The 107,104-nt window shown below is 43.4% G+C and overlaps 5 protein-coding genes across 12 annotated transcripts; 1 reads left to right on the top strand and 4 right to left on the bottom strand.

The window, feature by feature from the left end:
* Positions 1–15,231: 15,231 nt before the first annotated feature.
* LOC130195318 (centrosomal protein of 170 kDa protein B-like) lies at positions 15,232–20,953 on the bottom strand. 4 transcript variants are annotated; one of them, XM_056416779.1, is made up of 9 exons: positions 18,789–20,952; positions 18,622–18,677; positions 18,466–18,537; positions 17,488–18,288; positions 17,178–17,321; positions 17,014–17,081; positions 16,481–16,571; positions 16,348–16,399; positions 15,232–16,225 (listed from the first exon to the last, which is right to left on the bottom strand). In XM_056416779.1, exons 1-9 carry the CDS (start codon positions 19,132–19,134, stop codon positions 16,086–16,088), a joined length of 1,770 nt encoding a protein of 589 aa, XP_056272754.1. In that variant the 5' UTR covers positions 19,135–20,952; the 3' UTR covers positions 15,232–16,085. The 4 variants fall into 4 exon arrangements, with proteins under 4 accessions (XP_056272754.1, XP_056272753.1, XP_056272751.1 ...); XM_056416778.1 differs by having other exon boundaries at positions 18,466–18,677; positions 18,789–20,953; XM_056416776.1 differs by having other exon boundaries at positions 18,622–20,952.
* A 17,500-nt stretch (positions 20,954–38,453) lies between these two features.
* LOC130195559 (glucoside xylosyltransferase 1-like) lies at positions 38,454–50,102 on the bottom strand. 2 transcript variants are annotated; one of them, XM_056417153.1, is made up of 8 exons: positions 49,393–50,102; positions 48,822–48,914; positions 48,095–48,278; positions 47,677–47,808; positions 47,332–47,583; positions 46,584–46,707; positions 45,655–45,827; positions 38,454–40,879 (listed from the first exon to the last, which is right to left on the bottom strand). In XM_056417153.1, the coding sequence occupies exons 1-8, from the start codon at positions 49,596–49,598 to the stop codon at positions 40,718–40,720; spliced, it is 1,326 nt and encodes a 441-aa protein (XP_056273128.1). In that variant the 5' UTR covers positions 49,599–50,102; the 3' UTR covers positions 38,454–40,717. The 2 variants fall into 2 exon arrangements, with proteins under 2 accessions (XP_056273128.1, XP_056273129.1); XM_056417154.1 differs by lacking the exon at positions 48,822–48,914.
* Positions 50,103–52,030: 1,928 nt separating this feature from the next.
* On the bottom strand, positions 52,031–55,493 carry LOC130195326 (YY1-associated factor 2-like). Its single transcript, XM_056416797.1, has 4 exons — positions 55,385–55,493; positions 54,898–55,023; positions 53,095–53,244; positions 52,031–52,973 (listed from the first exon to the last, which is right to left on the bottom strand). Exons 1-4 carry the CDS (start codon positions 55,468–55,470, stop codon positions 52,733–52,735), a joined length of 603 nt encoding a protein of 200 aa, XP_056272772.1. The 5' UTR covers positions 55,471–55,493; the 3' UTR covers positions 52,031–52,732.
* Positions 55,494–56,359: 866 nt separating this feature from the next.
* On the top strand, positions 56,360–74,140 carry LOC130195040 (periphilin-1-like). Of its 3 annotated transcripts, none has more exons than XM_056416285.1 (10): positions 56,360–56,492; positions 57,999–58,057; positions 58,541–58,614; positions 59,128–59,349; positions 59,846–59,907; positions 62,351–62,407; positions 62,662–62,807; positions 66,053–66,189; positions 66,761–66,895; positions 73,375–74,140. In XM_056416285.1, coding segments are annotated over exons 2-10 (1,029 nt in total). In that variant the 5' UTR covers positions 56,360–56,492; positions 57,999–58,056; the 3' UTR covers positions 73,570–74,140. The 3 variants fall into 3 exon arrangements, with proteins under 3 accessions (XP_056272260.1, XP_056272261.1, XP_056272263.1); XM_056416286.1 differs by having other exon boundaries at positions 56,377–56,397; XM_056416288.1 differs by lacking the exon at positions 56,360–56,492 and adding an exon at positions 56,504–57,834.
* Positions 74,141–74,187: 47 nt separating this feature from the next.
* On the bottom strand, positions 74,188–101,675 carry LOC130195039 (prickle-like protein 1). 2 transcript variants are annotated; one of them, XM_056416283.1, is made up of 8 exons: positions 101,548–101,675; positions 83,132–83,335; positions 80,935–81,048; positions 79,985–80,122; positions 79,322–79,525; positions 78,406–78,592; positions 75,818–76,687; positions 74,188–75,680 (listed from the first exon to the last, which is right to left on the bottom strand). In XM_056416283.1, the coding sequence occupies exons 2-8, from the start codon at positions 83,318–83,320 to the stop codon at positions 74,800–74,802; spliced, it is 2,583 nt and encodes an 860-aa protein (XP_056272258.1). In that variant the 5' UTR covers positions 83,321–83,335; positions 101,548–101,675; the 3' UTR covers positions 74,188–74,799. The 2 variants fall into 2 exon arrangements, with proteins under 2 accessions (XP_056272258.1, XP_056272259.1); XM_056416284.1 differs by lacking the exon at positions 101,548–101,675 and adding an exon at positions 88,384–88,429.
* Positions 101,676–107,104: the final 5,429 nt, after the last annotated feature.

Here is a 107,104-nt window from a genome sequence, read left to right as displayed (position 1 = left end):
CTGTGGATCAGAGTCCGTATCCAATAGAAATTACAAATGTGATTCAGAGTCTGTGATTGCCTCGCTGAGCTTGAGAATTAATAAATAATGTCTGGCAGTCGATGCAAAGGCTCTGTTTCACTTTTATTACACGATGTAAACACTGCCCCTCCCCCCACACACAAACACACACACACACACACACTCCCCCCCACCTCCCCATGTTTCTTCAGTGTCAGCAGAGTCTCTTAAAGGAGGGCTCTTTCATTAAGTCCCGGTAAACTCATCAGTTCCCGTTTCATATTCATGTGTATGACACTATGTAGTCCTGTCATGAAGGAATTAACTGGACCATCTCCACATTGATTTAATTGGCTCCTATTGAGCTCTCTAATGAAATTGTAGCTCGTAGAGTGTGAAGCAAACTCATATCTGCACTCCTGCTATTTTAAAAGTTGATGCAGTGCAGCGTCAAACGGCAGGATATGTTGCTTGTTCAGTTGCATTATGGGTAGCGGGATCACCTGCACTGTGAGTAATGAGAATCTTGCCAAGAGGCTTTTCCTGATCAGAGCTCAGCTCTTCGCCGCTTGCAGGCTTTGCCACGGGCGAGCTGGGTAAGTTACACACGGCGCCTCTGCAGAGAGCGCGGCGGTAAATAATGACCTCACTACATGTAGAAACTACTTCCTCTGGATCATATACTATACTATGCGAATACAGTTAAATTGCATTGACTAACTTTGCACATTCACATGTCCCCAAAAGACACTGAGCAAATCGGTTTAAAGATTTAAACCTCGAATGTTCCCAATTTACATAATGTGACATCAGTCACAAACTGCAGACAGCAGCATTTATAACAAGCCAACTAGCGTGAGGTCATTTATTAAAACAAAGGTTGGGGTAATTTCACTGTCACATTTACAGGGGGGGGGGGGGAGGGGTATGCTCTTCTCTACTAGCCCCAGTGTGTCATTCATTTTAAGTGAGTACATTTTTCACGGAACAAAAAAAGTCAAACCCAGCTTCATTTAAATTATATTGTGATTAAGGATCCATTTTGTCTTCAGGAAGGGCCGATATTGTCCATTGTGTGATTGACTTGTGTTGAAATGGTGATGGCGCCACGTCGTCTCGGGCTACGTTTGGTAGAAAGACCAGGAAAACACATCAGAGCATTAAAAAAAAGTGCATTTTCTCAATTAACCACCACAATTCTGCAACTCAAAACTTCCTCATCATTTCTCCTCCATTATAAAGTGCATTTACCATTTCATCATTTCACACCATTTCTCCTCATTGAGACGATGGAGTCAGCTCCTGTGGATGATGGTCTGCATCGCCTTACATCGCCCACAACAGAGGGACTGGGTGAATGCAAAAGGGAGGCTGATGCACTTGACTGCACGACAGTGAGTCTTTACACAGGGGCTGACCTTGAGGGCTGGAGTGCATCATTATACTTTATTACAATCGGTTACAGAAGTCTGTGCGGGTTTAACGATGCATTGCTACTGATTTCATAGTGCTTTGCAGACCATTTGACAGCGCCGAGTTTTAAAATGGGAAAAGAAAAGTCCACGACGTGGCCACGGAGGATAACTGCTTTTGTTTCAAATGGTATTTTGGTGTCAACAAAGTCAAGTTAAGATGAGACAATGGGCAAAATCACACAACACAGCATGCTCAAGCTATATCCATGCCCCCTCTGGGCCCTGTCTTTACTTCCATCTCTCCATAAGTGGACAAAAAAGTTTTTAATGTAGCCTCTTGGTATATTTAAGAGAAGGTCACATTGTGAAAGAAAGCCGAGCGTACATCACAGACGCTATTAGTTTTAATATCAACACTTGCGGTCTCACTCACAGTGCAGATTCAAAAAGTGGAGCAGTAGAATATTCATTGGGAGCATCACACACACACACACATGTACCGATCCTCCCAATGGAAAATAGGCTATACATCATTGTCACCCCGATGCTCTTTTTTTAGAATATCCTATCTGCATGGCACACTGGTTGTAAAAGATGTCTCTCCTGTGGATCGCTTTATCATCGCCGGGTAGCTTCAAGTACGTATGATTCAGCTCGCTGATAATTCTGTTTATTTGTTGAACTTGAGTGAGGAGATATAATTCATAGATTTGATTTGGATCAATATATAAGGACATATGTGTTAACGTCAGTAAGAGTCTTGTTCGTGCGTAAGCAATGTGCTTTTGGGCATTTTAATGCAATATTGAATCTCATTTTTAATCATGAACTGCATAATTCAGCTGTAGCAGTTCTGTTTTTACTCTGAGAAAAACTGTCTCGGATGCCCTTGAGCTCAGAACTCGTCAGGTATGCCCTCTGCTCTTTGGGCAATTAGGGATATGAGCTAAAAGAGAACAACGATATGTCATCATAAAGTATGTGAAGTTATGAGCATATTGTGTTGCGGCGCAGTCAATTAAAATCGATTGTGCAGGGTATGTTTTAGGGAGATTGGTGTACATAGCCATTGCAGAGTAGGTATTTCCATTATCTTAAGTGCATGTGTTTTGTTTAGGCCAGCATTTCTAGGAAACAAGAAACATCTCCGATGGGAAAATCTGCCCATATGAGCATCTGAAAACAAACTCTCATAAGACACCATTGGCACATGGATGTATTTACCTGTAACTCTGACTTCTCTGTAGGGAGAGAACATGTATTTTGGGTTCAGGATTTTTACCGCTCTACAATATCAATCTTTCTGAGTTGGTTTGCCAGCGCTTCGTCGACACACACTCACACACCTGGGTCTCTACTTCGGCCGACAGGTGCCTGTGTATTGTTTCCATCGATACGTCGACCAGACAAACTTGAAAGCCCTCCTTCTTCAGCTTCACAACATCCCTCTTAGGTTGCCGCCATGACAGGCTTCAATGACCTTATCCACAACTCTTAGTGGCGGTCTCCCCACTAGAGGCTGTGGACATGGCCCATCTTGGATTGCATGACCCCCAGCCTCCCCCGGGATGCTTGAACAATTCTTCTTGAGGAGAGGTTTGAAGAACTCACAGACGAGGACTTTCTAGTTCACGACTAGGTCTGTCCAGCAGCCCCCCCCCCCCCTCCTCCTCAGTAGAGAGCTCTTCTCCTCGCTTCACCTGAGTATCCAAGACAATACGGCCGCAGATCTGATGGGGGGCCCACACGATGTAGATTTCTCGGCCTTGTGCCCCACGTGTCAAGGTTTTTAACAGAATGAATAAAAGATGCAGGATCTTCAAAGGCTGTCACATCTGACACCTCTGAAAAATAAGTATGTAATATATCAGTAACCAGGCTGCATTATTGCAGCATTTTACATTAAAAGCCTTCTCAGATTATATATAGGAACTCTTAAAAAGAAAAAATAGCAGTTGTACTCATGACCTATGCTGTCAAGATGTCAGACAGCTTTATGGATTCCCTCCGTAACCCTCCTTTGAGCTACCCTTCGACCAGCTGTTAATCAAAACAAGATCTTCCCTTCAACCACTACCAGTAATCAATTTGCTCAACAGAAAGAAAATCATCAATCAGTAAAAGAGAAGTGGTTCGCAGCTGGTAGAGAGAGAGTTGGCAAGTCACACTTCAAGAATAAGGATAGGCCATGATCAAAATTGGTCTGATACTTAGTCAACACAGCTTGTTTCTGCCGCCCATGGTGGAGCTCAACTAAAATATTGGTATCAAGGGTTGCATTTGTATTTTTATTTAAAGTGTGCTAAGATAACAGACAGACACAGGGTTGTTTTTGACTGGATAAGCTGCGGTGGAAATGAGTCTTTACATGATTTAAATGCTTTTAACTCAAAGTTTTAGAGGCATCATTTCAGAAATGCACATAAAATGAACAACAAACTGCCAAAAATAAAGGTCCCTGCTTCCCACATGAGTTTGATATGTTTCCAGACCATTATGAATGTACTCATGCTCTCATCCGGGGTCATCAGCTCCTAATGTATTTTTGTTTTCTTTTTGAAAAGATGAATCATACTCTCTCCGGGTTTTCTGTTTATATTGTCAGCACAATGGATGTCTACTACTGTACTGGATACGTGAATCTATTGTGCCTTTGAGCAAAATATAATTACATTAAGTAAAATGTTGTTATTCTATTATTGCCAGGCATTCCACAATGACATCAAATGCTGCGGCAGTGTGTGTAGTACCGCAGGCTTTTTGGCACAGATCGGCTCTGCTCGTCTTATTATTTGATCAAATAAGCAGAGTGTATTGTAGGGTGCCGTCTCTAATATTCTCTCTTATTCTATTCTAATATTCTCTCTTATTCTTTTCTAATATTCTCTCTTATTCTACAGCCTAGCCCTCTTACTCACACATGCACATGCTCACCTCATTCTGTTCAAAAGAAAAAGGTATTTTAGGCGTATTGTAAGTTAGATTCCATTCAACAGAGTGATTTGAATAGCTTGGCTAATATTTCTTTTGATGATCAGACGCACAGAGGGACCTGCTATCCATTCATTGGAGTCATATTATTGGAGTAATGGATTGCATTAATTCTACCATTCATCCACTGAGCTCAATGTTTTTTTTAAATATTCCATCCAGCTAAATTTCCTATATCTTTAGAGGTTTTAATGATTGAGAATCAAAAAATTCAGGCAACAAAAAGTTACTGGTGAAGGGTTTGGTCAGATAAACATGTTGATGTAAATCCAAGAAATATTTAACTATAAGTTACAATAAATTAATTTATAGAACTGCAATTAAATTAATGGAGGCATGCAAGGTGTCGAAGATGGCGCATCACTGGTTTGCCATGCTGTATTTTTTTTCAGGTTTGACTTTTTATAAATGCCCATTCCTGCAGGTGCAGAAATAGTAATAACAGTAAAGTGGCATCATGAGAGGAGAGGCATGATTTTGATCCATTATAAAGATCTCATTCCTAACTATTCAGCCCCTCCCTCCCTCCTCATTGAACCCTCCTCGTGGAGTGTGTAAAAGTATATACATTTGAGAAGGGGCGTGTCGGAATACTATGCGGGTGTAAATGCGGATATGGGTGGTTGTGTGTGTGTAGGCATTTGTAGATGTAGATGTTCATCTATTCGGAGATTGGCATTTGTACTCGCTGTGGGCTGGACTATGGATACTGATACTACTGTTTTGATTATATGCGGTTTGTTTTGTTGTGTTTATTTATTTAAATGTCATGAATTGCTCTGGTTAGTTGAAAATGCTAAATCTAAAGTTTAAAAAAAATGCAAATTAAGACCTCATTGCATTTCTGGACTATGGATACTGATACTACTGTTTTGATTATATGCGGTTTGTTTTGTTGTGTTTATTTATTTAAATGTCAAGAATTGCTCTGGTTAGTTGAAAATGCTAAATATAAAGTTTAAAAAAAATACAAATTAAGACCTCATTGCATTTCCTCTGACCCTTCACCTGCAGCTGTCCCTCTGACGCCGGCGACAAGTTTCACCATCGCTTTCCTTTCGAAGAAGGACCCTCCTTTGAAACCTACAGCCTAAAACAGCCACATTCATTGATATCTGGAGACAATAATACGCTGTACTTCTACAATTCAACAGTCCCATTTCGAAAAGTTAAATCAAAACCTTCCAACCAATCAATTTGAATAAATCCTTTTCAGCCATGGAATTATCAGATTTAGCAAATATTCCGCTTCTCTTTAATTAAAGCCATTTTTTATTCTTATATTACTGTTCTCTGTAACTTTTAAAACACTTGAAGTATTGGTTGGTTGAGGTAATTCATTTATATATGCCTCTCAATCACTTACTCCTTAACCTCTTGCCTTCTTTGTTCCAACCTTCTGTACTGTAGGTCCTGGAACACATTTTATTGGTATCCCCTATCTATGTCACAATTTTTTTTAAACAACATCACAGTGTTTCTCTCATGGGCTTTGCTCTACAAACATAAATGTGTCAAATACACATGGGAGTTTACTGACAGCCATATCAGTGAAACCTGAAATATAGCCATGTAGATAAGCACATCTCAGGCAATTCCCAAAGTGGGGAGTGGGTGTAATGAGAGCAATATGGTGATAAAAGGTGCGATAAGGCCTATGAAGCAGACATCAATAAGGCGGTTTTCGGTTTCTCCTGCCTCGAGACATGAACTGGCAGACAACATGACACCCACCAGTGTCTTTTAAGAGAATGATGGACAATATTACATCTCATGTCCCATTCACTCTAATGGTGCTATTAATCTCCAACAGGCCTTGAACAAATTCTGACCCGGCGTACACTCAAAAAAAAGGTCAAATTGCAAATGTGTTCACTTCATGAAAATATTGGTTTGTATCATACAAATTGATTGTTGATTTCAGACAGACAGGTTAACCAATGTTAAGAAGCTGGCTTTTAACTTTTGATCTTAAAAGGTAAGCTATCACACAACCCATTTCCTGTTTATCATTGGAGCTTCTTGTGTGGTGCGATAATTACATGACATGTCATCTAGCAGACGCTTTTATCCAAAGCGACTTACAATATGTGCATCAACCAAGACTACAAACTCAGAATAACAAGAAACCAGAAAGTAACATTTCTTCTAGAAAGTCAAACTAAAAAAGTACCATAAGTAAGTGCCATTTAAATGCCAATGAAGTGCTAATCTTTTTTTTTTTATCCAGATATAGTCGGAAAATATGTGTTTTTAGTTTCCGGCGGAAGATGTAGAGACTAATTTCCGTGGGGAGCTCATTCCACCACTGAGGAGCCAGGACAGCAAACAATATTGATTTTGTCGAGCGATTAGCTCGAAGTGAAGGAGTCGCAAGTCTAAAAAACACTGAACGATAATACTTAACACTGCCGGATCTCACCTGCAGTATGAGGTTGCATTGCTGGATGCATGATGAGGTTCGTGCTGTGGTGAAAGGTAATGGATTTGGCGAATAAAAAAAAAAGCACAGAATTCTACCTCCCATTGTAACAGCCCGAACATGGCAGCTGATGAACCAGTTCTAAAAGCTCCGGCTTCACGAATATGGAGCCTGACATAACTGTGGATAACCACCCGTCACCTGCTATTTACATCGGGCTTCACGTTCAGAGACCAGGGATGCTACACGACCTTAATGTCTCACGTCTCACACAACGCACTGTCGTCTGCAAAAGAGGCAATTCTGTTCCTGTGGTGACGGTTAAGCCGGGTACGCGTACACAATGTGTCAAACACACATCCCGTCCCCTAACACTGCTCGAGCGTGACACCTTTGGGGCTTTGCTGAAGCAAATGCATCGTCTGAGAGAAGAGATCAGAACTTGTCTGTTATATGTCTATCACCAGTGTCTTCCTCGCCTTTTTCTGGGAGGAGTGCAACAGGGAGTGGAAGCTGATGTGTCAGGAAATCCAAATCAACACCCTAAATGAGGGGAGGGGGGGAAATATTGCAAATTAAATTCACCTGTCAATCCACATGTGTGTGATCCTGTCTCACCGTCAGTCGACATCAAGATTTCTCACGCCGTTATTTGAACAGTCGAAAGCGGCACGCTGATTGTATTAACACGCGTTCGTCTGCCTTCAGACATTTTTAAATAGCGAAGAGATATAAGGATGCCACAAAATATGTGATTGCATCCACATTTGTTTTCGAATTGTAAAAGAGCTTATTGTAAACTTATTTTGACATCTTTATCTGCATTTAAGTCACACCTCTGCTCCTCAGACGATGCCGACTTCCTTCCTTTGGAAGACCCCGGTGTCCCATGTGACACACACAACTCTATAGGTTTACACAATCAATACAACCCTTTGTATCCTACATTCACTATGTCATCCTCTGTTCCCTTTACGGTACAGTCATCCACATAAAATAGGGAGAATGACAAGTGGCGCATAATTCCAACACCAACGCGCCTCCGTTTTGCCGATATAAAGTCGACTCCTTCTCCTCTGTCTTTGACGGAAGGCCATCAAATATTAATGTCACAACAGCGGTCCGGGGGGCGCACCTTTATTTGACGTGGGCTGTCAGCCTTCTTATAATCTTCCTGGGTTTTGTCTCATTTGCGTGTCCCTATCGAGGTGCCTGTAATCTCTTTCATTATTAATCTCACAGAGCAGAAATGTCACGCCGGCAGCCTCGGCGCTCACTCGGCATCATTTCATTCTTGTTTGCCAGCCCCTCCCTCTCTCGCCCCAGTGAAGCCGCCCGCCGCCGCATGCTTTCCCTAAAGAATCGAGACAGAGCATTTGCATTGAGATCGACAGTCTTCTCCACGCCACACGCCCCTCTTATCGTTCCCTTAATGGATCACGACAGCCATTGTGCCTTGCATCCGTGTGTGTGAGCGTGTGTGTGAAGACACCTTCGGAGCGCCTCGAGGACGTTTCCTCAGCTGATTTTACCCTCTTGTTTCATGTCCTACTTCATGCTCCCCTCTCTCTCTCTCTCTGTCTTTTGCAGATCCCCATCTTTTGCAGAGTCTCGTGAGCTTCGATGTGACATCACAGGGTTGCGTACCTGGCCGGGACCCCCCGTTGGCGTGAATACAGAGGTAGCTCGGCTGTTTCTGTGTGGTTTTTGTGTTATTTATCTGGGAATTACGGATTGAGGCTGAGAAAAACTGGAGCAGAAGGCGATTGATGGATAAACTAGGAATGATACTGGGAGCCTAGTTTTAGTCTCCATTCTTTTTATCATTATGTATTTCAACATATCGTATACGTGTATTTGGATGTTAATGTAAACAGCTGCACTAATCAATATTAAAGTCCCAGCTAAACGGAAATTAGCATCTTTTGCTATTTGATCAGTCACAAGAGAAATAACTTTGGATTTGGATATTAGTTCATTTTGTACAACTTTAGGGACCTGATTTAAATAGCTATTCTTGTGTTCGTACACATTAACACTATTTGCCTAAAAATAAAGTATTCACGTACAGACCTCTGTTTCCTAATGTGAGTGATGGTGTGATGAGTTTATGGTAGAAAATTTTTAATTCCCAACTTTGGCTACGACAAAAATGATCTTCAAAGCTTGTTTTTCAAATTGATTGATGGATAGATCTTAAGATAGTATTGGTTGAAATGTGTTGGTACTAGATTACATAAAAAAACTATATTTGTGTTTCACAGGAAGCTAAGATGATTGGAATTTGAAAATGACAAAGAAAATGCTTTTTTTTAATTAATTGTTCAATAGGTGCACAACATGATTGGGATGTGATCTAAAAAGGGTAAAAAAGGCATGTTTTTAATTTGTATCTCACCTTTAACAATGGCTCAAATGACTATGCCAAAGGCGTCAGGGCTACAGATGAAAAATAGCCTCTTGGCTAACTCTGGCACATTTACTGCAATGTTTTTATCAATGTGCACTGTCCCTTATTAAATAAACCATTTAAAAAAAAAAAAGCCACAGAGAACTGGCCACCGAACATTACGGCTCCCTCAGCTTTGCCTCAGGCTTTCGACATATTTCACCTTTCTGTGTTATTTTCACGGCCCTCTACAGTATTGTTTGTTTCACTCTCACAACTATCAATTTCCAATGGCAGCTGTTTTTAGTGAAAAAGTCCTCAACACCCACAGTGTGCTACTGGACCAGCAGACAATCTCAGCGACCAGTCAGTGGACACAGGAAAGGAATTGATGCAGAGCCAGCTACTTTTCTCAGGAGATGGTTGGGATCATAGTAGAGCTAGAAGAAGAGTGAATGGTGGACTTAGATTGTATTCAGAGGCCAGTAACACACAGCTGTGAAGGGACGCTAAATCCAGTGTGTGCTGGATTTGTGAATAGGTAAATTTTTCCGAAGATATAACTTTCTAAAGGGACAATATGTCAATGTCAATCACGGCATGTCCCATTTCCCTAAGAAGGGTTTAAAAAAAGGAAATATTTCAAAAATTACTCAATTTTCTACTTCAAATTTCTGATACCAATGTGTGTGTGTGTCCATGGTCCCTGCAAACGTGCAATGTATGGAGCTCATCGTGTCTTTTTCCAATTACATGCCAGCTGTGCTTGTGTGGTTGGCCTAAATCGGCCTTGAGATGAAAGTATGACAACACAGCTGTCAAAGGTATGAACCGAGATGTAAGATTAAGACAGCAAGCCCGCCTGAAGCTCCTGGAGGGGCTGCAGTCTGAGGTTGAGCATGGCGCTGAGCGGACACGTGTGTACCACAGAGACCTCGGCAGTTCGGGGGGCCTGTATATGAGCACTCACCAGCTGTTCTTGCTTATACGCCAACTTCTCTTTGTTTGCCGACAGGCAGCTGCATGTGGGATGGGAAAAGGCACCTGTCAGAATTATACATGGGGCCTCAGAAGCTCCACAAACAACCTCACAGCAGATGGAGAATGCGGGAAATTGTGGCCCTTGTGTGTTTTCGAATCTCCTTTTGAAATTTGAAAATGTATTGTGAACACACAGCATTGGCATGGGAAATTAAGTGTGCAGAGAGGCTCAATTAGGTTAATCCTTAGAGTCAATCATCTGTTACTAAGTATATTGATTCTACTGTGAGCAATGACTGTTACGCAACAACTTCCCCCAGATCATTTTGTTTTAATATGTCCAGTGCCCACTCTTACCCCAAAGAGGACTTCTCTCTGCCACTGAAAACACCCTCAAACATTATGTTATGAGCACAACAAGTGACGGAAATATGTTTTCCCTCATATAAAAATACAATATTTGAATGATAATTAAATAGCATGGATGGTTCGAAGGACAGTGAGAGTAGAACATGGGTTTAATTTCCTGTATTATGTCAATGAGAATATTTGACGCTGGTATCTTTCAGCTCACATTTTTCTTTATTTAACCAAGTCATGAATACCACATCAGGTGACCATCTACTGCAGTCACGTCTGACGTGTTTCATTTGTAAATATTAATTTATTCGTGTGTCTCAGTGCTACACGCTGTTGCTTACTGGTGTACATCCACACGCTGTTCATGCTGTCCCATATACAGCTGTTTGTTTCTCTCAGCCAGTCTTCAGCCTTCAGCCTCCCCCTGTGTGGTGTCTTATTAACCCTACTATCTCCTCTGCATGTATATTCCCTATCTCAATGATATGTGTGCTGCAGTGCTCAGTCTGACAATCTCTGGGGAATTCCATCTTCTCCGCCCCCAGTCTCTGAATGCTGCTGGCTTGATATTGGGAGTAATGCACAGAACATATCCTGCACCTCCAAATGAAACTGTCTTGACATTCCTACTTTATTTATTTGAATTCATATCGACAGGTCCGTTCTTGACTGACAGTTTCTTTTAATGTGCTTTAGCATTTCAAATCCAGTTAAATGCAGGATGCAGATCAGATTTGAACCAACCAAAATGGGGTAATTTGTGCACTTAGCTTATAATTTGTTGGAGCAAATTATTAACACATGCCCACAATTTAATAAATTATTTTTTAAGCACGGTCCTTGATTAAACATCATATTTAAAAAATGATTTCAACCACGAGTTGATTTTTTTCTCAATGCATTAATTAATTATGTTTATAATTAGCCTACTATTGTGTTGAATAAATGCATGATTAAATATGCTTTTTTTAAAAGGTATATTGCATCAGGATTTGGTAATCAAGCATTACTTCAGATTAAAAGCTCAGGGGAGGAGTTATTAAGACATTGCCTGCTGACGAGGCTCGTGATGCTAAATGCAAACGTACCAAACAGTACACAACGATAATCAGCACTCCCATCAACATGCAGATTTGAGTGATGTTACACACTTAGAAGCGCTCCAACACTCAGAGAGATTGTGTTTACTCTCTAATTTTCATATGAAATTCAATTCAATTTGCAAGTTTTATAAGTGTACGCATACACACAATAACGTGTAGCATGTGCAAATTGATGCTTAGTTTCCACTAAATGGTTTATAAACCAGTCACCATGAGAAATACCAGCGGAGCTTTAATGGAATTAACTTGTGGTTTGTAACCTGCATTTAAAATTAAAGTAAATTCATTCTATTCCTACTTTACATCATAATTATCTAAACTGGGCTTCTTCAATTGACCCATTGGCCACATCCGGTTCCCAGTTGCCCAGCACACATGAATCCCAATTAGGACAAAATATGTAAGCTACAGAGAGTTTCACATTCCCAGTACCAATCGGGCAGGATTTATTGATCTGATAACGACAACGCCAATCATGTACAACAAAACATGTTCTCACGGGACGCAGTTCTGACCCCTTTGTAGCCAAATCAGTCACAAGTAGCAAAGTGTTCTACAATATGTGCGTCATTAGCTATATGCATTCAGCTTTTAATATTGCATTTAATTTTTTTAATTGTTTAAACAAACACGGCAGAGTACAAGTTATCCATTACTATCGTCTATTACTGAATTAATTTTCAGATATTGTAAAGAATCTGCTTTCATGCATATTTAACACACAACTACGGTGCTTTTCATGTGCACCTCACAGCTCAATAATAGCACATATACACATTTGGACTTGTTTGGGTTTTTTACAGATAAATAAGCCTTGCATGGAGCAGTGATAATGAACTTCTCGTAAATACGTGCTCCTCATGTTGTTATTCAATCTCTGTGAGAATGATACACACAAACTACTCTGTGGGAAGGACTTATTACAACCCCATTATCCCATTAGAAGCCTCTGAACTGGGTTTGTTGACAGTGGATGAAAGAGAAATATTAAAGGCCCTCGTGAAAAGGTCTGACAGTATTTTAACTGACTGCAAGACAGCCGAACGAACCCCTTACAACAAGGAATAAGCGAGGGAATGAAAACATGCTGCACTTAATGAATGTACTGAAATTGTCTGAAATAATGAGCCTTTTGATGAGGGTATACGCGCAATCATTTGTTGTCAGCCGCGGCTCTCAGACAGAGGCACTATTCAAAGATATCATCATTTCATTCAACCTGTCGATTCATATTCAGAAAACCCAAGAGGCGAAAAGAGCAGGGGACACGTGTCTGAAGTAGAATATGGAACGCCATTGTCTGTAAGGAGCCAATCTTTTCCAAATACATTCGCTGTCAAATTACTCCGATAGCAGGATGTAATGAGACAGATAGGCAGTGCAATAAAGCTCAGACAATAACCAAGTCACATCTGACATAAAGGTAGGTATGCGTAAGTAAATATGGTAATATGAGGGATTTGATCATCTGAAACCCGCACGACAACAAACTCTCTCTGCTTTGATATCTGTGTGCATTGGGAGAGCCATAATGCATCAGATAAGACGTGCAAAGCATCGGCCGCTAGCGGTAATGCTTTGAAAGGTAGCGCTGGTGATTCCACTGTGGGCCTTCGCAGATGCTCTGCTCCTCTCCGTCCCCGCGAAGCCTCCAGAAATACGAGCAGATAATGAAAATAAATGGCCGGGCCTGTGCGACTTGATTGCCAGAGCCGCTTTCATCAATACATCTAATAAAAGAGTCACACCTCCGAGTGGGGCAGAATGGACCCGTGATATAGAGGCAATGAAGAATTTTTTTTGTTTTTATTATCTCATCTGCAACACAGGTCTAGTCCTGTTTTCAGATGCGGCGAAGTAGTCCTCCAGGACTGGAGTGAAGCAGCTCAACAGGAATTGTGCTCAGTTGATTGAGTTATACCATTTGAAAACATTCCGTCCCACATTTAACCTCTCAACTGCAGTAAAGAGATAGCAATGGTTTGTTTTTGTTTTTAATTCATATGCAGAAGCAGACCTTAATACATATTCATTGGGTTATTTTAAGTTGTGTGGTAACGTAAATCAAGTGCTTCAGGACTTTGATTGGAAAAAAACGTTTCTTGGGTGTTTACAGGTGGAGAGTCTGCTTCTTTGGCCTCGGACAGAGATCTTACTTCAATGAAACGTAAAGGTTGGATTAGCTCTTTCCATGGAAAGCCCATTCACACACTCTTACCTCCGAAAGCACAATCTAAATGCAAATTGCTCGTTGGTTTGGTTGCACCTCTCTCCTCGGGCATTAAGTGGTGGACTGAATGGGTTTAAGGTTGTTTTATTGCAGAGAGCAGTAATTGGAGTCTTACACCTGTTGTTCTGGCATGTCAGCCAAGTGGGGAGGATCATGGACCCCTTCTTATGTGGTGCAAGAGATCATTGGTGTGATCTACCAATACGAGGAGAGCACAGCTGGCTGGGATGCAATTATTAGCTCGAAGTCTTCTTGGGCAGAATATTTCGGAATCTTTATGCTGTAAAAAAAAAAGTAATTAAATGCCCACACTATTGTAAGCCTTGTTACCGCATGCCATGTGGTGGACATCGTTATATTTTGGATATATGAATTATACCGGCAAGATATATAATTGTAGTGTGACTGGCCTCAAATGGACAACCTGCTCCGCCCATGAGGATGTTCAGGCCCTCATTACGTTAAATGCTGACAGAAATGTCAAACTGTCTGCAAAAAACAACTGGATTGTATAACTGAATTCGTAATTCTCTCACCAGATATAATAATTGGGAATAGTGGTGATATAGAGGTCCACTTCTCATTATTATTCCTGCATTCAGTAAAAGAAAGCAAGTGAGTCAGTCTGTCATCATCGTGAAACCAATATTACATTTAAAAGTATATATTAAAATAAAAAATAAAATGGAAAATAGACAAATTAATTAAAAACCAAATAAATTAAAAACACAACTAAACTAGGGGAACCAAAGTTCTGCATAAAAAGACTAGATCACTTCAAAGCTGTTCTATAAAAAACTTTACTCATCATGGGCAAAAGGGGAGGAGCTTGAGCACCACTAGGGCTCTATCTGTGCACGTGCCTGGTGGTCACCAACCTTTTTGAGCCCAAGATCCCTGACCTCCGCCTTCATGACCAGCGAGATCTCCCTATTGAGGCGTTGAGAGAAAACGACGGTCCAGACTGGACTTACAGCTTGAGGCTTTTTATTTGGTCTAATTGTAATTTTGGTCCAGCGTTCAAATTGATGTGACCATTAACACAGAATTTAAGTGCAATATAAAAAGTGAGATATTTGTTCACCGCACACAATATGAACTGACTGAAGGTGATGTTGCACAACACTTTTCTGGATTGTATCCACATGGTTATGATCCTCAAAACAATGACGTAATAAGACGACTTAGAATTAAGATTGCTATACCATTTTAACATTTCTTAACAATTACATTATACTATCTGGATTCTCTCTCCAAACAAATATTTACAAAAATACTTCCAATCAGTTTTGTATAACATATTAAATAAAAATTGGATCACAACAAGATTGCATGAAATTTCAGTTTTTATTTCAGTTCAGTTCAAAAATATGTTTATATACACAGATCAGACACTTCTGCTTAAAAAAGTAGAACAATAAGTCACATTGTTGTAAGAAACAACAACAAATCAAGAACTTCAAAATGTGGTTATTCACAAATTTGATTGAGTTCACTTTTAAATTTGTGATATTACATGACAAACTGTTTTAAATATCAGCAAGCGATCAGCAAGGCCTACATCTTAAAATTTACGACAATATTTGGAATATCAGTTATGAATCTTGTAACTGCTTTCCAAATGAAGTTAACTATATATACATATATATATATATAAATAATACTATATATATATATATATCTAGTATTTAGTAGATTTTCCTGAGATGATTATTCTAGGGCAGGTTTTCAAATAAACCAAGTAAATACAATGAGCTTATTAAATCAGCAATGTTGCTCATGTCATTGGCAAAAAAAGGAATCAACCTCTAACATAAAGAGAATCAAGTAGCTTGGAGGCCTGTCCAACGTGAGGTTTATTGAAGTATTTTGGTACTTCCTTAAAAATTCACCTCATGTGTTGGCCTCCCACTGAGCGCACGTAGTGCAGGCTTCACTGTGAGTTACACCGCTGTGTGTGTGCGTGCGTGCGTGTGTGTGTGAGGTGTGTGCTGCTCAGAGTGCATTTGTGTGTATGTTTGGGTGTACGAGAGGCTTCACATCTGTTGACAGTCTCACTTCCCCTCCTTTTACTTTCATTGTGTGAACAATGGTCCGACACCTGCATTTGAAGAGTGACGGCAGATTTTCAGCCCGGGTGGAACCGTTTTTGTCCCATTTCAGACCAAATATCCGGCTCTTAGATCGTCTGGTGTCACGGCCCTCTTGACACCCTCACTGGGCCTCGGGGCTGCCGCCCCGTTTGGAGACAGGGTGGAACTCCAGATGAGGAGGAGACCACAGAGGCCTTAGAGTTGTCAAGCTGCCCACTGGGCTCCAAGACCGTGTTGAAGACTGTGGGGGGGGAATAACATGAAAAAGGGTTTTAGATGATTAATTGGCTTCATGACACAAATGTACTATAAAGATTATTTATGACGTATTGTTAATAGCAGGGTCAGGTTGACTCGACTCACCCTCAAGTTGTCGTTGAACCCTCTTGAGTTCTTTCAAGATAGTTGTGATTTCCTGAAATACAGATGACCAACTTATTTCAACATTCAACGAGCATTCATTTAACTTCAATATTGACAAACACAAGACACCAACCTTGTTGGCGGTTTTGATAACAGGAGCATTGTCAGAGTTAATCTTGACCTCAAATTCTTCCCAGATATCCATTCTGTCCTGGAAAAGGATCCTGCATGCACAACACCCAAACACACTTGTTACAACGTTTGCTTCTTACTGTTCTCCTTTACAGGGACAAGCGACACTTTAGGATTTAGAATATATTTAGTCTGTAAAACTGAGAGCTGGGCTCTCTTATGATTGTGGTTACTTAGCTGAACTAAATCAATACTAAATTAAATGTTTCTTCTTCGACATCTTGTGATTTTTGGGGGTTGTAAAAAAACAACAAACTGTGGTTCATCTCACAATGGAAACATTTAAACACCAAGGGTTTTATCTGCATCTAATCTGTTCAGAAGATTACATCTCCGTCCCATATGGTCAGCTTTGACTGATGAGTTACTCTAGTTTCATAAGATTATTGGCTCAGTATTGTCAGACAGGATCAATGGCTGTTCATCAATCGCAGCCTAAGCTTGGGAACAAAAGATGTTCAAGTGACAGCTTACTTAATCTTTTCAGAGATGGCGATGATGATCTGTGACACTGGACTCAGCATCAGATTGTCCGCAAAGACCTGAAGGAACAAAAGAAGTATTTTATAATGACCCCCCGCGGAGCTAGCATCACAAAGGATTGTAAAAACAAATGAGATGACGCATTGGTGTGAGACCTCATCTCGGATCTGAGCTCGCGTTAGTGTTCTGTTGGCGCTGGTGTTCTGTTCGTGGTCACTCTGGTCGGGTTCCCTTGAAGATATAGAGCCAGGTGGGACCCTCCGGTAGTTCAATCCAGCTTCTGGGAGACGATGAACCAGCTGCAACACAATCAGACTCAAGTTTTACCGTAAAAGAGAGACGGGTGGTCGGTTCGCTCTGTTATAAATATACCATTATAAATAGGCATATAAAAGGTAAATAAAAAAAATTAAACAAAGACATTTTCTATTATTTGCGAATTTACAATCCTCTAATTTGACCTACCGTCTCAGCGTCAGTGGGCGCCTCAGTAGATGTTTTCATACTCTTTTCATCCTCCATGTTGTTTTCATCAACTGGCAAAGATCTCCTCTTCCCATGGACAGAACTAGGAGACTCCTCTGTAAATACAGTGTCCTCTAACAGCTTATCCACGTGGAACCCTTTTCCAGCGGCTCTCTGAGGACTCATGTCCAGCGTTTCTGACACATCTTCGTAGCTTCCAAGCTCTTCGTTATAGATATTGCTCAGATCATCGTCAAAACTGCTCAGTTTATTCGTAACATTGACAGTAGCCTCGGTTTTTGTTAAATGGTCTGAATTGGGGTTCAAGTCCTGTGTGGAAGAGGGGCATTGAGGTGGCTCATCCGTTTGTCCCAAAATGCAGCATGTCTGAGTTTCATTCATTACCATGCTTACATCGTGCTCCGGCTCTTCCAAGATGGTTTCAAGTGTTGGCTTCTTCACAGCAGAGTAAACTAAAGCTGGAGCTTGCTTTTCAGTATCCACATCGGGCTTCTGTCTTTTCACTTGGTGCGGGAAGTCATTTGTGTCTTCAGTTTTTTGAGGGGAAAGTGCAGTAAGAGCCGCTGCTCTGGTGATCACAGGGTTAGCCATGGGGCCACTTGTCTCATTTAGGGGGGTTTTAAATCCTAGGTCCAAAGCATCTGCTGATAAAGATCGGTCTCTCCGCTGAAGATGGGTCTTCTCCGCTGAGAGAGGAAGATTCCTGTTTTCATGGCTGGCGTCATCAGCTGAGAACCTCACTGTTTTCTCTCTGCAGTCGTCTTCATTATCAAAATTGACCTGAAGGAGACAACGGGGGAAAATGTATCACACTTTTCTGGGAAAGCAGGTTAACATTATAATTTCAGAATTTAAACATTCTGTCCCCGTCACCTTGAAGGCTGCCCTCTGCTCATTGACCTCCCTGCTTGGCCCGGCCTCCTCCACCCGCTCCTCCACCTCAACCCGCTCCTCCACCTCCTCCAAACACTCATCCCGCACCTCCACACACTGCTCTACTCCCTGGCTGCCAGCTGCATCTTCCTTCATCTGAGAAAAAAAAGAAAAGAGTATGATTAATATTAATTGGAAAACTGGCATGATGCTGTTCAACTTCCATCCAGCTGCACTCACCTCTTTGGCCACCTTCTGGTCTTGGCAGAGTTTTCTTCGCAGAACCTCAATTTTCACAAACGTGTCCTGGAGCTCCGCCCTCACAGCCACGCCTTCTGTTCTGTGGCAGACCAGCCCCGAGTCAACGTCAGCGACCCCCTGTATGTCCTCGTTATGGTTTACCTCCAGGTCAAAACCTGAGTTCATGGCTATCTGAGGGTTTGTGGCCCTCAGATAGCCAAGAAGCTTCACCGTCACCGCCCTCTTGACAGTGACTACTTCCATGGCCATCCGGGTTCGGGTCAGCTCCGGGTGGCCTTCCTGGAGGTGCTTGTCCAGTCTTGAGCTGTGATATTTGCAGCCCACGACTGGACAAGGGGTGCACCGGATATTGACCCGCCCGGATGCCATGTTAAGAAGTAGTTTTCTTTCTTTCACATTCTTTATCAAATGCGCCCTCCTGAGATGCTGCGACAAGGCTTTGTATGTCTGAAGGCACATCGGACAAATTGATGAATTGATTGTTCCATTCATTTCTGAAAGAAGAAGAAAATAAACATCTTAACTCAAACAAGTAGGAAATTATTTCACATATAAAACATTTTAATTTAAAAACTGAAAGAAGAAGAAAATAAACATCTTAAAGCAACACTATGTAACTTTTCACTTTTGGCGCCCCCTTCAGGTTTTTAGGTATTTAGGTTTCGATTTCAGTGTCGTAAATACCCAGTGACGATAGATGCAGCCTCGCATACACTTGTATTGAGTTGGGATCATGTGTTGTCCTGTATTATAATATTATTATTATTATTTGTACGTGTCACGGGTTATAAAAGGTGACGAGGGGGAGGTGACGCGAGGGTTTTTTAGTTTGGAGCGCGCTGACCGACGGCGGACTCAGAACGGCAGCAACCGGCGACTTTCTATTTTGGATTCATACCAACGGGCGGGATCACTAATAGAAGAGTACGTGTGATCGAATACAATATTGTTGACAACACCAAAAAGCTACATAAAAAAGCTACCCTTATGAGCTGCGAGCGTGGAGTGGCACTATATGACATTGCGTAATCACTGCCAGAAAGCAGGTCGAGTACATCCGCCGGATATACCGGGCGGCTCCAGAATCTTACATAGCGGAGTTATTTCCCCACAGACCCCAGATGGCAATAGCGGAGACGCAAATCGTCATATTAAAAGTCATTGTAGCGGCACAAATTTTTTCAAGCTATTATTTTAAGGTCCAAAAGTTACATAGTGTTGCTTTAACTTAAACAAGTAGGAAATTATTTCACATATAAAACATTTTAATTTAAAAACTGAAAGAAGAAGAAAATAAACATCTTAACTTAAACAAGTAGGAAATTATTTCACATATAAAACATTTTAATTTAAAAACTGATTTAAAAATTATTTAGCTGAATTGGAATTAGCAATAACTAGCCGAAGAAGCTCCGTGGAGCTCCCTCGTGTGTTTTTAGAAATGTGCATTTTTCTGGCTGTGTCCGAAAAAAACGCCGTTTTTCAACGATTTATTTCTAGTTGTTCCGTAACTCATTTAAAGAAGAAGGAACACCACCGAAATGTACAGGTTCAACAGGAAAATTATTTTACTTTTTAAAGTTGGAACAGGAACATTATTTAACTATTTAAAGTTAGAAAATACAGAACTACAAACCCAGGCTCCGTTTTTGTGAAACTAACTATTAATTAAGTAAGCACAACAACAAAAAACATTTAGTACCGTAGTAAATAAGCACATACCTTATTTATAAACATTAAAAGAACAAATGAAGAGAGCATTTCGCCTTACCTGCTTTCTTCTTGTAATTCAGACGAAAGTGAAAACAAGAGAGAGGGGCAACCAGGAGGTGGGGGAGGGGTGTGAAATTAAGATGGGTTGTACCATGCGAGGAAGTTCACCCCTCCCAAATAATAGAGTTGGTTCGGTCCTTAGCCGTCTTTTCCAAAAAGTTCTCTTAGCTACGGATAGCTGGGTCGGCCCGACCGCAACGATACGCGTCAGGGAGGATGGACGGGAGGAAGAGGGCAGGAGGGGCTGAAAAAGCCAGGTTGAAAAAAAGAAAGGCATTGGAGGAGGATGCTGCCAAATGTGCCAAGCTGACAGATTTATTTTCAAGAGGACAAACACAAGTGGCAACTGGTAAAGAGAGACAAAGGCCTAATGATTAGCAACATAACTATTCGGCTAACGTTGTAGCCTTGATTAATATCATTGGAGCGTTGTCAACCTATTCCCAAGCAAAATATTAAATTGAATTAAAATATTAGCCTTTTTATATCACCCAAAATATGGCGATCCATAGACTTTGCAAATATTAATCAAATATTGATATTAGGGCTGCAACAACGAATCGATAAAAATCGATTATTAAAATAGTTGGCAACGAATTTCATTATCGATTCGTTGTGTCGCGCGATTATTACGGCGCTCAATAAGTCACGGAGTATAAACAAAGTTGAGTTGAGCGCAGAGCGGCGCAGGAGAAACAAGAGCGGAGGGAGAGACGGAACGCTGCGTTGTGAGAGCCAATCAGCGCTGAGCTGCTCCGCTGTTGATGAATCTAATTGGCTGCTGCTGCTCACGTGGCGCTGGATGCGCCTACGGGTGATGTCATGACCCCAGACACCAGGGCGCTACATGTCACGACGTGTGTGGCATTTCCACAAGAGTATAACGTAGAGAACATGGTAATTTATTCCGTGGCGGATGGCTGAAAATATTTTTCCATGGAGAAAGGCAAGGAGATAAGCCACGCCCCCTCACCGTATTAGGCGTTTAACCCATAAATAGCCAACTCAGGAGAGTAAAGCTGTCAGTCTGTTTGTGACAGGGTTCATACACATGACCAATGAACAGGGTTCATCCACATGACCAGTGAACAGGGTTCATACTGCTGACCAGTGGATCTCCCGGACCTTTCCATGACTTTAAACCAAATTTCCATGATTAAACATTTTGTGAAAACTCTGTGTATACATGAACAAGTGAGAAGATGTAGTATTTAAAATAACAATGAGAATTCCAAAGCATACCGTATATATACCGTGTAAATTAACATTTGAATAAAACAAATTTGCATTACTTTTCCAAACATTTGGGGATTTTATTTTTTTCAATTACTTTTCTAGGCCTGCTAATAGCCATTTAAAAATTCCATGACTTTTTCAGGTTTTCCATGACCGTACGGACCCTGTTTTGAATAAAGGGTTGAAAATTAGTGTTTTTTTTTTAAAATCCGATTAATCGATTAATCGATAAAATAATCAACAGATTAATCGATTATCAAAATAATCGTTAGTTGCAGCCCTAATTGATATATACTATTGATATTGATTTTGAAGTATGCAGTAATATGACTCTTAATTTTTCTTTGTAGCTTCGGAGCAGCAGATAAGACAGTCTCCTGCTGAAAATGACGAGCCCGACATTTGCAATGAGGAGGCCATGACCACAGGGACAGGTAGAGAGGATAACAGTGGACACTATTTGAATTAAAGTTATATATTCTAAGAAAGAGCAGTATATGACAGTACTTGATGAACCAATATGCATTGTTTACTCAGAAGTGGGTGTAGTAAAGGAGTAAATCACCACTATATAATACTCATGCAGAAAAATAATGACTATGACAATGACGGCCCCCATGAGGTCTCACTCCAACAAATCTGGCCTACTGCCTAATCTGAGTCTGACACCCCTGCTACTCCCTTCTGCCTTTTTTAATGTTGTGCATATTTTTTGTTAACTTCTCATTTTAAGTGGATTATTATTGTTGTATTTAACCTTTTCATTATTTGTTGTACCATGGTATTAATAAAAGAACTACAGGATAGTAAGAGTTGAACTGTTGCTTCATTTATCCAATTTCCACTACCATGAAAAAAGTGGGCTGGTCTTGAGCCTGAAATTCCCGGGCTGAAAAGTGGCCCCACTCCGGCCCTGTCAGCTCGTCACCACGAAACACATGGATAATGGGAAGGATAACCCAAACCATACCGGACTCCAGGGGAACTGTACGCAGAGTGAAGCTGCAGACTCAAACCAGCACGCTGGAGAGACCTGTCAACAAGCTGTGTTTACTGCAAGAAGCAACGTGAACACAAGAAGACCAGTTGATGAAGAAATTTAAAAAAAAGACTGTTAAACAAGACTTAGATTAGCAGTGATTATGAAGATTTGTTTAGTTTGATACTTGACTCAGTTGTTGGCTCTTTGAATGTAAGTTATTTGGTAATGGTGTAATCTTTAAGCTTAACCATTAGGGGCCGGATATGTAAGAGCCACAAGTGTGTTTTTAGTAAATTTAAGTTTCAGAATTGTTTATAATTTAATATTTAAAATTATGCTCACGGTAGAGGAATTATAAATTAAATCCATTGAAAGATCTTTATGTTAATGACTGACGCTCGGGCCAGGCTATTTAATGACGTCATTACGGCAACAGGTGTAAGAACAGAGCCACATTAGACATGAGATATATAGTTTTTTTTACCGTAAGACCATGAGATCGTTTTGAACGTTTATTATTGTGTATACTTTGTCAGCGTTTTTTGCTGTTTAAAATAAAATCGAAAGAAAAGGAAATGAACGGTCTCCTGTCATGCGCGTGAGAGGAAACTCACTGTGTCTGCAGCTCTTTAGCGGATTCAGAAAACAACAACGATGGAACGCCGCTACATTAGTAAAAAAACTACTCTCTTCTCTCTCTCTCTTTTCTCTTCTCTCTTTCTCTCTTCTCTCTCTCTCTCTCTATTCTCTATTCTCTAAACATAACTTACGTCAGTAAACAGCTGGGCAAGGCTCTGAAATCACGGATTTCGTGAGTTTTTGTTTGTTTATTTTTTTAGGAAACGTCGGACCAGTCGTGACGTCATGTTTTCAGCAGCGCTAATGTTGTGGTCGATTTATCACAAAACAACGTCAGGGGATGATGGATGATTCACTCTTGCCTGTCTTCAAAACTTGAGAGCCCTGTGTTTGTCTGGTGCTGCGGGTCAGAGGAGAAGGAGGTGCAGCCGTTTAGTGGCGCGTAGAGCACTGCGCGGAGGAGGAAGTGGAGGAGGAGGAGGAGGAGGAGGGAGGGGCGCGGCGGGGGGAAGAAGGGGGGGGGGGTCTCGTGAGCGTCGCGGAGCATGTCGGGGCGAAATTCTCACAAGAACTCAAATAAATGCCCCGTCGGATATTAAAACACATTTGGGGGGGACTTGATGGCAGAGAGAGTAACTTTTATTCTTAAATACGGATAAATGAAAAAAGTGGGCTCCAGCAAAAAGGGCACTTTTCTCATCCAGGGCAAAGGGGCTGGTGCTTGAGCACCACAAGGGCTCTATCTGTGCACGTGCCTGTTGTGTATATATCCCCCCCATCGGGGTATCAATCTAACTCTGAAATGTATTAGGTTAATAAAATACTCAATTATCCTTTTGCTTATAAAATTGTGCCGGTAAATATTTAACTATTGCAAGTGTGGTCATTAAGCCAGCACATTACAAGCTAAATTAATATTTCAGAAGTCAATTTTAAATCAGATTAAGATCCGGTGATGATTACAGATATTATTCATTCAGGATCTTTTCTTAGCACTCTAGCAGGAATGTAGTGTGTAGTCTGCAGCGTTCGCTGCCATGTGAATTTAGAGTCACGTTAAAAGGGCGAAGAGAAGAAGTATGAAGAGCTCCCACCTCGAGTATTATACTCTAGCTCCTCTGCATAAGCCATTAGCTCGCGGCTTCATTGTTTTATGCACATTCTCCCCCCGATTTTCCACACGGCCGTTAAATGGTGCCGTCTTTAATATGTCCGTTTTGTCTCCTGTTGAGATTTTTTTAAATTCATTCACCATGCTTCTATCCCCACTGGAGCGTGACAGAGAGAGAGAGAGAGTACAAAGGGTTTTCTGGCTTGAAGGCATTTGTACAGAGATAACTCTATCTCTACTTTGAATTTGTAGCATTTGCTGCACACACGTACCAGAGAAGGCATTTTACAAAGAAAATCAGAAGTTTAGCGCTTGACTTTGCTTACTGCTATAAGGAAGTATTTCTTGATTAATAGTGGGTTAAATAGATGAGAAGAAATGACTATTGCAGCAAAAGGAATAAAGTTTGGACATTTCAGTTGAGGGAGAAGAACTGCAGCTATATATATATATTCACACAGAGATTGCAGCTAATTAAACAGGGGGATGTGAACAATTTCCCATTCTAAAAGTTGTATCCACACAATAATGTCTCTTTTACTATGTCCACTACTAATCTGAATAATCACCTTGCTGTAGAAGCAACCCTCCTGTGTTTAAATGAACCCTTCCTCAGAGGTGACGTCTCCTCTTCGTGTGGATGCAACTCAAAGCCCAAACACGTGCAGGTCGGCCGCATCGCACACTCTACATTTCTCTCAGATATTAATTGTGTTTGTCTGCCAATTTTGTGTATTTGTGTTAGTGCTTTGATGTGTGGGTCACACGTGTTTCCCCTACCCCGCTCAGTGCATTTGGGGATACATGTAATTAAATTTGTAAATATGCTCTATTTTTTTCCTATTGCCACAAACCTCGTAAAAATCCCACATTTCACATCTGATGTAGCGCCGTTGCATTGGACACCATGAACATTTATTACCGGAACCTTGGGTGTTGTAGTTTATTTTGAGTACCAACTGCTATTGATCTCCAAGTGGAAATTAGTCTCCAACAAACACATTACTTTCGCCTGTTTTATGGATGTACAGTAAAACCAACAATGCTTCGCGGTTTTCAGAAAACATTTAACCCTTTTTAAGTATTTAGTTGTGGCTTGTTTTTGAAGTGTTACCTCTTTAATAGGAAAAAAGTGGGCCGGGGCCTAAGGACCACAGGCAGGAGATGAAATAATGTTAGTTTTTGTTTTGTTTTGGCAGTTTGAAATAAGTACAACACCAATCTTTACCAAAACCTTGACATGTAACAACCTTTTTGTCATAGATTAAATAATATAAGTGAGTAAGAGTGTGTTCTATAATAGCAGCCTTCCCAGTAAACTTTTTGAAGTGATGCGCTGGAAAGGTGCTGTCATTGCGCAATAATAGAGGAGGACGCATGTTTTTGTCACAGACTGAACGAGTGGCCACAAGCAAAAAAACAGAGCGAGATAGTGTTTTGCTATTTGTATTCACTGTATAATGGAGGAGTACGTGGGAGAGAAAACAGGAGATGTGCCTTCCGATGGGAGGATTTCTCGTGGGACGGCAACAGCTGAACAATATTGCCAAAAAAAAGAAAAGGAGAGCAGTGGTCTCTGTAAAGCGTCCCCGTCACAACAGAGTCAAAAACAACAGTATTTTAAGTAGAGGGGATTATAGCTTTTAGTCATTGTGGCAAGATTGGTTAATTCCCAGAAGGCAACATGGGGTAGAATAGAGGTCTTACAATTTATGGATCCTCTTTTCCTCCACAACATAATTGCACAAAGTGAGTGGACAGAGGGGCACAGCTGGAGGTATATAGTCAAGAGAATATAGTCAACACCGTCAGTTAATTATAACCATAAATCCAGATTAAACTCTATTTGCTCATGACGTTATCTCCTCCTTTATGTAAGCTTGTGTGCCCAAGCTCGTCCTTTCCAGTTTCATGAATAATGCAAGTCCAAGAAATCAAAATGCAACGAAAGATAGCCGTATATATGTCACACAAGGTTTAGAATAATAATATTAATAAAGCCTCCATTGTTGATTATCATCCAACTGTCTGTCGCTGGCTTTGTCAGCAGTGTCTTTTCACACCTTTATTCTCGCTGATGGAGAGAACAATCATATATATGATTGTTCTTAATGTGTGCATTCGTATTACAGCCTTCACTCGGAGTCAGGGAAGTATAGACTCATTAATCGCATAAAGCGCTGTGGAAGGTTAAATGGGACAGTGCTCTTTGTGGACAGGCCATATAAATGCCAGACTGTATAATTAAAATAGGATAAGGTATCTCCTCGAAATATTAATTGAATGAGGAATCTGGGCAGGGTCCTGAATATAGCTGGAGATGAATGTGTGATGATTTAGACTTGTATCTGTTGCTGAGCCAGGAAAGTGCTGATTCTAATTTGTTCAAAACCATCCAGATGTTTAGTAGACAGATCTGAGTAAAAAAAAAAAAAGTTTATTTCCTTTCTCGTTGCATTCACGTATTTTCTAATAAAATTAAAGGTAAAGTGAAGTGGAATGAAAGGTTTTTTCAAAGCGGTAGCATGAAGCCAAATCATGCTTTCATGACTTTCTGCTCCGGTGCTCCGCCGTGCTGTTCATTAGAACGCAGAGCGGGACCGACTGCAGCGGGGAGCGTCTGAGGGACACGCTGCGATATTAACGGTAATACATAATCAGAGAGAGAGGCCCGTCGCCTCATAGCGCATGACGAGCCCGCCCAGCGGACACCTGGGACATGATCTGTCTCTCGTCTGTATTTCAATGCGTTTGCATTGATGAAGGACCAGTCAGGTCTCCTCTTCTTACTAGAACTAGAGAATGAGAACTATGTGTCACCTCATGCCGGATCAGATCTTCACTGGTCCAGCCCCACTACAACAGAACCACTACAACAGAACCACTACTACAGCCCCACTACAACAGAACCACTGCAACAGAACCACTACAACAGAACCACTACTACAGCACCACTACAACAGAACCACTACAACAGAACCACTGCAACAGAACCACTACTACAGAACCACTACTACAGCACCACTACAACAGAACCACTACAACAGAACCACTGGAACAGAACCACTACTACAGCACCACTACAACAGAACCACTGCAACAGAACCACTACTACAGCACCACTACAACAGCACCACTACAACAGAACCACTACTACAGAACCACTACTACAGCACCACTACAACAGAACCACTGCAACAGAACCACTACTACAGCACCACAACAGAACCACGACAACAGAACCACTGCAACAGAACCACTACAACAGAACCACTACAACATAACCACTACAACAGAACCACTGCAATAGAACCACTACAACAGAACCACTATAACAGAACCACTACAACAGAACCACTACAACATAACCACGACAACAGAACCACTACAACAGAACCACTACAACAGAACCACTGCAACAGAACCACTATAACAGAACCACTACTACAGAACCACTACTACAGAACCACGACAACAGAACCACCGCAACAGAACCACTATAACAGAACCACTACAACAGAACCACTACAACAGAACCACTGCAACAGAACCACTATAACAGAACCACTGCAACAGAACCACTACAACAGAACCACTACAACAGAACCACTACTACAGCACCACTACAACAGAACCACTACAACAGAACCACTTCTACAGCGCCACTACAACAGAACCACTACAACAGAACCACTACAACAGAACCACTGTGCCAAACACAAACGTACCTTGCTCAATAGTGTGCAAAAAGCTGTTTTGCATCATTATTTCCTTCATAGCATTTTTTTCAGAAATTGATAAAAAGGAAGTCTATTTTCTTAACGACAGCATAATGTTCTGATGGAATCGGCATCTCGGAAATCGGATCACAAACTAGTTGCAGTGAGGTCATCAAAAGCAGCGTGGGCCTTGGATTTGGAGTTGCAAATACTCTGCAAGTCTGGAAGCGCTGCACCCGTTGACTCTGGTGACGCTCTCAGGGCCTCCAGAGGGTCAGCGGGCCCCATCACCTCCTCCAGGAGCAGCTCGACGACCACCGTCCCATCTGCTGACCCGTTGGCCCCTGAGCAGCTCCACCGGAGGGCCGTACTCAGGAGCCTATGGGGTCAGCTCAGTCTCAATAACTGCACATGCACACATAGAAAACATATAAACAAATCCACATAGACATGCAGAAATATATTTGTGATTTTCCTTTTACATTTTTATATAAATCGTAATTTATGTATTTGTGAATCCTTCTGTGTGCATTTGATCTGACCCCAGAGGAGCACCTCTACGGTGGTAATGAGGCAAGGTGTTGGTCTTTCTTTGTCCCCATCCAGATTCATCCTGAATTTTTCATATTTTTTATTACAATAATTTTTTTTTATCGGTATAAGTTGTTTGCTAGGATGCTGGCGCGGTGTAATAACCGCATCCCCACACTCAACCGTGGAAACTTTAGATTGTTTGCTGAGTAAACAATACCGTGTTATGCTTCTGTGGCTCTTTGGCTGTTTAGTGTGACATCAATTAGCCTCGGTGTGTGTTATTCTAACCCAACGTGAGTTAAACACCTTAATATCCAGTAAATTCTCAGCCATAATAATCGCACAAAAGATGATTACATTATTTAAGAAGCCTCCTGGATTAAAGCTAATGTCGCACAGTAGACCTCGGTGATCTGCAAACAGGCTCGGAACATAATCTTCTTATTAAATTGTCGTTCACGCGCTATTAAAAGTTGCAACCCCTTTGCAAAATAAATCCAATCTTTTTTTGAAATGTCAAATACTTTGTGCCTTCTGCATATATTTATTCATGAACTGAGTATTGCTTCGTTCTTTACGTCTAGAATGAGGCAAAGCCAAATAATTGATCTTAGATTGTTGCTTTTGTGTCAAATAGCGACCCATTGATGTCCCAGTTTAGAGGTCAAACAATCTTCCGGCTCCTATTATAATTTCACTTTGAGTCTTTCCGTGCACATAGAGTGAAGGGTATTACTGCAATAAAGGTAATCAATGTATAAAAACACCAAGTGTAAATGTTCCACTGTGAATTGACTCCACATTACAGCTCTTCAATTGATTTCTCTTGAAAAATTCTATAGAATATTGAGTGAACGGAACATCGAATAGCTGCCAGGTAAAGGTAAACGGAAATCCATGCATGCAGGAGGGAGATAATGAAACGGAGTGAAGTCAGACCCTTAAGGCAGTACCGGTGACTCACTCCGGGTCCCGTGACAATCAAGATTTTACCCTTTAATTGAATTCTAATTATTCTCTCGTCATGATTGACAACCCCTTTAAATAAAGGCAGCGTTTCCCTCTCGGTCGTTTAAATAATGGCTGTTCCAATTTGAAGGAGTCTGGCTTTTCCTGTAATGTCTGTTTTTCTGTTCAAACTCTTTTGTGGATATTTGATATGTGTTAATGAATGGAGACAAAGCAATTCTATCATCAAATTTGCTTTATAATACGTGTCGTTTAGAATGTTGGTGGACTAATACATGAATGTATTGGTCGTCATATCGGATATTATTTGAGGTGATGCAGGTTGGCATTAAGTCCTAACAGATGGTAGAAATTCAACTATTAGTCATACTTTTGTGATGTAGATTTTATACAAAGAAACTTGTGATAAGCTGAGTAAACATAACTACTTTCTAATGATTAAACCAATAGACTCTTTAATCTTTTTGCCTTGACATAAAATTCACTCGTTAACTGACGGCTTGGACTAAATGGTGGATGAACTTGTACTTGTAAAGCACTTTTCTCATCTTCCCACCACTCAAAGCGCTTTAACACTACATGTCATCATTCAGCCCTTCACACCCATTCAGACACCGAAGGCGAGGGGCGACCACGGAAGGCGCCATCTCTAACTAACATTCGTGCACATTCATACATCGCGGGCACAGCGGGAGCAATTTGCTCAAGGACACATCGACGTGGACCAGCAGAGTATTGAAACGCCGGTCCTTTGATCCGAGCCACAGTCGCCCCCACACGACGGTCCTAAGAGGTCAAATGAACGACTAATTACATTTGAATCATTTTCTTTTCTTCCTTCTTGCTCCAATCATCTCACGACCCCTCTGATTCATCGCGTGACGCATTGCAGGGGTCCTGACCCACAGGTTGGTGACCACCGGGCCATTTTCCACAAAACTAATATTTTCTTGCACAACATTGTCGTAGCGGTGCTTCAGTGAAGGCTCGGAGTCGAATCCGGGAGTGGCTGTTCTGGCCCACGGGGAACACGTTTTTTCCTTGTTGCCGCCCTGTCAGACCACAGAATATCTCCGGAAGTTATCGTGCTGCTTGTTTACCCAGAACACAACCTAAGCTGCTGGAAAATCCACAATACATTTGAAAAGTTAAGGTTTTCGAGGTAAAGCTCACTTTTGAAGATGCCATCTGCTTCATTCAATTCAGTTTTTTTCATTTTCTGTCTTTCTTTTTGTGTCATCGACACTATCACGCATATCAGTGAAGAGTTAGGCCCTCGGTGGCTGCATGCATGCATAAATAATGATAATGACTTGCAGGAGCTTGGGCGAGGAAGCATCTCTGGGTTTTTAGTGGTCAAAGTGCCCTTAGAAATAACAAAGGGGTCCGAAAAATGGCTTTCTTGGAGCAATTTGTTCTATATTCCTTGATTGAAACCATACAGCTTATTATGTATTTTGCAGCTTGGTGACCTTAAATGCATTGTTGCTCTAATGTGTCTGATTAATCTATTTCAGTGGTACAAATGCTTCAGAGTGCAAGAAATAGTATGCTAAATTAGTTTGAGATTAGGTTTTTATAATAGGTTTCACATGAGGGGCATGTCTGTGTTCTTCCGCCCCAGCTCATTTAACACTTCCATCACATGGCAACGGGTTCATATGGTAAATTGTGGAGTTTGTGGATCAGCCCATTTAGCCTTGGGGATTTCCTTTGAATATATACGTTCAACTCCAAATAAGAGACTCTTCCGCTCCAAAAACCGAGCTTGGAAAAATCCACCAATTAAAAAATATCCGTACGTCTTCGCCCGCAATTTGCCGAAGTTCTCATTTGACCGTGAATGTTTTGGAGGTACACAAGGACCGTCCCTTTCAGAGATAAACGCTGTGGCAAATCCATCATGTGTCGCCGGCTGTCAGACTCTGGGGGAAAAAACAATTAAAGGCTCCGCACGCGGGTTCGAGCGGCTCGGATAGTCAATGAAGCAACCTCTCAGCGGGACCATGCATTCATTATGAAATGCCAGCGAGGGCGGGATGTGCCAGACAATTACAGGACCTACAGTATATGAGGTTGAGGACTCGAGGGACTGTGGAGATGCAGGGACTGATATGGAAAGCAAGTGTACAAAACAAAGTTTACTTAAGTCACTGTCATTATTAAGAAATTAAAGCAACTCGGGTCAAAACAGAAAACAACATAGTCATATTGAAGTCATTGAGGTCCCTGAAGGCAACACGAGATCCAGGAGAGCTTCGGTAAACAAACCCAAACTGTGAGCCCGAAGCTCGCCCCGTGTCTTTTGGCATATGCCTTCCAAAAGTCAACAGTCACCCCACAAATAACATAACCATGCATTCATCTGCATGCACGCTGACAACACACACTCACACATACACACACACACACACACACTCACACACACTCTTGGCATTTAGCCAAGTCACAGACAATTTATGGCCACTGATGCCGCTGTCATGCCGGTGCATGAAAGTGGATGCCCGTAATAGCTTGTGCAGTCACTCAGTTACCATGAATCACATGCTCGGCCCATTAATGCTGCTTGTCAGTGGTGTCTACAATGCAATCAAGAAAGTGCGGAGTATTGAATCACGGGGCATATTGTTCACTAACAATACTTGGCATTGCATTGATTTCAACCAATAGTCCTTTAGCCCTCAGGCACTGGGATGTGGCTCATTGATGAGACACTTTATCAAGGGGGAAAAAGGTCAGTTGGAGTGATTGATACCCTCTTTTATGAGTGGTAATACAGATGGTATTACTTGTGCATTTTGAATGCTCAATCTCAATGGCATTTGTTCCAACTGGGCCATAAAAAGGCTGTAGTGGCCATTTGTCCTTCGAAATCAAACAAAACTCTAAATCAAATTGCCACTGATGCACCGTGGGTTTCGGAGTTGACGCAGGCAAAAGAAAAGTTACGTCCATTTCCGGTATGTTGATTTTGATAATTCATTTTCCAAACAAACACAAAGAACAAACACAAACACTGACACTCTTCGCTGATGCTGTGGTAAAAAAAAACATTGGCCACCCCGGTGCATGCTGGTCCCGTGCCTACCCACCTCTACATATAACCACAGGTGCCCAGTGTTACCCAATCAGTGAACCTAAAACTAAATATATTAAACTAAACTACAACTATCATAAGAAACAATTAACATATCAAAATATAACCTAACTAAGCAATAAATAATCAATATTACTTTACAATAAAACCTAAATCAACAAATGTCAAATTAAATAGCTCCAACAAAGGCAATATAAGAGTGAAACTGAGTAATAACGTCCTTATTTTGTGTGTTTGAATGTTATGCATCTATAAAACACGCCACACTATCTCGTAGGTGACAGCAGAGGAGGAGGAGGAGGAGGAGGAGGCGGAGGCGAGAGCCCTCGGGGTCAACGCGGGAGCTCTTTGAGCTGTGGTTTACGACTGGGGAGTGAGAGCAGAGGAGCCGCCACCCGCGGGTGCCCGGGTTATGGATTATTTGTTGAAACATTGATCCACAGTGTCGCTGTGAGGCTGTACGTCATTAATCAAGTTGACCGACTGCTCTTTGAAGGAAGAGGAACACGTCATGAGCTCAAATAGGGTTTGAATTGCAAGTTTAGAAAACTAGATCCAAGATGGCCCCTCAGGACGAATTCATCTTGATTTCGATACTGTGACTATTCTTCTGGCATTATTGGCACGTCATGATTTTTCTTTGGCCAACGCTATTGTTTTCCAAACACAAAACGTGTTCAGGAGCAAAGCTATTCAAGATGGCGCCGCGGACGGCCGCCTCGGCGTGTTGGTGCGCGGTGTTTTGTTGTTGTTTTCGTTTTAAATACTGTTTTCTGCTGCGATTCCCAGAGCTCTTTCACCAGAGAAGAGCTCATGAACATCAGGGGAACAACTCCAGTGGATTTATTTCCAACGTTTTTAAACTTCTGTGGAGTTACTGGACATTTTTGCGAAAGGTGTGCTCACCTTCGCTCACGCGGCGAGACGCCGTCGGAGAGGGAAACGTTCGGGGGCGCTTGTGCCACTCCGGAAACGGGGATCTCGTACGGCGCTGCCGGGCATATTTCTCTCCAATGTCCGCTCACTGTGCAACAAACTGGACGAACTCCAGCTGCTGGTGGGGAGAGACAGAGACTTTTCCTCTACCTCCGTTTTGTGTTTTACGGAATCATGGCTTCGTGGATCGATACCAGATGCTGCGCTCCAGCTGGATGGCTTCCAGCTTGTCCGAGCGGACCGGGACACGGAGCTCTCCGGCAAAATAAAGGGTGGAGGCACAGCGGACCCTCGCCGAACAGATACGATGTGTGGAGCGGACCTTCCCGGACTCTTTAGTTATTGTACTCGGGGATTTTAACAAAGGAAACCTCAGCCACGAACTTCCTAAATATAGACAGTTAATTAAATGCCCTACTGGAGAGAAGAGCATTCTGGACCACTGCTACACAACAATCAGCAGGGCCTATCACGCCGTCCCTCGAGCTGCACTGGGAAACTCTGACCACGTCATGGTTCATCTGATTCCCTCATACAGGCAGAGACTAAAGCTCTGCAAACCTGTGGTGAGGAAGTTCAAGAAGTGGACCAGTGAGGCTCTGGAGGATCTACGGGCGTGCTTGGACTGTACTGACTGGGATGTCTTCAGGACTGCTACCAACAGCCTGGATGAGTACACAGAGGCTGTAACTTCCTACATCAGCTTCTGTGAGGACAGCTGTATTCCATCCAGCTCCAGGGTGAGTTATAACAACGACAAACCCTGGTTCACAGCGGAGCTCAGGAAGCTAAGACTGCAGAAGGACCAGGCATTCAGGAGTGGGGACAAGGACCTGTACACAGAGTCCAAATACAGGTTTAGCAAGGCGGTGAGAGATGCTAAACGACTGTACTCTGAGAAACTGCAACAGCAGCTCTCAGCAAACGACTCTGGTTCTGTCTGGAGGGCTCAGGCAGATCACCAACTACAAGCCCAAATCACCCCACTCCATGAACAATGTGCTTCTGGCAGACGACCTCAATGAGTTCTACTGCCGCTTTGAAAGACAATGGAGCAGTCCTGAGGCCATCCCCCACAGCTCCATCAACAACCCATCAGGGGCTCACACCTCTGGAGCACCCTCCACCTCCCCAGCACGACGCTCGTCATCCTGGAGAGAGATATCCATAATTTACCATAGGCACTGAACTAGCGATTTCATTTCATTTCCATATGCATATTTCTCGTCTCGTTCTGCTTACAGTGGCAAATTCACTTCTCCATGCATGGCTAATGCCGAACGGTAAATTTCATTAATTGTATTAACCCCTGACATATTAGCACAAATTACCTGTCTCAGCAGTGCTGGCAAATTATTATTGATCAAAATGTTGTGTGGCTAAATGATATCGTTCTGCAGCAGGAAAGGCAGAAAGCAAAGAGATGGATGCAGAAGGGGGACTGATGTGACCCGCTGGGGTCTACTGGGACTAACTTCTTACTTTCTTCTCATCCAGTTTGTCACAAGAGACTGACTGTCAGCTTCATATGTGGAATAACTATTTACATGGACTCAAGGATGAACAGATAGAATTGGTGGTAAAAGATCCCCCAAAAGATGTTTGACCTTAAATAAAGAATTTTCTGATGATATTTATGGCAATTTCACACAAAATGTCTGTCTATATATATATATATATACATTTTGGACTGACATAGATGTAAAACTACAATTTGACTTGTTGGCGGTAATTGTAGTTTATGATATAGTTTAATTTTACTTTTTAGACACGAAACAATAATATGACTTTTTATGACATGTTTTATAACATTATTTAAACACTTGGCTTTCATAACTTTTAGAAGGAATTATCATAATGTTAGTACCCACAAGTAACTGCACTCAGGGAACGCAGCTCTGAGGCGAGGTCGTACGGTACAATCAGCTCCTTAAGATATGACGAGATATGACAAGCCTGACCAATTAGGGCTTTGTTGTAAACGTGTTTTGGGAAAGTGTGAGTCACTGCAACCACAAGATGTCCTTGAGCGTTTGGTGGAGCGGTATGCAAGAATATCAGTAGACGGGACACACACACACACACACACACACACAAACCCACAAAAGACAAATCTCACAAAATAAAGCTAAAAGGATAGTTCGTGCTTAGAGCCAGCATTTAGAGGGAAAATATACGGACAGATTTTCTTTGTTTTCGGTTAATTAATTCCTTTTGATTGTTGATTATTGTTCTGCACATTTTAGAGTTATTTTACAGTCAATTAAGGAATGTTCTAGACTTAACTGACGTAAATACCAAATATAATACAGATGACTATTTCTGTCTTGTTTTGAAGGGTCACACAACCAACCAACATGCATCTTGAAAGCGACCTTCTGTTTTAAGAAGCTTTGTTTCGAGTCCTGGCTCATTGATTGGCTGTCTGCCGTTCACTCGCATGATGTCGTACCAGAATGACATATTTCCTTCAGGAGTTGCTAAAGATTAAAAACAGAGCTAAAAGGACTTATATTCAAAAGGTGGCCAGAAACACCACTCCAAATGTTTGATAATGTTGCAAAAGTTTGCCACTTAACCCTCCTGTTACCTTCGGGTCAATTTGACCCCATTCAATGTTTAACCCTCCTGTTACCTTTATATTTACTGACATATTTTACCCTTGGGGTCAATTTGACCCCAGCAATTAAAACCTCCAGAAAATTATTAGAATTAATATTGTTTTCCAAGTTTAAGTGTGAGGTACTTTATGTTTGTTTGTTGACTCCCTAAATAGCCCTTTAAATATATAAAAAAGTTGATATTTCTTATATGTTTGACACAGTGAAAAACAGCCTGGGGTCAAATTGACCCGAAAGAACACCGACATTAAACATTGAATGGGGTCAAATTGACCCTCAGGTAACAGGAGGGTTAAAAGGTGATACATCAATGTTGTGTCCACTCTTTCTTTCCGCTGCCCCCAAATGTAAAAGAGTCCAGGTTTTTTCATATAATTCTTCCTGTACATGCATGTTCTGCACACACACTCTCAGAGGAGTCACGTCAGGTTTATATAAACGGCGAAGTGCATCGTTTTTGTGATAATTTCTACAGCTGGTCTCAGATGCAACGCAATCTACCAAATATATTGTCACCTTAAAAACTCTGTAACGTCCTCCGTAAGTTGTTGCTGTAAACTCCACACGCCCCTCATGTTGAGAGGATGCTGATGACTCACTGCGCTATATTGCATAATCCTTACTTTGTGACCCTTTTTATTTTGTGTTGGGCCATTTGCCTTCCGACTGTTTTAATTTATGTCCGGCCTTTAAATTGCTATTGAACATTACGGAGGCCAAGTGGGGCAAGCAATAACATGAATAATCTATTGGCACTTCCTGTTAGACGGAAAGAGGAGACCTCCATCACCATTATGCTCAGGGGAGTGAAACCAGGCAGGAGCAGCATTAGCCTTTCCCTTTAAAAACTGACTATGCTGCACATATTGAAGATGAAAACATCCATCCTAGTAAAGGTTGTGTTTGGCCGTAGTCAATAATGTCATTGAATATTTCTCTACAAACATATAATCATAGCAAACCAACGATAAGTGCTCCTTAGCCCCTCAAAGACTGTTGTGGTAGAAGAACACAAGTAGTCCCAGGAGCGTCCATCACTCTCTATTAAATATGAACCAGAGCTACTCATAAGCCTGTCTTACAGCCAGGTTATACAATACAACGAAAAGCTTTTGTGCAAATATTTTAGAATGACTTTTAATCCTAAATTATAGAAAATATTTGCCCAATTCACTGCACACATAATTTCTCAGAAAGAAAAATGCTTATACATTTAACAGCTTCTTCGAATAGCTTTTGTGCAAATCTTTTAGAATTATTTTGAATCCTTTTGTGCAAATCTTTTAGAATTACTTTGAATCCTTTTGTGCAAATCTTTTAGAATTACTTTGAACCCTAAATTATAGAAAATATTTGCCCAACTCACTGCACACATAATTTCTCAGAAAGAAAAATGCTTATACATTTAACAGCTTCTTCGAATAGTGACCACTCTAAATTCATCATGCAGATCGATTGGCCTCTTCCAGGCACGCCCGTCAATCTGACTGTGAAATGAGGAGCCAGAGGCGACTCAAACTTGCACATTAATTTCAGATTTTTAGCTCCCCGCCGTCTCCTAGGACGTGGATCGCGCTCGGCTAAGCTCGGAGTGAGTTGGCAACAGGTATATCTACTGTAATGTGGTTATGGAGGCTGGTGCAGAGGATTTTATAAAAATAAAATGTAAAGAAAACTTGGAGGACTGAACATGGCCAACTGAAGAAAACTCAAATAATTCAGTTACACCAGAATTAATTTGCCGTATTACAAAGACTTAATTGTTGCAAGTCGCTAGGTGTTCTCCTAATATAAACTATTTACTGCCCCAAATACTGTGCATTTCCTTTAAACCCAACAAAAGAAAACGTAACACCATATGACACACTTTTAATACATTTATGAGTTTCCTCCGAAAGGATAGCTCGGCCTTCGTGAGGGGGAGGAGCTTGGACTTCAGGAGGGAACTTGGAGTAGAGGAGCTTCTCCTTCCTGTGGAAAGGAGTCAGCTGAGTCGGTTCGGCATCTAACCAGGATGCCTCCTGGCCGCCTCCCACTGGAGGTTTCTCAGGCGTGAGTTAGAAAGCGTTGCGGGGGAGGGGTCAGTCTGGGTCAGCCTCATTGGCCCGCTGCCACCGCGACCCGACACGGATACCCGGACAAGACAATGGACGGATAGATTTCAACATGCTGTTACTTTTCCGATTCAAACTGAACGAAAAGTGCATTTTACATACTTCATGCACTGCATCGAAAAACACACCATTGGAAATGCCTCTTTTATACAAATATTTATTTCCCATCCATTTGAATGTCTACGCTGGTTTACAGAAAACACATTTTAAATCACACATGATTTTGTGTTCTATAACAATCCCCAATTTCTCAATTTAAAAGTGCAAATATTTTTGCTAAAGCTTGTCTTGGAGCAGATGTCATGACACTTGATTGAGACCCAACTTTGTTCCGGTTACATAAATACATGTTTAAATTTTACTGAAAATACAAACTCCCATACCAGAGAACATGAAATGATAGTCTCGTTTTGTCGACTAAAAAAAGGAAAATAATTGCTGTGAAACTAACAAGTACCTGACAATAATACACCTTTTCCATCACATACCAGTGACAAAAAGACAGCATTATATTAAAACAAATCAAATACAATACTCTCGATATACATATTGAAGTACCCTGTAGTTTCTGTTTTTCTCTAAAAGACCTCGAACTGCTTCAAGGTGACTGTAGGTTCCTCCTCAAAGTGTCAGTGCATCGTGACCCGATGGCGTGTTCACCGGACGGATTACCCTTCGCCAGGACTACTCGTGACACGCAGCTTGTAAACAGATCATGGTCCGAGCGTTGCCCCGAGGCTGGATGTCCTCCAGCTCAGCGGGGAGAACCACCAGAGCTATCCCAAAGTCAAAACCTTGACCGTGACTCTGGAGCCGTCTATTATTAATATTTGGGATTATTTCGGTTATTATTTCTCGTTGATCTTTGACCCGCGTGTGTGTGCTCTCACATGAGCACAGGCCTGGACTCTGGAGCGAGTTCGACATACCCGGGTTATCGTTCGGTTATCTCGGTCCACCGACAACGTCCACTAACTCGGGGTTTCTCCGTCGGTCACTGAGAAGAAAGTTGTCGGCACACGGCCAATCGTCAACAAGCCGGCTGTGTGAATGCACAAATTAGAAGGCGTACTTACATTACGCCCGCTTCCTCTCGAGTGGATCTGGCTATTATTACATTTGTGTATTCTTCTGTATCAATGTATTCTTTTAGAATCGAAGATACTTTACTCGTGCCTGTGAGGACATGTTGGCGTGTTCGTCTTATTCGTTCAGCTGTCGCCCTGGAGTTGTGAAACGGACTTGGAGCACATTCAACAACAAAAATATAGCGTGAATATAAAAACCAGGATTTAAAGAAAGAAGGTAGTCTTCCTTAAATTATAACCCCCGCCCACAGCAAAACATAAAAGCACCAGTCTTAGTCTGCGGGACGGCAAGGCACGACGCTGACATGTTGCGACACACGGCTCAACATCTGACACACAAACATTTAAATATTACATTAAAATATGCTAAGAGAATATATGATAAGACATTTTCTGTGATTGTGTTTCCATAAAAGTAATTTATAGTACTGTTAGATTACCGCTTAACCGCCTGGGTTAATTAATACAGGTGTGTATTGCCTGCAGGAGACCACAATGTTGAATAACTTCAAGCAGAATGTTTTGGGGCAACTATCACATCTTATTTCAATAAATGTGGATTTTGGACGTTACAATGCACTAATATTAGTGGAGTCTAATCTTGATCCAATTTGAATGTCAACGGTATGAATGAAGCTTCGATGTGCTCAGTCCTAGGTTCACTAAGTACGCTACTTTTAAGACGCACTATAAAAAGTCCAAGTACGTCTCTTTTTATTATTATAGCCTATTTCTTTTAAGATTTGCTACAAAGTCTGTTCCACACCACCGGCGTTGAAGCAGAAGGAACGAGGCTAACATTATTACTGTGTAATAAAGGCCATCCATAGAAACCTAAGCATCAAATGAATTCAACGGACGAGCAACAAGTGGTCAGCTCCACGGCGCTCTGGACGAGGCCGAGACGTTACGAACCTTTACAGCGACGCATTCATGCCAGCTGTCTTCTCTGGATTTGGCAGTTAAACGTGTCTGGCTTTTCTCCCTCCATTATCACGTTGAAACTTCTTCACATTCGTTTAAGATTATCTCCCGATCCACGCACCAGGCTCCGATTGGTCAGGAGGCGGGGCCTCAAGTTACCTCTTAAAGCCCAAACCCTCCTTCTTGGAGCAACTCCAGTTCTGTGAATGTGTTCCTGCTCTGAACCAGCAGACACAACTTCCACATGTCACCGTCCCGAAAGAATTGCTTCCACTTCGTTGTCGCAACAGAACCAGAGGGCTGGCCTTCGGCCTGTGGCTGGGACGGACTCGTCTTCCATCCACGACTCCGAGACTCTGATCGTCATACCCGTGATATCGGTCCCGTCCTGGTCATCTTCTCTGCGTTGCGTCTTGTCGAGCGGACGCGGCGCTCCGTTTCAACTTCTTGGTGAACAGGTGGCTGGCTCTCCCGCAGTAGGTGTTGCTGGTGGTCTGCAGCGACGCCTCCAGCGGCTGAAGCAGCGAGGTCTCCGTGTTCTCGCCGAACGTGTACTGGGATGAAGACAAACGGGCGTCACGCTTACGGATAAAGATACAGATCTGATTACAGCTTTGAACATCCACAGGTAGTCATCCCTCCTGACATTCCTCAAGAAAGACGCCTCGTGTTTTTGAAGTCAAGCGGAGTTTACCCATTGCCCGCTGCTGCAGCCACGATAAGAAGCGCAATTACATCACGAGAAGCAAGTGCCACATTTATCACCGCCGCTTCAAGACAACAACAGTCTGCCTTGGATTCATAACTGTCAATTCAGAGTCTCTGGATGATGAATATCAGGTCATACCACTATACAAGAACGGGGGGGGGGGCTCAGCGGGGCGTAACGACATTGGCGAGAGCTACAGCTGCAGTATTCCAGAAATGCTTCATTGTTGAACGGGTGCGTGTCACCGAGTGAACAACAAAGATAAAACTTCCAGCCCCTTAATAGAAGCAGCTACGGCTTTCGCCCACGTACAGCATGAAAATAAGCATGCAGGCCTTTTTTTTCTTTTCCATCGGCTTACGCCATTGTTTTACTGCTCTAGTAAATAAGAGAAAATCACTATTTTACAGCATCTCATTTGACTCCAGTTTGGCCAAGCATTAGGTAAGTCAAGGCACACTTTCTTTATTATCATTCATATACTGCAACCGGCAATAAAGCACCATTAACAGCCGCCTATCGATTTTTATGTGGATGCTGCGGGGTGCTTTGTCCACACGGCCATCATGATGTCTCAAACTAGCATCAGCACTAAAACATTTTTTTTACAACTCTTCTGTGGGCTTGGCTGCGTAATGGCAGCGCTCTTTATTGCGAGCTCCTCTGCTGGCTGAGAGAACCGGGCTGACTGAGCTCTTGGTGGGATGGAAGTGAGAGTTTCCTCCATGCATTGCCCGCTCCAGGCTTTAGGATGCCGTCCTCAAAGGAGTGGGAACAAAGTGGGAGGGGCCCGAGGAGCTGGAGCAACAGGAAGCTCCAACAAATTACAGCGTATAACAACAAAAGGATGAAATGCGCTTCAGTTATACGATTTTAGAATAAGCTTATTGTACGACAAGGTCTTAAATCTTACATGTATTTACTAAATACGGGACTCGTATTTTCCATTACTAAAAGTCCTGTTGAGACTCCGCCCACTCCTCCTCTCTACCTCCATCTGCCTGATGGATCGTGGAGGTCTCCATCGTGGAATATGCCTACTATGAACTATTCATACGCTCTGTCATATTCATTGAATGTATTTAAACCCTAAATCTGTCCTTCTGTACACATTACATCTATTGCACCTGTCCATCCTGGAGAGGGATCCTCCTCTGTTGCTCTCCTGAAGGTTTCTTCCGAAGGGTTATTTGTAGGGCTGTCAATCGATTAAAAAAAATGTAACTAATTAATCGCACATTTTGAAATTGCGATTAATTAATCGCGCTTAAAAGTTTTTTCCTTCTTTTTAAAGACAAAACTTCACACAGAGCTGTTTTCAAAGAGGCTCCTACCTATAAAGTGCCAGCGAGGTATTTAATATCGTGGATGATAAATTGTTTCTTCAGTGAAACATCAGATTAGTAAAAAAAAGAAGTATATTGAGACCCCATTGGTCCTGTCATCTTTAACACTGAACAGCAGAACCAGTGGCCTTGATAACTGACTGACATTCACATATGTCACGTTAACCCTCTGGAGGCTGGGGGCATTTTATACATTTTACAAAATAAATTAAATTCACCGTTTAAAGTCTTTTGCATGTGACACACCCCCACGTGTTATACATCAAACATTCCAGAACAATCTGAGCTCTGAAATGAGGCTCATTGTCCTCGCGCCGTGTTCTCTGGTTCTCTGACTGACAGGCAGGGTTGCCAGGTCTGTGTGACAAAACAAGCCCAATGGCCAATAAAACCAGCCCAAAAACCAGCCCAATATCAGAACTCAAAATATGCCCATAACGCCTTCATGATGCCCCCCTGAGAGTGTGCTCAACTGTGTGCGGGGATGTGTCAGCATGTACGTGCTGATCTGGAGTCAGTTTGGTAGGATTTGGGTATAAATAAATTATTTCATTTTAAATATGGATTTTTATTTAAAGATATTCATGTAATTTGCATGCAAAATAGGTCTACCCGAACCAGCGGACAAAATATTCAACCCGTGGCAACACTTCAAAAGTAGCCCAATTCCGCGGGAAAACCGCGGACCTGGCAACACTGCTGACAGGCTGCTAAATGAGCCTAACCTGTGAGGTGGGAGGTCCTTTGTGATTTACTGAGTGTTCATTGGTTGTTTTTTCCCGAAATGTTGACAGACAAACGGATTGACAAATCACGTTGAAGGTTTCGTGTGTCGCGTTCTTTCCGCGCCGCGTCACCCGACACGTCGCCCCTCCGTTCCTCTGTGTACCAGAGGGGGAGACGGGAGGAAGGAGGAGCAGGAGGAAACCCGACTGATTCATCCACGAGTTAAACTGATTTCTGCTCCTTATTTTCGCGAAGAAATAATTGTTTTAAAAACGGAAACAGTGTCAAACCGTACTGCCGCTGTTAAAATAAAATAAAAAATAAAAAAAATAAAAAAGTTGCGTTAAAATATTTTAGTGCGTTAACGCGACCAAATTAATCGCATAGATTAACGCGTTAACGCTGACAGCCCTAGTTATTTGGGAGTTTTTCCTGATCCGATGTGAGGTTTTGGGGCGGGGATGTCTATGTGTACAGATTGTAAAGCACTCCGAGACAAATCTGTAATTTGTGAAATTGGGCTATACAAATAAACTGGATTGAAACTGAATTGAATTAAAAGGACAAACCACAGCACTCCTCAGCCTCCCGACGTTAGGTGACGTCCGGTGTTTACCGTCTTGGATGTTGTCTGTTTGTGCTGTCGGGAGAGACTGATGGAAGCATGAGGGCCGAGTGCCCCGCAATGAAGCCCGCTCGTTTACTTAACGGCTGAGAACATTGTCCGTGCCGATAGTGTCCGGGCTGGGCCCCGTGGCGGTAATGGATGGAGACCAGCTAATGAGGCTTCCCTCACTCCCCCGATCGCTGCCGGCATGTTGACCAGTGTGCTGAAATCAACACGCGCCGATCGAAGGCGCCACGCCGACGCAGCAGAGAGCTCTCCGACCGACCTGCTCCCTGGTCGATGACGGATTGCGGAGCGGACTTTTAAGCTATGAACTCGGAAACGCATAAATAAAAAACGCGAAGCAGATTTGACAGACGTCCTACTTCTTTCAAATCAGAGTTCCGTTTTTATTTTCACTGTTGGGCGTCATAGCAACTTAAAGACGGAAATGTTTCGAGTTTACAGAAGGCCTGAAGATGCAGCCGGGCCGACGAACAACGCCAAGAGGGGGCTGGAGGACCAGGGAGGAGATTATTGTCAACAAATCCAATTAATAGATCAAAACAACAAAAAAGTGCTCCTCCTAAGAAGCATCGTGTGGGTGTTCCACATCGGATACAGCGTACGCACCTCTGCGCCGTAGACTTCCATTGATGTCCAAAGACTTTTAAAAGCACATCAATGAGCAACACAATCTCACTGGCTGGTACATTTCTTCACTCCATCTTCTTTTAGCCTTTTATCTGACAACATCTAAAGCAACCATTCCAGTGGCCAACGCAGGGGGAGGTGTGCGTGTGTGTGTGTGTGTGTGGGGGCTAAAACGGGATGACGGAAATATGTAACGGGTTATTGATTGGGCACTGGTGGACGAAAGCCACTATGAGAGAAAAGCAATGACCTGGAGTGCCTATTGATAATGTAATGAGGTGAAAATGGCTCACCCGACAGCTTAGCGTCTTTAGTGGGCAGTTGTGTCGGTCCAGAGAGAAAGCCGCATAACAATGGTTGCTCCTCACTTATAGAGTGGGCGGGATACTGGTTTCACACCAGTTACCAGTGTCACTTTTCAGCCACAACATGGATTTTGCAATGCAGTCCGTCTTTACCGCGACGGACACAACACCTGATGAACTCCGGCGCTCCCACACAGTTTATAATGTGCATGTCCAGGCAGGTTTAACTGCATGGGCTCGTGCCGCTGTGATGTCTCCACAGACCGCGTGGCTCCCGCCAGCCCTCATCAGATCATTCGGTCTGTTTTTGCCCCGCAAGCCAAATCTCTGTGTGTCTTGTGTACGGTTCTGGTCCAACAGTGTGCGTCTAGGCTCTTTCTTCATGTGAGTTTAGATATAAACTTTAGCTCAGGATTTGGTTTCTTCAGCGGTGTACATTCTTTGAAGTGTAATGTTATTCTCATGCTGGCTGCGGTAAAAAGAAGTGAAAATAAAAATCGCTTACGGCTGAAATCCAGGTTGCTCGACGATAAAACTCACAACTCAAAACAACAGCATGGCTTTTACTAGGAATGAATCCCATTACGTTCACATTCTGGGCGAGGCTACTCCCTCCAAAAGCTGTGCAGGTCTATGCCTCATTTCCATTTGGAGGTACAAATTCGGTTACGAGTCGAGCAACACAGTTTATTTTGTAATATCGTGATATAATACAAAAAACTCTTTTGTGATATACATTTTTGATATAGCCCACTCCTATTCTCATTAGAATAAACAAAGCTATTCAAACATGACTTCATGTATCCAGTTAACTGTCTGGAAGGCTCTTAATAAAAACTTTTGGAAGAATAACTCTACTTCATTCAATCAAGTATTTTTTGCAAGAAAAGTTGATTATTAAGAACTAAGAACCCTTGAGTTGTATATTTGACTGGAGGGGCTCAGAAAACCCCACATTTCTGGTTAGAGAGGCTGACTCTACCTTTCGGATGGCGTCGTAGACGGCTCGAAACGCAGGCTGCTTGTCATTGTGGTAAACCCCCCGGTTGCCATGGAGAATGAAGACGCCTTCCTGATGCGCTTGTTGACAGTTGCTGCCGTAGATACAGTGGTCTGGACGGTAGTTCCACTGGCAGGGAATCACATATAGGCTTTCTGAAGAGGAGCAGGAGGAGACATGATTGGTGTCATCAAGATAGTAAAGAAGAGGGTATATTTAACCAGGAGCCGTAACAAAGTCTCACATATTTGTTTAAATGATCAAAAAAACAAATGTCTTGTCATTTAAATGTAAGACTTTTGCCGTCATACTAATTTAGTACAGTATTCATAATAATTTCTGCTAGTATAAATGCAAATAAGTCCTCAAGTCAATATAAGTTCCTACATGTATTGATATGCCGAAACAATACAATAGTAATATATTTGACAGAGCCACTGTCCAGACGATGCTTGCGTCCAGTTAATGCGCGAGCTGAACTAGTCGCTGTGGTCCTGAAGTTCGGACCACCGCCTGAAAATGTTGAGAGATCGCCGGAATCTTTTCATTGTGGCTCGATGTTTTTGACATTTTGTAAGGTATTCTAAAACGTGGATATGTGAGGATCATTATCGGACAATAATATTGGCAAACCAATATCCTGGAGCCTACAAGCAGATAGTGACAAGCTTCAAGGATATGCTCAGGTAAATGATGACCGTGGTGGGAAAACTTTATTTCGATTGTGGTTCTCTTCTTGTCCGGAGCAAAAATAAATAAATAAAATCCAATAATCATCTTGATTATTTTTTAGTGAACACAACTGTCGCGCATTCATTTTAAGACCTATGAAACCAACAATTTCAGATCTTTTAACTCAATGGAATTTAAGATTCATGACTAAAAATAATGTTCAATGTGATTGCACAAACCTGGATTATGGTGAAATATGATATTAAGAAGGTCCTGGTCACCCCAGGTGATATTGAGTTTATACTTCTGGAGAAGGGGCATCAGAATTTCCTCCCACTTCAGTGCAACTGTTGTCATGTCATTCTAGAAGGAAAAAGACAGTAATCAGAACATTCATACCAGTTTTCATCAGAAAATCATAAACCTGAAATGAATCACTTCGTCAACACTTCATATTAACTCATAGAAACTGTTTCGTGCTCATCGTGGCGGTTGAGAAAGGTATGACAAGAGTGACCTCAGCTGGTCAATGTTGGTAATGCAGCTACTCCGAAGCCTCCTTCAGCATTCTCAACATATTTCACTACTGAATGTAGATATGCTGTTTAATATAGGCCAATAATATATAGATATCCTTTAGGAATATGACAGAAACTTTTTTATTTGTGAATAAATAGAATAAATGAAACATTATTTTTGTAAGTGTCTCTCATCTGCTCTTTTGATCATGTGGATTATGATTCTCACATATTTCCCTTGTAGTGTTTTGGATGTTATCTATCGTAATAATAATAATGAGGTGAAATTGCATAGTTTTAAGTCAAACATCTTAAAATGTTCTTGGGGATCCCCAAACGGTAGAATGTAACATTGTAACAATGAGAGCTGGTACTAGCTGAAACACACGCCAGCAGGAGATACACTGGTATATTAATTTGGCAAAAGCTGACAAAATACAGACAAAATAAAAATCTACCTGCACATTACCTTAAAATATTTCTCCCTGAGGCGCGTCATGTTCATGAGCATGACCCCTGAGTTGATGCCCGTCTTGCCATAGTAAGGGTGGCGGGCAAAACGGTTGTACCAGCCGATGCGTGGCTCCTCGTGCTCTGGAGCCATGGCCGCCAAGTGGCTTGAGTTGAACTGAGAAAAAAGGGCCCAGATGTCCTCTACCGGCTGCAGGAAAAGTATATCCGTGTCCACATAGAGCAAAGAATCCACCTCCTTCAGAATCAGCTGGAAAACAGAATATAAAAATAAACTCATGAGAAAATGTGAGTAAATGTGTTATTGTTACAAGTTACACACAGGAAGGATGTCTCGACCTACTGGTAGGAAAAGCCTCTGGGAGGCACACGGTTTGAAGAGCTTCTTCCACTCATTTGCATTCTTCTTAGGAAAGGTGATGGGGTAGATGGTGAAGTTAAACTTGGACTGAACTGTCCTGGGCCAGGAGTCCAGCTTTAAGAAAAGATAGCACAAAGAAAATTTTACTATCAACATGTAAGATAAAAAAAGATGTATTGCAGCCTTCTGGCCAGAAAGTGATAACACCTGTGTAAAGATAATACTTTAGAGTGAAGACATGCACAATGAGAGGCTGTTTCTAACATGCCTAGAATTTCCTTGCACAATTTATGCAATTGTTGCAATGAAGCCTTCTTAATGTGATTATCTGACTGTCATACTAAATTGTGATAATGGGCTATTGCTTAAGACGCTGTGTAATCCCTTAGACGACACTTACAGCATTTCTGAAGTGGTCATGTAGATCATCCTCAGCAAAGATGTAAAAATGCAGTGGCTTTAAGCTGAAGAGAACAGCAGACTTCAACATGACAAGAGTCTCCTCCAGCCTGGGGCCACAGGCCACCACAGCCAGGTGACTTCTCCCATCACCATGTTCCTGGACTTCAGAGCCCGAGCTCTTTCTGTGCGCCAAGACAAAGTGCAATAGATCAGAAATCAACCTCAGTTTGTATTCACACAACAGCACTAACATTTTCAGAAGATAACATAGTAAAAAAGATATCAGCAGGCTCCGCTTTCAGAGACCACTCTGCCAATGTTCGACATGTGTCTCTACAAGCACAGGTCAAACTTTAGCAGGACAGAAGTCTGTAAATAAGATACCGGTGTGTTTAGTGGTGTGTATGTGAAAATATATCTATGATAGCAACCCAGAGGTTTCAGGTTAAAATGTAATAGAGAAGAAATTAGTTTCCCCACCACTTTAGCACTGCCTTTACGTACTCATGATCACGAGATGGCTTAACTGTCACAGCTCAACGTGTCAGTATGTGTGTCTATGACTTCAGGATCAGGAGTATTCAAGGTGCACTGGGAGTGCAGCAATAGGCCTTTACTTTGAGCTGTTGACCTATGAAGTAGGGGAGAGTTGCACGTTGTCTACAGTCAACATATTCTAAATAACATTGGTTTATATTAATAGAGATGCACAAAATCGGCCATACCCAATAGATGATTCCAATAAGCAGTTCACTCCACACACATCGGCGGGCAGTCTCCAATATGGATTCCAGTAAGAAACTGACAGTTTTTTACACCTGACAGAATGGAAACATGATCTTTTGGAACCTCAACGTGAAATTATTCTCCTAGACATCAGACATGTTCAGGGGGGTAATTATCTGCCCCAAACTAGCTATCTAACTACCTCCGAGAGTTAGTTGTTTAATAGGTGGTAGCTTTAATATGTATACAATATATCATTAGCATGTGCACATAACCTTATAGACGGAGAGGGTGCACAACAGCACAATTAGTTTAATAGTATTATAGTATTTAGGTTAAATATATCCTGTCAACAACTTAACGTTACGCAGCTACCGGTGAAGCTTTAGCATGTCAATTAACGTCTCAACAGCGACATTATGTATTATTCAACATAACAGTCACGCTCACCTGATAGCACCTGGCGTACTAATGCAGGTAAAGCCGACCACTAGCTAGGTTACAAATGTCCTCAGTAATGAAATGAACGTGAGGCGACGTAGGTTAGCAAGCTTTAGCTAGCAAAGATACCTGTCGCTCTCTCGAAGGCCCACCAGTCCGGGCTCTTTCCTGAGAAGGTGGCCGGTGTCATGAGCGCGCTTGTCGGGTGCCCCCTGCTCGTTCAGGTCCCAGTCCGTACCGTCTTCCAAGGTGGAGGCTAGTTGATTGAAGACGTACACCAGTGAGAAGAAGGTGAAGACCATGCACAGGAGAAACGCTTGATGATAGCATCGCATCTTGCGTTTCAAGTTTTTAATGCGCTAGCTGAACATTGTTGTATTGAATGTTGGTCGTTGATCCCGGCTACCATCAGACGGCGCGAGCTAACAAATCCATCCCAAATGTTAAATGAGAAGCTAAACCGAAGGGCACGGTTGCTGTTGACCGTTTGTCCTGCCCCACCCACATCTGTTTCACGTGTGTTTAGTTTGATCGGACGTCTGTCGGTAACGCCGCAGCCTGAGCCAGGTAGCTGCCAACGACTCATTCAAAGTAAACGTCCCACTGTGTAACAAAGTACAGAAACACAGGGCTCTCAAGTCTCACGCATTGAGCGTGAGACTCACGCATTGAGCGTGAGACTCACGCATTTCGGTCTTATCTCACGCACTCCCGCCACACATCGAATTCCTCACGCTGAAAAAACCTCTCGGCTATTTAATGCTTGAATGCAGGGGTGTTCAATACGCCGATCGATTGTTCCGCTGCAGAGCTCCGACGCCGGTCTGCGCGCATTGGAATGGAGCAAAAAAATAGTCACTAGCACCCACCCCACCCCCGTCAACAACTTTTCTCGGAGTAGAAATAGTCACTAGCAACCCCCCCCCGTCAACAACTCTCAGCAGTATCGATCGGGTGCTGATGGAAATCTCACGCTTGCCTGTCTTCAAAACTTGAGAGCCCTGGAAACAACATCAGCAAGCTGGACTTGAAGAATTAACCTTCCCTTTCTGTTACCATCTCTTATGTTAACGGGTCGGTTTTGACCCGTGTCTTAAATCAGCTGTAAAATACACTAACAACAATTATCTATCATCCAATTTGTTTCTCATCTCTTGGTTACCTTGTTAGGCTTCCTTATCCATGAGAATATTGGTTTTAATATTTTTGGTGTGGGCTTCTGGGCCTTTTCTTTGTCAGTATACCATATTTCAATTTAAAAAATGGTAAAATGAACCTCAAGAGGATCATTTAAATAAATAAAGGGTTGTTGTGTTACCTGACTATTACTGAGGGGTATTAGAACACATCTCTAAAATATATTTGTTTTATTTATTTTTTAATTTTAATATTATTAACTATAGTAACATTTATGGTGTTAGGGTCAATTTCGACCCATATATATTTACTTCAAGAAAAAGGCTAAAAAGTATTTTTTTCAGCAATAGAACTTCAATACAAACACAAAATAAAAAGCAGAAGAAGTCATAACACAAAATATAGATTTGCCAGGTCAAACAAACAACCAATCAAGCAAATCAAACCAATAGAAATCAATTACTAGTTTCAAAACTAATAAAAAACAAAATCAGAGTAAAAGTCTCTGTGTGCAAGAACTTGCATGTGTGTGTTTAGATGCATGTGTGGCAAAAAGTGACACTTTTAGTGTGTTCTTTGCAGAGATATTTCTTGCAGTTGAAGCACAATACGTGTGTCTTTCTATCCTTACTGCTTGGGCAGACCTCACACCTCTTTCTTTTAGAATCAGGTGGCCTGAGTCATAGCTGGTAAAGAAATTGTCACAAGTGATATTGTGATCCTGCAGTCCAGTAGTCATATCGAGGACCACATGTATTCCTTTTTCTCAGGGATGCCACTCACAGCTTTGCCTGTGTAAATCTGTAGATTCTGTAGATAACAATGCAAAATGAGAATCCCCTAAAGCTCACATGATTGGGAGAGGAGCTGGCTGTCACTGTGTTGGCTGACAGTGCACTTATGATTTCAGTTTTGGCTCTAATTATTGCTTTATAATCTTATTTTTATAACCGGGTCGAAACCGACCCTAACAACACAAAGGTCATAATTTCAACTAGAGCATTTTATAATTTAGTGAAACAAAATGTTTTATTTTTATTTTGTTGAAATAGAGGTTCCTGACAAAGTCAAAAAGCCTTGATGAAAATAAACAAATGTATGTGGTTCTTTTATACATTTAAAATCTAAAACGGGTCGGTGCCGACCCTAACACAAGAGGAAGGTTAAGTAACGCTCGAGTGTAATTACTGTTGTGTAAACAGCAGTTTAATGTTGTAGCAATTCATTCGTGATTACATATTATTACTTAATGTAGAATAATTCTTTCTGAAACGCTGTGTGATAGAAGTATCTAGAAGGTGTGAATACTAAAGTGCATAAAGGTTTCACTGTGTTACTCTCCATCATTGCTTCTAAGGTTTTTTTATTTATTAATACAACTACAGCAAGGGTAAGGAACATGGTGCAGGGTAAAGCAATCATCAAAAGCCCACATGGAGTTTGTTGAAGTGTATGCAACTCATTGCTTTACCTGAAATGATCAGTCATAATGGGAAAAAAGGTAAACACATAAAACAATATAATCCGATGAATGGGGTTGCTGAAGCAAAAGGTATGTTCCAGTAAAGCCACTTTTTAGAAATCTGCCTTATAATATAAAAACCTGTTTATAATAAAAAATATACCCAAGTATCTACAACTTGTTTTATTTAACATTATTTTACAATATAAACCATTCTAGAGATTAAACCATGCTTAACTCTACCAAGTGAATGAGAAGCATACTTGGAATAATTATTCAATATTTTTACTCAAATGTTACAGGACAGAAAAACAAGGAAAAAGATTGCATCCAATGGCATAACATGAGAGCTGAATAAAGTCAGTAACCAGTGTTATGATTTACTGATAATGGGAAAAGTGAAAATAATGCACACGTTTTCTTTTTAATCATGAACATAGAATGCCATTAAGTGCAAATAACGATAACAAAATTCAAGAATAAACTACAGTTCTAAGATGACTATCATTTTCTTTCTCAATGCGCCCCGCCAAGTATTGTGCGCAGCAACGAGTAACCCAGTGCGACGCTGACGTAACACGGACGTGTTACAACTTGAGCAATCACAACACGTGGAAAGAAATCCAGGATTTGAAATGCTGCCGTTCCCTTTTTTCAGTCCATCGCGACAGATCTTTGTGGCAGCAGTTCTTTCGAGTCGAGCGTACAGCGTACGTCCCGACTCCCGAATTCTTTATCAGCACGGAAAGGCAGTGAAGAATACAGCCCCAAAAAAAGGCAAACGCTATCACAATGGAACTTATAGTGTTAGTAATGCATGTTGAAGTTTAAGATCGCTCGTTGAGGCTGTCGAGAGTGCAGGAGAACGCGTTAGTGAGTCTCTCCGTTCACCGGTGAGCCTTCCCTGTGGGGCGAAGAGCATCTGGAGACCCCTCGTTCAGTGTTATCAGTGCTCGAGCCACTTTGACTGTGTTGGTCTGCTGAGGCGGCGCTTGTCGAAGTGGACGTGGGTTTGGATTTCTCCTTAAAGTCTGTGATTATTACTGTCAAGTCTCCAACGGTGACCTCTAGATGCTGGGCGCTGCTCCGGTCTATGTTTTTTAACCGGGGCCTGGGGGGGGGGGACAAACAAACGGAAAACAAATAGATATGAAATCTGCTTGATATGGATATCTGCTGAATATGATGAGCGATTCCGCTATTTTTTTATTTTGAAAACATGCATCAATTACCTCATCTTTTTATGGCTTTTCTTTTTATGTGTTGGCTCTTTGTCACTCTTGTCTTTCTCAGATTTTTCCTTCTCCTTTTTGGGGAGCATGGGGGGTACAAACTGCTGATTCACTTGCTGTGCAACCAGCTGAGAAACAGGCCGTGGTTTTCTGAAAAGAGACAAACAGTCATTGACCGCATAGTTGGTTTCATATCACGGAACATTTGAGAAGGGTGAGCATGTGGTTTGCACAGCTGCCCTGTGCAACTGTTCAATTTGACCTGGAGGAACACTGAAAGTACTCAAAGGAACACTTCTTTGGACAGCAGAAGTGATTCGTGATTAAATCTGTCTCAATGGCCACCCGACTAGTGTTTTAAGAAAGCTTTGAAAATGTTTCCTAACAATTTGATTGGCTTCAGAAATTGTCACGAGCAAGATCACTTCAATCAACAGCGCCTTTTTTTGGTTGTTTTATTGCATTGCATGTTAGTCCAGGAAAAATTGTATTCATCGGTATGGTCGCGCTACAAAAGTGTACGCTGGTGAAACACGATTGTTATAATCTTTTATGGGAAGCCCCACAAATGACATCACGCAGCAGTTTCTGCAGAGTGCTGCAGGACTGAGTGATAAGACCCCGTTATGAGTCAGCATTTTTGAACTCCTGGATCCCTAGAAGAAGAAAAAAATGTAATGGTTTTTTGGTAGATAACTGAAATAAGGGTTGTCGAGAAGTCCCTTGTTGTGTATACTCGTGCTCATGAGACTGTAGTGTAGCTCATTTAAAGCATAACAATAACTTTAAACTCATATTTTATTTTTAAATCAGTAGTATTATAAACTTGTTTGCCACTGAACTTTTATTCTGCAATAATAATAAATCCAATGGAATAATAGCATTTCCTTTTTTGTTGGGGGAACCAGTGCAATGCTAACTTATATGGTTGATCTACAAACATGTTAAACCTGCAGCACTCAATTTCTCTCTTTATTCTACTATTTTCATCATTTAAACTTTACAAATGTCCTCACTTTTTCAGTTTACTCTCTCCTTTTGTTTTAAGAGCTTTGGTGAAAGGGTCCGGAATGACTCTTTTTTTGGGGGGATAGAGATGAATTTACCCCCATAGGGGCTCTCTATTTTTATGCCAAATCAATAATGGCAGACTGTGTGATACATAGAAAACACAAAAGGGATCGGGGACTGTAAAATATATTTTGTGATAACCCAACTGTGCATTTCACACTGCCCAGATATTAATAAATAGAGGTATATTGTGACATAGTCATACAGAAAATATGTATTATGATACCCGCCTATATGATGTAATCTATGAATTCTCCCCATCTAGCAAATATGTACATACATCTTTGTGTCAAGTACTCAAACACACAATACTGTAGTCTAATAATACAACAGCCCTGGAGTAAACCCTGCCTTTCGAAATGTTCTCATAACTTCTGCCATAACCCTCCCAACACACACATTACGTTTTATTAAAAATATTTTCATTTAATGTTTTGTTTCCCATAAAAAGGTTATGAAATTCGCTAAATTCCCAGAAACACTCAGGACATGAGCTCAGTGGTACTGTAGATTATGGCCCTGACCGACACTACACAGATCTCTCCAACAAACAAAAATGGACATTAATCCCTTCATGAAGATACGATTCATTGCTGTGCCGTTGTGACGGATAGTTGGAACGCTACGTAATAAAGCTGCGACCGAATCCACTTCTTGTTCGACCCTTTCAATGAAAGTAGTTCTGCGGTGCTTCGATGATTAAAACAAATGCACGGCTCCCGTGATTCTTACCGAGTTGACGTACCCTTCCTGACATCACACATCATGCACTTGAACGCCTCAGCGGTGTTCCTGAACGTGCAGATGCTACAGTCCCAGTACCCATCGTCGGCGGAGGGCTTCGATTGCCGCTTTGGCCTTCAGACAAAAACAAAACAAAAACACTGTGATAACGCCATATTTGCAATGAGCGCAATGCTTTTCAAAGAACCCCCTGCTCGGTAACGACTACCGGAACAGGAAAGACTCGACTCTCAAGTTCTTATCTGCTCAGAAGTCAGTGATTGAAGGAAAATGGGAGATTTTAGTTCAAACAGGCAGTTGCCCCTTATTAAACCATCAGCCAGCCGCCATGAACACTTCAGTGTTAAAAAAAAAAAAAAAAAAAGAGAAGAAGAAGAAGAAAAAAGAGAAAAAAAAGCTCCATCCATTGACCGAGCCTTCTGCTCTCAAACGGCCCGATAAAGTCTCAATTCAAAGCTACTAGCGACAGTTTCACCTTGTAGGGCTCTTCTTGTCGCCCATTTTACGAAACTTCGACTCAGTGGAGTTAAAATGATCGATGTTACAGGTGAAAAAACGCATTTAGCTGCTTCTCAGCTATCTTGGAAACTCCTGTCGAGGACGGTCACGTGACACGGGTTCACCCAATCACCTTTAATGTAATCACTACAGACAGAAGCAGCGATAAATGGACACAACGTTGATGAAAGTCGCTTTGTACATTGTGTACATCAGAAGAGGAAGGCGCACGCTCATAAACAGCCGACACTGGGGAATTGGGGTGTACAATGTACTTAGCTGTTTATAAATCTGAAATGCAATTCACATTATATCAATTTAGAGTGAAACAATGAAGGGTATTAATACACAAATAATCTCCCGCTATGACATAATGTAGATGTTTTAACAGATAATTAAATCAAGAATATTCATTGAATAAATGGCATAGGTATATAGTTACCTTCCCCTATTGCTCCTCGATATTTGATCGGGCAACATTTTGTACTTTTGATTCTACTAAATTTATTTATTATTACAGTAAACTTGCTGTGGCTGTCAAATAAATACATTTCAAATTGATATTATACACAACCTATGATGATTTAAAAAAGATATATAATGCATATTGATTGATTACATTTCACAACAGTGTCTACGCATTGGTTATAATTAGTTCCGCGTTGACAAGTAACTATATTGAAATGCTGCCCTAAAATACAACACTGCAAAGGGTCGTGATGCTGTCGAATGCATAAAGAGCATATACAAACTAATAAGTCTTATCAGTACTTTTACGGCATTGCTACTTTTACTAAAGTAAAAGATATTCCACGACTGGACGACATAAGAACGTTTGGACATTCCCAACCTTCGCCTCCAGGGGGCGACCGCGCATTGTTTTCCGGAAGTATGATGATCCGCGAAGAAGAGTCGACAGGAAGATGGTGCATACTGGTAGTAATGGGTTGGTACTGCAGCTAGGAGTGTTTTGGGTTCTCTTTTTAACAGGTAATCGAAGATACAAGTGAGTATATGTCTCATGTAGCGGTACGAGAAATATGTGAAACGCTCTTTGTGACGAAGACTATTGAAATCATCATTCGGTGAGTGAGTTTCTCAGGACTTCTTCTTGCTCTGTGGTGCTAATAAGCTAGTTTAGCTAACAGCAGTGATAGTTTGGGGATTTCTCATCCAGGTAAAACAGCTTTGCCATGTGTTAACAGTGGCTCGACCACGTGGGGGTCTCGTTGCGCTCATTCATACGGACTGTTTACATTTCCCACCAGTCTTTGGATACTTGGATGCATTTGGACATGACGTTATTTAGTGATACACAAAAAGCAGAAGTGGAGTGAGCAGTGGTCCTGGCAGAAGCCACCGTTTATAAACAGAGAGCCGACTGTTGTGTGCAACGGTGTGTGGATGGTAGGGCACCTATTGGTTAAGTGTATATAAACAATACAATTTTTAATCAATCACATATGTTAAGATATGTGGGCTTAAATACACATGTCCGTTGCCTTGGCATGTTTAAAAGAACAATAGGTAATGACACACTTATGGGTGGGGATGGTGTTGAACTGAGGTCAGAATATTTGTTTGTGTGTTATAACTAGGGATGGGTATCGTTTGGGTTTTTTCCGATACCGGTGCTAAACCGGTACATTTAAAACGATACCGGTGCCTGAACCGATACTTCTTTTTTTAAACTTACAATGAGGACATTAAAAACCTCTTCGGCCATATTCCCTGTGGAAGCCGTTATCATGGAGCACTGACAAACAACGGATATCTGTTAACATACACAATACATGTTCTCCATTATATGATGTGATATGTATTGTCATGTGCAGCCCTTATAGGGTTAATCCTGTCACTGTGTTGATGGGAAAAGAGAACAACCAATCAGAGGGACTGAAGATGACACGTGACAAATAAAGTTTTGCTTCTGACAGCGAGTTCCACTGAAACAAAGTGACGCCCCACGGTCTTTATTCCTCCGTCATTATATTCCCGGTAACACCGGGTATACAGCCGGGACCGCTGTACATCAACACATCTGCTAGCAGACTGTCACGCTCGTAGCTCGCGCTAGCTACGAGCTAGCTTAAACATGGTTATAATGGCTAATTTATTATTTCTTGGTCTACTTTTATGAATGCAAGACTTGCAATCAACGATACGGTACTAATCTGAGTCACGGCTGCTCGTCATCATCGGTCTCCCCGTGTTCAGGGGGACCGGTGACGGTCTCCCCATCGCGCCCAGCCTGACGCTGGTGTGCTCGACACGGGTTCACGCAGTCACACACGGCGCAGCCTCCGCTGTCAAAGTGAAATATGAGAGGCTCGTAACCTGCTGACAGGGCGGAGTCACCAGAGAAGTTCACAACAATAGTTTTTTTCAATTTCAATCGGCTCAGGCACCGGAAAGAAGCACCGAAATGTGCGTTGCGTTTCGGTCCGGGTAATACCGGTTGAATTGGAACCGGTACCATATTGGCACCGGTTTCCGGTACCCAACCCTAGTTATAACGCTCTAATTGTGGAGTCAACCATAGTTTATACTGAGCATAATAAAGAAGGATGTCCCTTTTTTCCTTGTTCTAGGTTGATCAGTTTTAATTGAAACATATTGCACAAACCGGACGAGGAACATTTCTTCGACAGTAAGTGAAAACAAAAGTTGTATTACATGTTTTGATAAGCTACTATTAGTAGTCGTTCACACAGACTTCTTTCACTTTCATTTCAGCACGCTGACATTTTGACCGCACATCACTCCGAGTCGACACAACATTGTAGTTTCCCAGGGCACATTTCCCAATGTCTCAAGAGGACAATGTTAATTCATTATCAGCTTAAAAGTCTTGAATGCGCATTTGAATAACTATTTTTACATGATTGTGTTCCAGCATGCCTTTTTTTCACCACACATTTGTTCAAAAAATAATTCGTAAAAGTTACTTCATAGCTGTACTTTGAACACATGGTCTGACCAATACACAAGTTTGTATATTTCCACTTTTGATTTGTATTTCCATCACAAGTTAGGTCTTACATTTTATTTAAACGTGGTCTTAAAAAGTCTTAAATTTCACTTGTTTATTCCTGTAGACACCCTGACAACACACTTCTTCTTTTCTTTATAGTGGCATATCACCGTGGTCAAAACATAATTAGAGAAGCCTACGAAGACCACTTCTCAGCAATGGATTCAAGAGAGGTATGGAAAAGTCAAAATATATTAGTTAGATAATAACTGTGGAAAACTGCTGGGTTAACAGTCTTTATATCCTGATGCATTCTTGTGATTAGCTTTTTTTTTACCATGGTGGGTATTTGTGGTAGTTTTGAGAATTAATTTCCTCCTTTTCAAATCTTTTGTAGTTATTCTTTACTGGGATATCAACATTGCATTAAAAAAAAAGATGCGTGTGTATCATAATGCTGTGTACGCTGTTATCTTTGTCTAAATGAGTGCACCACCAAGGTATTCACTCAGCCCATCTTTATTATGATTAAGCATTCCTAATTTCCTTGATGTCATCAAGGAAATTAGGAATTACTTGTCACACCTTCATTTAATTCAATGTTAATTTATACCATAAGAATATGTGGCTTTATTGTTTAAGATGGAGGTAATTCTGAACATTCTGCCTACAAATTAACTCTTGTTTCAAGAGGAGGAGAGGCTGTATTTTTATCTGTTAAATGACGAAATATTGTGTCTTTTCAGGTGACAGTCCATCGGGTGGTCAATATTGTTGAAAAGAGGAGCCCTATACCTCGACCACATATGGAATATGACAGAGGTTGTAATGATGACCAGTTGTATGGGGGTCCTCGAAATTACCAGGATGCAAGAGACTTTCATGGAGAAAACAGTTACCCACCCAACGACCGACGCTACGCTGATGACAACTCGTTTGTCAATTTTCGTAGAAATGTTTCACAAAAGGTAAGAAAAGCTTGGCATGCATATTTTATATACTAACATCTGTCTTATGTTACAGGTTTGGAAACAAGTGTAACTATAGCCAGAGCAGAATGTTGTTAAAGAGCTCTTTTTTGTGTGCTGATTTAATAGAAACATGAATACATTCCATACCAATGTATCTGACTCCAACTTAAGTATGTCAGAAAGTTAGAAACTAAAAGGTGAATTGCTTTAATTGAATCGGGTTTATGTCGGCCTTTTTCTTGTTCCCAACCACGTCATGATGTGTCGATTGTATTTCACTTGTCGCAAAACATTTCCAAACTGATTAAAAAAAATATTTATCCCATTGTTTATCTCTATATTTACAAGCAAACAAGTTCTTCATTGTATTTTCTTTCTTTCTTTGCACTACCGCCGCTTGTCGACCAGCAGAATAGACTGAAACCACTCAGGGATGTGTTCTGCGTTCCACGGGGAACCTTCAAGGGTGTTGTAATTGTGATTTTGTTTTCAGGAGAGTCCACACCCTCAACAGTCTTATGGCAGAGATGACCTGAGGCATCAGTTATGCCCAAGGTAATTCATATACATTTCTCTATGAATTGAAATGTACTTTGTTGTGAACTGAAACGTTTGTGTTATGCATCCAACCGCCCACAAGGTGGAGGCAGAGTTCAGTCTTTTTAAACGTGTTGTTGGCTTTATTGGTATTTGATGACCATCACTGTGTGGGACTTTCATTGCATGTGCATATCATAGAGGGTTCATCAAACTCATGTGTGTAAAATCACTTGTACATTTATTGTTACATGTTGTCATTAGTCATTGTTGCCTTGCTCAATGCCATGGCAAAAAACAGTAACTTTGGGAAATATAATTAGCATATTTCAATTATCTGTGACCAGGCTGCTCTTGAGATAAGATGAAGAGCTTAACCCCGCACAGCGCCGCTAAGTCCAGCATCAACAGACGACTTCTACATCAACAGACACGCTCCTCGTCCCGGCCACTTCAACATACCAACAGTTTACGGGCCCGAGCTCCCTTTTTCCAGGAGTCATACCAGGCTAGAGAGGGGGACAAAGGGCACTAGTGTCTACTCACTCAGTCAAACAACCCCTCCCCCCACCTTGAGAGGAAAAACAGCTGGACCCCTCCCTCCTCAGTCAAACACCCAGACACTTGTCAGAAATGAGGAGCAAAGTATGTCATGTGTCTCTTTTGGTCCTTTCCTTTGATTGTGCACTGATGTTGAGTTCATATTGGGTCAATTCAGGTTCCAAATTACCCTAAAATCTATCTGTTGAATGTATTTTTTCACACAAAAGCAGACTGTGGATTTGAACTCCCGTCGCGTCCATTGGGAGCACATTAGGAACCGATATAATAATGGTCAGTCTGAACAGAAGGAATGACGACAACAACCAAAAACCTTTTCACTGTACGCAGGAGGAAACTCACTATTTAGGACATATTTTACTTTTAGGACAGAGATTTAAAAACCCAACCCGTCCTTGTAATAATGCTCCATCATTTCCATCCGAACAGTGTAACAAGTGTTTAGGCTCCAGCTTCTCGCGTCGGGAGGCAGCTGCTTGCCATTTACCGCATCCTGTCTCATAGACGAGGCAGGAAGTCTGACCGTCGGATCCTTTCCTGCACAAGGTGCTCCAGTGGCCATGTTGACAAGGTGGCAAGTGTAAATCCATCTCAATCCATAGCACAAGACCGAATCCCCTGGCAGTCCAGGCCCTGTAAGCCAAAGCAGTGGTCAGTCGGGGGGAGGAAGAGCGTAGCTGCTGAGGCTACATGCGTTGACTAAAGCAAAAGTGTAACACTAACTCTAAATCAAGCTCGAACTGTGTGGGATGAAGACACTCAGCGCATAAACGTAATAAAGTTCTGCAGAATTATTAAAGACGCATAAACTATCATCTGTTACTATGTATTTTGTGTCTTAGGAACCACAGTTGTTTTAAGGCTTCGTGACTCATTGAATTAATGCTTTGTTTCCAGCACTTAGTGCATTGACTCTGTGTACCAAGAGTATATTTCATACAGTATATTTAATTTGATTTTTTCCCCCCAAATTTAAAGTACAAAACGTTTTCCGGCTCTCTTTTGATGTTGGTTCTGTGGTAATTTAGTGTTGGCCAAATGGCAGGCCGAGCCTCGGCTGCTTCAAACAGACCGGTGAGTCGTAAAAGTTTGAGGTCTTGTTAGACCTGCTCTTTGTTTGAGAGGTGATTAGAGTTCAGTCAAAGGTCACAACAACCAGGTGCCGTTGGGTCACGTCTACCTCTGGACCGAAAGGTTGCGGTCAGGACACAAGCTTTGGCTCGGACAATTAGGAAAAGCAAGTACAGCGACGGTTCAGTGTTTGTGCTCGACCCACCAGGCCTTCGTCTGGTGGATGCTTCATTTCATGACATGGTTGGTTAACAAGTTTGGTGACGGCGCTTTGAGACTTCAGTTTCATATTGAAGCTTAATCGTGGCTCTGCCTACGACTGAAGACAGATAGTGAGAGAGGACCACAATTGGTCCAACTGTCTGCCAACGGCATGTTCCAAAGGAGAAGATTGCAGTGGCCCACTGAGACTGAATTTAAGTGTTTGTGGTTTTGTCTTCTCATTAGTCTGTTTCCATTTCCAACCGAAGGCGTTCAAAAACAAACTCTTTTCATCTGTCATATTTTTGCTTTGACCCTTCTCTACCAAACAGCTGTCACAAGGCTGCAGAGCAATTTAATTCAGTTTATTGTAGATAGCCCAATATCACAAATTATGAATTTCCCTCAGAGGGCCTTACAGTCTATACACATACGACATCCCTGACCTTTGACCTCACATCGGATCAGGAAAAACTCCCAAGAAATATAAAAAAACTTTTCACTTGTGGAAAAAAGGGAAGAAACCTTAGATCCCTCTCCAGGATGGACAGAAGCAATCTTTCCAGTCATAGATTTGGCTGTAATTTTTTGAGCCTGTATTCTTTTCTTTTTTTCCGGATTCTTTTAGGAGCAGAAGTGATACTTATTTCCGCAGAAGAGGCCGATCGTCAGGACCTCCTCGAAGGTCAGTGCCAGACGGAAAGGCAGAAGTCACTCGCATCCATAACGTTTTCTAGAATACGTTTACCAAACAGCTTGAAACCAGGTGCTCAGTGGCTTCCAATCAACTTGACGACATCAGTTAGAGCATTTTGCATGAACTGACATTCAAACACACCAACTATGTCCAACTCGGTGTGCCCGAATATTGTAATAGGGATCATTAAATGAATCGACAAACCGTCACTCTGCATAAAGTATATGTTTTTATGGCTGCAGGAATACGGTCGACAAACGAGAGCGCTCTCCTGGAAGGAGGGAGGCCCATCCACCTCCACCTGTCCGCTCTGGATCAAACACCAGCAACCGGAGCTTCTCCCCTGACAGGGACAAAGGCTTCGCCTACCAGCCGGCTCAGGAAAGGCGTAAGTTGTATGTCTTCTGTGATTAATTCAACGGCTCTCAAGTTTACCGATTTTAAGATAGAAGTTACAATCGTGCTCTGGGATCAGCTGAGGGGAAGAAGAGGAGGAAGTGCTACCAGACGAGCGGGACGGGTTGTTGTAATATTGCATTAATCGCATATGTCGCTGACCGTTTTTTATGGAAGTATCTTTGTTTTGTAGAGTTTAGACCAGCTCTCTCACACAGCCTATTTGTGCCATTCATGTAGGCACACCTACTCATGAACATCAATCATTTGCTTTCACAATCGACACTTGAAATGATGAAGGCTCTTGCAAATGACACAGTGGTACAAAATGTAAACCATACTTTGATGTTTGAATTTGACCTTTAAAAAAAAAAATATGTAGCAAAACACTTGCGAAGAGGAAGATCTTGGGTAGATTATGACAAGAAAAAATATGAAAGAAATTTAAATCATACTCTCTAAAATATAAAAGGCAGTCTGGTTTGAATTGTCATCAAACACTATTACTAATCTCGTTTACAAGATATTAAGCCACGTCTGGTCTACAGAGGGAACCATGAGGTGCGTCTTTGGATGCATGAGAAGGGAAATGCTATTAACTCTTTCAGCACAAAGAATTCATACACAGTCAGTTACTGATCTGATTTGTGATGTAATCGCAGAGAGTACACTCTTATTTTTTATTTTAAATGTGTTGCAAAGAACGCGCAGTAGTGGCCCTCGCTATCTGAGCTGCTGCCCGACTGACCGTGTGACGCCCACAGCGCCGCTCTGCGATTGGCCACTTTATGCAAAACCCGAAGGAGCGTAGATATGCATGGGAGCGCTACAGAGTCGTGGATTCACGCACATCTCGTACAATGGTGGTTCCCCGCAGCTGTTGTAGCCGCTGTAATTGCAACAAAAGAGCTACTTTCCCCGATTCACAAAAGGCATCCGTATAATTAGAATGTCTAAAGGTATAAAGCCATTCCAGGTGAAGCATCTGTTTTCAGAGGTGGTGTGTAATGTGAAGGGTCAGGGTGTGCTGGGACACGTTGGGATGTTAATTACACTAACAGCACACACACACACACACTCTCAGAGGCTGGGAAAAAGGATACCCTTGGTTTATTGGGGTGCTTTGACTTTGTATTCAGAACTTGACCTTTCCTTCAGTTCATTCGCCGGCTTAACAAGGCCTTCGAAATGACTTTGGCTCTGTCATTTAACACGCCTCCTTTTGTGACTCCTACGGGGTTTAGAAGTTAAATTACCAATGCTGAGCTAATGACATTTGTGGATTCGCATTAGGAAAAAAATCGAATGTAAAGTGATCTGGCTTGAGCAATATTATTAGTCTGAGGCGAGGCCGTGTGGCCAGAAATCTGCCCAGTGCTTTGATTTCCAAGACGCATGAACATATTAATGTGGTGAAGGCTTAGCTCCACGTCGCGACCGCCCTTTGAAGATGCAATAAAACTGTGAGAAAACAGTTGTACCCCCCGACTCGACTCCCATCTGGGATACTAATTAGGCCGGCTCTGCAAAGTTCACACAAATAGGGTTTCGGCTCCGTCCTGCACACAGGAGCTGGACGCGATGGACGTGGGCCCACCGCCAGGTCCGCGGTTCTGGTGATGTGTCGGGGAGCGGCCGAAGGCCTTCGGGGGCACTTTGCCCCGGACGAAACTCCCGTTTACAAAACCGGGCTCTTTCCGTGTGGAATGTCTCCTCGAGAGCGTTTCAAACGAGATAAAGACTTGCACCTTTCCTCTCGTGGCCCGGGCGGCGTGTTTTACGAGCACTTAAGTGTTCATGCCTTGTCGTGTATACGTGCAGCACATCAATAATCAGCTGTCTGCACTACCCCGCTCTTATTTTGTGAATTGTTGTTTTCTTTGCAGACCAGGCGGGGATAAACCCTCGCAGCACAGACGTGCCTGATCTTAACATTGTTCAGCAGTGGAAACCGACTCTATGTTAGTTTCAGTCAGACTTCAGATGGAGCTATTTTAAACACAAGCATTACCCGCTCATCTTAACCGCTTAACCGCGTTCCCTGCCCCGGGGTCTTTTTGTCATGCACGTGCATAACTGTTAAAAAGCCAATTAGAAACGCCGTTACCCGTACACATGGCAACAGAAAGAAAAAAAAGCCAGAAGATCAACTCCCTCTAATCCCCGACCCCAATTATGGAAACCAAGTTCCTCGTTCGGTTTACTGGAACGCACTGAGGGCCTGCGAGGTGTGGATACTCATGAGCCCCTTTCCCAAAACGGACAACCTGAGAAACACTCGTGTGTTGTATAGTGTGGCAGCTGTCCCCAATCTGGCCTCGGCTGCTTCTGATTGCCAATCACCAGCAGCCGAGGCCATATTGGGGACAGCTGCCACATATAGCAAGTGGCCAGGTGTCCAGAGGTGAGATCTCTTTGAGGACACTGGAACACTGACTGCATTAAGCCCCTTCAAGCGTGGCCATTTGGAAGCGCTATTAACACTCAAGCCTTTAGACATCAGCAGCATTAGATTATATAATAGAATGAATTCGTTTTTTTTAGGCATAGCCAAGCTGTAACAGAGTTTTATGTCTGTATGGTCCAAACTCGGCTTTCTGTGAGTCTTTGTGGAGTCTTTGTGGGGTCCCAGAGAGAGAGAGCGCCACATGAGCGCTCCATGGTCTTGCCGAGGGACGCAAATTAAGATGGAGATTATACCGTGGCTCGCTCTAATCACAGTGGGAGATTCCTTCCGTCAAAACAAATAACTTGTTCTTTTTCGAGACACATTGGAGCCAGCAAAAGGACAATATTTCAATTTAGGCACGGCTGAACTCCTCAACCACTTTTGCGTGGGAGGGTCCAACGAGGGAGTATTAAAAAAGAGAAAGGAAAAACAGTGATTTATACTGTTCAGCTGCCTCATATTGCTTTGCCTCCACAATTGTTCACAATGACAAGTGAGTCATTGTTTGATGTCTCACGGGAGAGAGTAATTGTTCCCCGGGGTATTCTAAAAAACATACTATTTTCCAGTTATTAGAACGTGTGGTCCCGGACCCTTTCCAGATTTGAACCGGGGATGCTGCAGTTAACTTGGCATGAGTCCCAGCTCACTGACCCCCTCCCCCGGGAGGCCCCCCCCACGGGTTTGTTTAAAAACAGAGTGCTGTGTTCGCCCCTCACTATTCTTTAGATCAACCTCTTTCTACCTGCTTGTTTACTCGCTGTTCTTTCACGGCGCTCTCTCCACAGATAAGCCCAGCGGGCCGCGGAGCCCCTCTCCCAGCGGCTCGGCGGAGCAGCCGCCTCACAGCGCCGCGTCCTCAAAGGCAAAAGCGGCGTTCGAGGGCAACTGTAACCGCGATGCCTCTACCAAGCCACATTCTGCAGTGAGTCAAATGAGAATACAAATGAGACGTGAAGTCGTCCCACCACCACAGGTGTATCGTATTACTATAAGCGTCACACTTTCAGGTCCTCGTGTGCCTTTTGAATTAATCAAAAGGAAGAGTTTTTAAACATTGTCCTTGACTTCATCAACTGTATTGTTGTGATAATGTAACTTTAAGATTTAACAGGACACTATATAACTGTATAGTACATGTACGGGACAAGAAATGGGCAAAACCATCAGTATGGTATAGTAAAGACAAAAGTAACGTAAATATGTGGACATTTAGGAGTTTATTTTAACTGTAAGTATAACTGACCGATCTATTTGTGTCGGCGGGCATTTCCTTTAACCTCTGGCTCTACGGATCCTTCAAACAGAGAGACGCACTGTGTACATGGCACGTCTTCTTCTCTGTTTCCTGTTGACATCATGAGGCATGGACCAAAACAAGACCTCAGCCCTCGTACGACCGAGCCGAGTTGTCTCCATTTGAAACACTTTGAAATCAGAACCAGCTTCTAAAACCTCGTGACCTCCGTTCTATCCCTTCACCTTTGGCCCGCCAGGAAAAAACTCCTGCATCTGCAGAGGAGACGGAGGAGGTGGTGGCTGCCAGCATGGAGCCAAAGCTGACACCAGAGCAAGACTTCAAGGCTCGCCGGTCGGAGGCCATTAAGGCGAAGGCTCTGGAAATCGAGACGGTAGCGAGACTTTTTTTTCACATGAAACAACCTCACTTCTGTTAATTCTCTCAACTCTCCGTCGTATAACTCGTCTCCGCTGTCCTTGTTAGATCTGAACCTTTCCCCCATTCCTATTCGAAAAAGCTTCATCTTAACCAAACACCAGCTATCACAACAAAAAAGTGAGGCGAGACTATTTATTTCGGTTCTACTGGCAAACATGTGCAGTTGCTGTAGTTTCATAGAAATCAGTTTTATTCTTATTTCAGCAGACTGGAAGTCATTTATTTATTTTTTGAAACCGCGAGGAGAACCTGCAGACTTGTCTCACCTCATCGGCCTCTGTAATTCTTTTTTTCTTCCTGGTTCACACTTTTCATTCTAAGATGACCCATGACTCTTATTCACCACACTTAATATCAGAAATCAGAAATCAGAATCAGAATCAGAATCAGAAACAGGTTTATTGCCAATGAATGTTCATGAGTCACAAAAAAAACGAGACTTTTTTGGCGGAAGGTGCAAGAATCGCGCACCAAGACACCGAGGCCAGAGTCCAAGCGGTTCCACGGAACACGGGCGACATGCGTCTGTGGGCAGACGTTAACATGTTGCATGTGGGCTTCGCCCTGATCTGGCGGTGCGTCACGTATCCAGACAACAATTTCACTCTGGGTTTTTTTTTTTCTACGACTTGGCTGGGAGTCAAGGGGTGGATGTAAAAGGTGTAGAAATGTGCCTTGGCTTGCTCCGCGTAATATTTAACACAATTGCGAAAGCTTTTTTGTTTTGTTTTGTTGCAGGAGGATAAGAGCCAAACGGTCCCGAGCACCTCAGGTTGCGATGCCTATTATGGCCTGCTATTTGGAGTTGCACTCTTTTCTCTACCCTTCATCGCGCCGCACTACAGTACCACTTATCTGTTCCCGTTAAAGCAGGGCAGGAATTGCCCTGCAGGATGCAGGTGGCCCACCCACACAGTGTGGTGTGCGTCGCTTGGCATTAGCACACACACACACACACACACGAGCTCGCCCTGCCGTTTCCAACTGCTCCGACAGACGTGGTGAGAGGCAGAACCCTCGACCGTGTCTTCACTGTAACATCTGCCCCAGGTGGAGTTAGCCACTGGTCCGGACTGGGCAGGTCGGGTACTGGGCCGAGACTGGATCTCAGACCACCTCGTTTTAAAGACGTGGCTCCAATCCACAGCATGTTGTGTGAAACAACAACACACAACAAATTAAACCACTCCATCCTAACTGGGCTCTTCGTCTGCTCCCACAGGGCCGGATTATTCGGAAATGGATTCGTCACACCAGCATAACTCGTTGTTTTTTTACGAGCTTGATGTAACGCGTACTTTGAGTGGGTGTTCCAGGGTTCTAAATGAAATTAGTAACCAGAAATTCATTGACTCAGTAAAAAGAAAACACCCCCCACTTCTGGCAGCGCTTGTCAGAAGATGATTCAACAGGTTTAAAGGTGTAATGAATGACCAGCATGCAGTTGTTTAGTAAACCCTGCGATGCAACAGATAACAAACCAATGGGGCAATTTAGCAATCTTGGCTCTAACCACAGAACCAATCTGAGCTTGTAAAATAATAATAATAAAAATAATAATGACAAAAACAACATAGAAAATATCCACTCAATACTGAGCTAAGTTCCTGGGAGTGATTTTCAGAGAAGTCCATTCATCATCCCAATCAGCGCAAATGGAACATATCCATTTCAACCATTAGCCCCTCCATCGAGAGGTCCGGTTTGCAGCTCGAGTGATTAGCACGGCTCTCTTAATATCCCCTAATGTGTACCAGCCCTCCAGTCATTACCCCACTTCCCCTCTGATGCAGGACCCCCGCCTGCATCAGAGCTCATTTGAACAGCGCCTCACTAAATGTCCACGTGAGTGTAATCTAACCCCCTCCCCATCTCGACTTCTCATTCCCCGCCCGGTACCACAGCACCCTCCCGTCAACATGTGCACGATTTGGACCTCCGCTAACATCCGATGTGGGGAGAAGCCCACTTTGGGCCCCTAGTGTTGCTGTTTCTCTTGGGGCTCCAGTCCATCCTGTGTGGCCCCTTAGTATCAAGCTTAAAGATCAGCTCGTGACTCCCCGACTGGAAGGGTGGAGTGGGGGGTTGGATTTAGATTGAGTCAGAACCTCCCTGCAACCTTTTCTCGTCACACCTGGAACCCCTCTTTGCCTCTGCTAGATAATTCCCACTTGATAATCCACCCGTGGCGTGTTAAATTAAGATCATACGAAATGTACAAAGTAGCCCGCGAAGGGACTGGTGCACCCCCGTGTTGTTGAATGACTCTGACCCGGAGCTCAGCCGGCCACACGTGTCGTGAGTCTCTCTCTCTCGTCCTCGCGGTCGGGGCTGAGGTCTATCATTATGTGGGGCCGCCAATTCGCTTGACCTGATCTGCAGACATTAAACGGTCAGCGTGAGTCCAAAACCTCTCCCACAGTCTGGGGTATTTCTGTCGGGAGTTTACTCGACTTGCCGCCCCCCCCCCCCCCCCCCCCCCCTGCCCTTCCCCCTGTGTGTTTACCATGCGTGTTGTGATGCAGTGATAATGACCTGTATTGTTATGTTACTCCTAGCTATAATATATATATAGATATATATATATTTACAGTATATATAGATGTATATACAGGACTGTCTCAGAAAATTAGAATATTGTGATAAAGTTCTTTATTTTCTGTAATGCAATTAAAAAAACAAAAATGTCATGCATTCTGGATTCATTACAAATCAACTGAAATATTGCAAGCCTTTTATTCTTTTAATATTGCTGATTATGGCTTACAGCTTAAGAAAACTCTAAAATCCTATCTCATAAAATTTTAATATTTCCTCAGACCAAGTAAAAAAAGATTTATAACAGCTGAGTGTTTGTCAAGGCTCAGGAAACCCTTGCAGGTGTTGAGTTAATTAGACAATTCAAGTGATTTGTTTAATACCCTACTAGTATACTTTTTCATGATATTCTAATATTTAGAGATAGGATATTTGAGTTTTCTTAAGCTGTAAGCCATAATCAGCAATAAATCAGAATAAAAGGCTTGCAATATTTCAGTTGATTTGTAATGAATCCAGAATGCATGACATTTTTGTTTTTTTAATTGCATTACAGAAAATAAAGAACTTCATCACAATATTCTAATTTTCTGAGACAGTCCTGTATATATATATACAGTATATATAGATGTATATATAGATGTATATATATATATTTACAGTATATATATATACAGTATATATATATTTTTACCCTACCAAAAGTATTTGCTACATTTTTCCCGGTAACAGGAGCAGAGCGCGTGTTTTCCGGTGTCACGTGTTGTACCACAGAATGCGGGTTGTGGATGCGCGTAGGAACAGATAGGAGAGCGTCAACTATCCGAACATGCCGGAGCTAGTTCAGCGGGGGATTTATCCGGAGAGCGAGAGAGACATTACGTTTTCACAAAAGCCACGAAAGGAGGACTGAAGTGATGTCGACGCTGGAGGCATTCGACATCATTGTAATGAGCAGCGAAGAGCAGACAATGGAGGTCCTTCTTTGTGTGTGTGTGTGTGTGTAACGTTATCATTTCTTGTGACCTTATTCAGCCTCCTTTTGGTGCGCGTCTGAAGCACAACAGGTGCGCTGAAAAGCCTCTTTCAGCACGGAAACGCATCGAGTGGTTCTCAGGCGGCACATTGTTTCCATCCTTATTGTTCCGAGCTGAATGTCGTATTATTTTGTTGGTTCCTTTGATCTTTTCGGTGTGTTTAAAGCACCACCCAGCCGAGCTCCCTCGGGAGATTCGATGGAAAAGATCATCTTGATACGGAATTGCGGCTCCTTTACGTCGCGTACACACAGCCCGACATCGGATTTTCTTTCTTTCTTTCCCTCAGGGTCGGCGGCCATATGTCAGATATTGCACCTTTCTTTGGTCGAAACCTTCATGGAATTATCACCACAGTCATGTGAAATAATGGCGATACAAAAGCTCTTGTGATCGGCGTACAAACGGACGGATACACGATCGTGAGCTCGCCTGGATACATACTATGTAATGTGTATCTAGGCAGAGTCGCAGCAACTGTGGTTTTATATTTCCCCATAACTGACAGAATCCTGGAATAAAGCCGCGTACCGGGTTAACCTCACATTCTGCTCCCGACAGGACTCTGATTGACGTTGACAGGGAGCATTTTTCTTTTCAAAGTTAACAAAGCTGATGCTTTTTTTTTGTGTTGGTGTGTTTTGTTGCATTTAACAGACAATTAAAGTTTGATGAGATACTGGCAGCTGATTGTCGTTCTCCAACTGAGACCCGCACAGCACATTCCTAAAAGGGTAATTACCTTCGCATTGAAAATGCGGAAAGTTATGTTTTGATCGCCGCGTATTTATTTGTATGCGTGTTATTCGCCTAACTCAAAAAGTATTAAACCGAATCGCATGGAATTTGGTGGGATGATTGGTTATTATCCGGGGACCATTTGATTAGATTTTGGGATCGATCGGGTCAAAGGTCAAGGTCATGGAAAGGTCAAAATCTTCTTGAATCGCATGAAATTTGGTGGGATGTTTGGTTATTATCCGGGGACCATTTGATTAGATTTTGGGATCAATCGGGTCAAAGGTCAAGGTCATGAAAAGGTCAAAATCTTCTTTTTACCATAGCACGGTCATTTTTTATCCAATTGGCATGCAACTAATGCCAACATGTTCATAATTGCCCAATCTTGTGATATGCGAAGGTATGCGCTCTACAGAGTGCCCGTTCTAGTTATGTATGCGCTGAACATGACACGGATGGACAACGCCTCTTCAGATGCTGCAGCTGTTTAGATCACGACGGTCTCACTTCGATATCTCTGATCAAGTGATTAACTTCAGCTGATTCTAACAACTCATATTGCGTTATATATATTCTAGAGAGACGAAAGTAATTTGATTTAATATCTTATTGGTAGTGGCCAAGAGAGGGGTTGTCTGTAAGCCACAGAGAAGCCTTCTGTCTGCCTCGGTGACTCTAATTTGAGGGGGGAGTAAGTAAGTAATTTATTTCCATAGGTACATACATAACGTGTACATATTGACAGGCATTGACACAAAAAAAAATCATACGAATGGAGGACCGTCCAAAGACAGAGGTCTGTAGGCTCCTCTGAGATGAGGAGTCGGACGGCCCCGCCCCGAACCCTTTAACCCCGCCCCTCCCAACTAAGCTGATCTCGGCTGCGTTAACGTAATCCCGGAGGACCCCAATGTCCCAGAATCCTCCTTGACAGGCTGGCGGAGCCCAGGACCTCTAGGGGTAGGCTGCAGTGCAGGGCCCCACATTTATTCAGCCGTTTTCTCCCCCAGGTGATAAAGATGTTGTGAGCCTGCACCTGGGACTCAAATAAAGGACTTAACTGCCGCTTTCGGGTCGGCAGTAAAATCGGAGAGGGATGTGAGGGCTTGTTCCACTGCGGTGTGAAAGAATGCTCCAGCGCCGGCAACCGACCCCGACACCTCGCGTCCCCTTTGTTACTGGCGGACGTGCACTTGAATGGGCTCGCATGCACACATCGACACACCCACCAATTCACCGGAGCCGGGTTCGTTGGGGTCACCGTGATGCGCTGAGCCGGCCCGTTGTATTCAAAGAGGCGCTCGTTTAAATAAAATGCTCTTTCGTTGTGTTCATTCCGTTTGCAGATACATCCATGTGCATAAAATACCCACACATTCAGTCATGTGAGGTGTGTGTTCGGCCAGAGGGATTGAAGGAGGCCAGACTTCTGGATGTGGAGTTAACTTGAAGGCTCAGTCTTTGTTCAAGTGTAAATGTCAAAGGTTACCACAGCAGAGATGTTCAAAACACTGGATGCACTTTATTATTATTATTATTATTATTATTATTACTCCAATACACTTTATGTTGGACAAGAGAGAAACATACTTTTTTTTAATTTTTTAAAAAAGATTTATTGTTTATGAACAAATGTTGTTTTACAGAATATTTGTAGTGAAATAGAATTTACAGTTTGTTATGCTGAAAATATTATTTTACAAAAGAAAATATACAAATGTATAACCTTGTAGAAATCACCACACAAGGATGATATTTTTTTTTTTTTTAACATAAGATGAAAACAAGGAGAAAAAACAAAGAAACATACTTTGAGATCTTCTGTATGTGTGCGCGAATGGAAGAGGCGACAATACAGATGACTTTGACTTGACTTTGGATCACTCCCGGGTCGGTCGATGATATTTCTCATTATGATCTCATCCGCTGAGATCAGACAGTCGTTACACATATGACTAACCATTGAATTGATATTGTCAAAATGACATTTTGGAGTGCCTCAAGAACAAAGCAATCTGAAACAGTCGTGCTAAAAATGTTGGACTTCCGGTTTCTATGCTTTATACTTAAGTGTTGATCTCGATGGACATTGACCCCATTTTGTCTGCATGTGCAGCTCTACAGGAAGGACTGCGAGACGTTCCGCACAGTGGTGAAGATGTTGGTGGCCAAGGAGCCCAGTTTGGATAACCTGCTGCAGGGGCCGCTGGACGAGAACCTGTTGGAGCTCAACGAGCGCTGCCTGGACGCCCTGAGGCACTTTGTGAAGGAGCTGGACGAAGTCATAAAGCAGCCGGACGCCTCGGCGTGAGCCACGAGTCACCAAACACTGAAACTCTGTTTTAATATTGATATTATTATATATAGATATCTGTTTTTATATGTATTATTAAGAAAAGAAAGAAAATCTGGCAGTGGAATTTTTTCCACTTAAACATACATTTTAAGAGTCTATCAAACTAAATGCATATATCGTATTATACCTTTTTAAAACAAAGCTTATTGTGGGGTGAAACGCCCAAGATACAGTTTCTGGGAAACCGAACAATTCAAATGTTTTAAGATTCCGCTGCATTTTTATCATGAGCCACTCCGTGGAAAAAAAGTCGATTACAGATGACATTTTAAATGGATATACATTTTATGAAATGGTCACAACCTTCCTCCAATCAAGTCTTTAGTGATATGAAGTGTATTGTGCTGCCAGTAACTGTATTTCTTGTACATTACTTACTGTAAGTACTCTCATCCCAGTGTTGAAGGGTCCAACTCGATGTGTTTTTCTTTTTAGCGCAGAGCTATTTCATGTAGAAAAGCTGACTTTTTATACTGTATGTAGAGCTTGTATATCATCCTTTCAGAATAAAAGCTGAAGCCTTGAACTTGTTTCTTACATCCGTTAAGGACTTCTGTGCAGGAAAGACGCAAATCATGATATATAGATAGTTTTATTACAATTATCATCTATCTTAGCCTTATATTCCAGTTTGTACATTTATACAGATTACAATGATGTGTTAACAATACAGTGACCCATAAATACACCACTCAACAAGACCTTTTAATGCACAGTGTTTCTTATGTCGGCGCTGCACAAGCCGGGAAGAAAACACATTTGAAGAGCTCGGGTCAGAGTCCACGTCAGCCTCGTGGAAATATGGCTCTGTACCAACTGCCAATAGTTAAATGTTAACGGCATTTTGGTTATAAAACATGCCGTTAACTCAAGGGTATGAAAATAACCATTTGGTTTTTTTTTAAAATTCTACAATATATACATTAATATCGTCACTGTTAAATAAAGCCAGTTTAGATGGTGGTTTATAAATATGCATTACTCCAAAATACTTTACTTTACTGGCAATGTTTGCAATGCTATGCATACACCAACGAAGACTGAATGAGGACATCTAACACAGACACCTTGATATAGGGAGTGCTGCGAAACATTTAAAAACACGTGTGTTATTGCATTTAAAACAGTGTACATGAGAGGCAGAGGTGAGTGGCGGAGCGTTACGGGTAACGGGGGAATGGAAGTCTATGAAATGATACAGTTTTTCCCCTTGTGCCCTTTCTTCTTTTTGGACTTAGTCCGTAAGCCGTACGGAGGGGGGGGCATTCCTGCCACAGGGCTGGGCAAGTCATCAGCGTAGTAGTGTCTGTGGGGCCGGGGCTGAGGGATGGGCTGACCCAGGAAAAAGCCTTCTTCCTCAGAATCCGAAGAGGAAGAAGAGCACGTGGAGCACCAGTCGTCATCATCATCCCCATACAGCTCCAAGAACCTCCCCATGGCCGGGCCCTGCAGCCCGTAGTCTGCTGACATGGCGGCGGGATTGGGGCGGTGGCCGTGGGGCGGCGCTTGGTGCCCCTTTGGGCCGACGGCGCTCCGTCTCGGGCCCCCTCCGTAGCACGTCTGGGCCCTCTCCTTGGGCACAAGGTTGAGAGCGTTGTCGGAGCGAGACTTGCGACCGCGATGCCTCCTGTGGTGGTGGTGTTGGCGACCGGACTGAGCCTCCTGGCCCTGCTCCTCGAAGTGGAACGCTCTCCGGCGAGTCCGTTCGCTCATCGGCGGTTGGCGCACCGGGAGGTCGCAATAACGGCCGTTGTCCACCACGTCGTCCGAGAACTTGACTTGCTGCGGCCTCGATTGGGAACGTGTCCTCCTGAGGGCGGGGACGTGAGGTTTGGGTCTCTCCGCTGGGAGAGGCACCTCCTCCTCCTCTTCTTCTTCTTCTTCGGGGACATTTCCCTCCGCCTCCTCCTGCTCTGATACGAGGCTCTTCAGGGAAGTTGCACTTCTGTGCAGCATGGAGGAGTTGAGGGTTCCCATGTTGCTGCTTTTCTCACAGTCTTCTGTCTCCGGCTCATGGAAGCCCTGCAGGGAAAATACCAACGATCTATCTCCATCTACTGAGGCCCCTGGAGGGAAGAGAGAACATGATGATGACAATGTGTGCACATGGAATCAAGACTCGTTGTTTTATAACACAGTCATTGTCATCTCATAAAAGATTATTGACTCAGATCTGATGATACAATATGTCACAGCTACTCACCGGTGATATTGGAGAGTGCCAGTGAGTCCATAGAGTCTCGAACATTCTGATCTGTCTTCTTGAACTGGTCTGTGATGCACTCCAAGGAGTCGTTGTACCATTGTGGCTCCGGTCCCTGGAAGCCTCCTTCAGCCCCATGATCCAGCTCCAACTCCTGGATCTTTCTGCTGCTTGCTGGACCCGGGTGGCTACCATAGGCCGAGTCCCCGAGCCCATCCTGTGACTGGGCCCAGTACATATCAGCCTGGTACTTCTTACTGGCCAGACTCCCCCTTCCTCCAACACCTCCAGTGCCCACTTTTGATGACTCCTGCTTCGACTTGGCATCCTTTTCAGCGATCCATAAATCCGCGGTTCTGGATTCATTGGCTTGCTGGAAGACCCCATGATCCCCGAACTTCAGCAGCAGCTGAGTCATGTAGTCTTCGTGTTCGGCCCACTCCTCCTCCTGGTCCTCAGGCGCCTCGTCCTCCTCGCCGCGTCCCCTCCAGAAATGCTCATCGGATAAGTTCATGTGGGCGAGCTTGTCGGTCACGGCATCGTCGGGGTTCCCGCTTAACCCGGGGAACTTGTAGTTGACCGAGGGGGAGAAGAGGAGCGACTGTCGGCATTGGTCGGCCGAGCGGCTGCTCTTGCCCATGCGCACGCTGCGCCGGGATTCGCGCGAGCGGGCCGACTGGAAGGCGGAGTCGGAGGAGTCGGAGGCGTGCACGTCTTCCCCGAGACTGCAGGCCTTGGAGCAGTAGATGCGACCCTGGTGTGGCAGGAAGGGGCAGCCCAGGAGAGAGCTCTTACACTGGGCACAGCCGAAGCAGCTCTCGGTGGCATGCCAGTGGAGCCCGTCGTAGGTCATCTGAGCGTGATCGACACCTGGGTAGTTGGGACGTGTTCAGACGGTTAACAATGCCACTCTAGCGTCAAGACAATCCTGAGTATTATATTTGAACTTCGAGAACTTCTTCTTGACCTTCGCATTGAAAATGCGGAAGGTTATGGTTTGAACGCCGTGTATTTATTTATTTATTTGTATGCGTGTTATTCGCATAAGTAAAAAAGTATTAAACCGAATCGCATGAAATTTGGTGGGATGATTGGTTATTATCCGGGGACCATTTGATTAGATTTTGGGATCGATCGGGTCAACGGTCATGGTCAAGGTCATGAAAAGGTCAACATCTAAATCTTTCTGAAAGCTGACCACTAAATACATAGGCGCCTTCCTCCTCCCTTCCTCCATGGTCTGCTGGAGATGACCGCTCCATTACGGATGCACCACACTGCTGTCTCCCATTCCACAGACCACACTCTCTCTCCTGACTCTCCAGAGGAGAGGGCCAGCTGACTGCTGTGAGTTCTCTTCAGGAGTTATAGTTCAGCTTTCAACACCATGCTCACCTGGGCGACTGCTGAGAGCCTGTGCTGAACGCCCCCGGTGCGGTGTAGCTGGGACTCAGACACCTGGGGGCCACCCCAGGTGGGCAGACACCCCACACCGCCCTCACCCTGAACACAGGATCCCCCCTCAGCCCCAGCTGCTACCCTACTGTCCCTGTACCTACACACACATGACTGTGTGGCCACTTCATCCCATCATCCATGACGCGGATGACACTGGGTGGTGGGCTGATCTCCCGAACGGCGGAGGCCACTACACCTGAGAAGTTGCTGATCTGTCACTCTGGTGCCAGGAACAACAGCTCAACAATGTCATCACCAAAAAACAGCTGGACTTTGACGATTGTAGACAACAACAGGGGACAGAACGCACACCACACTCATTGGGGGACCACTGTGGGAGAGGTGAGGGAAATAAATACCTGAGGAACATCACATGTGGACAATCTGACAAACAAACATGGACAAGGCTCTGGTGAGCAAGGCAGCGCCTCTACAAGGCAGCGCCAGCAAATTTTGGGTTTTCTGAAGGGATCCTTCAGTCCTTCTACTCTGGAGCTCTACTCTGAGCTGTAGACAGCAGCCTCACCTGGAGCTTGGCAACTGCTCGCTCTCCAGCAGGGAAGCAGTGCAAGAAGAGACAGAGCTTCGTGCATTCCTGGAACTGAACTACACTCACCCCCCTGCAGGACTTGTACAGGTGCACCCGGCAGGAAGCAGGATCATGGAGCAGGATCACTCACCACCCAACAACAACAGACTGCGCTCACTGCGCTCAGGCAGGCGTAGTCAGGCGAGTAAGAACAGAGAGAAGAAGACGGAGTTTCTTTCGACTCAGGTCAGGATTTCAGTTGGAACCCCTCACAGACCCCCCCACCACCCCACAGCCACCCACACACACACACACACACACACACACACACACACCTTACTGTAAATATTGTTTTTTTTTTTTTTTTTGTATAGTGTGTGTACTTGTTGTTTCCTGCTGCACGTGCACTTTCATTTCACTGCACACCCTGTGTGTGTATGTGACAAATAAAACATCTTGAATCTTGAATCTTCTTTTTACCATAGCACGGTCAATTTTTATCCAATTGGCATGCAACTAATGCCAACATGTTCATAATTCAATGCCCAATCTTGTGATATGCGAAGGTATGCGCTCTACCGAGTGCCCATTCTAGTCTTACCAATGTGTTCCCTACAGGCCTCACAGTACTCGGCATAGAGAGACTCGAAGCAGCCGCAGCAGTACGGTCGGCCGTCCTTCATGATGTAGCGCTGCCCCCCCAGGATGGTCTCGCATTCAAAGCAGGCGAAATGCTTCATGTGCCAATGGCGGCCCTCGGCCTCGGTGCACTCATCGGCAAAGATGATCTGTAGACGGAAGAAGTACACTGGATGAAACTAAAACGGGCCGGCTTTTGCATTCCTGGCTGTCGTCGGCCCATTACTTCACGACAGTGGAGGTACACAACCGTTCAAAAGTTTGGGGTCACTTAGAAATGTCTTTATTTTTCAAAGAAAAGCACTGTTTTTTCAATAAAGACAACTTTAAATTAATCAAAAATACACTCTCTACATTGTTAATGTGGTAAATTAATATTCAAGGTGGAAGTGTCTGGTTTCTAATGAAATATCTCCATAGGTGTATAGAGGCCCATTTCCAGCAACTATCACTCCAGTGTTCTAATGGTACATTGAGTTTGCTAATCGCCTTAGAAGACTAATATCTGATTCGAAAACCCGTGCAATTATGCTAGCACAGCTGAAAACAGTTATGCTGGTGATATAAGCTATACAACTGGCCTTCCTTTGAGCTTGAAGTTTGAAGAACAAAATTAATACTTCAAATATTAATCATTATTTCTAACCTTGTCAATGTCTTGACTATATTTTCTATTCAATTTTCAATTCATTTGATAAATAAAAATGTGAGTTTTCATGGAAGACACGAAATTGTCTGGGTGACCCCCAAACTTTTGAACGGTAGTGTATACAATTCATGTTTATGCCATCCGGGTTTCATTCTGAACGGCCATAAACGTCAAACTCCGGATGTTGTTCCTTGGCGACATCATTTTGTCTCCGGTCTCGCGGTCGTACCTCATCGCAGGCGGAGCAGCGTGGCTTGAGGAGCTCGGCGTGGTGCCGTCCACAGTGGATCTTCCCGTCGTGGTAGAAGTAGATCAGATCCACCAGCACTTCGCTGCACGTGGAGCAGGCGAAGCACGCGGGGTGCCAGCACAGCCCGGGGCCCGCCCTCGAGGAGAACACTGCCATTTCTCCAGCGTTGATCTTTTCGCCACACTGAGTGAGGATGCAGACACACATTGTTCATGACTGAACTTCTAAAATATTCCGTCAGATATATGCACGGGCGTGGCTTTGGCTCCAGTGCACCATACGAGGAGATATTTACAACGACAGGGACTTTGAAAAGGATGGACAATTATAAAGAGGAACTCCAGAGAAAGCATGGATTTCTATTGGGAGAGCGACATCAATGGGACTATGTTTTGACAAGGTTTATGGGCACCCTCTGGCTGCTCAATAATCATTGTAAATACTGAGGGAAACACTTGTCATGAGCCACTCCAAAGAACCCAGCTTGTATTCAGTGTCTCATAGCTGGATGTTGAGTTCAGCTTTCGCTCTGGGTTCTGGCTAAAACTGGATTCAGATTCAGCCAAATATCAAATTCTGTCCATGGACCTGTTGATGCTCTTTGGTGATGGCGCTGGCAAGAATCCGTCGGGGGGAACTTACATGCTCACAAATGCTGTTGAGAAGATTGCGGGGCAGCAGCTTCACCGTGCCCCTTCCCAGTGCTTCCTTCTTCCTCTGGACACTGAACATAAGGAGCTCCTTCTTCTCCTCCTCACTGAGCGACTGGCAGTAACGGACCTGGGAAAGCAAGTGATAAGTTATGGGGTACGAAGGCCAATTTCACACATCGCACATTTTTACATCAATGACTGGGATTCTTTCTTTTAAAAAGGTCTAAGACAGAAAAATAAATTTTTTTTCTTCATATTACACCCCTTGGAGGACTGCCGGCCATGACTAAAGGTTATAAATGTAGGTGAGTACGAGAGAGGGCAGAGTGTCTACCAGAGCATGCCCAACCTTCGACACTTGACCCCTGCTTGCCCTTCTTACACCCCCTACATATCTCCTCCCACAGTCCCTGATTGAGAACATCATTTTTACAACAGGCCCCTTTTTGATGTTTCCCAAAGCCTTAACAAGAGGGAAAGCAGACGTTTACACAAACAAGGCCTGTGTTTAGAGCGAAATCAAGGGGACGGGCAACAAAAGAAAGAGAGACGGCCAAGTCGAAAACCGTGGTGCCACTGCGGTGGTGGCATCACATAAAGCCTCTTTCAGCCGGCGGCCCTCTCTCCCGCTGAGCTGTCCTCGTAAAGAAAGCACTGCTATGACAGGAATCCTGCTGGTGGGGGCTCCCGGGCAAACATCATAAAAGCATCATGTCAAAAGTCACATTGTGCCTACACGACACGTCTACAAGATGGTGGGACAAAAATCCCCCGGTGGGATGTCGCCACGACGCACAGTTGGCTCGCATTAGCGGGACGGCGTGGAGATGGCGAGGCTGTGAGCGACGTGGGTTTTTAAAAAACTAAATGGAGAACTACATCTCGTCTGCAGTCCACGAGAGGACCTGCTGGGGGGGTGACATTTATGAATATTCTCACCTCATTATCGTGCGGTGGAAGCTGGTAGAGGAGCTGCTTGATTCTGAACTTCTCTCCCGGACTGCTCACGTAGGGAATCTTATCCTCGGGCAGGCAGGAGAAATATAACTGGACCTGGAGACATCATGGAGGGAGAAGACGAAGCACAGAATCATTGTCTGACACAAAGCTTCGAAATCCAAATAGATCATTGATGATGAGGCACAAAAAAAAACGTGAACGGTTCAATGGATCCCCACACAAGACAAATTAAACTCATTCCTACTTCTATATTTTCAACACTGCGTTCATCAATCTGAACATCTTTTCATTTACTTACACTACACACATACACACACACTTCATTTTCATTTACACTACACACATACACACACTTTGCATTTTACACACTGTCTATATTTTATATTTTTATATTTAATTTAATTTGTCATTAGTATTGTATTGTGTATTGTGTATGCATATATGTTGTATAGATACACATATATTTTATTTTATATTTTACTTTGTATACTTCTTGTATACATCTTTATCTTTCATCCCTGTTTTTTATATTTTATTTTTTATTCTTGTGTGTTTAGTTTATTGGTGCTGCTACTGCTACGACAAATTTCCCCTTGGGGATTAATAAAGTACATATCTATCTATCTATATATCTATCTAGCTGTTTCATTGGTTCCCTAAAGGTTTGAGCTTTTTTCCATCATATCTTTTCTAAACCCATATTTTCACCCATGGAATTTCAGTGATATATTACTGTCATGATCTTGGACAGAACAGCCCATATTTACAAAGATAAGTCACCAAAAGAGCTGACAGATTCATTTTTGATGTCACATTCTAGGACAGCTCTGTCTATGGTCTATGGTAGACTGACTACCGGAATCAAGGTGTAACCCCCCCAAAATCAGCTTTATTTCACTGATGCTCTTTAGTGACGGCACTGGAAGAATCATTCTCCTCGTAAATCTGCACTAAACAAGTCCAAACAGGTCAACAGGTCAAATCAGTTTAAAGGTTGTATTTTTCCAGTCATATGCTCGTCTCTATAGGGACAGGACAAAGCAGCCTGTCGCTGTGGCACTTTGACCCTTGGGGCTGACAACTGAAAACTAAACTTTATGAGGGAGGGGCTATTACACCGTGCCAGATAAAGAGGTGGGATGTGCTTGTCTTGTGTGTTGGGGGGGCTTCCTGCAGCTTTGGCTGTCTAGAGAGGGGGGGGTGGCTAACAGCAATTTAGCCTGACAATCAATCTCGCGTTTGCTCCCCTGCCATAAATGATGCACATTTGCATGCTGCTATTACCCCTCATCCAGCTCCTGAGTGGCTGGGGAACAGTCAGCTGTCACCTCAGCCCTATGTGTGTCTTCACTGTAATGATGACCCCATAATACACGGCCCATTCAAGGAAATGGCTGCACTAAAGGCATCACAGTTGACCCATGCACTTATAAAAACAAAGGGCCCCGCGCGTTAAGGAGTTAAGGTTCTCCGTCGCTGCTAACCCATCTCTTTTTTTGGGGGGGGGGCGGCCTTATTGCTGCCATGTGTGTGTTGTTAAACAAGGCACGCGGGATGGAGAGAGACGCAGAGTGAGTGAGGAACACAGAAAGAAAAAGAGAGAAAAGAGGAGAGAAGATGGGGGGGGGGGGGGGGGGGGAGTGCCACATCACACTGGCCGCCCCGCGGACACAACTAACAGCCCCGGCTGTGTTTGTGGAGGAGAGAGGCTCGTTAAAAGACGGCCCCTCTGTTTCTGATCCTGCCAGCGGCGGTCGGCGCGAGCCACCGAGTCCTCGTTCTGACAGATCTCTGATAATCACAAGCAGATTTTTGCCCTCCGCAGATTGTAAATAAAAGCACACACATCCTGCCTGTAAGTGGCTGCTTGGTGGAGGCTGACAAGTCTGCCTGAAAACCAGGGGACCAACAAATATATTTGTCCGTCCCATAAGTGCCATTCCCCTGGCACTCTGGATGGTGTGCTTCTCAGCGATGTGCTGAGGAGCATTTATCTGGGCCAGGCCAATGGGCTAAAAGAGAAAATCAGGTCAGATCTGTTTTTACTCTCCGCCAGGAGGAAACACAATTATTCACCGTGGTACGGTTTTGTGAACCAATGCAATAGGTAGCCGAGTTAAAGAGAATAAGTGGACATTAGCTTTCTTTGATTTCATGAATGCAATATTTTGCTCACCTGTTCGGGCCTCAGGCCGGGTGGTACCCAGGCGTACTCCTCCAGCGCACAGCCGGAGTCATCGTCGGAGGTGGAGCTCCGCTGGAAGCCGGAGGTCAGCTTGCCGACTTTGTGCTCCATCATCAAGTCTCGCTGGCGTGCCCCGCCCTGGAAGCAAGCCGCCGACACTGCCGCGCTCGCCAGGCTCATCGGACTCTCCTTTTACTGGACGAACCGAGCACAAAATGGAATTATGGGCAGGAGGAAAGAAAGAGAAATTGGGGGCGACGATCAGAAGAGGGGGCGATTGAAGTAAACCAGAAAATTAAATGTTGGTTAACAAGATATTACATCAACTAATCTGCATAATCCAGTAAACCAATGAAAGAACCATTCCACTAAATGTTAACCACCGGGTTGAATCACACCATTACCGTCTCTTTCATGAGGCCCGCAGCCCCCCCCCTCCAAAGCTCATTATGGTATCTGAGCGAGCTTTTCTCGGTTCGCTTCTGGTGATGAGTCTACTTCGTAAAAGCTCTCGTAAAGAGAACTATACCCTTTCACTGCTATTGTGGTGGCCGTTAAACGTGCCCTCCTCATGTGGCTTTTGAGGATATAAAGGCCATTAGGAAATTCTCAAATGAGCTGACGTCTGATCTCATTTTCGTGACAATAACAAGCAGTTGGCTATTCATATACATGGCGAATGCAGAGTTGCTCACATGTGCGCCCAGCTTTGGGCAATGTTGCGCAGACCTCACATTCCTTTCCTGTACTGTAATTAATTGTGCCCATCAGCTCCAAAGCAAAAACAACACCAGACACTGGCCGTTAAATCGTTCAGCGTTGGCCTTATCTGCGGAGCGTTGGCTCAGAATGAGTCGTCATTCAGCCCGTTGATGCCCGACGAGGGGACACCTCCTGGGACCTGATGCAGGCTGGATTAGTTGAGCCTGAGGTCTGTATAAACACAGGCCTGGCCTTAAGACCGGGCCACCATATGGGGAATGTCCACAAGCCTGGTCTCTCCCTTCATCTCCCCCTTTTTTTTCTTTCTTTGGAATGTTTGTTTTCCAACCTGCCGCAGCGTGGGTCCGATTCACCCTTTCATCCTTGAGATGGACGGAACAATGCCGGACAGGTGAAGCAGGAGAGAGAGAGGCAGATGACACTCGGATGGACACCGCCGAGGCCACAAGAGGGTGGAAAATAGAGCGAGCAGATCAAAGACCGTCCCGGTATTGATCTACGTGTGTGGTGGCCAATGGCGCTCGTTTTCTTTACATCCGCTCCCGAGATGGCAGAAACTAGATTTAAAAAATGAAGAAAAAATTATAATAATTAATGTAATTTTTAGTGTCAAGTCAACTGATTAAGATAAGATAAGATATATACTTTATTAATCCCCAAGGGAAAATTAGTTCTCTGCATTTAACCCATCCTTAGTTATTAAGGAGCAGTGGGCTGCAGTGATGCGCCCGGGAAGCAACTGGGGGTTCAGTGCCTTGCTCAAGGACACTTCGACTTGCAACTAATGGGGAGAGCCGGGATCGAACCGACAACCTTGGGGTTGCAGGACGACCCCCTTACCCCACTGAGCTACAGCCGCCCCAAATTAAATAACGTATGTGAAGTAAGTAGCACGATTAGTCTCAGTAGCCACACTGCTATTGGTCCTACCAGACCAAGGAAGGCTGTAGTGGCAAAAAACGTGCAAGAATTTAAGTTATACATTTAGTTTTTATTCAGAGAGATCGCTTCTGTGAACCAAATGACTTCAAAAACATCGTCTGTTTAGGCCAGCTATGAACTCACCCCTATGCGACCACTTCCTGTGCCGCTGTTCGCTTTGCAGGACCAAGCAGACATGACTATGATGAATGAGTGTCCAGTTGTGGTCATCTCTCACAGGCCGGGGGGGGGGGGCTCTAGCTGAGATCAAATGGGAGCCCACGGCCAGTGTCCAGCAGCCGGGGCCCTGACACCGCCTCCCCGCCCCCCCCAAAAAGCATCGACCCCCTACGGGCGGCGAGGGCATCGAGGGCCGCGGAGAGACAGCTGAGAAAACCCCGACGCGCTCGAGCGCGGCCTTTGAACACGGGCGCGACAGTTTAAAAGGCCAGAAAAACCTGCAGCTCTCTCTCTCTCCTGGAATGACACACATGCCCGGCTGCTCCCCGGGAGCGTGCGGCTCCGACGCACACACACGTGACGAGGGAATGCGCGCAGTTATGCCAAAGCCAAACTCCGAAGCAGGCGCGCACATACACACCGTGCGCTTGTCGTTTCGTGACAACTCTCTCTCTGAGATAGCGGCGCATATCTTGTGGGTGGATTAAACAGACAGGCCACGCCGGCGATTCGTATCAAATCATCTTCCTCAAGGACGCCTCACGTCTGTGGCCTTCGCCGCCGGCGACTGGCATGCACTCCTCTGGCATGCCCGAAGACAGTCAAGCGTGATGCATGGCGGGCAGAGGAGTCATGTGTTTTTTTGGGGGGGATAGGGGAGGTGGGGGGTGGATTTGGGCCTACATTACACCACAAAGTGTCAAGTTGGGAGGATTGGCTGATGACACGACCCATTAAAAAGCCTCTGATGTCCCGAACAATGGCATCTTTGTGAAGGAATCCACTGAAGGCTTGTTCCGTCAAGAGCTTGTTTATCTCCCTTTAAGTTTTTTCTTCTCCCTCTCCTCCTGAAGATGTGGTGCGTTATCTGCATGACAGTTAAAGCCCCTGAAACCCAGATAACCTGTCTTCAGATGAGCGAAGGAGGAGGAGGAGGAGGAGGGGGGGGGGGGGGAGAAGACACTCTCTTGTTCTATTCGCATCTATTGACTTGCAAATGAGACAAAAATAACCTGCGAAAAATGTGGCCTTGTTTGAGAACGGCTTGGATTTCACATGGGAGATAGCTAACTCTAGGCAGGTTCAGTCAGGAGCCCGGAGACTCCGACTTCACAGCCTCGCATTCATACCGGGCGCGGACTCACTCATGCGCCACATTTGTTCGGAAGATGTTTGCCTCCACACGTCGGCCGAGTCTCCGACGAGGACGTCTCACGCGGCCAAACCTTGACTCGCAGGAATGTCGGGCTTGAACTTCAGCCAGGCTCGCGATAGTCGCACACAAGGACGTCCGCGGCTCTCCATGTTCGGCTCACACGGCCACATCTGCTCGCGTGCTGACTCATCCTTTAGATGTCATGCAGTTTATTTCCTCCAACTTTTGCCCCAGTAAAGCTTCCGTGACAGTAGCAGTGAGACAACTAACTAACAAACTAACTAACCGTGATCGTACTGCCTCGCCAACTCGCTGACTCATCACTTGTGCCCTGGCTTTTTAAAGTTTCCTTCTTCTTCTAGTTTTACATACCTCTCCCTCCCACCCCCCTTTCTCACCGCTCTACTCCCCCCCCTGCCCTGCCCTCCTCCCACACTAGCCAGACCCCTGTAGTCCTGAATGTTTAACAGCCCCTCACTCTTTTGTAAAGGCGCTTGTTAACATGGCTTTGGGAGCTGTGGGCCAGCATATCTGACTGATCGGCCCACAGAGGGCCAGAGGCTGTGGGGGGAGGGTGGGGGGGCATCAGACTGAGGCTAAAAACAGGGTGACTGATGGATAGAAAGTGCATGTGTCCACAAAAGAGATGCAATGTAAGTCAGGGGGGCAGGTGAATGATGAATGTTAGAACACAAGCTCGCTTTGAATGGTTTTCACTGAATGAAGACGTTTAAACATCCCACAAGATATTTAGGATGAATGAAGTTGACTGTGCACTCGGAGAAAAAAAAATAGTCTCACAATGACCCCAATAGTTTATATTCCTGCACGCTCGACACAACAGGAGCTCAATGAACAAGTGGGCGCAAACTGATTTTGTACCCACTGGATTTGTTAACGACGTTACGAGTTAACTATACAGTTTAATGTTATTCATCACTTTGTGAAATACAGACCTCCCACAGGACCGCATACTATGACTGACCATTAAATATAGCCGTCGGTGACATTTTTAAAGAGTCTTCAACAACACTTAAACCAGAGTCCCCCTGAAATCCAGACACTGGATCATTGGATTAACAACCCTTGTGAGAGTGAGGGGAAAATAAGCAGCCTCTGGTCTGAATTACTGTCTATATTCCTCTAGGAAGTGGATGATGGACATGCACACAAGCCAACACAGTGCTCTGTCACTTTGGACCGGCCCCACATGTTTAGCTTGGCTCCTGTGAGCTCAGCGACGCAGGATAGGCTCGACTTGACGAGAAAAACAAGATGTTCTATTCAAAGTCCCTGCTTATTTCAATTTGAATTTAGAGAAATCTGTTTTTGTGTCTCCACTCGCAGCAGACTATTGTGCACAGAAATATCTCCAAATGACAGCCTGCTAACTGTTGCCACTTATTGTGCGGCATCACAGGGATCCAACAAACTAACGTCGTCAAACTGCAGGCCGGATCCGATGTGTTTGTGAAGCAGCAGCCTCACACATAGAGATACGTTAATCAGCAATTCTGATTAAATCCATAATTGAATGATCCAATAAACCAACTGGCCATCATTTAATCAAGGACTGAAAAACAACACAGCTGATGTTCATTCATAGATTTCCTGTCTGCAGAAGAATTTGGATCCAATTAGCTGGAAAAACTGGAAACGCTACTGGTACCACTGAGCTCAGTTCATGCAGCGTCGAGGTGCTACATGGCCGGAGATTAGTCCGCCTATTGCGGCCTCCTTTCACGGCCCGCGGAGTGTTTTTCCAAGACCAAATGGATGGGAGTGACATCCCCACAGAGATCCTCACTATAGAGACCACCTGCATGCACTGGCCAGACTGAACTAAGACTCAACACACACACACACACACACACACATGTGCTGCTGTCACATAGCAGACACGAAACACTTTTACATCCCAGTAAATTCAATTTACATTATAGGAGACCTGAAAATCAACTCTTTGAATTGACATCGGCGGCCTTCACACCTCATCGATGTTCCCCTGAGGGAGATTTTGATGGTCAATTGTTGCACAACACTCCATCTATCCCTGTGTTGTGCTGTATGTCTTATGCATCATGTACAACTCTGATTAATAATGAAAGCAGCCTCCCATTAAACTGAATAATCGTCTTAACTGCACAGATCAGTCAAAGAAGCATGCTCTTCGACTTCAGGATTAACATCTCCACTTCTTCAACTCTTTCTCTCTTTCAGCCTCAATAAAGAAAATGACATCTTCCGTCATCGTTGCTCTTACCTCAGCGCAGACCCCAACAATCCTGAGGAGGCCAGGGGGGGGGAAGAGGATCTTGTCACCACTATATCCAGAGCTAGGTTCTTCTTCTTCAGCCTCTGGGCTCCATGTCTACATGCAGGATGTTCAGAGCTCTGATTTCCAGCACAGAAGCAGTCAGCCGTCTCTGGAGCAGCCCTTATCAAAGCCAAGACTGCCAAAAAAAGCCACTGAGATGCCTGTCTGAGTGCGTGGGAGAGAGTGTCTGAGAGGGGTGTGTGCATGTGCGTGTACATGGAGGAGCTCAACCAGATGGTCATCCCACACTTCTGTCTTTCACCCCACTCCTCCTCCTCCTCCTCCCCCAACCCCTCCTAACCCCAGCCCGGCCCCCTTAACCCCAGAACAGCCAGTCCCGGCAGGGTACGGGGAGAGCGAAGGCGCCTCCCCTCCGCTGACCCTCCTCTTCGTACTTCAAACACATGCTTCCAAATGAGAACCACCGCTCGCAGGAAACTGTGCTTTTAAGTAGCACATCAGTGATGGCAGCGCTCGTCTCACCACACCGACCGCCCCACAAGCGTTCACGTGACATTCTCGGTTCTGCCATCAACAGCTCAAAGATGTGGGGAAGGTGGGGAGCGTTAGTCAGGATTATCTGGTGGGGTTGGGTGTCCTCATTTGCGTGCTAAAATGACACAACGTTACAGAGAGCCGGTTGCTAACTACGGCTTTATGATTACAGAGGGATTGATGGAGTGAACAAAAGATGTTTCATTTATGGGGGAAAAGCTTCCTACATCGACAACCTCCCGGCTCAGCCTCACATAAACCTTCTCCTCTAACCGAACATGCAGTCAACAAGTCTGAATGCATCGAGCGATCGGGCCTTTCATGTATGATTCACAGAAGGACTTTACCACAAAGCTGTTATTATTTGTAATTATGAAGGATGAAATGCTTTAGTCAACTCAACTCTGTTAAGTCATGCAATATGGACAATGTATCTGTATTAACAAAGGTCTGCAGAAACGATATGATTACTTTTAGAGCTTAAACTATTCATACATTAATAGATTTAATATCCGGTTGACAGAAAATAAGTCTTTTGAAAAGTTTTTGATAATCGATACATAGTTTTTGGTCAAATTTAAGGTGAAATTGGCTGGTTATAACTTTCCCAAACTTGAAAAAACATGTGAAAAAACATTTTAAAAATCCCCAAAACAATACCACAGAGTATTGGCTAATATCCAAGCTTTATGAATGTCTTTATAATACACAGGCAGATAATAAAGTTTTTAACATTTCCCATGAAACCTAAATGTACAGATCGGCCGGTCCAGTAAAACTCCCCGGGATGCTGACCTCTACCTCTCCTTCACCTCTACAGGAATGTCAGAACGTGATTCTCTTCCTGTTGCCTCATAAAAAAACAAAAGTGACCCGTTCAGGTTGAACTCCCAAGAGTCGCAACTTTTGCATCCTTTCCTGGTTGTATGGTTGAAATGTCAAAAAGTTCCTCTCTCCCATAAGGACTAGTTTTAGATCGTTTGAAAAAGAACAAAAAAGTTCCTCCATCCTTCGGAGCACAAGGGTTAACGTAATTTAAGACTGTAAAACAAACCAGCGGAGCATTTTAATATGAGGCTAAGACTCTGACTAACAGCTAGAATTGGTTTCTTTATTAGCATGGTAGAAGCCGTTTCATTTTGTGGGGATGACATCAGGATGTAATTGTGTGAACTCAACCACATGGGCGAAGCATTTACACTGTGGGGTATCTGAAAGGGGCTGATATATAACATGAAAGGGGTCACAGGGGTCAATACCTGTGTAGCGGAAGCAGAGTAATTGTTTCAAACATGTGTCTTCACACAGCATCAAACAGAGTCTTTGATTTACATGCTCAATTCTAACAAGGATTTGAAGACAAATCCACAGTAGAGTCAAAGCCAGTTGGCTCTAAGTCCAGTTTCCTGTCATCAGATCACAGCTCATTGCTGCCATGTTGAGCTCCGAACATCATGTCTACGTGTTAACTGGTCGGAAAAAATTCAAGTCGGCATATATTCTACAATCAAGAGGGGAAAAAAGGCAAAAAAAGTCCTTCTCTAGCACACATTTGCATGACTGACAGCACGCTCGCCCACACGCCTCACTTTCACACCATCATGTGTTAAAATATCAGAGCGCGGGTGGTGAATGGTGACCGTCAACGTTATTTCAATCAAATTAAATAAATGCAGAGTGTCGATGAAAGCGAGTGCAATGTTTTTAAACATCCAAACCAGATAAAAAACACGATTAAATAAAAAAAATGATATTCTGGGGACCATATTCTAATATTTGGGCGCCTGCTTGTCTCTTTCGCGGTAGGAGTGTGTGGTTGTGGAGACAAAAAGCTATTGTAGCAGCCAAGGCCAGAGAGGAGCGGCACCCTTTCACAGCCAACCTCAGGCCTTTGTGCGGCTCCAAATGACTCTGCACCCTGCTCCATTAGCAAGTCTTAGAGGGGAGGGGCAACACAGCATCCTGCTTTTGGGGAGACATTCATGAAATGCAAAGCTAAGATGGTAAAGTAATCTGGATGAAGTTGCAATGCCCATTCATCAAATGCCAGTATGTGGGAGCAGAATTTGCCCGACGTCCTTTAAAAAGAGGGAAATGAACCGACTTTTTATTCAATGGAAGGTTTTGCCACATTTGAACTTTAAGGTAAACAAGTTGACCTTTCTTAGTTTTTTGACATTTCAATGTTGCAGATTTTGAAAAGGTTCAGGAACAGGTTCAAAGGTTCAAGGAAGCAATTGCAGATATCTTTAAAGTTCTTACACTGAAATGGCAAAAGAGAATCACCGGCCTTTGACAATGAACTTAGGCGAGGACGGATTATCTTAATAATACACACCTCCTCATTCTGAGATGGCACAACTCTATAGTTAGAGGTAGCTGGCTACACAGTCCAAGGTTTGCCTCAGATGGTTGAATAATATAAAGTTGGACAAGTCATGCATCCCTGACCTTTGACCTTACAGAGCACCAGATGACCCACAGACCAGATGACCCATAAACCTATGGCCGCGGGGCTTTACGGCCCATTCCCCTGACATGGCCACAACGACCTGAACAGCACCTCACACCTGGTCTGCACCTTCTTACGCTGTAAAAAAAAGAAGAAAACAACCCGCCCTGTGCTAGCGGCAGGGTCGTCTGTGACCAGCATGCCCTGACAATGACAGGACAGACACGATCACCATCAGAACCAACGCCCCGCGATAAAGCCGCATTCTTCTCTGGTCCAAACACGTCCTTGAAAAGGGGGTACCCATAAAACAAAAGAGCTGAACGCTGTATCTAACAGACTGGTAAGCATGTGATCCCCATGAGAAACGTTGTGTAGAGGTGGACAATAGCGCACATTTAAATCTAAAGTAACCTGTTTAGACGAGACTAATTTGAGTGTCGTAAATCGGGGGAGCGAAGGGGGGCAAAGGGAAGGTCAGTCTCTAACCTACCGTCATTGAGGACCATTGTTGAGAGCGGCTCTCACTGGTGTGTGAGCTACCTTATAAAACGGAGGCATTCTCAAGGTTTAAATGACTTGCCAACGGTTATTAGCAGGACACAGGCAAAAACAAAAGCCTCAGTTATAAAGGCCAATATAACCCTATCACTGTACTGTAACAACAATCCTCTTTACGCCTTGAAAGAGGGAGGAAAAGGTCAACTGGTGGAGCAGCCAACGCATTGATATTGACTTAGCTAGATTGGTGCTGACAAACTCAGGTCAGACTGTGGGCTTGTTAGCCCTATAACCCTCACATAACCCCTTTTACTGTTCCACTGCGACACATTGGAGGCAGCTGAGGGCAACGCTTAGATCCGAGCTTAGTTTCTGGTTAGAGACATTTGTAAAAAATTAAAGGCAAATATCGACTCACTTGACCTCGCTTCTCGAGGGCAATGAATAGGAACAATATAAATAAAAGAAAGGACAATATTGAAGATTGAATGGACCGAATTACTTCAGAACTTTTCAACTCCATAAAAATAAAATAAAATCAGGTCAGCATACTTTAAACCCGGAGTCCTTAAGCTAAGTGTGTTTGACTATTAAAATTACAGAATGTAACGCTATCGTGAAAAACCACGACATAATACCTAGATGATGTCAGTTTGGCCCCTGATTTCATGGAAGAAATGCATGAATATTTTTGCTGAATCTTTCTTCTGCTTCATTTAATTTGCTGCGGCCCTGTTGTGTCCGATGATGTCATGCCACATTCATTACCAGTTTGCATGGAGTAGCCAGTAACACATGACATAACACATCCCCGCTGAACAAAGTCTGCTGTCAGCACACTGCTGGTTTCTTCACTTTATCTTTAGTACGCTGCTGTCTGACTGCCAAACATTACAGGGCTGTACGGTTGGGACGGCTCATATCTCACCCTCAATTTGACACCCTCTCACCTAGTTGTAAAAGCCGAACCTCATTGGGAACAATGGGAAGTGGAGCGACAGAGCTCCTGGGGCTGTTAAAGGGAGGAAGCCCCTTTATTTGAGGACACTATAACTCAACAAAAGCCTGTGGCTGTCTGCACACAGAGCGGGCCGAGGATGAATGGGCTGCTCTTACACCGCTCACTTGCATTGACAAAAGCACTGGATCAGCAGAGGGGGAAACCTATCATGTGTGGTCTTTGTGGAGAAAAAAAAGTCTGAATAAAATGACAAAACAGCCCTTGAACTCATCGCGTTCCCCCAACAGGTTTCTGCTTTCACCTTTTTTTTAAATTATTATTTCTTAAATGTAATTAAAGAAACGTCCCACACAGTCAGCTTTTTCCCTGATGTGTGAAAAAGGTTTGATTCCCCGTGTTGAAGCGGCACCCCCGTCAATGGTTCAACACTTGCGACCTTTAAAGACTCCACCAAATTTTTAGCTTATGACCTCACACTTCCAGAAAGTCTAACTCACACCCCACTTAAAGCTCGCACTTCACACATCTGGGCTTTTTTTCTCTCCTCCTCACCTTTCCTTGAAGTTCAACCGTATATATCTTTCATATGGCAGGAGAACTATTTCCTGTGTGTTTCCAGCCCCCGGGGCTCAAACGGACGCATGAATGAGACCGCTGTAACAAAGCAGCCAATACTCGGGAAAGACTGCCGTATTAAACGACTCTTGGGCAAAGAGAGGATGACGTTTTTTTTCTTCTTCTTCTTCTTTTAATAGGGAAGAGAAAGTTGGCGATTCCCCACACGTGGAAGCGTTTTCCTGAGCCGCACGGCTTTAAAAGGCAAACCGTGGAATCCAACAATACTCTGAAACAGTTCAGAGTTGCTCAGTCAGGATCCCACTAATGATTAACATTCCTGGAGAATCACTCCGTTACAGTCTTTTTTCGAGCGTTCTAATCAAACACATGCTCCAGTGCCACAGCACAGAGGGAACTCTGACCACTGAGAGCAGGGATGCTTCTTTCCAGCTCTGCTTAATTGGACACAATTAAAGTCATTAAGGTGGCAGTAAAAAAAGAGCAGAAAGAGCAGAGGAGAGGCCCAATGATCTGCTATTTAAGGCTCCCTGTTGCTCTGATGTTTTTGACCCTTTCACCTCCTCACGTGACTCGCATTCAAAAAGTACAGGAAAATGGTCCGGACGGACTTTTTCGTCCAACCGGTGTTTACCCTCGTTCGACACTGAGACTGCATTGATGCTTGTTTTTATGTATGCGTGTCTTATGTGTTCATATTCCTGAAGAGGACACAGAGGTTATATACATGTGTGGAGCTCCTCTTGGGAGGCAAATGCATACTGGGTTATTAATGCATCCGTTTGCCACATTTGAGGAGCTTCTCTCTGGGTTCGTCGTGGCTTTGACGTTTATTTTTTTACGCTGGTGATATAAAGTCATTTCTCAGCCCGCATTTCCTTTTGCTCTCCTATATAAAATTCCAAGTGTCCATATAAAAAAAGTAAAATAAAACAACTCAACTAGTCATGCATTTATCCACCTTTACAGCAACAATACTGACACAAATTAAAATACCCAGTGCCCATCCAGTGCTCTGAAATTCCCAAATGTATATTATGCATACCTCACTATGGTTTTATTTAACTTTTTTAAATTCTATGCAAGATAACAGGAGGATAGGGAATGTTGAGTTTATGGCCTGCCGTGACTGAATGAATGTAACTGCTGCCAGAAAAACTGAATTTTATAATGACGATTTTAAAGAAACTGCATTCATTGTCATTTGCTTACATTATAGCAGCTCAGCTGGTCAGTGTACGAGCTCAGTGTGCATGCTATGTATATTACACGTGGATTCCGGTCTCGTGATATCCAATCTGTAAGAGAGGCCTCACTCAGCTTAAAAGATATACAGGCCAGACATGGGGTCATTAGTGCCTGGGATCTGTGTGTGTGTGTGTGTGTGTGTTGGCCCAATGTATATGTGCCATGGAAAAGAGGACTGGCTGCCTTATCGCCCCACAATTAAGGATAACAGGTCCCCTGGGCCGAACTTATTCTTAGAACCCTTGCATGTAAAACGCCTGTTTCTGTCCGCTTCAGTGTTATTTCTGGAGCCGCTAACACTGAAGTCACTAATGACACCAAACCATTTTTGTCAGTCAGCATAAAGGAACACATGACAAGAGTGTGAGTATTAAAAAAAAAAATGTTAAAAAAATGAACGAAAGAATAACCCTTTCCATATAATCTGGGACGGCTTTCCTTCAAGTTTGTGTTCCTTCTCAACATCATCAAACATTCCTCCCCTCCATGGTCAGGTGTGCGTGTTTGGAGAGGACGCACGCGCACAGATGTACACATCTGGTGAGCCACTGCTCGTGTTTTCTTTGGGAGCCCAGCCCCTAACAGGAAGACAGCGCAAGCATAGCAAACAAAAGCCCGGCTCTTTGAACCGGCTTCTCACTGGGAGCCCGCCGTCAGGTTGTTGTGGCCAAACGAACTGTTTCTGAGTCGGCTCAGTAGGCCCATTGTGGCCCTCGGGGGCCCGCCGCTCGGCAAGACGTGTCCTCAGTCGGCCTTTGTCAATATTGACCCATCTGCGTGTCACCCGACGACATCGGGCATTTACTGGGATGCGTTTCCACACTGACAATGAAGCGTTCCCTCTGTGTGAAGAGGCAAATGAGATTGTAAAAGCCTCTCTCCTGTGACAGGCCGCTTGATAACAGTAACGGTTAAGACGGTGGAGGTGGAAGGAAACGTGTTGGGACGTCGCTCTTGACTTTTCAGTGTCGCAAAAATTGACAAATACGATGAAATACAGGATTTGAATTGAATGTTTGATTAAATAATTGATGGAAAAGTAACGCTGCTCGAAAATACCACATAGGAAGTCATTCAAAATAAGATTTAGAGTGAATGAATTGAGAGCGACAGAAAGACAGAGAGAACACATTTAGAATTAATTATGGAGGCGATAAGGCTCGCAGAATCAATAACTTCTTTTAAAACCCATTTTTATAGAACAGCTTTTAAGGGATGTCGTCCTTTTATGCAGTTCTTTGGTTCCCCTAATTTAGTTTGTCTGTTTTTTATTTTTTATTATTTATTTATTTTATTATTTTATATTTCTATCTTACTATTCTATTTGTTTTGCGTTGACTCTCTGTAGAGCACTTTGTAAACTTTGTTTTTCAATGTGCTATATCAATAAAGTTATTATTATTATTATTTGTGGCCAGGTCTAAATATTTCATTTTTATTCACGTATCCTCCTAATTTATCTGCTTCTTTATTTATTGGAAATCTAGATGATCAAATCCAGCTACCCTTGAATTCTGCTGCTGATGTTGGGCAAACATCCTCTCAAGAACAAATAACAACATTTTTATATACTACATTTTCAGCTGATTTAGCTGTTCATGCACAATTTGAATGTTCCCTCTGTCTAATTGTGGGACGATATTACTACAACACAGACTTCCATTTGTAACTACAACATCATGTTAGACGAGCATGACATCACTGTTGCTGCATCACAAACCGTCTCAACGACAAGAGCATTACGGTTTACAGAACGGAGATGGACTCACATCAGCTCCAGACTTTGTTTTGAGCAATTGATAAGCCTAATCAAAACACATGTCCAGGGATTCATTTCCAGGCAGCATCCCTTCCTGTTCTTGATATCCAACCCTGTCAATGTGTAACACTGGAGAAAAAAAAACTAATTTACTGCTTGAGGAGAAATGGGAAAGGGTCTAGTGTTAGTTTAAATATATTCCCAAGAGGCCCGGAAGGGGATACAGTATTGATTTATTGCTTTGTTTCCCTTTTCATATTCCGATGTGTTTTCGGAGATGTTTTAATGGGCTATTATAATTGAATCAAGCCCCGTGTCATTCGGGAATTCGGCCAAACTCTGACATCGTTTCCAAACCGAATTAATTGTGTGGTTTAATTTGACTGGATGGACGATTTTAACGAGGAAATGTTCTAAGAGGAATATCCTGGCAGACGTCCAGCAACTGTCCGTCTGTAACTGTAACCTTTCATGAAATCTCAGGAAATGCCTTTGTTTAAGTCCAAAAAAGCCCTTGCCCTGCGGAGTGGATTTAAAAAAAACCCTGTTGACCTTTTCCATATCATCCAAGCTCACTGACTCCACCCCTGTGACAATGCCAACAGGGAAGGAGGAACAAGAGCCACAGGAAGGGAAGGGGGGTGGGGGGGGGTAGCATATTTCCAGCCGTGGGTCCGAAAGCTTTGACTGAATCCCCTGTTGTGTGCCGGGGAAATGAGCTGAGATTTATAATGACTATCTCAGAGAAATATGTTTTCTTTTGCTCCTAGCCCTTGATGCCGCGGTGGCTTGGATGGATCCCCGCCGTAGATGAGGAGGACGGAGGAGAAAACATGCATTCCTGCAGGCGGCCATGTTTGGTGTCAGGTCGGTGCAGATGAGAAAACTCCATCTGACATTCGGCATCTCCGCAACCGTGATCCCCCTTTATTAAATACAGACACGTCGGTAATAACCAGTGTCGTATAGCGCTTCGTACTCATGCCTGCTATACGAGGCGGTGATAATGAAACACGTGTGTCAGGCATGACTCTCATCATCGGTGGTGGTCTGATGGTTAGTGCCGCAATTATGCCGTGTGGTTACCAGAGATCTGGTGCCTTCGACTCCGACGTGAGAGCCAAACCAGTTTTCCTCTAACATCATCCTGCAGCTCCTAATAAACTTGTGTTGTGTCTGGAAGCGCTAAATCACTCGCTACCTTTAATCACTTTATGCTGAGCATGTGGATCCAACGTGTGCCACCGCTGCAGGCCCCGCCTACTTTCATAGGCGATGATGATTAAAAGCTACAAGAACGGGGTCTGACGGCAGCAATAATCAGTGTTGCCAGGTCCGCGGGTTTCCCGCGGAATTGGGCTACTTTTGAAGTGTTGCCGCGGGTTGAATTTTGTGTCCGCTGGTTCGGGTAGACCTATTTTGCATGCAAATTACATGAATATCTTTAAATAAAAATCCATATTTTAAATGAAATAATGTATTTATACCCAAATCCTACCAAACTGACTCCAGATCAGCACGTACACGCATGGACATGGACTTTAAAAGCAGTGTATATGGTTTGGCACGGGCATATTTTGAGTTCTGATATTGGGCTGGTTTTATTGGCCATTGGGCTGGTTTTGGGCTGGTTTTGTCACACAGACCTGGCAACCCAGTGTAACAGCGCTCTCGATTTGACCATCCGGGCCACCGTCCGTGTGGCCGGGCTCAGTGGTCGTTAGATTCATGGACCACCGGCGTTTAAAAGCAGCCATATTTCATCCGGCCTCCTGCCAACCTACCACAAACAGTTTACAGTCAAATGCGCTCTGCTTTTCTGGAGTTTGCCTGTGGCAGCCCAACTCCATGCCACATCTCCCCCCCCCCCACCCTGTCCAGAGCCATGAAAGACTGGCCTCCTCTGACAGCTCCTCACAACACACGGCCCTGTGCTGCTCCGCTTTTAGCCCTGCTGCGGTGAGCTGGACCACGTCTGGGGATAAAAGTCTGCCAGAGTGTTTGGCTTGCAGGCGATTTACACGGACGCGAAGGGTGATTCATTCTAGCTTTTTTTTTGCACAAACAGGCCCCTGTGTACATTTCGCTGGTACTGGGGCTTTTAAATCAACAGTAGGGAAACGTATACACTCGGGCACCGGGACATACAATCAGCTGGTCGCCTGTCTGTTAGGTGTTGGAGAGTGTATGTATGCGCGTGTGTGGCAGTCATAAACACATATAGGTGACCACTTTGTCCCGGAGAAGCAGATGGACAGAGACAGACACACCACGACATGCCCCGCTGTTTATGTCTGAGACTGGCTTCACGTCTGCGATTTGTCTCCTCCTCCTCCTCCTCCTCCTCCTCCTCCACCTCCACCTCCACCCCACCCTAATGCAACGGCTCACAGGGGTGCTAACGTTATGGCTGGATTCTCCATAGCTTCCAGGTGAATTATGAGGAGCTCGTACAAACAAAAAGGCCTTTCTGCTGCCGAGTCTTTAATCCTCTCGGTCTAGATGCATTCTGGTGCTTAAAATAAACCATCAACATATTGCACTCGTAAACATCAACTTGGCAGAGGAGGATCAAAACGGTTTCTTTCTGCTGCATCCAAGAGACTGGTTATTTTATTCCCCCCCCCCTGCGGTCTCACGCAAGTCTAGAACAAAATGCTCTTCAAAAGTCTTTTAAATCTTTTAACGTCACTTCGGAATCACTGCGGGGCTTTGGAAATGAGACAAGGACAAGTCTATAAATAACTTAATATTAACACAGATTTTCCACCTGCATCGGATCATTGGATATAAGAGCTCAGCCCTCCTGTCACTCAAGCTTCTCCTTTAAATCATCTACACGTTGAATAACTGCAGCATGAGACCCGGGTGTCATCAGGTAAACTACGTAAACACATCCAAGCACATTTACAGGACAATCAACGGTTGATTGATTAGAAATAGAATATTGGCTACCAGTCCCGGCTGTGGAGACACTGGTACAGCTGTCTATTTATAAAGCATGTGTAGTTCTTTGTTTGTTTTTTACTTGTGATTTTGTATGTATTTTATTATATTATAATGTTTTGTACTTTCTGGACCTTGAGTCTGTAATAAAAGTTTCATTGATTGATGAAACAACAAATAACTTGAATGTCTGCATTATACGCTGGGTGAAAGATGGAGGTCATCATGTTGTGTTTGTCAGTAGTTACAGTGACAAATGGTTTATAAATAAAGAAAAAAGTTCCGTATCATTTCCTCTTGGTTTGTGAATTAATTCCGGTTGCAAAGACATCTCATCAGCCTCGAAGGCGTCAACCTCTTCTACAGCCACTAGGTGACACCACCACCTTGGTTCTGTGCTCCGTCCTCCCTGTACCTCTGTCCACAAAGCTCCCTCAGTATCTTTCTCTTTACTCCCTTTCTTTACCTGCCAATGTCCACAGGAAAAAAAATGTATACACCAGTGATATGTGGCTAAACATATAATCATTGATGATAGTGATGTTTTCAAAAAAACCTTCTTGTGCAAGATTGTGACCTTATGCGTCACACGTTGAGGTGGAACTGACGACACTGTGCAGAACCTGTATTTCCTCTTCTGTACCGTCAAATAGCTAAAGGGTATAATTAATTTCTTTCAAGTCAATTCTCCCTTGTGTTATTCCGCACTCCCTTAAACCACTTCCACAATCTATCCAATGTGTCCAAATGAAGACCAAGGCCCCCCCCCCCCCCCTCCTGAATCTGCCCTCTCACCTCGCTGTCAGGCTTTAAGCTGAACTGTCCTGGGATCTGCTCTGTTCTAGTCAGCTGTGGCCACAGTGACAGATTTCAGGCCAGCCTGACTGCGTTCTTTTGCACTGAGTCTGAGCCAAGTAGGTCCGTCACTCAGTCCGGCCCCCCTCAAGAGGGCCTGCACGAGACTTAATGGCTTATGGAGATGTTTGCATGTGCTCCAGCGAGGGCAAAATATTATCTTAGACAGACATGGTTAAATATAGCAGGAACTGCTCTCCTGTGTCTTGGAGGTTAAGCACTTTCTATCACAGCTGAGAATGGAAATGTTTGAAACTGGTGTGGTGTGTCATTGTTCTTCCAAAGGAAACACTCTGTGGCATGTTTTGCTCTGTGAGAGGTCCACAAGGAGTGATAAATGCACTCCAGCAGCATGCAGGGTTAGTTTTATTTAAAAGGGCATGACTGCACTGCAAAGATGACCCTAATAAGTCATGAAGGCTCATGTTCATGTCTTCAAACCAGCATTATTTTAGATGGAAACAAATGCAGACACAACCAGACTCAAGAGTTTTCTCTCAAAGTTGATACCTCCAATAAACAAGTTGCCAGATGTATTCACTTAGATTAATAAACATTTCAGGGAAGAATCTAAAGGACTCTTCAGAGTGGATTTTTCTTTCTTCTTCTTTTTTTGTTTTTTTGTTACAGCTGGTGCACTGTTCTGGTCAAGCCTTCCCCACCTTATCCATCACGGTTGGAATTGAAGAAAGTGAGAGTGACTTCTCTTACTGTATATATGTGTCCGGGGTGTGTGTGACCACATTCTCTCTCACTCAACGGCGCTCCTTGACAGCTATGGAGCCAAGCAGTGGCGGCCAAGCAGCGGTCACGAAGTGCCGACCAGTTGTCACCAAAGTGACAGGCGACAGCTGAGCACATACATCTGGAGGCCGGGGGAGGGGGGGGGGCGGACTCCACTCTCCCAACCGGCCCACGTCTCTGAGTCAAGTTGGTTCAGCTTTGGAGAAACGAGGTTGCACGCAGGGAAAGTGAAATGTTGAAATGCTGCATGCGTAAAAGCGCACAGCACCATCGGAGGATCAGGGAAGGCCAAGTTGATGTCTTTTGTGGGCTGACACAATATGAACTCTTGAAAGTGTCAGTTTGACTGATGGAAGTTGCATTGTTGAGACTATATATTATATATAAAACTCACAACATTAATAAGGTTGACACGTCCCCCTTTCCGTCACCTCTGCATCACTTCGAGAACGTGGCTTTGCATAAAAAACCTCAATGGTAGATAGTGAAATTATGTAAAAATCGGCCTAAATTAGTGAACTTAAAGTCCAAAAACTACTGATGAAACACCCCAAAATGACTTGGTCTACTTACCCCCAAAGCGTTCAGTCGCAGTGAACAGAGTATCCAGAACCAATATTCCCTTAGTGAGAAAGGCGATTCACGCTGCGTCTCATTGGCACGAGATGAACAGTCCAGAGAGGGCGCACCACTGTGCCGCAAAGCTCGACCCAGAGCTGTGCAAAGCGATACGCTTACACTCCAGGCTGCAGTGGAAACCAGCGCGCAGAGAGAGAGGAGAGAGGGAGAGAGAGAGAGAGAGAGAGAGCCTGTTCTGACTTCACCCGCTGTCACCACATCTCAGTCATTACAGCCGCGCACGGTGCGCCATGGTGCTCCTCTCTCCGCGGCCACAGTGAAATGACATTATGAGTTGCTGCGTGCCAATTGGCTTAAACAAGCATGACCCCCCCCCCTACCCCTCCCCCCTCCTTGAAAGACCGACCAGTCTGGAGCACTTTGGACAAACGCTCCTGTGAGTTTAACCATGTGCGCAGTTTTAAGTGATTTCAGTGAGTTCATCTCTTCCTCCGACATGCTGCCCTTAACTTTTATATGACCCGTTGCCTTTATCTGGCTTATATAATGAACCAATAAAAAAACGGTGTGAGTTATAATATCGAGTTTCTCTCTATTTTCCAAATATGATCATTCAGTGAGTCCATCTGTGTCACCACCTCTAGATATATGATCTTTTATATTTCGCAAACCTATCTGTCCCTCTTGCCATCAATATGAACTGGTCACAATGTGCTTCATGTTCTCCCAGACGGACTGTAACACTACTCCTATTTGTAGCGTGCAATGAAAGGTAAGTCTATATGCATACTCTGAAAAGAAGCCATCTGTCTATTGAGTTAGACAAAACATTTCTGGGATGGTCATAGTTTTAACGTGCACGGCCACCACCCATTAATCAGTGCATGAGCATAATAAGATAGGACGTTCTGCAATGCAAGAAAAGTCACGCACAGGATAATTTTTTAATGGCATCGTTATTTATGAGTGCTGAACACGCATCAGATGTTTACTTGCTAGCAGCCTACTGTAATTACAACTTAGATACCTTTGTGGGCCTTTAAATGAGCTCCGTGACCTCCTGTGACCCCGATAAGAGTGTCACTGCGCCCCCAAAACAACTCAACCAAACCTGGATCGCTTGTTGCGTTTGGAAATCAGGATCTGACAGCATCTCCAAAACATGGCGGCTGAAACGCGAATGTGACAAAATACATCCATTGAATCGTACGCCCTTTGACCTTCACGGCTCTGACTGACCTCGGGGACGACCCGGTGACCTTCTCATATCTGAGTGTGCGAATGCATCTTAAGTAAGAACAGGTTGAGCGAGCTCAAAGCTGTCAGTCATTCTCGACACAGCCCTGGCATTAGGCAATGGAACGTTACAGCACCAGGTCTTATATGGACCAGATGGATGGACGATATTACAGCTGCAGATATTACATTATTACATTACACGTCATTTAGCTGACACTTTTATCCAAAGCGACTGACAATAAGTGCACTCAACCACGAGTATAAACTCGAACCAAGAAGCCAAATGACAAAAATACCATATAAGTAAGTGCCATTCAAGTGCCACTGGAGTGCTAATCTGTTCTTATTCAAAGTATATAGTCGGAAAAGATGTGTTTTTAGTTTCCGGCGGAATACTTTTTGCTGTCAGCGGAGAGATATGAAGATAATTTAATTAATCCTTCACTTCACCTGATATAGGCCAAGAAAATCGGTCATCTAACTCATTTTCTTTTTCTTTCTTATCTTATTTTAGCATCCGACCTAAGAGTTTTACACTTTTACACTTGATATTTGGCCTGTATATAATTGACTTACGCATTTGCATAAAAAAAAAAATTACACTGAAAATTATTCTAATTAGGATGGGAGGCATTATATTGAGGTTAGGAGCACATAGGTTACAGCACGACATCTGAAAGGACAGTTACACACATGGGATCGTCACGCTTCTGTGAAAACAGCAGCGAAGCGGATAGATATCACTTCAATTACGTTGAGGATTAATTTAGCATTAAACCAGGACCTGAATGTTAAAACTTCTCTCTATCACTTATCTCTCCTCTTTTCAGAGCTTATCTGCCGCCTGTCTCACGAGATATTTATGGTGGCGTTGGAGAAAAATGAAGTAAAAACAACTTCTGAACGGCATCGCTCACATGAATCGGGATCGTAAAGATGCTCGGCATACTTTCCAGCGTCTCGTGTGTGTGCCATGTGACTTCCCCCCCATGAATATAATAACATAGAACTTCATTCTGATTGCCGTGTATCAAATGTAATCCCGCTGAGTTGCTGAGCATTTGGGCCTCAATCGGTCAACAAACCAACATAGTTCTACTGTCACAGCTGTTTTGTATTTGTTGTGGTTGGTGACAGTGAATGTGTTGTTTACAGAGCCCTCAGACCAGATTAGGAGTTTACGGTGCTGTAACCCCTGAAACAAGAGCTCACCAACAAATCTGCTTTAATTACACGAGACGACGTTTTCCTCTTTTATAAGTGCCGTTTACTGTCTGCATGTAGATCCAGCTCAAGGTGCCATGACTTCACACTTTTCTTCCTTTCTCTTGCCTCTCTTCGGTTGCCGTCCCACAGAATGTGTGTCCTCCAATGGACGCTCTCTTCTATTCACTATTAAAAGGAAAATCTATCACGTGAACCTGTGTGTTTTTGGCCGTGGAGAAACAGCAATGGAGCATTTCTCAAAGTCCGACCACTGACCCGGAGACCCAGTTTTACAAGCTTGTGGGAATTCTGCATTCAGCTTCAGTGAATCCCATCCACATCTACAGTGTATGCTCAGGGAGTAACTGCATCCGGTTGAGTGACATGCGTTTGGAAAAGCACGTTTTGAATCTCGATTTAACGCCTCGAGCCACCGACAGTAATGTAGTTATAACCTTGGTTGCCAGGTTGAGTGCGGACATTTGGCCCAGTGTTTGTGTGGTCTTAATTAATCTGCTCGCCTTCAATGTTTGCTTGACTTTTTATGTGCTGCTGCATGTTTGCCTGGGCCCAGAGTGAGTCAACCAATTTAGCTGAGATTGTTACCTTCGCATTGAAAACACTTTCACATTACTTGTTGTCTTTCTGTCGTGTTGATTGTTTGTCATGTCCAAATGTTGCACCTTCCACCAAAAAAAATTCCTCGTTTGTGTAAACATTCCTGGCAATAAAACTGTTTCTGATTCTGATTCTGATTCTGAAAATGCGGAAGGTTATGTTTTGATTGCCGTGTATTTATTTATTTATTTATTTGTATGCGTGTTACTCGCATAACTAAAAAAGTATAAAACCGAATCGCATGAAATTTGGTGGGATGATTGGTTATTATCCGGGGACCATTTGATTAGATTTTGGGATTGATCGGGTCAAAGGTCAAGGTCATGAAAAGGTCAACATCTTCTTTTTACCATAGCGCGGTAAATTTTTATCCAATTGGCATGCAACTAATGCCAACATCTTCATAATTCAATGCCCAATCTTGTGATATGCGAAAGTATGCGCTCTACCGAGTGCCCGTTCTAGTTAGATTTAGATTTGAGTGTGCAAGTTATGACTTCCTCTAACTTACTGGGCTATTTGCATATAGTCCAGTATAGGTAAGAGTGTCTGTCTCATACACATATTCCATACAGACAATTTCCCCTTAATTCCACTTGAGATATGCACTAATCCTTTGTTGCTGGCACAAAGAGAGAAAATAAATTCACATTGAGGGTCGTTTAAACAATTGAGAGGGGATTCGTTCTCTTAAAGGATCCAGTTTCTTTGAGTTGACACAGGAAATCTCCAGTCCAAACAACGGCAGGAAGACAAACAAACAAGTGACCGGCGCAGCTGGACCTCTTGACCAGTCCCCCGGCTGCTGTCCATGCTCAAACACTGGTGACCAATTAAGGACCACTGGTCAACCCCTGAGCCCCAACTTCACTCACTCGATTTGTTGTCGGGCAGCTTTGTGACAGATTGACAAATGGGATCGCATTACTAACACAATCACGTAAATGCACGAGCTGGAGATGCAGCGATTCAGTCGGGTCCTGATTGGCCGACACCGTTTCTGTAGAATTCCGTAAAGAAAGGCAAAGCAGCAGCTCGATGGCCTACGTGAGCTCCGACAATTTTCAATTCAATTCAATTCAGTTTATTTGTATAGCCCAATTTCACAAATTACAAATTTGTCCCGGAGTGCTTTACAAACTGTACACATAGACATCCCTGCCCCAAAACCTCACAATAACGATATGCGATTGGTATTCTGTTCAGTTTTGATGATCGAGCGTTCTGTGAATACCAGACAATTATAATTGTGCTACATTTTAGCTTTTGTAGTCTGTAATTGGCTCTTGTCCAAGCACTCCTGAAATAACCACAAACAGCCACTGAAACAAGAGGAGGCTTGTTTGCTGACAGCATACTAATTCTGGAATTGTTACAGGGTGGAAGTGGAAACCCACGGCTCTCGGTTGCGTTATGATATTTTCTGGCCTCCATCCTGTATTTCTATCGGGGTTTGCTCTCTTTGTTTGTTTATGGTCTGCAGCCAGAGTTGGAGGCAGAGGCTTTCATTTGGCCAGAGCACATCTCCCCCATGGATCGAAATGTAATTACGTACGTTGGAGATCTTTAGTAGAAATAGTCGGGCAAGAAACTCCTCTAAAAAGCCTGCAATGTGTCGTTTCTACACTTCAGTTTATGTAGATAGGATGCATTTGTTATAGAGCTTTTAAGTGTTGTCGGCAAGCTGCTTCCCCTCGCTTCCAGTCTTTGTGCCGTGCTAAGCTAAACGTCCTCTGGCTCCACCTTGATATTCACCATAGAGCCATAAGAGTAGAATCAATGGTCTCCGCTAACTGTTGAAAAGAACAAGAATGAAGCGTATTCCCAAAACTATCAATTTCTCAAGAACACAGATGACGTTCCCGTGCACGTCGGGTTGTAGAAGCTCCTTTCGCCAGTTATTCAAAACTAATGTATTTTCCTGCCATTGTATTTGCCATCTGCCATCATACTCCTACTTTTACTCCCCAACAGTCAATTATGAAAGAGCTGCATTCACAATTTTCTTTTTAATAAAGGTTCTACTTTATGATTTAGGTCCATCCCCAAGGAAATACACATGCAATAATAATCCTGCTACGTGAAGCAAATATTCTTCAACACAGTAATATTTGTAGCTTAAGATACGGCTCGGTGCGGTTATTAAATTAGCTGCAGAAAAAAATGAGTTTAGAATATAAAAAGGAGGCACAACCATCCAAAGGCCGGGGCAGAGGTGGTGATATTTGACCAGTGGCGGGCCGTGGGCCTGGGGCCTGGGCCTTCAGTGAGGTCCTACACAGTCCCACCCGAATTAATCCACCTCTTATTACTATCATTATGATGCCATGGCTCTAGACCAGGGCTGCTCAATACGTCGATCGCGGCGTAGTATTGGTAGATCGCATGACATTAAAAAAAATTGGCCCGCCCCCGTCATTTTCTCTATAGCACGTCTTTGTTCATTTATTAAACTAAACAGCCGTCTGATGTTGATCGTATCTACACA

This window comes from Pseudoliparis swirei, chromosome 6 (genome assembly GCF_029220125.1).
Source record: "Pseudoliparis swirei isolate HS2019 ecotype Mariana Trench chromosome 6, NWPU_hadal_v1, whole genome shotgun sequence".
Lineage (NCBI taxonomy): Eukaryota > Metazoa > Chordata > Actinopteri > Perciformes > Liparidae > Pseudoliparis > Pseudoliparis swirei.
Note: the sequence above shows the minus strand (reverse complement) of the source record. Positions and strands in the feature narration are given on the sequence as shown.

Bases quoted from the DNA above. Each gene is read 5' to 3' on its own strand.
- LOC130195318 (XM_056416775.1), bottom strand. From the start codon at position 19,134: ATGAATGGAACAATCAATTCATCAATTTGTCCGATGTGCCTTCAGACA. The intron at 16,400-16,480 runs GTTGGTGTCTTG...TCTGTATTTCAG, and splicing joins TTATCAAAACCGCCAACAAG to GAAATCACAACTATCTTGAA. The intron at 16,226-16,347 runs GTGAGTCGAGTC...CCCCCCCCACAG, and splicing joins GGTTCAACGACAACTTGAGG to TCTTCAACACGGTCTTGGAG.
- LOC130195559 (XM_056417153.1), bottom strand. From the start codon at position 49,598: ATGCGATGCTATCATCAAGCGTTTCTCCTGTGCATGGTCTTCACCTTC. The intron at 47,584-47,676 runs GTAGGTCGAGAC...TCTGTTTTCCAG, and splicing joins CCCAGAGGCTTTTCCTACCA to CTGATTCTGAAGGAGGTGGA. The intron at 46,708-47,331 runs GTAATGTGCAGG...TTTTCCTTCTAG, and splicing joins TCAGGGAGAAATATTTTAAG to AATGACATGACAACAGTTGC.
- LOC130195326 (XM_056416797.1), bottom strand. From the start codon at position 55,470: ATGCGTTTTTTCACCTGTAACATCGATCATTTTAACTCCACTGAGTCG. The intron at 53,245-54,897 runs GTAAGAATCACG...GTCTCTTTTCAG, and splicing joins AGGAAGGGTACGTCAACTCG to AAAACCACGGCCTGTTTCTC. The intron at 52,974-53,094 runs GTAATTGATGCA...CCCCCCCCCCAG, and splicing joins AAAAGCCATAAAAAGATGAG to GCCCCGGTTAAAAAACATAG.
- LOC130195040 (XM_056416285.1), top strand. The intron at 59,908-62,350 runs GTAATTCATATA...GGATTCTTTTAG, and splicing joins AGGCATCAGTTATGCCCAAG to GAGCAGAAGTGATACTTATT. The intron at 66,190-66,760 runs GTGAGTCAAATG...TTGGCCCGCCAG, and splicing joins CTACCAAGCCACATTCTGCA to GAAAAAACTCCTGCATCTGC.
- LOC130195039 (XM_056416283.1), bottom strand. From the start codon at position 83,320: ATGAGCCTGGCGAGCGCGGCAGTGTCGGCGGCTTGCTTCCAGGGCGGG. The intron at 81,049-83,131 runs GTGAGCAAAATA...TGATGTCTCCAG, and splicing joins CCGGCCTGAGGCCCGAACAG to GTCCAGTTATATTTCTCCTG. The intron at 78,593-79,321 runs GTACGACCGCGA...TTCCGTCTACAG, and splicing joins GCTGCTCCGCCTGCGATGAG to ATCATCTTTGCCGATGAGTG.